The sequence below is a fragment of the Panicum hallii genome, chromosome 2, assembly GCF_002211085.1.
Source record: "Panicum hallii strain FIL2 chromosome 2, PHallii_v3.1, whole genome shotgun sequence".
Lineage (NCBI taxonomy): Eukaryota > Viridiplantae > Streptophyta > Magnoliopsida > Poales > Poaceae > Panicum > Panicum hallii.
Genome location: NC_038043.1, coordinates 9556135 through 9696584, shown reverse-complemented (window position 1 = coordinate 9696584; position 140450 = coordinate 9556135). Strand labels below are relative to the sequence as shown.

The 140450-nt window shown below is 48.2% G+C and overlaps 11 protein-coding genes, 1 long non-coding RNA gene, 1 other non-coding gene and 1 pseudogene across 16 annotated transcripts in view; 9 read left to right on the top strand and 5 right to left on the bottom strand.

Moving 5' to 3' along the window:
* Positions 1-46948: 46948 nt before the first annotated feature.
* Positions 46949-50009, top strand: LOC112882187 (ORM1-like protein 3). The gene is made up of 3 exons (XM_025947181.1): positions 46949-47384; positions 48506-48657; positions 49517-50009. The coding sequence occupies exons 1-3, from the start codon at positions 47187-47189 to the stop codon at positions 49653-49655; spliced, it is 489 nt and encodes a 162-aa protein (XP_025802966.1). The 5' UTR covers positions 46949-47186; the 3' UTR covers positions 49656-50009.
* Positions 50010-50533: 524 nt separating this feature from the next.
* Positions 50534-51464, top strand: LOC112880868. Its single transcript, XM_025945605.1, has 3 exons — positions 50534-50661; positions 50848-50948; positions 51046-51464. The coding sequence occupies exons 1-3, from the start codon at positions 50564-50566 to the stop codon at positions 51462-51464; spliced, it is 618 nt and encodes a 205-aa protein (XP_025801390.1). The 5' UTR covers positions 50534-50563.
* A 3237-nt stretch (positions 51465-54701) lies between these two features.
* On the top strand, positions 54702-54773 carry TRNAT-CGU. Its single transcript has one exon. It is a non-coding gene; the product is annotated as a tRNA-Thr (tRNA).
* Positions 54774-55631: 858 nt separating this feature from the next.
* On the bottom strand, positions 55632-56729 carry LOC112882879 (annotated as a pseudogene).
* Positions 56730-57306: 577 nt separating this feature from the next.
* Positions 57307-59990, bottom strand: LOC112881851. Of its 3 annotated transcripts, none has more exons than XR_003226534.1 (5): positions 59794-59990; positions 59450-59700; positions 59231-59313; positions 58915-59054; positions 57307-57543 (listed from the first exon to the last, which is right to left on the bottom strand). It is a non-coding gene; the product is annotated as an uncharacterized LOC112881851 (long non-coding RNA). The 3 variants fall into 3 exon arrangements; XR_003226535.1 differs by having other exon boundaries at positions 57307-57559; positions 59450-59692; XR_003226533.1 differs by having other exon boundaries at positions 59450-59692.
* Positions 59991-61679: 1689 nt separating this feature from the next.
* Positions 61680-62057, bottom strand: LOC112880867 (peroxidase 16-like). Its single transcript, XM_025945604.1, has one exon. The coding sequence runs from the start codon at positions 62055-62057 to the stop codon at positions 61680-61682; it is 378 nt and encodes a 125-aa protein (XP_025801389.1).
* Positions 62058-68195: 6138 nt separating this feature from the next.
* LOC112880866 (uncharacterized abhydrolase domain-containing protein DDB_G0269086-like) lies at positions 68196-70942 on the top strand. The gene is made up of 3 exons (XM_025945603.1): positions 68196-68269; positions 69764-70076; positions 70223-70942. The coding sequence occupies exons 1-3, from the start codon at positions 68196-68198 to the stop codon at positions 70940-70942; spliced, it is 1107 nt and encodes a 368-aa protein (XP_025801388.1).
* A 15449-nt stretch (positions 70943-86391) lies between these two features.
* Positions 86392-96733, top strand: LOC112881507 (phosphomannomutase/phosphoglucomutase). Of its 2 annotated transcripts, XM_025946236.1 has the most exons (18): positions 86392-86553; positions 87527-87745; positions 87950-88016; positions 89140-89323; positions 90566-90618; positions 90919-91007; positions 92173-92409; positions 93039-93103; positions 93848-93908; positions 93986-94103; positions 94177-94258; positions 94344-94416; positions 94487-94548; positions 94647-94742; positions 95048-95202; positions 95927-96023; positions 96148-96225; positions 96310-96733. In XM_025946236.1, exons 1-18 carry the CDS (start codon positions 86547-86549, stop codon positions 96415-96417), a joined length of 1851 nt encoding a protein of 616 aa, XP_025802021.1. In that variant the 5' UTR covers positions 86392-86546; the 3' UTR covers positions 96418-96733. The 2 variants fall into 2 exon arrangements, with proteins under 2 accessions (XP_025802021.1, XP_025802022.1); XM_025946237.1 differs by lacking the exon at positions 87527-87745 and having other exon boundaries at positions 86395-86553.
* A 4992-nt stretch (positions 96734-101725) lies between these two features.
* On the top strand, positions 101726-103132 carry LOC112882171 (aquaporin PIP2-6). The gene is made up of 3 exons (XM_025947158.1): positions 101726-102414; positions 102510-102650; positions 102768-103132. Exons 1-3 carry the CDS (start codon positions 101806-101808, stop codon positions 102876-102878), a joined length of 861 nt encoding a protein of 286 aa, XP_025802943.1. The 5' UTR covers positions 101726-101805; the 3' UTR covers positions 102879-103132.
* Positions 103133-104999: 1867 nt separating this feature from the next.
* LOC112880735 (aquaporin PIP2-6) lies at positions 105000-106434 on the top strand. The gene is made up of 3 exons (XM_025945486.1): positions 105000-105694; positions 105790-105930; positions 106040-106434. Exons 1-3 carry the CDS (start codon positions 105086-105088, stop codon positions 106148-106150), a joined length of 861 nt encoding a protein of 286 aa, XP_025801271.1. The 5' UTR covers positions 105000-105085; the 3' UTR covers positions 106151-106434.
* A 3140-nt stretch (positions 106435-109574) lies between these two features.
* On the bottom strand, positions 109575-112026 carry LOC112880737 (ATP synthase subunit d, mitochondrial-like). The gene is made up of 5 exons (XM_025945487.1): positions 111736-112026; positions 110884-110965; positions 110359-110423; positions 110130-110216; positions 109575-110056 (listed from the first exon to the last, which is right to left on the bottom strand). Exons 1-5 carry the CDS (start codon positions 111910-111912, stop codon positions 109955-109957), a joined length of 513 nt encoding a protein of 170 aa, XP_025801272.1. The 5' UTR covers positions 111913-112026; the 3' UTR covers positions 109575-109954.
* Positions 112027-122971: 10945 nt separating this feature from the next.
* On the top strand, positions 122972-126195 carry LOC112883628 (aquaporin PIP2-1). The gene is made up of 3 exons (XM_025948966.1): positions 122972-123701; positions 125505-125645; positions 125783-126195. Exons 1-3 carry the CDS (start codon positions 123084-123086, stop codon positions 125894-125896), a joined length of 873 nt encoding a protein of 290 aa, XP_025804751.1. The 5' UTR covers positions 122972-123083; the 3' UTR covers positions 125897-126195.
* A 6313-nt stretch (positions 126196-132508) lies between these two features.
* LOC112883629 (60S ribosomal protein L44) lies at positions 132509-135054 on the bottom strand. The gene is made up of 4 exons (XM_025948967.1): positions 134918-135054; positions 133269-133448; positions 133074-133148; positions 132509-132981 (listed from the first exon to the last, which is right to left on the bottom strand). The coding sequence occupies exons 1-4, from the start codon at positions 134918-134920 to the stop codon at positions 132922-132924; spliced, it is 318 nt and encodes a 105-aa protein (XP_025804752.1). The 5' UTR covers positions 134921-135054; the 3' UTR covers positions 132509-132921.
* A 4591-nt stretch (positions 135055-139645) lies between these two features.
* Positions 139646-140450, top strand: part of LOC112882054 (expansin-B11-like) — a 1500-nt gene continuing 695 nt past the window's right edge. The window contains exons 1-3 of the mRNA XM_025947027.1: positions 139646-140031; positions 140126-140238; positions 140324-140450. The exon at positions 140324-140450 is cut by the window's right edge and continues 695 nt beyond it. Coding sequence (XP_025802812.1) covers positions 139716-140031; positions 140126-140238; positions 140324-140450 — 556 coding nt within the window. The 5' untranslated portion in view covers positions 139646-139715. The remainder of the gene's footprint in view (positions 140032-140125; positions 140239-140323) is intronic.

The following is a 140450-nucleotide window of genomic DNA, read 5'->3' as shown; positions in this document are numbered from 1 at the left end:
CCTATTCCTATATGAACTACGTTATGTACACAGTCCCGTAGTCCCGGGTCTAACAGGTACCCGAGAGAGTCATCAGCACGTACCTCTCACCGCGGTGGGTGTGTACCTGTACCATGATGGTTGCGACGTGGATGGCTGCGTTGATGACCATTTACCTCATCATGAAGCTCGGTGTCCGCAGAATATTCTTCCTCATCTTGACCCACGACGCTGCCCATAGTGTTGTTATTTTTCTATGGATCAACCTTGTCCATCTTCTCTAATCTGTCCAAAATGGTTGCAAGAGAAGCGTTCATGTGACATTTCAGGTACTTAGGAGCTAGGCACGCTAATTTCTAGTATGAAGTTATGCTTGTTGTGTGAAGTTTGTGTTTGTTTTGATGAATATCTTTAAAAAGTTAAATACATGTTAAAGGGTATTTTGGTAATATTAGGAAAAATTAGGGTTCTTTTTGTAAGTTGTGTATAAATGGGAGGTAATTTTAAAATGTATGAAGGGTTGATTTGCAAACATGAGTATTCACTCTTTAACCACTGTAAGAAGTGTAAATACTCCAAGGTTTCATTGAAAGGGTAAAACTTATTTTGAATTTATTTAAAATTGAATGATTTGTTGATTTTAAAAAGTAATTTCAAAACCCTAACTATTTTGAAGTTGAACCCTAAAGCAAAGTGGTAGATCTTTTTAAGCTCTACACTTTTGATTTTGGGCATATTTTCTTTAGAGCTATAGTTTGGAAGAAAATTTACTTTACGGTGAACTCCTCGAACTTTTACAAAATTTACGAACAGGTGCTCGTCTTCTTCCTCCTGCTTCCCCCTCTCTGTTTCTCTGCAGTGCCGCCCACTGCCAATCGCCGGCATTTTCCCCGGTCGCTAGCTGCCCCTTTGCCACTCTTCCTGCGCCACCTGGCCCCAGCTCGCCCGCCCGCCGGTTAACCGACCCCGCTGGCTCCTCCTCGCGCAGACGCGTCGCGCCGCTGCCCGCCTGAGCCGCCACGCGTGCCGTCGACCGCTAGCAGCTGCTTGCCGCCTGCTTGCGCATTTTTTTTTAGCTTGGGAATGCGCCCAGTAAACTCCTCCTTTCTTTTATCCCCTCGCGCGCACCGCATTCCTGTTCTTTTACCCGCTCGACTACTTCGTCGGAGCTCCTCTACCACCGCCGTCAGCCGTCTCCGCCACTCCTCCTCTCCAATTTCGTACTCCACCAGCACCGCCGCATCTCATTGCCCCTTCCTGATCCACTCTTCTTCCTTCTCCCGTGCACGCGCAGCCCAGAACATCGCGCCGGCGATCGCACTCTCCGCCGCCGTTCTAATTCTAGTCGAACCGAAGTTCTACCCCTTCTCCTCCTTCGCCAAGAGCACTATCAGCACCACATCTCCACGCCGAAGCTCCCTGACCAATTTCCTTCGCCTTCCTACACTCCAGTCACCGGAACACCGTCGCCACCCTCGGAACCTCGCTGCACCGGCTTTGTATCTAGTCGAACCGCCGCCTCTGAGCTTCCCTTCTACGATTCTAACCACCCCCAAGTCCACCGTGAGCTCCTTAACCTATCTCCCCACCTTTCCCTTGCCGCCGGTGAGCCTCCTCACCGGATTTTAATCGCCGCCACTCAACTTCTTCTGTTCAAGTCGATTAGGGACCCAAATCCAAGTCTCTGTTTCTTTCTAGGGTCTTGTTTGCAAAATACACGCCGTCAACTACACACCCATTGGCCACATGCTCATCGACTACACGTCGATCGGCTACACCTCTATCGGCTACTTTTGTCAAAGAAAAATCAAGCCGATGCGTGCACAAGTAGTTACCCAGGTAAACACCTCAGGCAGGTATCGGCTAAGCCATAGCCGATATAGGACACATCAATCGGCTAAACACAGTCGATGCAGTATGCACAGATCGGACTTTTCCGATGCACACCCCAATCAGCTAGATAAACTGTCTGAAAAACATACTGTTAAGTAGATCAGATCATCTCTGTAACCTTCACCAAATAGCCGTTTTGAATAAAGTTTTACACTAGAAACTCTACTTAAGTTTGTTTCTTTCAAATCTTTTTGTTTGTACAAATTAGTTAAGCCTTGAAGTGATGTATTGAATATATTCTTGTTGGATTGCAACTTTATCATGAAAACAAAATAATAACCATTTGCTTCAAATAATTGCATATCATGTAGATTTGACTACACTCGCCGACGGTACCTACGAGCTAATCCCAGAACCCGACGAGGGTATTTTTGAAGCTCAAGTGAACATCGCCAAGGGTCTTTCTAAAGCCTTGAACCCAGGTTCGGAAGATACTGATATCACTGACCCCAGCCTCACCAGTAAAGGCAAGCCCCGGTGCATAACCCAGTATTTTAAATTATGCACTTATATTGTTATATATCTTTCTTGTGCATTAAGTGCTAGGAGTTGTTATGAAACCCTAGTTGCATGAAACCTAGGAACCTACGTAATGTTTCCGAGTCCTTATCGAGTAGATGCTTTGCTAATAGGACCCGCAGAAGTTGAGTGATTTTCTGTCACTCGCGTGATATAGGAGTTGATTGTTTACTATTTTGCAATCAATATAAGGATCACGGACGGGGTTATGTGCAGTACCATGACATGGAATGGTACCCCATCTGTGTTGATCAATTTGATAAGGCCGCAGTGTGTGGTAGTGGTGGTCAAGTGTTTGAAAGTACTAGCCACATACCATAAATATGGTACGCGGTAAGACTAGTACCTGATTGGCCCGGCAAGTGGACATATCCCCCACCATTCAAATTTTGGTTTATGTACACACGCACCGACGTGTGGGAGTACGTTCTGCATAGCAGACGGGAGTATGGCCATACAGTCGCGCTGTAGACGTACGTCCTGCACATTGGATGTGCGTATGGTCCTGCAGTCGCTTGTGGTGGCGCTAATCCACGACCCGGAATATGAGGGGAATGGTTGCCCGGAAAGGAAAGTTTCTGAGCATGTGAGTTAGGATCCCTTGCAAGGTTATGAAATTCAATTCAGGAATCGTCCTTTTCTCGCGGTGATTGAGACTGCTTGATACTTCTGCCACATAGAGTAACAAGAGCAACAGTTGGTGGAATAATATTGATGTATGATTTAATACCTAACTTGCTTGTCTAGTATAGATGCTCACTTAGAATGGCTAATTGAACTAGAATCTGAAAGCTAAAATATGGAAATAAGGACATACTTTTTGTTGTTTTTCAGCAAAAGAAACCTAGAGCCTTTCAACATCTCATAGTCTAGTTATGGGCTAAGTATACCCAATTGACGGGTAAGGCTTGCTGAGTATTAGTATACTCAGCCTTGCTAGTAATATGGTTTTCAGGTATATCATTCGAGGACTCAGTTGCTAGTTCTCCTTGGCCCTGCACTTTACCGCCTGGCTGGTCCGTGGAATGGGATCCGTCCCCGGCCGGCAATGACCCTTCAAAATGACGCCATGCTTTGGTCTAAGTATGGTGCCTTCTTTGCGACGAGTAGTCGCGTTATTGTATCTTTTCCGCTGCCATCTCTGACTAATGTTCGTTGAAACTTAAAGTTTTCAAACAATGTCTGTATAAATTTGTTTCAGTTAGGTTTGCAGTACTCTACTAGAAATCGGTTTGTAATAACTACAATGATTATGTTCTAAAAATGTAATGGTGATGGTATCTCTGGACTCGTCTTCGTGCGAGGTACGCTTGAACGATTCGGAATCCGGTGGTTTCATCGGGACGTTACCCAACAGACTATTGGGTTATTCCATTTGAAGTGCGTTGAGGTCATATCACCTGTATAGCAATGATCTGCGCATTTGAGCCGAAATAATTCAAGCGATTCTGCCACAGGCTGGTATCAGAGGTAACAAGTGTACACCGGAGATATGCTTGAACTTAAAAATGTTTTTAGAATAAAATTGGACCAACAAAGTATTTTGTAAAAAATATATTACGTTGGTTTCATTAAAGATTGTGCTTAGTACGTAAAGCCCTAGGGGTTTATATGGGAATTATTAGGTAGCTACTAATATATATACAGTATGCTTATAGTACTACTCTGTAACACCCTAATGTAATTTTCCCAAATTTTAATGAATTTATTTTGGCTCAAATAAAATTTCCATGGCTTTCTCTAATTTATCCTGCATTTAAAAGTAATTTTATAACACAAGAAAATAAAATTTATTATAAGGTCAACATGTTTGTGCATTCATGCTGGAGCATTGTTTTCCTTGTGTTGAGTTTATAGGGTTTGAATTCGAATTTATTTGAATTCAAATAGTTGTGTTTGAATTGTTTGAGTATAGAAAGAAAAAGAAAAGAAGAAAAAGGAAAGAAGAAAAAGGAAAGAGAAAAGGAAGCAGCCAAACCCCTTGGGCCAGCCCACTCCCCTCTTTCCCTTTTTTCCCCGCGTGGGCCACGCTCGGCCCAGCCGCTAGCCCACCTCCACCTCTCCAGCGCTCAACCCAGCCCGCGCTCCTTTCTCTCTCTCTCTCTGTTTCCTCGGCCCCACCTGGCAGCGTTCCCTCCCCCTCTCCTTTCTTCTCCCCCTCACACCACCGGCCGCGCCTGAGTCCGAGATCTCCGGCGATCTCTCCACGCTGGGCCTGCACGCCGAGGGTTCTGCCGCCCCATAAGTAGAATCCTCGAACCCCCCCTGCGTTCCTATCCCTATCCTTGGCGGCGCCCCCAAACCCTAGGACCCCCCTCCGCGTTGCTCCGCCGCAGCACCTCCTCTGCACCACTGTGGGCACGCCGCTCCATCGCGCCTCGGCCCGCGAGGGCTCCCGCATCAGCATCGCCTCATCACCCAGGAGCTCCAGCGCCTTTCACCCGCGACTCCGGCCTGTTCTTGGGCCTGAATTTCTCCCGAAGGCCACCACAGGTGAGCACGGCCGCCGCCGCAATTGCTTGCCGCCGGTGGACCGCGGGCTCCCTTAACCCTCTGGTCGCCTCCGCAGGAGTCCCCGGAGCCAATCTACGCAAGCCAAGGATCCCGGCCACCCCTGCTGCAGCCTGTCCACGAACACCGACCGTCCCCGCCGCCCGCCGTCATCGACGATCACCCTCCGCCACACCTCTGGCCAATTCCCGCCTCGGTGAGCACCCCACATTCCTCATGGTCCTGTTGCGCTAGTTCCCGCAGGCTGTAGGCACCCCTACAGCCGGAGCGACGACCACCGGCGCCCCGTTGCCGCTGTCGCCCGTGGACTTGCCACACAGAGCCCCGACGAGCCCTGCTGTAACCCTAGGTGGGTTACTCATGCTGAGCTGCGCCTCCCTGACCTTTTTCCCGCTCGAATTCCAGCCCTGAGGGCCAAGTCTGGCCAGCGCCGGCGAGACGCCGCCGCGGGAGGGGAGCGCCGGTGAGCCGCTCCGCCATCCCGTACGCCTTAGACCCCGAGCCGTGAGATCCCAGGACGGGCGGATGAGATTAGATCGCGACCTTCTTTGTTGTGAGCCGTAAGATCGAGATTCGAGCATCCAGATCCGAAGATACCGGTTCGGCCTTGTCATTTTGCTAAAGAGTCCCCGGATTTTCCTAGAATCAACCCGCAGTCCTATGCCATTCAAAAGTATTTACAGTTAGGCCCTATTTTATTTGTTTAGGCCCCTGAGTTCTTTAGAAATAGAACCCGCAGTCCAGCCCCAGTAGTTTTGCGTGTTAGCCCCTGCGTCTAGCCTTTAATTATGTTTAGGTCCCTAGTTTTTGCCCAGAACCCCCTGGTCTTCCTGTTTTCTTACGGAAAGGTCCCTGGACCCTGTTTTAGCCCTAGATTTCGCGTCTCAGCTCCGTTTTAGGTGGTTTTTGGGCTCACGAGATCGTTGTAACGCGTAGGATAGTTCTATCATAGTTTAGTGTGCTATTTTTATGTAATGTTGTACTGTTTCTTATCTTTTGTCTTTGTTTGTATGTATGTGTATGTGCTGGACCATGTTTTGGCGTTGCGATCGTGAGTAGACGCTGAGCCTTTGGACGAGTACCAGGAGCCCCTTTCTGTAGAACAGTTGGAGCAGCAGCAGGAGAACTTTGAGGAAGGCAAGTATAACATGAGCATCCTATCACTTTTAAATACAATTTCATACTGCATTTTACTTCTGTATGCCTATAAGGACTTCCTAGCCACCTTTTATCCTTTATCTATATACCTTGGGTTGCATTTTGGTTAGTTGTGCTAGGTGCTGCGCTCCCACACATCTCGGTCCTTTTTAATTAATTTGATTAATGGTTATATGCAACTTAATTCTGAGAGTGGTCCTCTTTGCTGTGTGCTTGAGCGGCTCACGTCTCCTTAAAATATGTTTTTTGTTAGAAATATGGTTTAGGGGGCCAGCACGGTGCTTAGTGCTTGGTTGGCCACTCTCCATAAGGACCGGTTCATAGAGAGACAACCTGGGACAACCACGCAACCACAAGACTGGAATGGGACAGTCTTGACTTACTAATTAGGTCATTTTGGTTTGGAGTAACTTACCTGCGTGGGCAAGAGGGGTGGTAAGCTTCAATGGTCCCTGCTCCTCCGGCTTGGTCTGTGCTGTGTGCTTGTACCCCCGTGAGGTGGGCCCCATCGTCGCTGATCCAAAAACCTTAGCGGTTACACCTTACTAACGTGATCCTTTGTAACGGTCTTGTAGTGTGCTTGCTAGTCATCTCACCTAAGGAAGTGTGATGAACAACTAGCGTAGCTCACAACTTGTGGGTAAAGTTGTGCAACCTCTCGAGAGTGTAAAACTGGTATACTAGCCGTGCTCACGGTCATGAGCGGCCCAGATCCTCCGTCTGATTAGTGGGGTTATCGTGGTGGTTTGGTTGGTTTTCAGTAGTTCTTAATTAATATTGATTAATTTATTATGCAATGTGGGTTTATGGTAATTCATCCACTTGTAGTAATTAGCTTTAATAAAATTTGCAAAGATTAAAAGCTAATGCATTTGAGTCAGCTAACCCCAGAGCCTCATAATTCGTGTTATACTTGTTGAGTACAAGTTGTGTACTCACACTTGCCTTCTCTACTCTCTGTTCTCTCTAGGACATCTTCAACTGCTGCTCAGTACCAGGCGACGTGGAGGACTACATCAGTGGACTCGATGATTTCTAGGCGTTGTCTCCCAGCCGACGTCCCTATGGCGCCCTATTCTTCATGTATTTACTTTACGTTTCCGCATTCCTTGAACTGATTCTTGATTCAGTTGTAATAAAGATATTCATTTATAATTTATACGCTTTTATTTCGAGATACGTGTTGTGATATCTTAATGATTCTGTTGTATGTATGCGTGACTTGATCCTGGCGCATATATGATTGCTCGATTTATGTTCTTATAAATCGGGTGTGACATACTCTAACTTCTAGTACTACATTTCTGTAAAAACTTACTTTCAAGCACAATCAACTTTATATTTTGTAACGACGCATTCGATGATAAGGTAAGAGGGTAAGGATCCTCAACCAACTGAGAGAGCTTGGTCTTCCCGTCGGTGATGCGAACTGAACGCTGTTTCTCAAGCAGTGGCTTACTTGAGATGCTACCAATATACCAATGATAAGTTAATTATATTGGGAGTATATGGTTAGGCACAGGGTATGATGATCGCTGTTCATACCCCCGTTTTATGCGGTATCCCGTGAATACGTTGCGAAAGTAACGTATGTTAACGTCATCTGTACGGTGAGAATTGTACGGATGCTGTTTCTATAAGTGAACAGTAATGTTTGGGAACGCTTTCATGATGTGCTGGCATGAAAGGTTCATGATATATGTGATTTTTCTGCAGGTACGCTAACCCCGACTCAATAGCTCTGAACGAATAGAATCTCTCGACTAGCTATTATAGGGAGAGACGTATATATACTATGCTACCGAAACTAACCACGTAAGTCCAAAAATATTTGGCAATTGTTTTTGGTTGTGAGGACGAGTAGTATGTGCATGCATACTTTATGATTAAATAAAGTGAATGAATTAATGGCTTGTTGTTTTAAGGCTATCTAGAGTGTTGCTTATCATAGGTGCAGTCTTGAAATGGTCATATAGACAGCCTTAGAGTTTAGTATCTCGGCATCTTTTGTTTCATCCTCAAGATCTATATCATCTATCTGATTTCTATCCTTTGCTATTACCAGAATCGGTTGTCTCATTCTATTTACCTTGTGAGTTCTCAGCAGGGTAGTTGCATTCCAGCTATTCCATGAGTCTGACTCACATTTTTCCCGCAGTTTTCTCAAAGCATTTTTGTTGAAAACTTGCAACCTTACCATTTGAATCTTTGCTTCAGATGGCAGATTTTTCGAAGATCTTTTGGGACCATGAGGGACATGCTCACACCAATGCCTTGCATTAGGAGGGTTTTCCACGTCTCTTGTGGGAGTCACTTCAGTTGTTTAGCTACACTGAGCCACCGTAATATGATGGAGTGGATGTCGGGTTTTATCCGGCTGCCCACCGAGGGGTATACCCAAGGTGGTAGGTTTTGGGTTGGGATGCGCCGAGATCAGGAACTCGAAGGTGCAGACAACACGAGATTTAGACAGGTTCAGGCCGCAATATGTGTAATGCCCTACATCCTGTATGATGGTTTGTATTGCCTTGATGTTGATCTGGTGATCTTGGTTTTGAGGGAGTCCCTGCTGTGGCAAAACCGCCTGAATTGTTCCGGCTCAAGTGCGCTAATGATCACCGTACAACTGCAATTAGCTTAACACACTTTAAACGGAACAATTCATTGGTCTGTCGGGTCTCCGCCCGATACAACCACGGTTCAACAGGATCGAAGCAGGTTTACCTCGCACGAAGGTAAGTTCACCATCACAGAATAGCTGATCAACTTTTAATTTACGATCATTCATACATTAATACAAACCGAGTTCAAACATAAGAAAACTGATACAACAGTGTTCAAACTGACAAGCATAACAGCTTGTCCAAACTCATAGCGGAAAGAAAAGTTTACGTGACTACACACGTCGTAAAGGCGGACACCATGCTTAGCCCAGGGCCTGGTGTCACTCCAGAGGGTCACTGCCGGCCGGGGACGGGTCCCATTCCACGGACCAGCCAAAAGGAACGGACGTTGGCCACACAGGGTTGTCCGTGAGATTCTCGAAGGTCATACCTGAAACAGATAGTGGCAAGGCTGAGTATTCTAATACTCAGCAAGGCTTACCCGGGATTGGGTATACTTTAGCCCATAACTAGACTCATGCAGGCATTGTAAAGGTTTGGAGGTATTTTCAGCGGAAAAGCAACTAAGAATATAGTCTATTTTCAAGTTTTAGTTTTCAGATTCTAGTTCGATTAGCCATTCTAGGTAAGCACCTATACTAAGCAAGCAAGATAGACATTCTCATCCATCAAAATTATTCATCATAATTATACTTTTTACTCGATGTGGCAGAAGGAATAAGCAGTCTCAATCCTCGTGAGAGGCGGACGATCCGAATCGAATTTAACCTTGCAAGATAAACCTAACACACACGCTTGGAGTACCAACAGGGCGTTCCGAAGCAACCGTTTCCCTCATATTTCGGGTTATGGATCGGGGCCACCACAAGCGACTGCAGGACCGTACGCACACCAATTGTGCAGGATATACATCTGTAGCGCGACTACAAAACCCGTATTCCTGTCTGCCATGCAGAACGTACTCCCACACGTCGGTGCGTGTAAACATAAAATAAAAGTCGAGTGGTGGAGACGCGTCCACTTGCCGGGCCATTCGGGTACTAGGCTTACCGCTTACCATATTTCGCGGTATGTGGCTAGTACTTTCAAACGTTTAGCCACCACTACCACACATTTTGACCTTATAACTTTTATGAAAACAGACAGGGTAATCCTCAGGTCATGATACAGCACATGACCCTATCCATCATCCTTATAGTGGTTGCAGAATTGTAAACAAGCAACTCCTATATCGCGCGAGTGACAGGAAATCACCCGACTTTTACCGGTCCTGATTAGCAGAGCTTCTATGCGATAAGGACTCGGGTACATTACATTGGATTCCTAAGATTTTATGCAACTAGGGTTTCATTTCAACTCCTAGACGTAATGCAAGATATATAGTGTATAAGATTGCGTAATATAGTAATTTGAAATACTGGGTTATGCACTGGGGCTTGCCTTCTTGAATGGGGTTGGGGGCAGAAGTGTCAGAGGCTTCCGAACTTTGGTTCGGGGCTTCAGTTAGTCCCTCGATGACTTGTGTTGGGTCTTCTGAAAAGCCTTGGTCTTGTCCTAAGACCAAATCGTAATCTCCGTCGTCGAGCGTCGTTGATTCTATATGAGATGCAATAAATTAAGTAAGGTAAGATTTAAATTTAAGATCTTATATTTCAAATGTTATAACCCACCAAGTTAACACACAAGAGCTCATATAATAAAGAGGGTTTAGGTTTAAAACACTATTTATAAAGGAATCATAAGGATTTTGCTGAATTGGTTGCAAACAAGAACTAAAATATTTAAATTTGAATTTGAAGGTAAACCCAAATTTAATTTCAAAACTTTAAGTAAAAAGATCATAAAGTTTTGGAAATATATTAAACATTAACACATTAGAGAATGACAAGAAATCTTAACTAAAAAGGTTTACACAACATGTTTAGCTAACATTTCAAATTTGAAATGCTCAAATCAAAGAGATTAAGTTACCAAGCAAAGCTAGATTTGAAAATTTAACCTAAGGTTACACATAGATCATAGAAGCTACATGTCAAATTTTATAAGCAACAAAGCAAGAAATGTAGAAGTTAAGTACAAACTACTCTTTAACCTTAGATTTAAAATAGAGGTAAAAGTATTTTGTTTCAAACTAAACCTTATTAGCAAAAGTTATAGGGTTTGAAACCTAGTTTCCAACAAAACTAATTTTGCTATTTTTTGATTTTTCTATGGTTTTCTATGAATTTTGCAAGACAGGATACACACACATGAAATAACAACCACTCCTGTTACAAACCAGCCCCTAGATTTTACAGAAAACCCCCAAAGGTTAAAATGACTCAAGCAATTGGGTCCAAGGGCCATGGCCGGCCGTGGGAGCTCGGTTCCGGCCAAATTCTGGCCATGGGGTTCACCGGCGGTGAGGGGCAAGGGGAGGGAGAGCACGAGGGAAGCTCGGGCTATACTTTGGTGGTCTTGGGCGAGCTTGAGGTGGCCGGAGGTGGGCTGTCGACGCGAGCCCGAGACGGCGGCCGGGGTGAGCTGCGGCGGCGGCGCTCCGGCGTCTGGGGGGAGGAGGGGCCGAGCTGGGAAGGTGCGGTGGGAGCCGTGGGAGGTGAGGGCGCTATCAATTTGGGGAGGGAGAGGGCCGAGGAGGCAATCCCGCGGCGGACCGAAGCTCGACGACGCAAGGGGGGGGGGGGCGACGGCAATGGGGCGCGCGAGCAGGACCGAGGCAGCCCTTTATAGGCAAATGGGATGGAGGAGGGAAGCAAGGGCGAGCAGAGCCTCGGCTTTGAGCCGCGACGGGGGGGGGGGGGGCAACCAGAGGATCACGGCGGGCGACGCTTGCAGTGCCGCAAGCGGCGTGGCGCTCGGGCGAGGCGCCAGCAGAGGAAGCTAGGGCGGTGGAGGAACGGTGGGGAGACACGTGGGCGAGGGAGGAGCCGGAGGTGGATGGCGGCGGCCAGGGGCGGCGTACTGCACCGGCGACAGGGGAGCCAGAAGAGCAGAGCAGAGGAGCAGGGGTTCAGGGAGGAAGAAGAGAGAAGAAAGGGGCTGAGGACTGATTTGCAAAACAAAAGAAATACAGGGACTTCACTATAAAGAGCTTATAACTTTTAAACCAGTGCTCAAATGGAGATGGTCCAAAAAGAAAAAGTGCATAGTTTTTCAAGCTCCACAATTTTGCTTTAAGGTTCATCTGCAGTAGAGCAACAGTTTTGAAGATACTATAAATTTAGTAACATTTTCAAACTTTATGTAAATCCTATAGATAAAACTACACTACACATATATCCAAAAGTAGTTTTTCATATCTTTGCGATTTAAACGCAAGTTTCCATCTTTTGCAAAACAACCCTCATGCTTTTGTACTTTTCCCTCCATATCTACCCATTTAGCACAAAAGGACCTCTAGTTAAATATAATTATATAAGCAACACTTTTCCTTAGCATTGCACATATTAAACACACCTTTGCCATAATTGCAACTAAAAACTTACCAAAACTCTAGGGTGTGACCATGCTATTTACCTGAGTGTCACACCTGCCCGCCCTTATATATCCGGGGGACAGGGTTACATGAATCCTAGCCTGATACTAGCTTACGAATCGTATTCAAGTACAACTCGAGTAGTTTCCTTCTGTATCGACTAGTTCTACTCCGCATACAGGTAGAATACAACATAAATAAGGTACAGGACACGTCCTATCCCCTAGCCCAATATGGACTCCTTGATGTATACAGCCCCGTGGCCCCGGGCCTGACAAGCCCCCAAGCTCTTCGTAGCTGAGTACTGCAGGCTCTTCGAGTACTTCTGAAGCAGTCTTCGACTTCTTTCGAAGCTCCGTCTTGAAATTTCTCTTCGAGTACTCTTCTGACTGCATCGAAGCTATGAGGTGCTCATGCCCCGAATTCTTTCTTTTGTATGGGGTGCGATGAATAATCGCACTCCATATGGAGTAGCCCCCGAGCCTTAGGTTGAATCGAAGAATCAAGCTGAGAGTCAAACTAGTCTTGAGTCTTTTCTTCTTATCCTTCGAGTACTTTCAAAAAATAAGTAGTCGATACCACGTGTCTCACAGTCCCCGAGCCTTGAATCCAAATTTCTCAAATTTTGGAAAAAAGGATCCCAAAAGTCGTGGCAAAAATGTCCCCTGTTGAGAAAATATAGTCCAAGATGATGTAATTGGCAGAAATTGAACTCGAAATTCAAAAAACCTCTTTTTTCGGGACAATTAACCCTGAAAAAATGGTTAATCAAATAACTGCCCAAAAAATCCACCAAAAAACCGCTCGTATTCCAAGTATTCCCCATGTGCGACGCTTCACCTTTTGCACAGTAAACCACTGTCTGACCGCTGGTTATTTAACCTCGCAGTCAGTTAGGGTTCTTCCCGTACCTTCAGATCTCACGCCGTCGCCAGAGAAAAAACAAAAACCTCAACTAAATCTCACCCTGCTGCCACTCCTCTACCGCCCTGCGTAGTCGAAATCCTTCGAGCCATCGACCGTAGCCCCCGAGCGTTTCGCGAACAACTCATGGCTTAACAGATCCGAAATGGCGCCGAAGAAAATCAACCAGAAAGAACTAAAAGAGGCGCAAGCGGCAACCAGCAAGTGGTCAATTAGTAAGTGCTCTCGCCACCATCTCGCAAATTTAGTGCTGGGGGTCCGCTTCAAGAGAGAAATCTCATCAATTGGTGCCTTGCCCTTCGCGATCCTTTCTCGATGGAAAATGTCGACGAGAACGTATCCTTTTGCTCTTTTTCTGAACGGGGTCTGGCCCTCCCCACTTGTTCGTTCTTCCGTGGCCTTCTTTATTACTATGGGATTGAGCTGCAACACCTCAACCCTAACTCAATTTGCCACATCTCAATTTTCATCCACTTCTGTGAAGCCTTCCTTGGAATTGAGCCCCATTGGGCTCTTTTCCTTTATCTTTTCCGCATGAAGCCCCAGCCAACCGCCAAAAATCCATCTATGATAGGGGGTGCTGATATCCAACTTAGGCAACATGCCAGTGATAAACACATATCTTACAAATTTCCTTCCAATATCCCCGGATGGAAACAGCAATGGTTCTACATTGCGAACCACGCCCCCCAACTCCCTGTGCGTTCAGGCAAATCTCCTGTTCAGCACGCCGAATGGACACTGGAGCCCACTGAAGCAGAGATGGACCAGGTGAATGAGCTGCTAGAGTTGATCGCCGCACACAAAGAGATGGAGGTAACCGGGGCATCCGTGATGTTGTCATTCTTCAAACGCCGAATTCAACCCATCCAACAGCGCCATACATTAGGATTCGAGTACATGGGTACTGAAGACCCATCTCGTATGTGCGCAGAGGAACTTGGAGACGATGCCGCACTTGTTCGCGTCAAAGGAATTCTGCTGGATGTGGAAACCGTCCCCTATGCTGCAGCGGGATTTACAGCCTAGAATCGACCACCGTCGGTAAGTGTTCGACTTCTCGACTTCTTCTTTGATATGGAGAGCTAAGACTGATTGATTAACTTGACATAGGATCAAACAGTGTTGTACCGGAGTTACCCGCCGCAGCCCGATCTGCCTCGACCCTATCACTCGTTGCCCAGCGCCGCGGCCCGAGCAAAGAGAGCAAAAAACGCTGGCAACGAGTCGGCCGAGGGCAACAGGGCAACCGGGGAGAGGGCGCAAGCAAACAACTCCTCCGGATCATCCGTGGAGTTATCTGACGACGCGCCTCTAATCCCCCGGCGGCGCCGGGAGATGCGAAAACGCAAAGCCTGCACCGCCGACCTCGCCGGGTAAGTGCTTTTCAAACTATAAAGGTATCGAGTGTAGGATCAAGAACACCGACTAAAGGGGGGTGAATAGGCGGTTTAAAACTAAAACCAACAACACTAGAGAAATTTAATTAGTAACAAAAGAAAGCCCTATGTCAAGCTACTACTATCTCTAGAAAGGTTTGCAACCTAGGGTGACAAAATACAATTCAAGCTCTAGTAAAGTAAATTGCTCAAAATAAAACAACAATTAAAGTGAGCAAGAAAGATAACCAAGCTTGACACACAAATTTATCCCGTGGTGTCGATGACTTGCCGGTCACCCCTAATCCACGTTGAGGTGGATTCCAAGAATCAACCGCTCCTCTTATCAAGAACCTCTTGATCTTGAGCCGGCTAGAAACAAGGAACCGCTCCACACCTCGATTTCACTAGAGTTGCTCTTCACCTCTCCGGTAAGGTGAGCACAAAACCTCTCACAACCGAAATCGGGGCTTCTCAACAATCTCCTTCAAGAAGCTCCATGAAATCACCTTCTCCAAGCCGTCTAGGGAGCGGCAACTCCCAAGAGTAACAAGCCAATGATCCTTGCTTGAAGATTCCCTAGTGCCACAAAGCTCAAACTCTTGATGCAATGCACTAGGAAGCACTCTCACTCTCAAAAATGCAAATCCTTAGCAAGTGTGTGAGAGAGAGGGATGTCTTAGCACTTGAGGGTCAAGAATGCAGTCCAAATGGCCAAGAGAGAGACCCAAAGGCCGGGCATTGGGTATATATAGACATCCCATCAAAAACTAGCCGTTACAGTCTTTTCTGCGAGATCGCGGACCGTCCGGTTTCAAAAACCGGACCGTCCGCTATTATAAACCAGAGAGTCAGAGAGCATTAAATGCGTGTCAGAACTAGCCGTTACAACCCCGGCGGACCGTCCGCGCACAATCGGCGGACCGTCCGCAGTTAAGAGTTCCACAGCTCCAGAAACGAACCAGTCTCTGGAACAACCCAGAAATTAGCCAGCGGACTGTCCGCCCCCGAAGAGCGGACCGTCCGCAGTTCAACCAAGAAGAACAGGCAGAGACAGCAATGTTTCTGGATCAATTTATCAGAGAGCCCGCGGACCGTCCGCGCCCCAGCAGCGGACCGTCCGCGGACCAGACCATTTAGACAGACCAGAGAACACCCTTTCTGGAACGAAAGTGAGTTAGAGTGGCGAACCATCCGCCCAAGAGAGCCGGACCGTCCGCCAGCCACAAGTGATTCCCACTAATCCTTCTGTAACGGTAGCGGACCGTCCGCACCCCAGGCGCGGACCGTCCGCACTTGAGCAGTCAGATCTCAAACATGTTCTTTTTCAAAGCCCGACAAAGCGTAGTTAGCCCTCATGCATGCACTTAGACATTTTGAGCAAAATGGCACTAGAGACCCGTCAAGCACGAGTAAATGACCCCTCTTGATAGTACGGCTATCTAACCAACAAATCCGGTCACTTATCATCCACTAAACACCTTGTGACCGGTAAAATTCAAAAGACCCTATTTTATACCTTTGCCTTGAGCCCAAACTTTTCTCATTGTCTCCAAAAATCCACACGTTCACAAATAACTCTCATTCATCCGTGGATCAACCTATACTCATTTTCTCAAAAAGAATTGTTAATCCACAAACCGTTGTCATTAATTACCAAAACACGAATTAGGGGCCTAGATGCTTTCAATCTCCCCCTTTTTGGTAATTGATGACAACACTAAGTTTTGGAGTGATAAAAGTGTTCAAGTCAACTTCATAGACTAGGCATAAGGTGAACTTGAAATTGAACTTTGGAAAAACTTACTCATTTTTCTTGAAAATTTCAGAATATTGTATGAATAAGTTCACCAAGTTCGATGAGTAGAGAGAACTCCCCCTTGATGTGTGCATATAAATTTGAATGAATATCCAGAGCACACATATCTATATATGAACATTTTGACGGAGTTTTCCCTACAAGTGGAAATCGAGGCATACAAGATACACAATATATATGATATGAATTTTAGCTTGATTACCATAGCCTCACAACCACGAGATGAACATAAGTAAATAGAAGTAGCATAAATCAAAATAGTTCACCACCAATGACAAGCCAAATCCACGCAAGATATAAAACATAAGTCCATCCAATAGAGTTCAACACAAATTAAAATATTAGTGGCAAGCGGAAGCAAAAGCGAATGAGTTCCATGAGAAATCCATGAGCTCCCCCTAGATCAAAGCACTCCAAAGCTCCTTCTCCCCCTTTGGCATCAATTTCCAAAAGGATCAATCCATCGGCGGTGGAGGAGGTGGCGGTGGATAGAACGGCTGGTGCGGGTAGAACTCTGGAGGCGGCACTGGAGCCGGGAACACTGAGTAGAAGTGGTCAGAAAACACGGTGAAGGCTGTGCTGAAGGTGTCAAAGCACTACTCTAAATGCTGCTGCCTATGCTCGAGCTGCTCAAACTGCTCAGATGAAGGCAAATCCTCAAAACGGGAGTCAAGAGCTGCAATATCTGAGTGTAAACTCTCCTGAACACCCTGCATCTGAGCCATCATGGGCTGGAACATCTGCTGCATGTTCTGGAAGTTAAGATCCATCTGACTCTGCATCTAACTAGTCAACCCGGCAATCTGAGAGGAGAGATTCTCCTGCATGGATGTAAAATAAGGATCAAAGTAGCCGGCTGGAGGAGCCCACTGCTGCTGTACGGGAGGGGGTGGTGGTGGCATGCCATGCTGAGCTGCAGCTGCTCCTATGTGAGCGTCATCGTCACTATCGTCATCACCACCATGCCCCTGTGCTTCAGCATCTCCAGGGAAAGGAGTCAACGGCCTCATAAGAAAGGCATGATCGTTCTTGAAGGGCCGAAAAGGAGTATGCTTGCACTCACAAATGCCCCTAAAAGATGTCTTTGCCTTGATGATGGACATAATGTATGGAGCAAAGTATAAGTTCATCTCCATATTGAGCTTTAAATCTGCAAGCTGATCCATGATGAGAGCAATGACATCAATTCGATTCCCATTCATGATATGAGAAATCACATTCCAATAGAGCCCTCTAACTTTGTCCTTGTTTCCACTCTTAGGCATGAATGTGACTCTAGCAATTTTATTGATCACTGCAGGATGATGCCTCAGACCCTGAGTTCCCCCAAAGCTTCTGGCTATTCCAAGATGTGCAGGCTCATAATACATGGGGTAGTCATTCTCATCTAGAGGATTTTCTAAGACAACATTCATGCTTTGCTCACTGGTGATGAAATCATAGTCCAACTGATTAGCTGCAGCAAACTGAGCAAATGTGGCAAAGTATGTTCTCTTCCCAGTTGACCATCTAAGTATGCCCGCTACCATATCAATCTCTAGAGTGGCATAGAACTGGCGTATGACTGTTTCATTCCAATCACATCTATGTTGCAGAAAATTTGCCAACCCTATTTCCTCAAATCTATCCACTAGATCAGTCATGACAGAATGTGATCTCATATATCCCAGGTCAATGGTTTGATGTTTGAACACAGTCTTCTTAACTAGATGACCGAAGTAAGCATCTTGTTGTACCTTGGTTCTGAAAAAGAGGATGTTGGTGTCACAAGGCATGTCGAACTGATTCACTGCTCTAGCATTGGCATAGCTCTCAGCAGTCCACTGTCGGCTAGGAAGATCTAGCCCCATCAAGACAGTAACATCATCTTCAAAATCCTCAAATTCCTCCTCTGAAGATTCATCACCAACACCACCCACTGAGGATGCTGCAGCCATCTCACTAGGATTAGGATCATAGTCTGAGTCATCGGAGTTATCACCATCTCTTTACCTCTTTGATGTCCCAGCCTTCTTGATTTTTGATGTGAAAGCCTTGAGAATTTTTCGAGGTGGCCTGAGATCAAGAATTGACCATAAGAACAATTACAAAAGTAAGATATCCAATCCATAATCATATAAGTCAATTCAGAATCTTGCTGAAAAAATTTGCCACTCGCGGACCGTCCGCTTGACACTCGCGGACCGTCCGCTAGCTGAACGCGGACCGTCCGCCTACTGAACGCGGACCGTCCGCGACTCATCTGTTCAGCGCAGGAACACAGCAGTCGCCCCAACATTTGATCCATCCATAATTTGAGTTTAGATTCAAATCCACCAACCGAATTAAAACTACACCATCTCCTCATCACTAGGAACAAAATACCCCAAGTATTTATAAGAATCCAAGGCCCAAAAATAGATCGGAGCAACTAACCCTAACTCTTTCCAACGAAGAAATCCAAGAACAAGAGTTAGGGATTCGTCGAAATACCGAGAGGACATGATGAAGAATCTCGATAAGAGTCCGGGGATGTGCTCGGACTGTCCGCGAATCATGCCAAAAATCCTTGACCTTGAAGTCTTCCCCACGTGCTTGAGAGAGAAAGAGAGAGTGCTTTTGGAGAGAAAGGCTCGGTTTGGTGGGAGGAGAGAAAGAGACAGCCTAATATCAGCCAAGTCTGGTCGGCCCCATCTTTCTGTCCAGTGGCGGACCGTCCGCGACGTCCAGGCGGACCGTCCGCCTTGAAGTTTCACTGCTGACATCAACTCTGCAGAGCCTCTGGTGATCAATCCTGATGACCGGCGGACCGTCCGCCTCTTACCCGCGGACTGTCCGCTTCGTAACACTGCTGCCCAAAATAACTTTGCAGTCCCTCTGGTGATCAGTTCCCAAGAACCGCGGACCGTCCGCCTCTTACCCGCGGACCGTCCGCTTCATAACTCTGCGTCCCAAAATCATTTGCAGTGCCTCTGGTGAACAATTTCTCATGAACTGCGGACCGTCCGCTGTACCAAATTTCAATCTGTTCAGAATTCAGCCAATTTTCACAATTCCAACTTCAATATGGGATCATTGCTCATATAAAAATCTAAAAATCTCAAATCGTGCATGAAAACCTTACAAACTCTCACATGAGCAAGTTATGACAAGAATTCAAAAATAAATCGAGTGAAATCATGAGAAGTCATAAACGGCTCAAAAATCCTTCAAAAATTCAGAAAAATGAAACAAATAAAACATGGAAGAACCATATGCCACATGTGCTAGTTTTCAAGCCACATTTGAGAAGTCAATGATGTTTAACTCATTTCTCAAATTGCAAAACCGAGATTCATCCAAGGGCTTAGTGAATATATCGGCTAATTGATTATCCGTGCCAATACCATCAATCTTGATATCACCCTTATTTACATGGTCTCTAAGAAAATGATGGCGGATATCAATATGCTTGGTTCTTGAATGTTGAACCGGATTAGTAGCAATCTTCACTGCACTTTCATTATCACACAACAGGAGAATTTCATCAAATTTCACACCATAGTCAAGAAGAGTTTGCTTCATCCATAACAATTGTGCACAACAACTTCCGGCCAAAATATATTCCGCTTCGGCGGTTGAAAGAGCCACGGAATTTTGTTTCTTTGAAGACCAAGAGACAAGAGACCTTCCGAGAAATTGACAACCACCGGAAGTGCTCTTCCTATCAACCTTGCACCCCGCATAGTCCGAGTCCGAGAATCCAACCAAATCAAAGTGAGCACCCTTGGGATACCATAAACCAATATTAGGAGTATATTTCAAGTATCTCAAAATCCTTTTGACGGCGGTCAAATCACATTCTCTAGGTGCGGCTTGAAATCGTGCACACATGCAAACACTAAACATGATATCAGGCCTAGATGCGGTCAAATAAAGCAAACTACCAATCATAGAGCGGTAAAGCTTTTGATCAACCGGATTACCTCCCTCATCTAGGTCGAGATGCCCATTGGTGGCCATAGGAGTCTTGATTGGTTTTGCATCTTCCATATCAAATTTCTTCAAGATATCCTTCACATATTTTGATTGACACACAAAGGTGCCTTCCTTGAGTTGCTTGATTTGAAGTCCAAGAAAGAAACTCAATTCACCGATCGTGGACATCTCAAATTCCCTAGATATCATTTCACCAAATTCTTCACAAAAACTTGGGTTAGTTGAACCAAAGATAATGTCATCAACATAAATTTGACAAACAAACAAATCCTTACCAATGGATTTAGTGAACAAGGTAGTGTCAACCTTACCAATTTTGAATCCCTTGGAAATAAGAAAGTCTCTCAATCTTTCATACCAAGCTCGTGGAGCTTGCTTCAAACCATAAAAAGCTTTACAGAGCTTATATACATGATTTGGCTTCTTGGGATCTTCAAAACCGAGAGGTTGCTCAACAAAAACAAGTTCGCTAATCTTGCCATTTAAGAAAGCACTTTTCACATCCATTTGAAAAAGTTTTATGTTGTGAGAGCAAGCATAAGCTAATAAGATTCTAATAGCTTCTAGTCTAGCAACGGGGGCAAAAGTTTAACCGAAATCCAAACCTTCGACTTGAGTGAAGCCTTGAGCCACCAATCTTGCTTTGTTTCTCACAACCATTCCATCTTCGTTTTGCTTGTTTCTAAAAACCCATTTAGTGCCAATAACATTATAATTTCTAGGCCTCTCAACTAGGTCCCAAACTTGATTCCGGGTGAAATTATTCAATTCTTCATGCATAGCATTCACCCAATCTGGATCTCTCACTGCATCATCTACACGGTTAGGTTCAAGAAAAGATACAAAAGAATAATGTTCACAAAATGAAGCAATGCGAGATCGAGTTTGGACACCCTTACTAATATCACCCATAATTTGATCCACGGGGTGATCCTTTGCAAGAATATGATGAGTTCTTTGAAGAGCGATGGGTTCTTGAGTTGATGGAGAAGGTGTAATAGAGATAGAATGACCATCATCACTTTCATCTTCTTCTCTTGGTCTAACATCACCAATTGACATATTTTTCATTGCATTTCTTAAACCATCACTTCTCACATCATCAAGATTTTCTTGTTCATTATGAGACCCATTTGTTTCATCAAATTCAACATCATATGCTTCTTCAACAATACCATGTGTTTTGTTGTAGACCCGATAAGCCTTGCTACAAGATGAATACCCGAGAAGAAAACCCTCATCACATTTGCTTTGGAACTTTGATAACCGAGTTCCCTTCTTGAGACTATAGCATTTGCAACCAAACACTCTAAAATATGATATATTTGGTTTTCTTCCAATGCGCAACTCATATGGGGTCTTGTTATGAAATCTATGGCAATACAATCTATTAGATGCATGGCAAGCCGTGTTGATTGCTTCGGCCCAAAAACTATCGGAAACATTGTACTCGGAGAGCATTGATCTTGCCATATCAATCAAGGTTCTATTTTTCCGCTCAACAAGACCATTTTGTTCCGGAGTGTACTTGGTTGAAAATTCATGTTTGATTCCTTTCTCATCACACCATTCTTCAACTCTTGTGTTTTTAAATTCACTTCCGTTGTCACTCCTCACTTTCTTCACCTTGAGTTCAAATTCATTTTCGGCCCTTGTCAAGAATTTTTTGAATATGTCATAGGTATCGGCTTTGTCATGAAGAAAGAAAACCCAAGTATACCTTGAGTAATCATCCACTACCACAAGACAATAGCAATTTCCACCAATACTTCTATAAGTAGTAGGACCAAATAAATCAATATGCAATAATTCCAATGGTCTCTCGGTTGACATGACACTCTTAGTTGGATGAGCATTTGCAACTTGCTTCCCGGCTTGACATGCACTACATAACTTATCTTTCTCAAACTTCACATTCTTCAAGCCAACTACTAAATCATGCTTTATGAGACGGTTGAGTTGTTTCATGCCAACATGACCAAGTCTTCTATGCCATAACCAACCCAAAGATGATTGAGTGAACAAACATGTAGACAAGTTGGCCTCTTTAGTAGCAAAATCCACAAGATATACATCCTCATATCTAAATCCCGTAAAGATGTGATTTTTTCTATTCAAGCTAGTCACTACAACATCATCTTTAGTGAAACTACACTTATATCCAAAATCACAAAGTTGAGTGACCGCTAAGAGATTAAACTTGAGAGAATCAACCAACAATACTTTTGAAAGAGAATGATCACTTGAGATTGAAATTGTACCAACTCCTTTGACTTTGCCTCGGCTATTGTCACCAAAGATAATATCATTATAGTCATCCACATTTTCATCTAGAGAGGAAAACATCATTGGATCTCCGGTCATGTGTTGAGTGCATCCACTATCAAGTACCCAATGTCTTCCTCCGGACTTGTAGTTTACCTGCAACAAAGAGATAACTCTTTTAGGTACCCAAACTTTCTTGGGTCCTTCAACGTTAGCGACCAAGACTTTTGGTACCCAAATGGCATTCTTTTTAGCACCATCTATAGGTATTCCAACAAATTTTGCACTAACATTGCCATTTGAATTTCTCATAAGAATGTAACTTGAATCAAAGGAAATGACCTTCATGTTGGTGCAATTCTTCTCAACATGACCAACCTTCTTGCATTTTTCACAATATGACTTACCACTACTCTTCACAAAGGTAGTTTTGGTTTGCACAAAAGCCTTCTTCCCTTTCTTAGAAATATATCCAAACCCTTGCTTGTTCAAGGTGAACTTTTGACTTGCCCAACAATGATTAAACATGGCTCTACTATCATAGCAGTTTCTCAAATCATTAGTCAAGCAAGTAACCTCTTTCTTTAACAAATCATTTTCCATAATGAGAGATTCATTGCAAGATGAGTCATCAATTTTGGTGCAAAAAGAGCTAGTAGAACTAGAACCACAAGGTTTATCATCAATTAAGTCACAACTCACACCAATGCTCAATGTTGATTTTCTTTCATGACTAAGTAGGGCATTGTGAGCTTCCTCAAGCTTCTCATGAGTTTATTTGAGATTCTCATGTGAAGTCTTTAGCTCCTCATAGGAATCTTGAAGAGAAGAAAACTTCAACTTCAATTCCTTTAACTTGGCCTTTTCTTTAGTCATGAATTCATCGGCATCATTGAGCATTTCAACAAGATCATCATATGAAAGTTCATCAAGTTCATCATCTTGTTGTACCTTTGCACCACACTTTGCCATAAGACAATGTGGTGTGGAGAAGAATGATGGAGCCTCCTTGATGGCGATCCCGGCAACTCCCTTGGATGGCTTGTCATCATCATCATCATCATCATCATCATCATCATCATCATCATCATCGGAGCTTGCATCGGAATCCCACTCAACAAAATAAGCTTGACCATTCTTCTTCTTCTTGATGAACTTTTTCTTCTTCTTTTCATCATTTTTCTTGTCCTTCTTGTTCTTGTCATCTTTCTTGTTTGGACAATTGACACTAATATGACCCATTTCACCGTATTGGAAGCAAGTCTTGTCCATAAAAGGATTTTTTCTTGATCATTGACCTTTCTTGCCAAAGTTCTTCTTGTTCATCATTCTATTGAATCTCTTGACAAAGAGAGCCATCTCTTCATCCGATTCTTCTTCTTGGCACTCACTTTCTTCTTCCTTTTTGCTATCTTGAGCTTTGAATGCCACACTTTTCTTTTTCATATCAATTTCTCCCCCATGAGCTTCATCTTGAGATTTCTTGAACATGTCATGAGTGAGAACTTCTCCCAATATTTGTGTGGGAGTTGCGGTCTTCACATTTGACCTTACAAGTAAGGTCACAATTGTATCATATCTTTCCGCAAGGCATCTAAGAAACTTGTGGTTGAAATCCGCATCCGGTACCTCAAATCCAAGTCCCTTGAGGTCATTCACAATGTCATTTAGCCGGTTGAACATCTCGGCTATACTCTCATCCTTCTTCATGGTAAATTCACTAAAATTGCCCTTAAGCAAATATAACTTGGCCTCCTTCACACTTGATGTGCCTTTATGAATTTACATGAGCTTTTCCCATATGTCATGTGCATTTGTGAGACTCTTGACTCTATTAAATTCGGTCACATCAAGGGCACTAAAGAGCACATTGAACCCTTGATCATTTAGTATCTCATTTTCCTCTTCTAGGGGTGTCAAATTTTTTGAGTCCAAAATGATATATCCATCATTTACTACTCTCCATAGCTTTCTACTCATGGCTTTGATATGAGCCGACATCCTAGTCTTCCAATAATCATAATTGTTCCCATCAAAGAACGGTGGCTTCCCAACATGAATTCCATTATCACTAGTCATTGTTCTACTCCAAGATGGTTAAATCCGCAATTAATGGAGTACTTAGCTCTGTTACCACTTGTAGGATCAAGAACACCGACTAGAGGGGGGTGAATAGGCGGTTTAAAACTAAAACCAACAACACTAGAGAAATTTAATTAGTAACAAAAGAAAGCCCTATGTCAAACTACTACTATCTCTAGAAAGGTTTGCAACCTAGGGTGACAAAATACAATTCAAGCTCTAGTAAAGTAAATTGCTCAAAATAAAACAACAATTAAAGTGAGCAAGAAAGATAACCAAACTTGACACACAAATTTATCCCGTGGTGTCGATGACTTGCCGGTCACCCCTAATCCACGTTGAGGTGGATTCCAAGAATCAACCGCTCCTCTTATCAAGAACCTCTTGATCTTGAGCCGGCTAGAAACAAGGAACCGCTCCACACCTCGATTTCACTAGAGTTGCTCTTCACCTCTCCGGTAAGGTGAGCACAAAACCTCTCACAACCGAAATCGGGGCTTCTCAACAATCTCCTTCAAGAAGCTCCACGAAATCACCTTCTCCAAGCCGTCTAGGGAGCGGCAACTCCCAAGAGTAACAAGCCAATGATCCTTGCTTGAAGATTCCCTAGTGCCACAAAGCTCAAACTCTTGATGCAATGCACTAGGAAGCACTCTCACTCTCAAAAATGCAAATCCTTAGCAAGTGTGTGAGAGAGAGGGATGTCTTAGCACTTGAGGGTCAAGAATGCAGTCCAAATGGCCAAGAGAGAGACCCAAAGGCCGGGCATTGGGTATATATAGACATCCCATCAAAAACTAGCCGTTACAGTCTTTTCTGCGAGATCGCGGACCGTCCGGTTTCAAAAACCGGACCGTCCGCTATTATAAACCAGAGAGTCAGAGAGCATTAAATGCGTGTCAGAACTAGCCGTTACAACCCCGGCGGACCGTCCGCGCACAATCGGCGGACCGTCCGCAGTTAAGAGTTCCACAGCTCCAGAAACGAACCAGTCTCTGGAACAACCCAGAAATTAGCCAGCGGACTGTCCGCCCCCGAAGAGCGGACCGTCCGCAGTTCAACCAAGAAGAACAGGCAGAGACAGCAATGTTTCTGGATCAATTTATCAGAGAGCCCGCGGACCGTCCGCGCCCCAGCAGCGGACCGTCCGCGGACCAGACCATTTAGACAGACCAGAGAACACCCTTTCTGGAACGAAAGTGAGTTAGAGTGGCGAACCATCCGCCCAAGAGAGCCGGACCGTCCGCCAGCCACAAGTGATTCCCACTAATCCTTCTGTAACGGTAGCGGACCGTCCGCACCCCAGGCGCGGACCGTCCGCGCTTGAGCAGTCAGATCTCAAACATGTTCTTTTTCAAAGCCCGACAAAGCGTAGTTAGCCCTCATGCATGCACTTAGACATTTTGAGCAAAATGGCACCAGAGACCCGTCAAGCACGAGTAAATGATCCCTCTTGATAGTACGGCTATCTAACCAACAAATCCGGTCACTTATCATCCACTAAACACCTTGTGACCGGTAAAATTCAAAAGACCCTATTTTATACCTTTGCCTTGAGCCCAAACTTTTCTCATCGTCTCCAAAAATCCACACGTTCACAAATAACTCTCATTCATCCATGGATCAACCTATACTCATTTTCTCAAAAAGAATTGTTAATCCACAAACCGTTGTCATTAATTACCAAAACACAAATTAGGGGCCTAGATGCTTTCATCGAGTTATTCTGCTGAATACTGATGACAACTCTATTTTGTAGTCCTTCGTCTTCTTTGCCCAGCCCCCAGCGACAGAGGGTAGTCGAAACACCCCCAACAAGGAATGATACACCAAAAGCCAGATCCACAAGGGCTGATGGGGCGGACCCGTCGCCTTCTCCCGCAAATGACGTAACAATCGCCGTGGCGGGTGCTGTATCGGGGCAGCTCGCGCCCTCGGCTGAGTCAGCTCCGCCGCCAGCGGTGGGTGCCGTGGCCATCGCCACAACGGGCGCTACGCCCGGTTTGCTGGCGCCCTCGGCTGGGGTTGCCCAGCATCCAACGATGAGTGCTGTGGCTATCACTGCGAGAAGCATCACACCGGCGCTGCCAGCCCCCTCGACTTGTACGCCTTCACCTCCAACTGCAAACACCGTGGTGAAGAAGCCACTGAGTGTAACACCCTAATGTAATTTTCTCAAATTTAAACGAAGTTATTTGGGCCTAAATAAAATTTTCAGGGTTTTCTCTAATTTATCTTGCATTTAAAGTAATTTTATAACACAAGAAAATAAAAATTATTATAAGATCAACATGTTTGTGCATTCATGCTGGAGCATTGTTTTCCTTGTGTTGAGTTTATAGGGTTTGAATTCGAATTTGTTTGAATTCAAATAGTTTTGTTTGAATAGTTTGAGTATAGAAAAGAAAAAAAGGAAAGAAGAAGAAAGAAGAGAAGGCAGCCCAACCCAGCAGCCCGGCCCAACTCCTCCCCGCTCCTCAGCCCGAGCACGCCCCCGTTCCCTCTCTTCCTCCCTCTCTGACCGGCTGTCCCCACCTGTCAGCTCCTCCGTCCTCCTCTTTTTCCCCTTCCTTCCCCGGTGCAATGTCCCCCCCGAAATCTCTGGCTAGCCGTGATCCAGCTCGGGCCCGCACGCCAAGACCCGGCTCTCCCTTTAAAGGTGAACCCTAAACCTTCTACGCCCTACTCTCGCCGCCAACCAAACCCAAGCGCCGCCGCCACTGCCTCTGCTTGCTCCACCGCATCGCACCCTCTGCTCTGCCGTGGGCCCGCCGTCCTGTCGCGCTACAGCCCACCAGGGCCGCCACGGAAGCCCCGTCTCGAGCCAGGATCAATTCCGAGCCCTCCGGCCTCGGCCTTCGCCCTTGCGCACGCCGGAATTTAGCTCGGACACCATCTCGGGTGAGTTCGCCGCCGTGGCAATTGACCGCCATCGGTGCCGCTCCGGCCGGACTGACCCCTCCATTTACTTCACAGGGACTCCACGCACCTACCCGTGGAGCTCAGGTACCCGGAGCAGCCCGCATCGAGCTTGTCCCCGACCTCCACCCGTGCGCCGCCGCAGGACTTCAACGTCGACGTTCTGCACGACCGCCCTGCTCGGACCCGAGCCTCGGCGAGCAATACATTACCCCCCGGACCCTTTTGCGCTAGGCATCGTGACCTTGAGTCCCCCGTAGTGACCCAACCACGGCATACCGGCGGTCCAGAGCCGCCCCCGCCGTGGGGAGCCTCAGCCTGAGCCCTAACCCGCTCTCTTGAGCGCCTAGATGTGTTCGCCGTGTTGCGCGCTATCTCCCAGGCCTGACCTTGTCCAAAACCGAGCCCGGAGCACCAAGTTGGGCCAGCTCCGGCGAAGCGCCACCGCGGGATACCAGACTCCGGTGAACACCCGCCGCTCCAAGCGCCCGTTGACCCGAGCCATGGATCAGGGCCGTCCGATCGTGATCTAACATTCCTAGTTAGAGCGTACCGCTTCAGCCTGGTTTTCTTGCTAAAGAGCCCCTGCCCTTTCGAGAAATCAACCCGCGGTCCACCCGTAGTTCAAAAGTATTTGCAGTTAGGTCCTGTTTTATTCGTTTAGACCCCTGAGTTCTTAGAAATAGAACCCGCCATCCAGCCCTAGGGTTTTTAGCAAGTTAGCCCCTGTGTCTATAGTTTAATTACGTTTAGACCCTCGATTTTTTGCGCAGAACCCCTTAGAACTTCCTGTTTTCTTGCAGAAAGGTCCCTGGACCCTGTTTTAGCCCTAGATTTCGCGTCTTAACTCCGTTTTAGGCGGTTTTCGCGCTCACGCGATCGTTGTAACGCGTAGAATAGTTCTATCATAGTTTTGTGTGCTGTTTTTATGTAATGTTGTACTGTTTCTTATCTTTTGTCTTTGTTTGTATGTATGTGTATGTGTTGGACCATGTTTTAGCGTTGCGATCGTGAGTAGACGCTGAGCCTTTGGACGAGTACCAGGAGCCCCTTTCTGCAGAACAGTTTGAGCAACAGTAGGAGAACTTTGAGGAAGGCAAGTATAACATGAATATCCTATCACTTTTAAATACAATTTCATACTGCATTTAAATATTGTATGGCTATAAGGATTTCCTAGCCACCTTTATCCGTTATATATATATACCTTGGGTTGCATTGTGGTTAGTTGTGCTAGGTGCTGCGCTCTCACACATTTGTTGGTCCTTTTTAATTAAATTTGATTAATGGATCTATGCAACTTAATTCTGAGAGTGGCCCTCTGTGCTGTGTGCTTGAGTGGCTCACGTCTCCTTAAAAGATGCTATTATCAGAAACATGGTTAGGGGGCCAGCACGGTGCTTAGTGCTTGGTTGGCCACTCTCCATAAGGACCGGTTCATAGAGCGACAACCTGGGACAGCCGTGCAACCACAAGACTGGAATGGGACGGTCTTGACTTACTAATTAGGTCGTGTTGGTTCGGGAGTAACTTACCTGCGTGGGCAAGAGGGGTGGTAAGCTTCAATGGTCCCTGCTCCTCCGGCTTGGTCTGTGCTGTGTGCTTGTACCCCCGGAGGTGGGCCCCATCGTCGCTGATCCAGAAACCTTAGCGGTTACACCTTACAAACGTGATCCTTTGTAACGGTCTCGTAGTGCGCTTGCTAGTCATCTCACCTAAGGAAGTGTGATGAACAACTAGCGTAGCTCACGACTTGTGGGTAAAGTTGCGCAACCTCTCGAGAGTGTAAAACTGATATATTAGCTGTGCTCACAGTCATGAGCGGCCCAGATACTCCGTCTGATTAGTGGGGTTATCGTGGTGGTTTGGTTGGTTTTCAGTAGTTCTTAATTAATATTGATTAATTTATTATGCAATGTGGGTTTATGGTAATTCATCCACTTGTAGTAATTAGCTTTAATAAAATTTTGCCAAGACTAAAAGCTACTGCAGTTGAGTCAGCTAACCTTAGAGCCTCATAGTTTGTGTTATACTTGTTGAGTACGAGTTTGTACTCACACTTGCCTCTCCACTCTTCTGTTCTCTTGGATATCTTCGACTGCTGCTCAGTGCCCGGCAACGTGGAGGATTACGTCGGCGGCTTCGATGACTTCTAGGCGTTTGTCTCCCAGTCGATGTCCCTGTGGCGCCCAGCTCTACATGTATCTCTTTTTACGCTTCCGCACTCTTGAAACCGATTCTTGATTCGGTTGTAATAAAAGACTTCATTTACGATTTATATTAATGTTTTACGTGATATGTGTTATGATATCTTGATGATTCTGGTGTATATATGTGTAACTTGATCCTGGCGCATATATGATTGCTCGATTTATGTTCTTTATAAATCGGGTGTGACACTGAGGCTGGCATTCAGGGATCCAGCAATAACCCGATCTCACGTGTAAGCACTGCTCTGGATCCCGTTGTTAGCCATGTATGAGATTCAAAATATCAAAACTTTATGTTGTCTGGAACAGGCCCGCAACAGCAGTGGTGCTGGACGAGCCAGGACTCGAGTTGGCTCCTCCAGCCCCCGAGCCCTCGCCCGAGCTAACCAGCGCACAGGAACCAGCAGAGGAAGCGGCTGCAGCCTTGCCTAGCTCACCGCCGCCTGAGCCCCAGCACGCAGAACGCGAAGCCGGTGGCGATGAGCAAGTCGAGGTCGCCGTTGACGTGCCCGCCGAGAGTGCCGGTAAAGTATCCGGCTGCCCTCAGCCGTAGTCGTCACTTGTTTAACACTTACTTTCTTGCAACAGCCGCCCAGCCATCAGTCGTTGAGGTGGTGGGAGCTGTAGAGGGGACTAGCGCGCAGCCTGCCCTTGGAGAAGAAGTCGAAAATATACTCCAAGCCATTAGCAAGTTTGCCCAGGTAAGAGTCACATGCCCTACTGATGCTGAGTGTGGTTAGATCGTTCATCTCGATCCACCGAAAATGTGCAAGATACAAGCAAGAAGGCCCAAGAGCAGGCCACCAGGCTGGAAGAATCCGCAAGGTGCATTGACGAACTGACGCGGGAGCGGACCAGCCTGGAGCGTGCTAACGCCGAGCTTCGAGGCCAACTCAAAGAGCAGCGAAAAGCGCATCAAGGTATGACAGATCTTACGCGCGAGTTTGTATCATTGGTGATGATTGTGTATTCCGAAACCTGTTCATCACCGCAAAAATTTAGAAACTCATAAATTATAAAGAAGAGCTACTTACTGACTTGAAGAACATGCTCAATCGCCGCGCAGATGAAGTCGAGAGGCTGCAAAAGGTGATTGCTGACACGGAGAAGCAGTTCGTCGACTGCCTCCAGCAGATCAAGACTCTGGACGAAGAGAAGGAGAAACGCCAGAAAGAGCTGGAGGAGCTGAAGGCGGTAGCTCAAGAGCTTGTTGAGATGGTGGACCCATGGGAGGACAACTCCGAAGGTGAGCCCCCACTGGTAGATCGTCTTCGTGGAGCGCCACAAAGAATCTTGGACTTCGTCACCAAGGCCGCCGCCACCTACGTGGGTCACGCCTTAGGGCTAGTAAGATCATACTGGCTGAGGGCTCGACTTGAAGTACTCGCAGGGGGCGTAGCTGTCGACTGCACTGATGAGAGGTTCTGCGAGTACTTGGTAGAAGCTAGGCCAATAGCTGAAAAAATTGTAGAAAACATGGTCCAAAACTGAACCCTTTGTGTTTAAGCCTTTTGTAATATAAGAGACCACAATTATCTTTTATGTAGACTTATGAGAACTCTGAGGGTTTTGTCTCATCTGAGGCAAAGACCTGCTACTTCTGAGTGCAACGGCTCAGAAGGTAGTCGATATAGCTCTGCACGTGAGCTTGTCGGGTAAGCCAGATGAAGTCCGACCGAGCGGATCCAACTTGCCCGGAGCGCGCAATATGTGGCGCAGCGACTAGGATGCCTCATAGCAAACAGTCAAAAACTACCCTGAGTATAACGATGTCAGGGGTAGTCGATACAGCCCAGCGAAGGGACAAGCCAAACAAGTTAGATAAAACCCAAACAAGTTGAGCCCAACGAGTCTGGGAAAGACATGATTGTCATCACGACGACACAAATGCGTGTAGCAAGAAGTCGATTTGAATAATATGGGCGTGGCCATAGCCTCCGCAGTGTATTCGAGAAATTACCTTTCGGGTCATGTGGCACAAAAAGCCGCCATATTGACCCAGAAAAGGAAAATAATCATGGCGCGTACAGGAACTGGGGACAAGTCCCCTTAAGGGTAGAAACATCGCAGGTGTTGTATATTCCATGAATTGGGTACATCCTGACCGTCGGGGTGTTGTAGTCGATAAGATCCTGGTCTTGTAACCCTCTTGACGATGAACGGTCCCTCCCATCTTGAATTAAGCTTGTGCAAACCCGACTCATCCTGAACGCGACGAAGGACGAGGTCGCCTATGCTAAACGACCGTTCCTTAATGTTGCGATCATGATATCGCCGGATCCCCTGTAGGTAACGGGTAGACTGAATGAGAGCAGAGCAGCGAGCCTCTTCGACAGAATCTAGCTCCAACTGTCGTGCTTCGTTCGCCTCGCCTTCTTTATACATCTCGACCCTTGGGGATTTCCACATGATGTCCGCTGGGAGAATCGCCTCGGAGCCGCAAACCAGAAAGAACGGAGTCTTCCCTGTGACTTTGGACGGCTGAGTCCTGAGCCCCCAGATAACGTGTGGCAACTCGTGTATCCACTTCCCGCCCTTTTTGGTATTGGCATCATAAAGTCTTTTCTTGAGACCATCAATGATCAAGCCGTTTGCCCGCTCGACTTGCCCATTTGCCCTTGGGTGTGCCACCGAAACGTACTTGACCTCGATGGATGAATTTTCACAGAATTCCCAGAATTGGTTGGCCATGAAATTTGAACCCAAATCAGTGATAATAGTGTTGGGGAAGCCGAAACGATGCAAGATATCAGAGATGAAGTCGACCACCCTGTCTGGAGTAAGCTTGGCGATCGGTTTGAACTTGATCCACTTGGTAAACTTGTCGATAGCCACAAGGACATGAGTAAACCCCCCTGGCGCTGTTGCAAAGGGCCCAATCATGTCAAGGCTCCAGCATGCAAACGGCCAGGAAGCTGGTATGGTAATAAGGTTGTGAGCCGGGACATGTGATTGCTTGCCGAAGAACTGACAATTCTGACATCGTCGCACCAGGTCCTCAGCGTCAGACACGGTGGTGGGCCACCAGAAGCCAGCTCGATACGCTTTGCCGACTAGCGTGCGTGATGCTGCATGGTTACCGCATACTCCCTCGTGTATCTCTCGCAAAATGTCCTGGCCCTCCTCTATTGTGACGCACTTCATAAGCACGCCAGACCGTGCAGCACGTCGATACAGCCTGTCTGCGACTAAGACGAACCCTTTGCTCCATCGCATGACGCGAGCGGCAGCAGCGCTCTTGGGATCCACCCCTGCCGGTAATACGAGATCTCGGATGAAGTCGATAAAGGGTCCTCTCCAGTCCTCGCCAACTAGCATAACCTCCCGTTCTGGCTGTACAGAGCCAGTGCCGGTAGAGACCTGTGGTGAAGGGCTGATGAACGGTTGCTTCAACTCTTGTACGAATACCCCTGCTGGGACTTGTGCTTGGGTTGAACCCAGCTTAGACAAGGCATCAGCGGCGACATTGTGCTCCCGTAGCACATGATGAACTTCTAAGCCAGAGAATTTGTTCTCTAGTTTGCGGACCTCTTGTACATAGGCCTCCATGGTCTCTTTGTTGCAGTCCCACTCTTTGTTAACTTGCTGGATGATCAAAAGAGAATCACCGTAGACAAGTAGCCGCTTGATCCCTAGTGATATCGCCAAACGAAGCCCGTGAAGCAAGGCTTCATACTCAGCTTCATTGTTGGATACCTCCCAGAGGATTTGGAGGATGTACTTGAGTTGTTCGCCTCTTGGGGATATGAACAACACGCCAGCACCACCGCCGTCGAGCTTGAGAGAACCATCGAAATACATGGTCCAATGCTCTGGCTTGTCGATTGGAATTGGAACTTGATTTTCCCTCCACTCTGCCATGAAGTCGACTAGAGCTTAGGACTTGATCGCAGTGCGTGGCTTGAAGTCGATCGACAAAGCCCCTAGTTCCACCCGCACCATCGTTGTTATTGCTGCGTTGGGGTTGCGGCGATCGCCTGTTGTTCGATTTGGGGCCTGGCTCCGGCTGTCTCCGACGCGCTCGTCCCCGACGAGTGATGCCGGGGCCTGCTGGTCCAGCTGGATCCATGCCCGTTGGGCATAGCGGAGCGCTTGTCGAACGTTGGGATCGTTACTTTGCTCGAGTAGTGCTGTTACCCGAGTGATGTTGGCCACAGGAGTCCTGAAGCCTCGTTCATCTGCAGCGGTGAATTCAGCGTTGAGTTCGCGCTGTGCAGAACGTATGCGCTCGTTGGCCCACCTTCTACGAACCGCACGAGCTCTGTTCCCAGCACGCCGCGCGGTCGCGCTCGGCGTCGTTCTCGTCGATGGCATCGGCAGTGTCTTCGTCTTCTGATATCCCGTCAAGCGCGCCGATGGGGATGAGGGCATCGTCGTCCCCCTCCTCCGCCATCAGCACCTGGCGGGTTGCGAGTTCTTTAGAGGAGGCTTCGACTAGTTCAGTCGAGCCCTCGGTGATGGTAGCCAACGCCCTGCCCTCCTGAAAAGGCAAAGGTTCAAGGTGGGCTACCAAGCGGTCTTCATGTTCGAGTAGATCGGACAGATCCATCCCCTTCCAATGAACGATTCGTCCTTCGGAGGTGGTGGTGATCATCAGCCCACAAGTGGCTAGGTGATCCTCAGACCCCAACATGCGGTGGCATCGGAACCCCAGCCTGGAGCAGAGAGTCCAAGTCCTTCTCCAATGCGGAGAAAGGAACAGTAGTGACAGACTCTGCCTCGGTTTCCCTGGCAGAATCAAAAAATGGCAACTCGCCGAGATTGTCGACGAAATTGTCGAGCCCTGCGGCGGATGTCTTCTGCTTGATGGCGATGCAGACCCACGAGCCAAAAACGAACATCGTGCCCTTAGGGAGCACGGGACTGAGGAAATTGAAAAGAACCATCGAGTTCTCTAGGGGATCTCTCATGCGCCCCCCTACCTGGCGCGCCAGCTGTCGGGTTTTATCCGGCTGCCCACCGAGGGATATACCCAAGGTGGTAGGTTTTGGGTTGGGATGCGCCGAGATCAGGAACTCGAAGGTGCAGACAACACAAGATTTAGACAGGTTTAGGCCGCAATATGCGTAATGCCCTACGTCCTGTATGATGGTTTGTATTGCCTTGATGTTGATCTGATGATCTTGGTTTTGAGGGGGTCCCTGCCCGCCCTTATATATCCGGGGGGACAGGATTACATGAATCCTAGCCTGATACTAGCTTAGGAATCGTATTCAAGTACAACTCGAGTAGTTTCCTTCTGTATCGACTAGTTCTACTCCGCATGCGGGTAGAATATAACATAAATAAGGTACAGGACACGTCCTATCCCCTAGCCCAATATGGACTCCTTGATGTACACAGCCCCGTGGCCCCGGGCCTGACAGTGGAGTACAGTGAAGATGGTGTTCCTTGGTGCAAAGTGAAGATGACTATTCCCCAGCATCCATCGCGATCCTTGTGGCAGCCCATCGAGATTGATGTGGTTGGTCACCATCTAGCAGACACTTTTGAAGCCGCAGCTCTTGAAGCCATCAACATTTTCTGTGACCAGCATCCAGATGGGGAGGTACTGGGAGTTTTCGGGGTGCACGTACGTCCCTTGGAAGTTGCCGACGAAGACCTGCTTAAGCTCCGCCCAGCTACGGATGCTGTTGGGTGGTAAAAATTTGAGCCATGCTCGAATGTACTCCCCGACGCAGATGGGGAGGTACTGGATGATGAAGTAATCATCATCCGCTCCTCCGGCCCGACAAGCGAGCCGGAAGTCTTCCAACCATACAGCAGGGTTCGTCTCCCCGGTGTATTTGGTGATGTTAGTGGGCGGTCGAAAACACGGTGGGAATGACGCTTTCTGGATGCAAGGACCGAAGGCTCGTGGGCCCGAGCCATTTGAACTGGGGCTCCGGTCGCCGTCATGAGCGCAGGGTCGGCCACAACGCCTGGGGTGCGCCTCCTTGTGCTCCCCCTCGGCTGGTGGGCTTCAGCTGCATCCACGGCGGCCCGATCGACATCAGCGCCGCGGTGGGCTAGTTGCCGTGAGTGGATGACGCTATGTGCATCGTAGTTGAGCCCAAGCCGGCCGCGTGCCGGGTGATGGCGTGCGGCAGGTGTAGGATTAGGGCGCGGCGTGGCCGCGGTGTCACGACCCGTCTAGGGTGGGCGCCCTTGTTGTTGGTGGAATGAGGGGGTGGCTGCTGCGAGCCAGTGGCGTGACGTGGAGCTTTCCACCAACTGCACGGTGGCATGCTCCACCAACATCCGGATGTTGTGGTGGAGCTCCTGCTGTTGAGGGTGTGCAAGCTCGGGCAGGTTGCGCAGGAGCATCGCTGCGGCGGCGATATTTTGCCCGGCCCACGACGACCATGGGGGCCCGTCGGCGTCCGCGACGATGGCCTGCTGGACTTGAAGGCGTGCGCCCATGCACCGCCCACAATGTTACGAGCATTCAGCTCAGAGTTGCGTCGGGGGTGCATCGATGCAGGCGGCGGCTGGTGTTGCCGCCGCTGGCGTAAGTCCTCGCCATAGGTCTGGCGGGGTGTGTGTGTCCTCGGTCTCCACTAGGACCGGCTGTCGCCGCAGCATGTCAGCCATGGCGTATTCCCGCAGCGCGGGGCAGATAGGGGATGACACGTCGCCAACGCTGGAACCCTCACTCAGGAGGTCGTCATCGGAGAAGTGGTCATGGAATGAGGCAGGACCGTACCCCATCATGCCCACGAACTTGGTTGCGGCGGGGGCTGCAGTAGGCCCCTCCGGAGCTCCTTGGAGTAAACGCTTGCGGCGTTGGTGAGGCCAAATAGGGACCGACCGTGCGGTGAGCGCGGTAGGGACAGCAGGGTTCCTTTGGAGAGCTGCCGGAAAATGTTACGCAGCGAGAACAGGAGCAAGTCCATGTTACTCGCTGAAGGGTTGTCACTGAGCATGAGCTCGATGCGCCGCGCAAGCGCCTCGATGTCGAGGTCAGCCGGCGGGTTGGTCGAGGTGGTATCTCCCTCGAGCGACATCAGGGGAGTGGCCTCCTCGAGGAGGCGAAGCATGTCGAGATGATTGGCGACGAAGTCCAGGCTTCCAAAGCGGAAAACCTGGAAGGGCATGAAGACGGGGGTTCCCAAAATCCAACACGCGAGGCCATGGGAAACTCCAATGAGCCGAAGCAAATCGTATCGCTCAGGATCGTGAGGCTGGACGTGTCAGAGACGAAGGCCATCCGATCTTCGGGACAGTGGACGCATGATGCGTTCCCCATAGACGGCGCCAAGCTGTTGGTTCTGTAAATGGCCGGCAGCTAAACCTACTCGAAGTGTGTATCGCGCGTCGTGATCAGATTTGGTCTAGCACACAATGACTCAAGATTTATACTAGTTCAGGCAATCATGCCCTACGTCCAGTCAGGGTTAGTCGGTTGTATTGCTTGAGCCGTGGTGCTCGTGATAGTTTGGGGAGTTACAAGCTTGCGAGTGGATGATGATTTTTTTTGACCGATACCTTTCCTAGGCGTATGACCCTCCCTTTTATAGTCCAGCGGAGGTGTCATCCGATACAGGGGGACTAAAGGTAGAAAGAGTGAGGTAGAAGGAGAGGGTGTTCCTTGCTTCGCCGGTCGGGGTCGTATCTCTGCCAGTCGGGGCCACCAACGTTGTCAGCCGGGGCCGTCCGAAGACCACCGTCCAAGTCCTGCATCGTGGGGTGGTCGTCTTATCTTGTCCCTATGCGTCATGCTCTATCGGTCGGGGGCAAGCGTGCGACAATAAGTATGGTATGGTAGTCACGCTCCGTTCCTGGCGCTACGCCCCGTCACTCCATTGTGATGGAGGCGTGTTCACCGCATCGTGATGATGTCGCGTCTTGTCCCTTCGCGAGGACGGGCTAGGTGAAACAGTGTCCTCCTGTAGTGGCAGTAAGAGGGACTTGTCGGTATTTTTACCGTCGGCCTACCTAGGGATACCCTAAGGTAGGTGATTATTTGGTGAGGGTCGCCAGATCTGGAACTTGAAGGTGAACGCAAGGACACAAGACACAAATTTAGATAGGTTCGGGCCGCTAGAGTAGCGTAATACCCTACGTCCTATTTTGGGGTGTTGTATATTGCACCCTGCGCTTGGGTGTTGAGTTGCCTGTTAGCTGCTCTCTGTTGGTTCTCTGCCTATCTAGGTATCCCTGCCCTCTTTTATATATCACAGGGGACAGGGTTCCTAGTAGGATTACAAGGTAAGAGTCCTAGTAGGATTATAAGGTATGAGTCCTAATAGGATTATAGTGGAATCCTAGTAGGAATCAGACTTCTTTTTCCTCACAGGTAGCTTCCTTGCGGTACTCAGGGGATCTATCCCTGACAGGACTGTAACCCCCATGGGCGGAGTGGTTGGCCCTTTACGGTAATTTACTCTGGTGCGTCCATCCTTATCCTCAGCAACTGGCCCCGAGGGCGGTCAGTGTGCGAGGCCCGGCCGGCCCCCGACCTCGTCAGTCGGGGAAAGTGACATGTGTGTAGCGGAGATCGGTTGGCATCTTAAGTCGGAACCATAGTATGGACCTAGTCCTCGGTCATCCCCTCGGTCGGGGACGCAGGCCGAGGCTCCAGCCGCCCTGCCGGCCGGTAAGGACCGTGGTCCCTAACGGCTTGGGGAAAGTCACGGCCCTTCAGGTCATCTCGACCTGGGGAAAGTCACGGCCCTTCAGGTCATCTCGACCTTCTCGTCCAATCCAGGCTTCGAGCCATGAAATCTCCATCGAGGAGAGGCCAGCGGGCCACCTGAGTCGCTCGGATGACTCAGGCATCTGCCAGGAGGTGGGTTGCAGAGCAGTGGAATACCACCTGTGGACTATGCTGACTCTATCACGAATGACGGACCTGGATTCCACTCGGACGCCCGAAATTATGCTCGAGCACACCCGTTAGGAGCTCACCGAGCCTGTCACTCAAGCCATCAAGGCAAGTGACGCCGGCTCAGCCCCTCCGGTCGTAGAGACCGCGGATGGGGTTACCTCCACGCGTGCATGCATGTGGTACCCCCGACCCGACCGCATTCCTATGACGAAGGCTGCGGCAAGTCGGGGTACCGTGTTCCTACTCCGAAAAAATGACAAACTTTTAGCCCCTGATTGGACTTGCGGTCGAGCGTGGCAGATATAAAGCACTTCAGAATAAACATGTTTTATTCCTGGTAGATAAACATTACAAAGTATAGTCGGCCCATGGCCGCTACAAAATACAAAAATCTGTTACCACCACAAGGGTGGTAACGTTGGAAGCCTTGAGGAGGGCTGCTACTAGTGCGGAAAGACCGGGAGGAGCATCTTCTTCGCAAGCCTTCTTCTTGCACCCCCTTCCTCAGGAGCACCTTGGCAGGGGATGCCGGCAAGCAGTCCATTTGTCGCCACTGCCAATTGAACTCCCTCACCGTCGCGGGCGACAGCAAGGAGCTCTATCTCCCGGGCAGCTCCCGCAGGCACGCCCCGCACCAGAAAGGGACGAGGAGTTCCTCCCCGTACCCAGACCCGGTCGGTGGAAACACTGACACATCCTCCACTGGGAGACGGCACCTCCCCTACGGTCGCCCAAGGCGCCTGGGGAAGCCGCGCGGACTGTAACATCCAGGTAGTTAGAAACCTAGATACTAAGTTTGGATATCTTATGTATGTTTGCTTTGATGTATATGAGTGGTACAGAGAACTAGGGGCATATTTGTAATTATTGAATTGTATAAGTACTTGAGTGTAATTGGGTAAAAGTACTATTAAGTGTCAAATCTAAATAACTACAGAGAAGAAAAATACAAAAGTTAAGTTAAAACCTAAGAAAAATAGACTTTATATGAAACTAAGGACCTATGTGTAATTAACACAAAAATATAAGGGTTTACATGTGAAATGGTTGAAAGATAAAAGTAAAACTCAGATTTACTTAAGGGCTAAAGTGTAAAAATGCTAGTCATGATTACACTGCAGGCAATCTTGCAAAAAGACCTTAAACATTAAAGCATTTTGTTTGAATTCTAACAAAAAGTTTATAATTTGAGTTGTGTTCAAAAGTTTAAAATAAAACTGTATCCTTTGAGATTTTGAACTTGAATCCTAAAGCATTATTGTAGGATTGGAAATTCTTTACAACTTTGCTTTAGACATTTTTCTCACTAGTATTTTGTATCAATGGGAAATCTTGCTTTACAGAGGAGTCCCTAGAAGTTTCTCAAATTGCAAACGGGTCCTTCTAACTCCTGCCTGCTTCTTCTTCCTCTGCCACCGCCGCTTCCCCCTGCTCTGCTCCTGCCCCGCCGCTCACCGCCGGCGCCGCGCCCTAGGCTCCACCTCCAGCCTCTGCAAGCACCTACGCGTCGCCCTCTGCCTCTCCCACCTCTGCTTCCCTCTCTCCCTAGCGTCTCCTGCGCTCGCCACGCGCACGCCACCGCCGCTCGGCCGCCACCGAGCCGCCGCCGTGGCAAGCCCCCAAATCAAGCGCCCAGCCCTGTGTTCGCGCGCGCTTGAGCACTACAACTACCCCACCGAGCTGTTGGTCGCATTCTTCTCCTCCTCCACTCCCACGCCTCGGAACGCCGTCGCCATTGCCACCCGAACGCCGGCGAGCTCGAGCTCACCGTCGCCCCATCCCTCCACAGCTGCTCCGCCTGCCCTAACCTCGCCTTTAGCTCCACCGCATCCTCGCGCAGCTGTCCGGCCAATCTTTTCCCCCGCTCAGACGCCGGAGCGCCGCCGCCGTCGCTCGCCCCGACCGCCGGCTCGGTCTCCCGTGGACAGCCCACCTCCGGCCGCCTCAAGCCCCTCCAAGACCACTAGTGGGTAGCCTGAGATTCCCTCGTGCTCTCCCTCCCCTTGCCCCTCACCGCCGGCGAGCCCTATCGCCGGATTTCGGCCGGACCCGAGCTCCCACCGCCGGCCATGGTCATTGGACCCAATTGCATCGATTGCATTCTTTCCAAAGGGTTTTGTGCTAAATCTAGGGGCTGTTCTGTAAAGCTTGTTTAAGTCTTCTTTATTTCCTGCTGTGAACTTCAGAAATGTGTAGAAAATCATAGAAAAATCAGAAAAATACCAAACTTGTTGGGTTAGAGGTTAGAATCCTTGTGATGAATTCTACAACTTTTATTTCATAACCATGCTATGAAAGTGCATAGTTTGTTCTGTATTTTAAATGCAAGTAAAGGGATACTTTAATTAAATCTTGTAATTCATAGCTTTACTGCTGTTGATTTTTGGAGCATATGTTGCATATGAGTTGAGTAGCCTTGCGTAAATTTTGAGGCTTAGATCAGCTCTCTAGCTAGAATGTTTTTGCTATCTTCGTTATATGTTCATGAAAGCTTCACAAATTAATTTCAAAAGCATCTGTGCATATCTAGGGATGAAATTTCTACCATAACTTGATCTTTATAAGTATGATCCATCATAAAAATTTGAGAATCAGAAACCTAATATAACTTGAGTTATAAATTTCAAGCTTAAATTCAAAGGTAATTCATAAATAATAATTATTATGCATGAAAAATTATGAAACTTTTCTGGAATACTAGTCTTGAGTAGTTTATGATGTCCTTAAGTTCTGAACCCTAGTTTTTGTGTAAAACTCTAGTTATAATTGCATCTTGAAATTTCAATCTTGATCTTGTTTAATTTTGTGGCTTAGTTCATTTTAGAATAAAATTCCAATAAAACTACAGTAATCAGATCTAATACCAATCTATATTCAGTAAATTTTGTAGCTCCTGTTTTGAAATATCTTGCTCTGTAAAAATTATTCAAAGTTAAACATATTGTTTAATTAAGTGAATTGTTCTAATTATCTATTGTATAAAATATTTAGAGTAATGTTGAGTCAATTAAACCCACCTAGGATAATTTTCATAAGTATTAATTTATTAATTAATCCAAAGTTAACCATAATTAAATAATAACCTAAGGTTAATTACAATGTTTAGTTAATAAAATAAATGGAGATTGCTAAGTGTGTTTAGTTGTTGCTTATGGTAACCAGATATGCTACCTAATGTAGTTAGTTGGATGTTTAGGGTAACCCACCCTGTTGCTTAACGTGACTAATTAGTTTAGTTAGTACTCGATAAATGACTGCCCAGTGCAGGGTAGTTAGGTTGTTTGTTAAAATATAATATTCTTTTAATTGGATTGCAATTTTATTGTGAAATAACATAAAAGTGTATGCATTCCATAATTTATACCTTTGCACATCATGTAGACTCGACCACTCTCGCTGACGGGGATTATCAGCTGATCCCGGAACCAGAAGAAGGTTATTCTGAAGACCCTGGGAATCTCGTCGCGGAATTCTTTGAAGCCCCGAACCAAGATTCGGAAGATATTAATTTGACTAACCCCAACCCCACCAGCGAAGGCAAGCCCCGGACATAACCCTACTTTAATACACTGCAAACTATACTATTTATATATGTCCTTATGCATTAAGTTCTTAGGAGTTGTTTGGAAACCTTAGCTGCATAATTTCAGGAACCGATGTATTGAACACTAGTACTTGAGTCCGAATAGCTGCTCTGCTTATAGGGCCGGTAGAAGTCGAGTGATTTCCTGTCACTCGCGCGATATAGGAATTGTAATATTTACATTCCTGTTATCACTATAAGGATGACGGACGTGAGTTTTGTGAGGTATCATGGTTGAGATGATACCCCGTCTGTGTCGTGGAACTTGATAAGGTCGCAGGGTGTGGTAGCGGTGGTTAAGCGTTTGAAAGTACTAGCCACATGCCGTGAAATATGGTAAGCGGTAAGCCTAGTAGCCAATCGGCCCGAGGAGTGGACATACCCCCCACCACATGTATTTGCTTCTTTTGGTTACTTTGTTCGACGTGTAGGAATATGTGTTGCTGGGCAACCAGGAGTACGGGTTTTGTAGTCGCGCTACAGACGTACGTCCTGCACTTTGGAAGTGCGTATGGTCCTACAGTCGCTTGTGGTGGATCTGATCCACGAGTCGGAATGAAAGGCAAACGGTTGCTTCGGAACGACCCTTTGGTGTTCCAAGCGTGTGTGTTAGGTTTACCCTTGCAAGGTTGAATTCGATTCAGAATCGTCCGCTTCTCACGATGGTTGAGACTGCTTGATCCCTTTACCACATAGAGTAACAAGAGCAACTTTGTGATTATGAAAGATGATGTTTGGTTAAAGATTCTACCATGTTTGAGTAGTTATAGGTGCTTACCTAGAATGGTTAATCAACTAGAATCTGAAAGCTAAAAGTTGAAAATAAGGATCTACTCTTTGTTGCTTTTCAGCTGAAAACTTTACCCAGAACCTGAAAAGCCTTCATAAGTCTAGTTATGGGCTAAAGTATACCCAATCCCGGGTAAGTCTTGCTGAGTATTAGTATACTCAGCCTTGCTTTTGTTGATTTACCTCAGGTAATCCCACTGACGAACCAGCATTCATTACACCGTGGCCCTACCCTTTGCCTGATGGTTGGTCCGTGGAGTGGGATCCGTCCCCGGCCAACACCGATTCCACCGAGTGATATCATGGCAGGGCTAGCATGATATCTGTAATAACGACGTGTACGATATTTACGCTTTTAAACTCCGCTGTTTTGGCTTAAAAACTTAAACCTGTTTTGTAATAATCTCCCTTCACTGGGAACTGATGATGTTTGGTGTACTTTTGTAATATAACTGCCTGTGATGTAAAGTGTAATGGCTTTTATATCTCTGGACTCGTCTTCGTGCGAGGTACCTTGTTTGATCCTGCATTCGGTGGTTTATCGGGACGTTACCCGACAGGCCAAGGTATTATACCGTTTGAAGCACGAGGTAGCCCTCAAGAGAGGACTCGCGTACTTGAGCCGGTATAATTCAAGTTGGTTCTGCCACACGGACTGCCCGATGGAGATGGTGTCCTGCCTGCACACCAGCTCCCCTTGATCATCTGAGCCAAGCACTCGGAGGACCAAGCTTGGGAGAAGCCTGGGCGCATGGCGGCGCCCACCCGCTATCCCTTGACGCTCGGAAGCGTTCTTCTAGCACCAAATGCTAGAGGAACCACGGGCTCCATCAAGTGGACGCACACAAGCTGAGAGCAACTCCATTATACAAGACAAGGCTCGCCCATGACTTAGGTTCTGGATGGGTTCAAAAATGAGGTCCCGGGGGCCTCCATTTATAGTCGCTCGGGCACCCCCTGTCCCGAAAGCCAGCTTCTCTACATGGAGCGCGGCTCCGCCTCAAAAGGATGAAAATCCTCACGGGGAAACAGGGAAGAGCCCCTCTATGGCAAGCCGACACGATGGATCGGGCAGGCCTTGATGTTTGGCACCAAAAAGTAGGCAGATGGTACCACTGCAGCACACTTATTGCGCGGTCAGGTCAAGGCAACCCTGATTTACTTGCGGTCACAAGGGGGAGCCTCTCCTGCACGGTGTCTCTCTACAGCTGAGGCAAAGCGATGCGACCTCTCACTGTGAACAAAAGCATGGCGCAATGAGAATAGTGCCTTCGTGACTAAACAAATCACAAAGCCACTCTGGGGCCTCTGACGGGTTCAGGGATCCAGGGTCCCCAGCGGGCCCACTTCCTTCTAGCATTCTGGATGACCTAAGACTACGCGTGGGTCAACCAGGCGCCCTCCTAGGCCGTGGCTTTCCCTAGGCCGTCCAGGACCAAGGTCCCGACCGGCCGGCCGGTCAGCTGGAGCCTCAGCCCGCGTCCCCAACCGAGGGGACGACCGAGGCCTAGGTCCGTACTATGGTTCGGACCTAAAACGCCAACCAAACTCCGCCACGCATGTGTCACTTTCCCCAACCAACGAGGTTGGGGGCCGGTCGGGCCTGGCACACTGACCGCCCTGGGGGCCAGGTGCTGAGGATAAGGACGGACGCACCATAGTCAACTACCATACAGGGCCAACTACTCCCCCTACGGGGGTTACAGTCCCTCTTATTGCCGCTGCAGGAGGACACTATTTCACCTACCCGTCCTCACGAAGGGACGGGACGCAACATCAACATGACACGGCAGACATGCCTCCATCACAACGGAGTGACGGGGCGTAGCGCTAGGGACAAAGCGTGACTACCGTACCGTACTTATCGTCACACACTTCTCCTCGACCGATGGAGCATGACGCACAGGGACAAGATAAGACGGCCACCCCACGACGTAGGACTTGGACGACCCCGACTGACGGAGCTGACGACCCGACCGGCGAAGCAAGGAACACCCTCTCCTTCTATCTCACTCTTTCTACTTTTAGTCCCCCTGTAACGGATGACCCCCCCCCCCCCAGCTATAAAAGGGAGGGTCATCCGTCTAGAAAAGGGATCGCTCAAAAAAATTATCATCCACTCGCAAACTTGTAACTCCCCAAACTCTCACGAGCACCTAGGCTCAAGCAATACAACCGACTGACCCCGACTGGACGTAGGGCACGATTGCCTGAACCAATTTAAATCTTAATTCATTGTGTGCTAGGCCAATCCGATCACGACGCGCGGTTCGAGTAGATTTAGCTGCCGGATATTTTCGGAACCAACACCTTACTTTGTCATTTCAAACAACGGCATTACTTTTTTAGATGCCCCTTAAAACACATTCATGCTTTCAGCTTTCTTAATTCCTGCTAAATGAAATTCTTCTGGAAAATTAGGGTTCTATCTGTCAGTAGCTATATAGTGCAAGATTAACACAAGAGAAGAAAAGAGCAAAAGTTGGATCGACAATATGGGTTTTTCAAAGAGCCACGACCTCATACTAAGATAATAAAACAAATATGGTTTTATACAGTGATTGCTCGTGTGTTCATCTTAGTACTCAAACTTTCTTCTGAACAAGCAGGAGTGGAATGAGGTGTAGCCCATCTCAGATATGGAGGACTTCTCGAATTTTCTTGCCCACTGCGAGAAGGGAGTAGCTTGGATGGTTAGGTTTAGGGTGTTGAGTTAGTTTGTTGTCTACATTGTCGATTGTATGTCGTATTTTATATGACAGCTAGTAGAATTTTATTGTCTTGGTCATAGGTTATCTACTATACCGCTAGTAGCTTTTCATCTTGGTGTTGATGGAGCTTGGCGTTTGGATCAAGTTGGTATAAAGATCCCTGTAATGTTGATCTTTTCTCATAGTAATATGTGCGCTGAACATTATCAAAATTATATGCAACACTATTTATAGTTTCACTTTTGTGCAAAACTCGGAATTTGGATGGATTTATAGGGTATAAAAGAATCGTAGCTTTCTATTTTGTTATATATCAACACTGACAGTCCATTACAGCCCATCATGAGAAAAGAACATGGCTTTTAAGAAATATACCGGTCCCATGTTAGGACGTGGCAACGCCGCGCCTGCAGTTTTTAGTAAATACTAATTGACTCTTCCCAACCAAAAGCTTATTCAGATTTTTCTCTTATACTATATTGCGCATCAAAGTACAACCCCACAAATCACAGTACTCTCCACTACTCCTACACACGTACTTTTTCAATGGTCACCGCGGTGGTTAGCGTAAGACAAAAGACACACTTGCCAATGCCCTTCTCAACTAATAAGTGTGGTGTACGAGAGTGATGATATAATGATTCTCTAAAATTTACATATTATTTTTTACAAAACATAAAGTATTATTATATTTTTGTAATTTATATTCATATTTATTTTATTAGTTCTTGTTTTCAGTTGGAAAAATACGATGATGAACAATAAATAAAAAAAATATCATTGTTGTAATGTAGTTTCAACTTGGCATAGTACCCCATATATAGCGGTAGAGCACCTCTAGTTGAAAACTTCATAGTCAGCTCGACCTAGGGTGTGTTTATTTCCTGGGTCTAAAATTTAGAGAGGTCACATCAAAGAGAATTTTATCATTTAGAAGTATTAAATAAAGTCTAATTACAAAACTAATTGCAGAACCCTAGAGCTAATTCGCGAGACGAATCTAACGAGGTATATTAGTCCATGATTAGCGATGATTATTGTAGTATCACTGTAGCAAATTATGAATTAATTAGGCTCATTAAATTTGTCTCGTGAATTAGCATCCATCTGTGCAAAAAGTTTTGTAATTAGACTTTATTTAATACTTCTAAATGATAAGATTCTCTTTGATGTGATGGGTCTAAAATTTGGAGAGTAGGAAACGAACACACCCTAGTTTTGGTTGCATCAGGTTTTGCACGTTGGTTATTCCTCAACATGGCACGTCGTATTTTAGCTGAGAAAGTGGTTCACCCCTTAAGCCAACTAGTAGTATCGCCATGTCGGCGGTGGAATAATCCAGAAGGTTGGAGATATTTGCCCACTGGATCACACAGAGCGAGCACCCAACCAAACCGAACGCAGCCGCGGCAACCATTTCCGCTCCACCGCATCGTCCGCCGCCGCCAGTCACACGCACGCTTCCGGCACAGGCACAGCACGCCACGCCTCCTTCTTGACCCTCCCGTGCACCCGACCCCGCCGCGAAAGGCCCCTGGATCCGCCGCGCCGCCGTCGATCGACCGGGCCTGGGAAAGAAGATGGGGCGGAGGGGGGAGCCCTACTACGTGGAGGCGGCGCCGCCGGTGGACGTCAACAAGAACACCGAGTGGTTCATGTACCCGGGCGTCTGGACCACCTACATCCTGCTCCTCTTCTTCGCCTGGCTCCTCGTCCTCTCCGTCTCCGGCTGCTCCCCGGGGGCCGCCTGGACCGTCGTCAACCTCGCGCACTTTGCCGTAAGTCCCCAGTCCCCACCCACCGTATCTGCTGCGGATCTCGATAAGGCGTGCTCTCTGTTTTGTGGCTTGTTCCTCTATTCCTCTAATTGGGTTTGCTTCCGTCCGCTGTATCTGCGGGATTCGATCTGCCCAATTTGGGAGCTCTTTCTGGTCTCCAACTGTTCCTGGCCATTCAGGCTTGACTAAGACTGATTGGTTCCGGCGTGTCAAATATGTGAGAATATTCTTGCTTAGAGAAAAAGGGATAAATGGAGAATCTTCTTGGAGTCTCGGAGATGACATGGTGCAGAGGTGGATTCGGTGGATGATTCGAGTGAGGGGGGCATCTATAATTAAATTGCTTGCTCATACCATACCCATGGATACTTACGAATAAAGGGAAGTCATAGAAGATGCCCTTCGCTAGATTTTACAAGATGAAATATTAGTAGTATAAACTGCCTTAAATGAACTGTCTTTTTTCTGTTAGTTATCATAGATTTTATTCCCCACTTATTGCGTGTGAGATGGGGACTGCGTTTTTGCACAAAAGTCAAAACAAGCATGCGAACCTACGCCGAGACCATTTCTTAGACTATATGGTAATCAGATATTGACTATTGAAAGGTCCATCTATGTGCACTATGAAGACCTACTAGTTGGTGGACTTTGGTTTGGTTTCTAGAACAGGAAAGACCATTTGACTGCTCCTGGACAAGGCTCTCATGGCAAGCACTGAGTTATATAATGCTGTGAAATATTTGGACTTGCAGATGTCATGGTGGCCTAAAGATAAACATAGTAGATAATGGGTTGGTTGTATCATCTTGGGATGAAGACATCACATGTCTTGCTGGGCCAGGGACGTGTTTGAACAAATTACATTTTCAACTAGGATTCTAGGAAGAGGATTTTCATGTGACCAGCAAATTTGTACTGTTATTATTGTGTTATTAACCCAAGTTGTGACATACCTTCACGTTTTAGATGCTTATTCCAATATGTTTTTGCTGTAATCTTAGACAAACACATGGGTCGTGTACTGGTAGACAGACTTAAGTAGAAGAGTTAGGCCTTCAGTTTATGTTTAACTTGCCTATTATTATTCTGTTGTTCCACTGAAAACACTCTACTTTCAGATCACTTACCACTTCTTCCATTGGAAGAAAGGAACCCCATTTGCTGCTGATGACCAGGGCATGTACAGCCGATTGACATGGTGGGAGCAAATTGACAATGGCCAGCAGCTTACACGGAACAGAAAGTTTTTAACCGTGGTACCTGTGGTCCTGTAAGTTCCATCATCATACTAAATTGTACACTGTAAAATTACTTTATAATATGGAAACAAAGCTTTCAGTAAATGGTATCAAATTGATCAACATTGCTCGATTAATAATATCACATTTTGTGCATATCTAGTCCTTTTGGTTGGATTCATTTGCAAGCCTATATGTTTGCATGTCCATCAGACTATCTTTCAAAACTAGGCTTGTGCATAAGTCTGCTTGTTATCCAAATGGAAAGGTTCATGCCATTATATCTTTAGTAAACTGCAGAACAGGAGTTGGCATACAGGGAAAAAAGTTGAAATACGTAAAAGAAGTAAAGCACTTAAGCTAACTCATCCAATGAGCCAATCCTGAATGTTAGGGAAATTTCTCTTCTAGCTATTATCCAATTACGCATGCCTTCAAGGATTAATTTGATCACTGTGATCAACATGGTGAAATAAGAAAGAATTATGATTTTCACGAAGAATGCAGGGTTTGGCTGATGTTTGGTCAGTGTTAGTATCTGCCATTGCTGCATAGGTCGTTGAATCTGGACATTTTATTTCACTTCTTTTGTATTGTTATTCTGTTAGGTCGTATATTTTGTTAAACAGGTGACGTGATTGCCCATGTCATGAGAAGAAGGATAGTGAGCTTCTTTTCTGTTGTGTTAATTGTGTTCTGGTCCTGTGTTGCTTTTTTGAAATCACTTGGATCTTTTGATTCCTTTGCTACACTTTCAACAAATTTATGATTCTTGGTTTGGCGTCAACATTGGTGGAATATTGCATGCCATTAATCATGTTGCCGTATTGTTGAAACCAAGTTGATATAATCATATTGAGTTGCATGTCCTAAATTATGTTTCCTTTTCAGGTACCTGATTGCATCACACTTGACCGACTACAAACAGCCGATGTTTTTCCTCAACACGGTGGCTGTTTTCGTGTTGGTTGTAGCAAAGCTGCCAAACATGCACAAGGTCCGCATATTTGGAATCAATGCAGACATCTGAGGGCCACTTCAGGAAGTATCTGGATGTTGGCGTGCTCCAATGTCTGAAAGAGGGACGTGGAACAAGTGAATGCTTTGCAAAGGCAACTCAGTCGCTGCCTGTAATATCTGTGTAGATGTAGAAAGAACTGTAAATGTTACTCTAGCATACAAGGTTTGCCTGCAGACTGCTGTGTGTTTGTTGTTGCAGCTTCTTCCTTAAGAGTTAGTTCACCGGAAGTTTAGTCTGTTAGTGCAAGGAACACAGCAGAATGTGGATAAGAAAGTGTGTAGCAAATGCTGTTTGCTGTCTTGTATAGAATGGAACCCAGAATTCAGTGAAATCAATCTTTCTGTGGGTAGACCCCGGGGAAAACTGACACTCCCTCTTGTTTTGAGTTGGTTTTTTCAAAGTCAAACTTCATAAATTTTGGTTAATCAAAATATATGTGTGCTTTAGTCATAAAAATCATATGAAAGGACTCATATTTCAAATGTCTTTTAATATGGCATTGACTTTCTCGCAATCCATGATATATTGTAAGCAAAATTAATAGTCAAGTACATAACTCTAAATACCTCCCAAATTTTCATACGGCCACTGAAAACAAACAAAAGGTAGTAAGATGCTTTTCTTTGATCGCCACGTTGCTCTGCAATCTGCATCATCTTGTCAGCCATCGCAAGAAAAATTATCGAGCGACTCAATCACTTGTTTCTTCAGGCCGGGAGCAGCTGTGCATCACCAAAATTCCTTCGATAATCAATCTTGTAAACTAACCGGGGCGAACCGTCAGTCAGGTTGCTCTCAGTTGAGCCCGGCCCAACAAATCCGAACGTGAATGCAACCGCCGGTGCAGCCCCGCCCGGCCACATCAACCGACGAGCAGGCAGTTGCTCGATCGGGCCCTGACAGACGAAGATCGAGCGATGGGGTCCGTCGTGAGCTCGGCGGCGAACGGCGTCGGCACGCTCGTCGGGAACGTCGTGTCCGCGCCGTTCAAGGTGCTCTTCGGCGCCTCCTGCGAGTAAGTTCATCCTGACGGCATTCGATTTATTTATTTTTTCTGCAATTAATTAGCATTCAGGAGTGGTGGATGGATTACGCCGCTCTTCTTTCTTCCTTCTAATTTCTGCCAGAAAGTGAATTCCGCACGCCATTGATTGATGATAGCAAGTTTTCCCCTTTCTTTTTTTCTCGCTCTGTGTCAAAGGAGCGTTTGCTCGGGGACATGGGACCTGCCCTGCTTCATCGAGCACGTCTGCATCTCCAGCCTGCTCAGGCTCTTCTTGGTTATCATCGTCACCTACATTGGTATAAGAACACACACATCGAATGAATGGAGCATGCCATGCGTGTAGATCTTGTCATATCTGGTTAATGTATTACCTTCTGTTGGCACAACGTACAGTGCTGCTGTTCGGGTATGTCCTGTGCAAGCTGGGCATCGTCAAGTGCGTGGCCAAGAACGCCTTCAAGATGGTGTGGAAGCCCTGCTCGGCCTGCTGCGGCGTGCTCGGCCTCCTCTGGCAGAAGGTGCGCGACACCAAGCGCGTGCACCGCGGCCGACGCAGCCGGCGGGAGCGGGACGTCGAGCTGGGGGAGCCCAGCAGCAGCACGACCCGCGACGGCACGGGCTCATCCTCATCATCCTCCTCCGACGACGATGGTGACCACCGCCGGGGCGCCGCGGCGGGCAGCAGGTCGACGGGGAGATCGTTGCCGTCGTCGTCGTCGTCGGTGCGGGAGAGGAGGAAGGACAGGATCCGGCAGTCCCTGCGCCTGAAGAGGGTCAGCTCCAAGGTGGAGCGCGCTGCGAGGGTAAGCTAGGGGATCAGTGGACGGCAGCACCGCCACTCGACCTCGACCGGGCCGAAGAGAACGGAGGTGCCGCTGTCCTTGTCGTCACGGCGCGAGCTGGGCATGGCTCGCCGGCGCGTGGGCACAAGCATGGGCACTGCCGCACATTAAAGTCGAGCCATGGCGATTCGACGCGACAATACGTGATGCCCCATCAATGACTTACGGATCCCATTCCACGGATCGATCTCGATCGTCCATGCTCTGGTGGTAGATACATTACTTTGGTTAATTGCTTATAGGTTGGTAAATACTGTACCAGAACTTCGTGGTGAAAAAGTTCATTGCACATGGTATGGTAGTTAGATAAAAGAGTTGTTGATTAACCTAATTACAGACGCTGGTCCAAACGTTAGTACTGTGCCGTTGTAAAAGATGGTTAACTTATTATTGTGTTGTCTAATAGGTGGTCTCATGTATTACCACATAATCTTGAGACTGTCTGTTTAGTTGTTTCATGATAACGCATGAGTCCTAAATTTATGCATGAGCCAAATCAACATTGTGATCTTTTACGTATTCTCACTTTGTAGATTTTTATGTCACCGTGGTGTTGTAGCAATAAAGCACATATCACATTCAGCTCCACTAGTTGTAGGCAAATTATACACGAGAAGTATGGTACATATAGATAGATATTCAAATAAAATATTTATTGTATACTATACAAAAAGATAAAAAAAATGATCACATCTCGATGAAAAAGTTCATGCAAATAACTGATACCAGAGGGCAATCATGAACAGCAGCTAGCTAGTCGCGTATATCAGAAAACCCTTGCTAATTAGTAATTATTAATGTAATCTAGTAGCAGAACATCGAATACACATACACACATGCGGTCTTGGATTGATGCCGGTGACGAAGATGCCGCCTGGGGTGCTGCAGCCGCCGGCAAGCTCGCTGGCCGCGACGAGGAGGGGCGCGTTGGGTTCGGGCCCGGTGACGAAGATGCCGCTGGTGTGCTGCAGCCGCCGGCAAGCTCCCTGGCCGCGACGACGAGGTGGGTTCGAGCGTCGGGACGTGCCCCCTTTGTGGCAGCCGTGCCATATGCTTCACCGGTAAAGCACCGTGGCCTGGTTCGTCGCCTCATCGGAGAGACGGAGAGAGAGTTGCCAGCAGATGGAGACGGTGAATCGATTTCGCGCGCGAGGAAGAAGAATTTAGCGCGGCGAGAAGGAATCAGCACTGTAGATCCAGCGAGGAGAAAAAATCGCTTCCTCTGGCAACGACCGGGCATACAACGGTGGTAAAGTTGGTCTCATCGAGTGAAAAAATCGTTGATGAGCCCGTTGTTTTACGAGACAACAGCTTTTCTCTCTCTCCTCCTCTTCTCTTCTCCATAGGAAAAAAAAATCTATACAGCTCTTCATGAGACAGCCTACAAAACCATTAATATATATAGCAATATATTTGCTCTTTTGCCCTACAAACTGGCAGCTCTGTAACGCCTGTTTGCCTTGGGTAAGATGGCTCGGAAGGAATCAACTGATTTACTTTCAATAAGATAGACAATTGTAGTACTTCCTCTATCTGAGTTTGTGCAAAGTTAACTATCCTATGTTTAATCAAATTATAAAAATAATAATAATATTTATGATGTAAAATGAGTACAATTAGATCTGTTGTCAAGTATATTTTTGTAGTTGATTTAGTCAATATGTACTACAAATTTAGTCAAACTTAGTATATTTTGATTGATAAAAAACTCAAGAGTCCTTTCAGCTTGCTCCTAAACTCAGAGTTTTCTTGTGTCTGCTGGGGTGGGGTGGGGCGGGGCGTTGGGGTTAGGAGGTGGGGGCGGTTGGTCGGTCGGGTCATGGTCTCATTGGCGTGAGAGAAGCTCCACCATTATTAATATTTAGAGACGGAGCAACAGGAGATAGCATCTACAAAGGTTATTTTAAAATCTACTCGCTGAATAAGATTTAGAGAGTTATTTGAGTAAAAATTATTTTCTATATCTTTATATTTTCTAACAGATTTTCTATACCTATGCGTAGTCTAGAGAGCAATTCTCGCTCTCCATCTAGCGAGAAATCCGGAACAGAGGAGGTCTATATTTAGATATCCAATTGAAAAGAGTTAGTTGGAGAGTAATTTTTAACCAAGATCTCTATTTCTAAATATATAAAGAGTCTCTTGGAGATGCTCTTATATCAACGCACGAATTGCATAAGCTCCTTAATACTTGCATAACTCCGAACCTCGCTAGCGATATGCTGCAAAACGGTCAGCTCCAACTCTAATGATACGATGCCGTTGAAACATATCGATGTCGAGGAACTTGCCGATCCGGGTTCGAGTCCCTAGTTACGAGTACTCATATTTTTTCTAAATTTATTTTAGGATTTAACCGGCGTTATTCTTTCAGTGGTAGGTAATGTACCCGTCGATAGTGAGACGGGCTCAATCTCTTGGAGACGCCTATGATAATTTCGTCAATCTCAAAAATATGCAAGCTCAGTCTTTTGGAGATGCTCATCACTATTAGAAAATATGCCAAAGATCAACCCTAAAAGTACTTTTGAGGTGGATGGAAAGATTAGAGAGTGGTAACACCACGTGGTATCTAAGACTAGATATTGGTAGCGGGTGGTGCTACCACCCGGTACTAAATGTTCCATCCACACCCGGTACTAAGGATCCTCCACGGATTACTTCAAATAGAATTATCTTCCTATCAATTATAATTGTTGTGTATGTGAGATGGTAAGGAAGGTACGTGCAAAGCAAGAGGTTGCAGAGGTTGCAGGTTCGAATCCCGGCCACTGGCATGTGCGCATGTGCAGGTCTCTTATTGGATTTAATATATTTTTTTGATAAAAATATTTTGGTACCGGATGGAATCTTCACCCGGTACTAAATAGAGCCTTAGGCACCGGATGTTTTACCCGGTGACGAAAATCCAGACTTTTAGTCTCAGCTTCGCGGTACGGGTTAGGAGCCGGTGGGTAAGGCACCTATCATCCGGTATTATAAGACTTGTTTCTAGTAGTGCTACTGTGTGCATGTATTCATCTTCGATCTCGAAAATCTTCCGATTTAGTCTCTCAAAAATACTTATTAGAGATGGGAGTTGCGTGCCTCGGGGCCGAACTGGCGAGCAGCCGACTCGTGCATGGCTCCGCCAGGCATCCGTACGGAGGTTGTGGTGGAATATGATTTCAAGTAATTTACAGAGGTGATTAAAATACTAATAATGTGGGCCCCTATGGCTCAGTGGTAGAGCGTCGGCTTCGTAAGCGGAAGGTCTGCAGTTCGATCCTGTATGGGCCATTAGTTTTTTTTATTTGTAATGACCATGTTTTTTTAAAAGCTATGTGACCATGGTTTTGGTGTTGCCGATACATGAAAACAAAACAAAAACAAGAACTTTCTAATCCTCTTTTTGGTAGTCCCCGGAAGAATACTTCAAGTCAGATTTACTTTTGATCCTATATGCCAATTTTATGGTGGTGTGCCATTGAGAAGAAAATAGTATTAAGCATTTTAGTTGCGTTCTTATTATCATACGGTATTCTCTTGGAATTGCGTAGAAGTTGTCCTATAACAAATCGTTAGTTGCGTAGAAGTTGTCCTATACGGTATTCTTATTATCATACGGTATTATCATACACCATTTTAGTTCCTGTTACCATGCGCTTGATTCAAGGTCTGGTGCCCAAGAAATTTTTTTTGAGGAATTGGCCGACAAGTCAAAGATCCTGAATTATCTGATAGAACTCTTTCTACTTTTCATCCCACCAATTACTTTTCAGCAATACTCGAGGCAGAAACATAGTGATTTTATTTGTACATGCTCTACTGTTTGCTGGAAAACTATAAGAGATTCTCTTCCAAAATCACAACTTCAGATATAACTATCATAATCATATCCAAGCTATGCTGAGGAAAGTTGGTATTGAACTTGGAGGTTTGTTGTCATTTCAGAAGTCACTGCAGTACATAAGGAATCAGTAACAGTTTTTGTTTGAATTCTGAAAGGATCTAATGTACAAAGTAAAACACATTTTCTAAGCATCGGCTTGCAACATTAGTCACAAGACTCACAGCTCAAGCTTCTGCCCTCGAGAACAACAGCCCGGACGAACATTATATTTTCCGCTATGTATGTACTGCTAGCGAAGTGAAAGCTCAGGGGTAGTTGACCTGGGAGCGGTACGTCTTCCCGGCCTTCCATGCGGCCGGGATGGCGTCGTTGACGACGAGGATCCTGCCGGAGCCGGAGGTGAGCCGGAGCCCGAACGGCGCCCTGAGCTTCCTGCCGTTGTTGAGGCGCCACGTCGCGCCCCAGTTGTGCGCCATGGGCTTTGAGGTCGCCGTCGCCGCCCTCGAACTCGACCAGCACGTCGAAGTAGAACGGGTTCGCGCCCTGGTCCACCCTGAACGCGACGCTCATGCCGGGGTACCTGCACGGCATCACCCTCATGTACTGGACTCTGAGCACGCCGCCGGCGCGGAGCCTGTCGGCCATGCCGCGCCTCGTCATGGCGCCCATGGCAGCGCCGCTCATGTCGAAGTGGGCGGCCTCGCCGGGGAACAGCCCGCCGGGGGATCGTCCGTGATGACGACGGTCACCGGCTGGCCGGAGCAGGCCGCGTTGCTCGCGCATTTGACCTGGACGGACGCGTTGTCTTAGCACTAATTGCGGTTTTAACATTTGTTAAATGTATACGTGTGCCAGCAGTAGGGCGTTCTGCTGGCGTAGGTACCTCATAGCAGGCGCCGCAGCCCTGGCCTCCCCTGTACAGCGGCGTGCTCCCGGCGGCGATCATCGACGAGAATGGCCGCTTCCCGACGGCGGTCCCGTAGCCGCACGCGCCACCTGCATGCATGCATATGTTTCTACCCATTAGTCTCAGTTCAGCTCCGGCACGGTCACGCGCGTCGGCACAGGCATCGATCGCCTGCATTGCACGCGCACTAACCTTCGCTCCCATCACCGTTGGGGGCGCCGTAGTACGTCGCCCCGGCGCCCCCACAACCAGCCGCCGCTGCCGGCGGCGAGGGGCTAGCGGCGTGGTTGCTGCGTGGCTTTGGAACAGTAGTTGGCTGCGGCCGCTCGTGGCTGATCGACTTTGGCTGGGACGATGCAGCTAGCTTGAAGTTGTAGTTGGTCGGCGGCGTAGGCGTTGGCTTTGTGAGTTTCCGGAAGCAAGCAATGGGGCTCAACAGAAGCGAGAGCACCACCACCATTGCGCCCAACAGTAATGTGTAAGAAGGTTTCGCCATTGCCAGCTGGCCTAGCAGCTTACCTTAGCTTGTTGCTGGAGTGCTCTATGAGAGTTGCATGCAGCAGTGGTGACGACAGAAACGAGTGTTTATAGGGCATGCATTCGGGGCGGATGCACAAGAACAAAGACGACTTTGGGGATTCTAGCTACTGGTCGAATTATTAGGGCGAACGTGACAAGTTGGTGTGTTAATTGGCCTGAAAAAAGTCTAAGCAGAGTAGCAGACATGTTTAGTCTGCACCACCTGGTCATTGACAAATAAATGGGTCGCGATTGAGTACGACTACGAAATGTCCTCTGTAATATATGATGTAGGATCTGGCTAGCTTACAGCCGGCCGTAATATTACCTTCCCATACGGTCTGCTTTCCAATTTTGGCAACCCCCGCCTCCCCTCCCTTTCCCACAATTTTTAGCGCCAAGCAGCGCTGGTCGGCGCTGAATAAGCAAAAACCCATGGTCCCCGCAAACACCTTCTCCCTTCCCCCTCCTGCCAAATTGCCCAGCAAAAGGAACTGGAAATCCAGCACTGCCACTGCCTCTTGCCGCACACAAAAGCAAAACAGACACATTGGTGGGTCCAAAGAGATTTTTATATGTGCCCATCATCTACAGATGCATGTTTTTCGGGTTCCAGCAACAAAAAGAGATCCACAGAAAAAAAAAGACATCCCCTGATGCAAAAATGCAGATCTTGTGTTACAAAGTTGCTAGAAGTGCAAAAACTGAACTTCGTCCGGACAAGACAAATGTGCTGGATCCACCTCATTGCTCCCCCCTCCCAAAAAATTTCCACTGTTGTAGATGCGTACCTGTAAGATTGAAAATCTGGAACAAAATTAGAAAATTGAAAAAAGAAATACAAAGATTTGCCTGGGAAAAATGACTGAACTACATGCTTTCACAATACATTATTGCCTGATGATGCATATTTAGTTGCCTTTTGATGCATGTAAAAATGCTTTGGTGCTCCTGCTGTCTAATCAGTTTTGTGACTTGCTGGAAATGGTATGTGTAGGGAAATTAAAATGGATTTAAACAAGCTTCCACCCAAATTTGATTATGATTTTCTAGATGATTCAGATACCAATCCTCCCTATTGCACTCAACCAGTCCTTGGGAGAGAGGAGTAAATGACAATGAGCATGATCCAAAACTTCAAGACTCAACTGTTTTGGGTAACAATATAGCTGCAGTTGGCAACAATTTAGCTGTTGTTGGCAACAATTTAGCTGAAATCACCCCTGATGTGCATACAAAATGCTGATAACCCACCAGATGTAGCAATTGTGGAGGAGATTTGGTCAACACCTACACTGGGCAAATGTTTGGTACTAAGCAAGAAGCAAGGGAGTTCTACAACTCATATGAAACCATGTTATTGCCTAATGATACCTTATATTTTGCCTATTAAAGTATAGAAATTTGCCAATATGAAACCATGTTATTGCCTAGGGAGATTTTAGTACTGAGTGGGAGCCAAGACGGGTTAAAAGCGCATCCATCGAGTGCTTAAAGAAGCATGAATGGTGTGCTTATATAACTCTGTTTTATTTACAAACAGATTCATACAACTAAAAAAGGTGAAGAAAAAGAGGAACTCATATATGCTGTACTTATGTAAACACGCAATTATATTGTTTGTACTTGCGCAATTATAAATGAATTTTGCAACCGTAAACTGATCACTGACAGCATACAATAGATTGTTGCTTAACGATGAGGTGCTTGTTATGCTACAGGTTTGAAAAAGACAAAAAATACTGCATAGAGAATGTGCCCCCTCCCCATCACAGCCTAAAAAAATCCTACTACCCACTAATTAATTCCGAACTAACATAGAGCTACCATAAGTAAAAACTACTATCAGCCATTTTTATTCGAGCTATGTGTAAAACTACTAAAAACAAACTACCATAAGTAAACAGGCAGCACATAGCTAGAATCAGTCATCAGACACAGCCCCCTAAGGCTAATTCTACCAATCAGTAAACTGCAAAAATTCATGGAAAGCCGAACTAGCAAAGCTGCATTCGTAGGTTTGCAAAGAAACAAAAAAAAACCTATTCCAAGTTTTTAACTATATTTCCAATTCAGTTGAACATAGTCACAAAGTATTTCCCATCTGCTGCAGTAACTTTGTAAAGTGATATTGTTGTCCAAATCGCAGAATCCCAGCACACCTGAAGGTCAGGGCACTCCTCCCTAGAAATCAAATGTAGAAAGCACGGTAGCACTCCAGAGCCGATCACCTTGTCAATCGGGGGGTTCTCTGATTTTTGTTACCATTGTTAACGACCAGAGCAGTTTACATAAACTCGAGCTGCAATCCAGACAATTAAATGAAGAAAAAAGATTGGCTACGAAGTCAGCAGAATCCATTGACGAATCTCTCTTCAATTTTACAGAATCGAAAGAACTCCCACCGTCCCACTAGTTCTGTTTCGAGAAAACGAGACGGCAAGAATGAGAAATTTTGTTGGCAAAGTAGAAACGCACCGATCGAATGCAGGTCCCTGAACTCTCTGACGGACGGCCTCCAACTACATTCTGCTCTCATCCGAAAACAACCGCTTAGCCAACTGCAGCAGGATCCCCAGCAAACGCAAACGCAAGTTACGCAACAAAGGCGGGCAAATCATGAGACTGAAGAAAGAGGCGAGGTGCAGAGCCAGCAGAGCAGGTAGGATCGAGAAGAACCATGACGAGAAACCTCACCTCCTTGTCGACGGCTAGCGGCGGGTGCTGCGCCGCCGCCGCCGCCGCCGCGGCCCTTCGCCAGCGCGCTGCCGCGGCCGCCCTTGCAGATACCGACGGTGACGTCGACGCGCTGCGCCGTCGCCGCCCCTCGCCCGTCCACCGACGCCTTGAAGCCGCTCCGCCGGAGCTCCGTCCGCTCGCTGGGCCGCAGCGGCATCGCCTCCTCCCCCCGATCATCTCGCCGGATTCCAGATGCTTGCACTGATGATCTCCACCAAATCAAAATGGAAAAAATCCACACATCAAAACGACGAACAGGGGGGATTTTGCTCGGGCGCTCAGGGGTGGGGAGAATCACTTACCTGAGCTCCCGAACCGCCGAGGATGCCCGTCGGGATCCAGAGGATGGCGCCGATGTAGGAGATGAGAGCGGATGGAGGCGAATCGCCGGTCGTTGCGAGCGATGAAAGAGGAGTGAGAACAACCAGAGAGAGGGGGAACGAAATGAACAGGCGTCCCGAATGAATTTCTCCACCACTCTCTCACCAGCCTCCTCGAATGTGGGACCGCCCGATCAGCTAAACGTGGGTGCGCGGTGGATGAAAACAGCCGTGCAATTGGACAAACGTAGGGCCGACTGTAGTTGAGTCTTTAATATAGAAAGTGTTTGCTTCAAAGTTTAGAGTATGTTTGGTTCAGCTATAGATTTCTGAAAATCTGATTTCTAAAATCAGCTGTGGGAAAGCTACTGTGAGCTGACAGCTGTGGAAAAGCTGAAAGTTGTTTGGCTGAAACAGCTGTCAGCTGTGGATTCCTGTACACGAGCATGAATTAGTTCATACAGTACAAGCCAAGGAGCATTTCGTTTTGTTAGAACAGCACTTTGAGTGAGAACCACTCTATTGATAATTTATTTAAGAACAATACTTTTCAATACAAATCTTGCGGCATCAATTTTGTGGTTCAAAAATGTATTGATACATTAGTTGTGGCTAGATTCTGATCCCAACGAAACAAAATACATGGCATCTCGACCTAGTAGTTGCTAGGACCTGGGAGAAGTACTATAAAACCCTCTGTATACTAGTGATTGGCGCGCGCCCATACGCGCGACTAAGCAAAATGTGAATTTGAGCATGGTATTGATTTGTCCACTGCAGGAGATTCAGTTGGAAATATGATCCTTCAAGAGTGCTGTGTGCTAGTACAACATCTCATTCACATGTGTTTGTAAAATATAAGATGTAATCTGGTAGAAAATGGGAGATCTAAGTTGGTTTCTGGGAAGGCCCGCATTTTTTTCAACAGCAAGATATATATCATGTACTGAAAGAGTTGGTGTATGGTGTTGATGGATTAAGCGGAGTGGCTATAAGTGTATTTTTAAGTTTTTGCTTTTTGTCGTAGATTGTTTTTCATTTCTACAATGGATACATTCCTTTCAAAAAAAGCAATGGATACCTGTTCACTCTGTGTTGTAGCCTGCCACATGAAAAAAATGCATATAAATAGTTATGGTTGAAGAATTCAGAACAATGTAGATGTGTGTTACCATATCTTTTAGTTATGGTTGAAAAATTCAGAACATAAACCTTTACTACTTGATGCAGGGCGAACACATATCTTTTAAAGCAGGACAAACAAAGTAGTTTTCTGTAGCTGCACAGAAGCAGAGTTGGTTGGTATTGAGTAGCTGCTTGATGAAAATATAATTGGTATCTCTATGTGAACAGTACAGTTCTATAAAGACTTTTTCGCGACTACTAAATAGGCATGGAAATGGGAGTTTTTAAATGGTGTTTATTTTGTATGTATAGTTTAAATAAGAAAAATGGATCTTGTGAATCGTAGTGTCAATGTTATTATCAGCACCAGCATAAAAAAAATGGACAAGCCCTGCAATACAGATCATCTGCTTGAGCTGTGAAACCTCACTGCTGTGCCCGACAACTACCTCACTGCTGTGCACGACAAGTACTTGAGCAGTTGAGCTTTGTTCAAAACTTTCAACCAAACCGCGTTGTTCTGCATGCGTACTGATAATTTCTTTTTTGTTAACATCACAAAAGGAAAATATTATGCATGTTAATGTTACAACACTGTTGTTGCCTATAATCTGTATACATTTAGAGTTCCCAATAAGTACAGATTTAAATAATTTTACATTTTATTCTATTCTCCTTTGTTTCCTCTAGACATGTACGAAGAAACTCGAGTTACAAATTAGCTCGGCAATTGAATCAGTCAATTAAGCACGGCAGATGTTCCCATGGGCCGCTGTCTTGACCCCGACCCGGCCAGTGGCCGTCACGAAGGCCCGGTTGAACGCAGCGCCGCTCTGGGCCCAGGCGTCGACGGTGGGCCTGGACCTGAACCTCGGGTCGGTGTAGAGCACCTGGTCCAAGGCCAGCAGGCCCTTCCCGGCCTGCAGGTTCCTGAAGTACTGATGTCGAAGGTCACCGGCCTTACCGGGTCCATGGACATGGCGGCCCTCGGGTCGACGTTCGCCGGGCACTCCGCCTGCAGCTGCGTTGCGTACCCCGACGGCCCCTCGAGACGCCGCGCCGCAGTGCCGAAACAAGGTGTCCTGTGCCGACATCCTCACCACGGCCACCTGAGACACCATAGCCCTAGTACGCCATTGCCATAGTAACCGTCTCATCCCTTGCCGAAACCGGAACCAAGCAAATCCAAGCTGACAGACATCAATCAGGCCGGCAGCCCGTCATACGCGGAGGAGCTAGGGCGGCTGGACGGGCTGAGGTCGACGAACAGTAGCGTCGACGGGAAGCTGCTGGCGCCCTTCTTCAACCTGGACCAGCTCAACAAGATCCAGCACAACGGATATCAGAAAGTTATAGAAACCAACACGCACACAGCAGCACGGAGCAACGACTCTAAATACAGGTAGGACAAGCAAGATAGGCGACGATTTTAAAATGTGCAGTAAGTGAGACCGCCCAACGCTGAAGAAGCAGCATAGAGAACGATGAGCAAGTGCAAAAACCAGACGGGTAGAGAAACTTATTTTGCGGTGCAAACAGAAGCGAACAAGAAGCAGAGGTGCACAAAATAAAATCGAAGAAAGAAAAAGAGTACACACAGATTGTTAGCCAGCCTCTAGCAGCATTGAGTAGGAACCTAGGTGCATGCAACGAAGGTGCAGAAAACAGCACGGGAGGGTAACCAGCGCCTATATGTACCGCTGAAAGAAATGCAATTTGGCCAGACTACAAACGTAAGGACCTGACAGAAAGCTTGCACGTTCACAGTGCGTTCAATTCTAAAACAGTAGGCAAGTCGTGCTCACCGCGGAGACGGAGCGTGGCGACAAGAAGGCGTCTAGGCGTGGCGAGCTAACCGGTCTGAAAAAGTCCTAATGAGAAGGGGTACCAATTAACGTAACGTATCCTTGAAAATCAGAAGCGTGAAATAAAAGAACTGGCTTGGTGAAAACTAACTGCAGGCAAATGGAAAGCGGACGACCCTGCAAGAACTAATCAGCGCACAGAATAACAGGTAACGGGAACAAGCAGAGGCCAACGCATGCACAGGACTACCAGCAGGGATTGGGAGGTCGTTAAACCGAAGCAAGTAAACAAGGTGCTAAAAAAAATTGGGAGGAAGAGTTCACCTCCGCCGCGGCACGGCGGCAGGCAAGCAGAGCAGAGGAAGAATCGTGGGCAGTGGACAAAGGATCATGTCCAAAGGCGAACGGGGCCTGCAAATTAAGACAAGAAGATGAAAGCGCACGTAGTGCATAAAAAATCGGCTGACAAAATGGAGAGTAGCAACGGAAATACTAAGTGCAGAGGTAAAAGGAAAGCGAAGTCGTATCGCAACTAAAAAAAGAAGAGAGGGACCAATGAAATTAGAAGACTACAAACAGGCACCCTAGGTTTTTTTTCTCCAGGCGCATGCTCATAACAGGCCGGACTTTAAAAAGGGAAACGAAAGCAAAAGCGGAGACGGTCGAGGCAAAAAAGACACGAATGGGAGCAGGTATCTCCATTCGACAACGGAATCTCGGAACGAAGCAACGACATCACGGAAACGAAGCAAGAAATCCAACCTGCAGCGCATGCAACAACCAGGAAACCTCGAAAAGGAACAAGAAATCAGCGAAATCTCTGATAACAGGAAAGCAAGCCAAACTGGAGCACAGGCAGCAACTAGGAAATCTCGAAAAAGAACGAGAAATCCAACGTAGAACATCTCTGAGCAGCGAAGTAGCGAACAAAGAGGAGGGCGGAGCAAGCGAAGGCAGCAGAAACTTACCGCGGAAGCAAAGGAACATGTGAGGAGGAGCAGTGAAGCGCAGGCTGGAGTTTATCCCGCGTCGCCCGCAGACCACCGCGACGAGTCACCGTGGTAAGCCGACACCACAGCAGTGAAAATCCACGCGTCATGGTGACGGAGCGTGTACGCGTACGACGGAGGCAGACGCGAGCGACAGCGAGGCAGCTGCTCGGTACAGCAAGCGCCACGAGCCAGCCGATAAGAATCGAACGAGCGCTCGATTCACCAAGCGCTGCGGGCCAGCCGATCATGATCCAGCGAGCAGCAGATTTCCCGACGACGTGGCCAGGCTGCGCGGGCGCCGAGCCCGCCACGAGTACTGGTTGTTGCAAGTTGGAACGGTTTTGGTCCCAGGAAGTACCGGATCTTCCAGCTCTAGTTAGCTAATGCAGGCGATCCATCATGTTCTGCAACTGGCAGGAACGTTTACTTCTCGCCCCCCCCCCATCATACGAGTTAGTTAGGATATATACATGTATAGTATATCACAGATGATTGATCAGTAAATAATTGTAAGAACCGTCAAATTTAATATCATTTTAAGCGAACGGCCGGTCATTAACACTAAGATGAGAGCTAACACGCGCTCGCGCTAAGAGCGTGCCACGTGTTAACCCATATCTAAGTTATAAATGACCAACTTGTCATTCGCCAAAAATAATATCAAATCTAACAGTCCCGGTGTGTGCTCCACCATATGCCCAAGATCATGCATACACACATACCGTTTACAATCTCATACATCGCCGATGGATCATAAAGAGAAAATTTTAAGCAATAAAGGTTACACTAAACAACATTATAAGTTCAACAAAGGGATAGGTTCGAATCCAAAATTTAAGGTTCCACAACAAAATATAAGCCTCGGTCTCATTACTTAACATTAGAAAGGGATATAGTTTATCAAACTGAAAGTCGAACATGTCATCCCCAAAAGAATGAGTTCGCAGCGGATATCTAAATAACGATAAAATGATGGGGTCTTGCTCAAGGACACCATCAAGGCCGCATCGACCTACTCCTCGCCCGCACCGGAGTCGGCGGGATAGAAGTGGCCAAACACAACCTCCGGCTCACCTGCAACTTAGTTAACAAAGCAACATGAGTACAAAGGTACTCGCAAGACTTACACAAATTAGTTAATAATCAAGGATTATGCAAATGAAGACTCATAAGATAAGACTTTAGGGTTAAGTAATTTGCATAAGCACGAGCTCTCTAATCCAACACCTAGCTTCCTAGTATTTTAATTATCTTGCCCAAACCATCTCAACTTTTAGTTGATAAATCACAACACAAATGAGTATCAAGAGTTGACATGAACCAAGTCCGACAAAACGATACTTCTACGAAGAATTCATTGGATTTTGAGCTTGCTCATAACTGAGAGCGCAACAATTTGAATTGATTCATTATCCTTGCAAGGGTGTACTTCTTTACCCACACGACACAAGGACTATGCGACTCACCCAACTGATCACGTTGAGCAAGGGGGTACTCGCATCAACTTTTCCCGACAAGTCTCAACCATTGAACATCACGCCTAACTTGAGCGGAGAGTTACCTAGGTTCACCGGGGACACCCCTAAGCCTCCCTACAAAGCCCTATAGCCACACATCTAGGATCGTGCATCAAGGATTAATAGTTAGAAGGTAATCGGCTCATCCATACCAATCATATGTGGTAGTACGATAACATGCTCAAAACCGAGGTCATTCACGGACGGTCCTTAACCGATTCAAGCGGACTATGCCTACAAGACTCCTTTCTCGAGGCCCTACATTCCGCCCACGAAACCATTTCTTTTCCAACTAGACCAATACAACTTTCAACATCTCAAACCCGGACAATCCCGAGCAAGGTAAAAGTTGTGTATTGTGCAAGTGATCCTATTCCTAACAATTTCTCCCAAGTTACAGATTAATTCTAAGCATGGCTAAGCATTTATCAAATTTATTAGTTACTAACTATAAGTGTCAAGACATGGGTATATAGAAGTAAGGGAGGTCAATGTATAAAAATAGGATTGACGATGCAATAGATAATATTTAGTATAAACATTTATACCCGAGATAGCTAAATCCAAATCAAATTAAGTGGGTCAATGAATCATGCTTAGCTGCTTGCCTTGGTTATCTTCTGGCTCGACAACAAATTCAACTCCCGGCTCGGTTTCGACGATCTCGGCGGGGCTCAACAGGCTCGTCCTTCGTCGTTTCAATCACTATAATGCATGAATAAAATGTATGCATTAACATGATGTTGATGATATAAAAATGATATGATGAAATGAAGAATGAGCATCACATTTAACAAGGAAGCTCGCAAACACTAGATAAGGAGCTCGCCGATTACGTTCGCAAACATAAGGATAAAAATGAGGATTGCTCAAAACAATTCATATAGCAAGCATAAATCAAGATTTAATGTTTGCATACAGAGGACATCATAAGGAATTTATAAGGGTTGGATTTGCAATAAAATTATTTTATTAGAATTATTTAAGAAATCTACAATTTTTAGCAACTTTAAACAAGTTAAATCTTAAAAGACATGTTACACATTTGTATAAATTCTCAGGAAATTAACAGAGAAACTAGACATGAAGACAAAGCTAACAAAAGTAGTTTGGATATTTTATCATCTTTTAAGCAAAAGTTATAAATTAGACAAGCTTGCAGGCAGAAAATTATTTAACACACCTATCGGAGGAAATCTCCAGCCGGGTGGCGGAAAGCACCCGTCTAATCCTAGTTAAGGATGGGTTTGGAGGAGACTTAGGAGCGCTCGATCGATGGGCAGATGAACGCAGGTAGGACGCAAGGATTTAGAGTGGTTCGGACCGCCGGAGCGTAATACCCTACATCCACTTTGGTGTTGTATTGACTGTGTAAGCCTGGATGGAAACTAGCGTGAGCTTGTCTGGAACTTTGTGTGTCTAAAAAACTTGTCCTCTAACGAGTACACTCTCTCTTTTATAGTTCAAGGGAGGTGCTTACACTGTGCGGGACCCCGACAGGTGGGCCCGGCCAACTGGAGCCTACTCTATGTGATATGGAGATCTCCATCTCCAGCCTCTCACTGTAGTCTTCGCGGTTGGGAAGATAATGTGCGTATCCACGGCCTGGGTACGGTCGCGTGTTGCCTTGTAGGCACAGTGACTGCTGTCAGTGTTACTCAACAGTGGAGCCGTGCCACCACTGTTGAGTGAGAACCTGTCAGGCGAAGGAGCAGCGCTGACCCGCCGCGCCGTTGCCTTCACGCGCACTGTAGCAGCGCAGGCCTCGGCTCTCCTGTTGCAGGCCATCATCACGCACGCGCGCGGCGCCGTGACAGGACTGTACGCCGCTTGCGCACAGTAACGGTGATACGACGCGCCGCCTTGGAAACAGGCAGGCTTACCGTGGTGTCAGCCTACCTGCCCTGTGTGTCAGGGGAAGGCCACACTTTTTGACTTGGGCGCGCCCGGCCCAGCTACCGCATTAAATGCTGGTAGGTCGCCTGGAGACCAGCGAAGGGCCTCTTGCCACAGGCACATGGCAGGCCAGCCCCACCCCCACTGTGGGGGTGGCACATGGTGGCACCGGACCCCTTCCCGGGGGAAGGGGGATCCGGGCCCCCGAGGCCGGTTGGAGCGGTCAGGTCTGTGATGGTCCGGCCATCACACGTGGCAGTCCTGGACCTCCCTGGGGGAGTCCGGGCCCGCGGGGGCTACCCGAGAGATCTCCCGCCCCCCTGGGCATGTGGAGGCCCCGGACCTCTAAGAGCACGGGGAAGGTCCGGAGACCATGGCCCTAGCTGTCAGGCCCGGGCCGTATGCCACGTCACCCAGAAGGCGAGGGGAAGATCACGTATGGTGATACGCTAAGGGCCTGGACACCCTAGCAGGAGGTACCCCTGTCCGTATGTACCGACAGAGGCCCCCGGGCCCACCTCGGATGAAGGATGAACCCGCAGGTGGGGCCAGTTCCCAGCATTGCGCTGGGTGGACAGCTTGTTCCCGCCGGGGAAGGGCATGGATGACCTTTCCCCCAAAGCGGGATCCCTGAGGGGCCCGTCCCCCCGCCCGCGCCGTGCGCGTCAGGCGGTTCAGATTCTTGTCTTATTCGAGCCCGTCCCGCGGCTCGGGCGGTTCGGATTCCGCCTTTCCCCCTTTTCCTCCAGCAGCCACGCCTTTGACTGGCGGGCCCAGGCCCACCAGTCATTGGGTGTGAGAGGAGGGGGCCTGGCGCAGGCAACCGTTCGACTTCGCCTCGGTCGTCGCGGAGCGCTAGAGGGCAACAGCCTTTTGCATAAAAGGTAGGCGCCGAAGGGAACGGCTACCTTTTCGCTCTTGCCATTAACAGACGCTGCAGCGCCCCTTCGCCTTCGCATCCTTTCTTGCGATCAGCTTCCTTGCGCTTCGCTTCCTTCTCTTCCCTGCCTCCTTGCGATCCATCCCTAGCGAACTCAACATCCATCGCCATGTCTTCGCTTCCTTTCCCGCGCCACTTCCAGAGCCAGACTCAGCTGGACTCGGTGCGCCGCCTTCTGGGATGGTCCGTGCCGGCGCAAGCCGGGAATATTAGGGCCTGCAAGATTCCCCTCCGCGACCTTGCCGCGGGGGAGTTTATTCTCTTCAACTCGTACATCATGTGCGGGTTGGTTCCTCCGATCTCCTCCTTCTTCCTCCTGCTCCTGGAGGAGTTCGGCCTCCAACTTCATCATCTCACCCCCCACTCCGTCCTCCTCGTGGCGGTCTTCGCCCACTTTATGGAGATGTTCATGGGGGTGCGCCCCTGCACCACCATCTTCCGGCATTTCTATGCCTTGGTCGGGACCGGGAGGAGCAAGCGCGAGGTCGATGCCTACTACTTCCAACTCCGGCACGGGATGGCAAACTCCTACATCGCCGCCTTCTCCAGCTCCAAGTGGGAGGACTGGCGTGAAGGCTGGGTCATCACGGAGGCTGACCCCCACGACCGCTTGGAGCTGCCAACAGACGAACCCCAGAGCGATCGAAACACCTGGAAGGCCAAGCCGATGATACCGAAGGAGCTCGGCCCGGTCCTTGATCGGGTCAAGAATCTCCAACGGAGCGGCCTGACATCCTTGATGGTGCTGGGCGACTTCTTGAAGCGGCGGATCGCCCCCCTGCAGCAACGGTCCCGGATGGCCTACATGTATATAGGTCTGAACGACTGCAGCAGGATCGTACGGGGGCCCGGCTCCGAATTCACCAGGGCGGAGCTGGAGGCAGCGCTCCGGGCGATGACCGGCGAGGCGTTCAGCCCAGAGTCCCTGGTCCTCCCGAGCGGGGTCAAGGCCCTGTGTGAGGACCGGGCGTTGCGGTCATCAGTCCTGGCGTCGATGCCGACCCTGGACAAGGGCGGCCTGGCGGTCCGGCAACTGGGAGCCGACCCCAATCGCGGGCTCCAGATCCCTGGCGCCACACCAGACCGCCAGCAACGTACCAGCGAAGGTCTCGGGGAGCCAAGAACCGGAGGTCCGGCCCCCGGCGGGAAATGGAAGGAGAAGGTGCCAGTGCCAGAGCACCGGCACAAGGAGAATGCGGGTACTGCCCCGGCCCAAAGGAGCGACGAGGCCCAGGGGGCGGCACCCGCGCGGAGCAGCCAAGCCGAAGGGAGCAAGTCCCGGAGGCTCCAGCGTGGTGACGGCTCCTTGGTCGGGGAGCTGGCGCCCAAGCGCCAGAAGATGGCGGGGGCGGAGGAGCAGAGCGGAGCTCCACCACCTCCGCCTCAGCGCCAATAACCGGAGAGGAGACCGGAGGAGGTGCGAAGGCCTCCTCCGAGGCAGCCGGCAACGCCACCACCACCGTCCGAGCCAAGGCCACAAACCCCACCCCTGCCACCAGAAGCGCCAGCGGCCGGGGACACCCGCCAAAGGTCCGGTGGGCCTTCGGCAGAAAAGGTGGTCCCCCAAAAAATGCGGGGCCGATGGGAGTGGTTTGATTTTGAGTAAGTAGTCTCCCTGGAATCTCTTGTTATCCCAATTTGCCTCCTGGTGCTCTAACCTTGTTGATGGTCTGACAGGTCCCCCTCTCCAGACGCCACAAGCACAACCGCCAGAGCCGCCTCAGCTGGGGGGTCCGGCCCCCAGCCAGTACCAGCAGCAGCCGGACCCAGCGGTCCGGAACCGGAGGCCGCCACACCCCCAAGGCCTGAGCCCATCCCAGAGGAGGAGGCCGCCGGACCAGCTGCGTTGACCGAGGCGTCCGAAGCAGCAGCAGCACCAGACGCCGAGCTGGAGCCTCCTCCAGCTGTACCAGCAGCGGCAGCACCGGGGGAGGCGACGCCGGAAGCAGCAGCAGCGCCGGAAGTGGCGGCGCCGGAGGTGGTGCCAGAGGTCGCGGCGGCACCGAGGTGGCAGAAGTCGCCAGCACCACCACCCAACCCGCATAGGAGGAGGAGCCGGAGGTGGTGCTGGGGAGGCGTCTTCTTCCAAGTCCAGCAGAGGTCCCGCTCCCCCGCCTTTTTGCCAAAAGCCTGCAGGTTCACGAGGAACTGGAGGCAGGGATCCGGCGGGAGTGGGAGAGGCTGAAGGCAGAATGCCACCGGCTCCTCGACTGGGAGCAGCGCCTGGGGGACTGCATCAAGTCCGTCACCGCCCGCTACACCGATGAACGCGCCAAACTCGTGCTGGAGCGTGAGCTCCTGCAGGAGCAACTGCAGCAAGCTCTCAACCGGGAGGCGGCTGCGGCCCAATGGGAGAGAGCGACAGTGCGGCGGGAGGCGGATGCTCTCAGGCGGGAGATCGCAGCGGAGGAGAAGGTGCAGGCAGTGGCGGAGCGGGAGAGGATCTCCCTAGAATTGGCCGAGCAGGCCAAGAGGTTGGTGGAGGTGAACGCGGTGCAGGAGGCCACTCGTGCAGAGCTGGCGGCAGCTGCGGCGAAGAGGAAAGAAGAACTCGCCACCCGCAAAGCAGAGGAGGTGTCCCGGCTCAAGGAACTCCAGGCGTGGGAGGCGGCCGTGGAAGAGGAGCTGTCGGCCGGGACCCAGAGGCTCCGGGAGCGCGAAGCGGCCCTCCAGGAGAGGGAGGCGAGGGTGGAGAAGTTCCAGACGGAGCGGAGCACCAGCATCGGCTGCATCGTTAGGTGGGCCGGTGAGGTGAACTCCTCCCTGGAGGCTCTCGGAGCAAACCCCATCTGGGTGGCGGAGGCTCCTTCATCGCTTGGCGTCGCCCTCCAGGTGCTAGACGCTGCCGCCGAGTGACTACAAGGCCTGGAGTCCGGCATGCTCGACCTCCTGGAGACAGAAGGGAGCGCAGTTGCCCGAGGCACGGCTGAGTACATCCTTACCAGCTTCCGGAGCCACGACCCCACCATGCAGCTAACTCCCGTTTTGGTTGGTCCCCTCCGGGCGATGGCGGCCGTTGCAAAGGAGCGCGTGCAGGAGGCGGTCGACATGGTGGTGTCGCGCTTCCGACGTCGGCCCGACACCTCCGGACCACCAGGGCAATAGGATTAGCACTTTTCATATTGTTTTTGTAATATAACTTTGTGATGTGATGTAATATAACATTATCAGTAATGTATTTAAGTATTTCGTGCGTCTACTTTTTTGCCAAAAACTTAGCTGTTTTTCTGGTTGTCAATTAATAAAGTGTTCTTAAGTGCACCGAGGTCCCGTGGCCCCCTGGGAGGTAGTCGTGATAGGTCGGGAGTAGCTGCCATAGAACCGAGGTCCTGCACATGACTTCGGATCGATGCTTAGTAGACGTCCCCACGAGGTCCCGGTCTGGCCAGCGAAGGCCTCCTGAGTTGCGTAGCGGGTCAGAGCGCCGGGGCCTAGGTTCAGGGATTAAAGGGGTCCCGGCCCCCGGGTCTATGGTTCGAGGTGCAACGGTACTCGTCCTAGGGGGTAGGGCGCGTAGGCTTAGGGTACAGAACCAGGCTAAGCGGCTACTCGACCCTGGACCCCAGCAAAGAACGAGCACGTCTCCCTGAAGCCAATTCTCGGGTGCCCGGTTCCTTTTCTTCCGCGAGACAGAGGTCCCGGGGCGGAGACGTAGCGTATCAACTCAAGAAAGGCCTTAGGCACAACACAGACGCGAAAAACCATGTGGGGGGTTAGCGTAACGAGAAGCAAAGAAAAATAGAATCGCATAGACTTCGAGGACACACCGAGAACAAATTTTTCCACAATGAATTGGTATAGAAGAGTTGGGCGATGTACGCCAGGGGCCGGGTTTATGAGGGCGGACCGCCACCGCCCTGGTCTGCACGTTGATGCTACCAATTACAAAGGAAAAATTTCCTCTCAACTAGGTCCTAAGGGTAGAACTTACGGAGGTGTTCAATGTTCCATGGATTGGGTAGTTGCATGCCTTCCTCCGTAGCCAGGCGAGCAGATCCGGGTCGGCACACCTTTATTACCTTGAAGGGCCCCTCCCAGCTGGGGGAGAGCTTGTGCAGGCCCTCTCGGTTTAGGATCTGCCACAAGACTAGGTCACCGACCCAGAGCTCCCTACTGCGCACGAACTGTTGGTGGTAGCGCCGAAGCGCTTGGTTGTACCGTGCGTTTCGGACTGCTGCTCGCCATCTGCGCTCGTCGACGAGGTCCACATCTTGGCGACGCTACTGTTCCTGCAAATCTTCATCAAAAGACTGGACTCGTAGAGAGCCCATGGTGATCTTCGGGGGAAGGCACGCTTCGGCCCCTTAGACCAAGAAGAAAGGGGTTTCCCCTGTTGCCCGGCTGGGTGTGGTCCGATTTTCCCACAGCACGCTCGGAAGCTGATCAATCCACCTTGCGCCATGTTTCTCAAGGTCACAGTAGGTCCGGATCTTGAGCCCTCTGAGGATCTCAGCGTTAGCCCGCTTGACTTGGCCATTGCTCCTGAGATGCGCCACTGAGGCGAAACAGAGCTGGATGCCAATGTCTTCACAGTACTCTTGAAAGTACTGGCTTGTGAACTGAGTCCCATTGTCGGTGATGACCCGGTTCGGGACCCCGAACCGGCACACAATTGACTTCAGAAAAGCGGTTGCTGACGCCTTGGTGATGTTGGCCACTGGGGTTGCCTCCGGCCACTTGGTGAATTTGTCAATGGCGACGTAGAGGTACCGGTACCCGCCGACGGCCCTAGGGAAAGGTCCCAAGATATCCAACCCAAATACAGCAAAGGGCCAAGAGGGAGGAATCATCTGCAGCGCTCGAGCTGGAGTGTGTATCTGCTTTGCATGTAACTGACATGCTTTGCAGGACCTTACCAACTCAGCTGCATCCTGGAGCGCTGTCGGCCAGTAAAAGCCATGCCGGAAGGCTTTACCGACCAGCGTGCGGGATAAAGAATGACTTCCGCACTCGCCTCCATGGATCTCCGCGAGCAAGTCGCGGCCCTCTTCCTGGGTAATGCACCGAATGAGGATGCCGTTGGTGCCACAGCGGTAGAGATCCCCTTCTACCACTGTGTAGCGCTTAGCCATCCGGACTATGCGCTCAACAGATGTTTGGTCTTCAGGAAGGAAATTATCTTTCAGGTAGTCCCGGACCTTAGAGATCCATGCGTTGGGACCTTCCCAAGAATTTGGGCGTGGCTCCCTGAGGTCTTCGGTACCCTCGAGGGAGCACATGACCCTTGGCGGGCTCCACGGATGGAGCGCCGCCAGGACCGCTAGCTTCGAGGTGCTAGTCCGACCCCCTTCGCCCAGGTCGGCAGGCTGGGCGGAAAGCTTCAGCAGACGTCTCTGGAAGACGCCCTCAGGCACGGGTGCCTGAGTCGATGCGCTCGCGGAGAGTGCATCAGCTGCTGAGTTGCCCTCGCGTGGAACATGTTGCAGTTCCAGCACATCGAAGTCCTTCTCCAGCCTCTTCACATGAATGAGGTAGGCTGCAAGCTGGGGATTGTTGCAGCAACATTCCCCCCGGACTTTCCTGATGACAAGTTGGGAGTCTCCTTTATCCAGGAGCTCCCGGACCCCTAGGGACAGAGCCGCCGTGAGTCCAAAAATCAAGGCCTCATACTCCACCATGTTGTTGGTGGCCTCAAAGTCGAGGTGCACCATGTACTTCAACTACTCGCCACGTGGGTCGATGAGGACCACGCCATCCCCTGCCCTTTTGCCGCGGGCGGACCCATCAAAGAAGAGTGTTCAGTGAGGTCCGGTGAACACTGGAGCCCCGACTTCTGGACGTGGGGGGTCCGAGCCATCACCCGGACCCCAGGGACGCTGGCCGATGGCGTCCACTCCGCGACGAAGTCAGCAAGGACCTGGCTCTTGACGGCATGACGTGGCTGGAAGTGGAGCTGGAATCCAGTGAGCTCAGCTGCCCACTTGGCGATGTTGCCTGTGGCGTTGGAATTGTGGAGGATGGCCCTCAATGGGTAGGAGGTCACCACCACAATCTTGTGGGCCTGGAAGTAGTGGCGGAGTTTTCTGGACGCAACGAGTATAGCATAAAGAAGTTTATGCGTCTCAGGATACCTGGCCTTCGCCTCATAAAGGACCTCACTGACGTAGTAGACCGGCTTCTGGACGGTCCTGACTCTGCCAGCCGGAGTGGATCCTTCTGCTTGAGTTGGGGACCCGTCGGACCCCATGCTGCTTGGTGCTTCTCCGGGTCGGAACCCGGCCGGTCCCTCCGAAGTAGGGCCGGTTGCTGGAGTGGTGGAGGTCGGTCCTCCTTTTCCTGCAGGGGGTCCGCAGGGGCCCCCTGCGGGAGACGCTCGGACCTCTCAATGACTAGCACCATGTTGATCACTTCGGCCGTCGCTGCAAGATAAAGAAACAGTGTCTCACCTGGGTCCGGTTCAACCAGGACCGGCAAGGAGGTGAGGTACTGCTTCATCTCTTGGAAGACACGTTCTGCCTCTTCAGTTCATGAGAATGGACCAGACCCCCTCATCAGCTTGAAGAAGGGGAGTGCCCTCTCCGCCAGCCTCGAGATGAAGCGGCTGAGGGCTGCAAGGGACCCCGTCAACCTCTGGACATCCTTGAGGCGCGCAGGGGGTCTCATTGCCTCGATCGCCCGGACTTTATCCGGGTTGGCCTCCATCCCCCGGTGGGAGACCAGGAAACCGAGGAGCTTTCCCGCCGACACGCCAAAGATGCATTTCTCGGGGTTAAGCTTGGTGGAGGTCGCTCGTAGCTTGTCGAAGACTTGAGCTAAATTTTCTAGGAGGGAATTTGATTCTCTAGTCTTGACAACGATGTCATCAACATACACCTCAACTATTTCTCTAACCAAATCTCCTAAAGTGATGTTCATTGCATGAGCAAAGGTGGGTACAGCATTAAGCAATCCATAAGGCATTACTATATAACAATAAATATCATCCACTGTTACAAAAGTTGTATGCTTCCTATCATCCTCAGCCATTTTGATTTGGTGAAAACCAGAATAGGCATCTATGAAGGACAGCAAATCACATCCGGAGGTGGAGTCTACAATTTGGTCTATGCACGGAAGTGGATAAGGGTCTTTTGGACATGCCTTATTAAGATTGGTGTAGTCGATGGACATCTGAAGCTTCCCGTTTGCCTTCGGGACCACGACTGGGTTGGCCAACCACACTGGGTGGTAGACCTCCTCGATGAAGCCAGCCTGTAGCAGCTTGCGGACCTCTTCACGGATGAAGTTTTGCCGCTCGATGGATTGCTTGCGTGGCTTCTGCCGGACCGGCCTGGTGTCGGGGTGAATCTTCAGATGGTGCTCAATCACCTCCCTAGGGATCCCGGGCACCTGTGACGGTTCCCAGGCGAACACGTCGACATTTGCCCGGGGGAAGGCGATGAGCGCGTTTTCCTATTTCTCTCCCAGATTCCCACCGATGCGGGTGGTCTGGGAGGTCTCCGCTCCGACCTGGACGGTCTTCACAGGTACATCGTCTGTGTCGGACGATCGGACCTTGGGTGCCTTGGCCAGAGCCTTGGCACGCGAGGTGAAGGGGTCGGACCCCTGGGTGCCAGCTGCAGGGGCAAGCCCTGTTGCCAGCGCATGGAGCTTTGTAGGATCACTAGACCAGGAAAGAGGCCTAGAGGGGGATGAATAGGCCTGCAAAAACTCAACTCCAAATTCTCGTTAGAGGAGAGTGCGGCACTGCCGTGCCTGAGTGCAGCACTGCCACGCTACACAGAACACAAAATACAGAATTCAAAATCTGACGAACCAAAAGTAGATCGAGTTAATTTCTAGGTTTCCTGCAGGTGTTAGCAACACATATATGGAACTAAAACAGAGAACACCACAGTAGATAAGTAGATCGGCCTCAAACCTAGAATGAAAAAGTAACTTAGCAATAAAGCAAATCAGCACGCGAGACAAAGATTTATCCCGTGGTTCGGCGTCGCCACAAAGGCTGGCCTAAGTCCACGTTATTGAGGCAGCCACAAAAGGCTTGAGCTTCACCACAAAGGTTGGCCCTTCTTCGTTCTCAAGTTAAGAGAGTGAACTCTTAAGATGAGAGGTAATATCACTAGCTGCAAGAGAAGGTTACAGACCTTCCAAGGCTGCCACACGAAGAGGCAAGCTCAAGGGCGATGCCTAGCCGGCTAGGAGCAAGCTCCAAGAGTAACAAACCCTAGAACCGCCGGCCAAACGTGAACCAAATGCTCTTTTAAGTGGGGGAATCAGTAGATCCGCTCTCCAATCGAAGTTTGCTGCCTTTTCTCTCAAGATTTGGTGGTTGGATGTGAAGATCCACTTGAGAGGTGAGTTGGGAGCAATGGAGGAGAGAGAGAAGAGCTCTGGTTCTTTGTTCCACGAATATGAACGTTGGAGAGCTGGCTTTCGTGGTCTGTTACCGTTGGGGAATTTATACCCCTCTGGTCCCAACAGTACATTAAGTGCAGCACTGCCGCACCCATCAAAACAACTCTGCTGGATGTGAAATTTTGCTGGCTGTTTTGGTTGAGTATGAGGATGTGGTTTTCAGGATTTGAGCATTTGGTTCAACAGTTGGACAGTTGTTCTTGGATCCCTCTCAATAGTACGGCTTTTCTTAAACTCAATATTCAAAATATAAAATAAATTAAGCCTTCATGAGTCAAGATAGCCATCATATAGATTTGGGGGATCCTCCAACCTGTACATCATCCTCCTTTTAAAATTACCTGCATGTCATCTCGATGAATCTCATTAGTTCCCTAATTAGATGGTCATCAACACCAAAACCCACAAAGAGCTTGATTGCACTTACAAGCTTCTCGGCCGCGACAATGGCAGCGGCCCGGTCGCTCTGGACGGTGAGAACGCCTGCCGGAGAAGGCATCTTCAGGACCAGGTACCCGTAATGGGCAATGGCCATGAACCGGTACAGGGCCAGTCTGCCAATGATGGCGTTGAAAGGGAGGTTAACCTCAGCGACATCGAACTGCACGTTCTCGGTACGGAAGTTATCCTCCGTCCCAAATGTAAACGGTAGGGTGATGGTCCCCACCGGGTACACTAGGTCCGGACCCACTCTGGAGAATGGGCGCGAAGGAGTCAGCTTGGACTTCGGGATCTGCAGGTGTTTGAACGCTGCATAGCTGATGACGCTGAGGCCTGCACCTCCGTCAATCAGCACGTGGTGGAGGCGGACGTTGGCGATGGTGGGTGCCGTGACAAGTGGCAGCACCCCCGCACCCGCCATGTTCTCCGGGCAGTCCGACAGCCCGAAGGAGATGGTGATGTTCTTCCACCGCTGATGGGGCGCCGCCTTCGGCGTCACCGGCCTCACCGAGAGGACCTCTCGGCGAAGGGTCTTGACGTCTCGCCGGGAGAGAAGTTCCGAGCTGTCGCCGTACATCACGTACAGCTTCTTGCGGCGCTCGTCACCACCGGACTCGGAGTCGGACTGGTGGAAGAGACCCTTGAGGTCTTTGTTGGGGGTTCGGTACCCCAGCTCCCTCTCCGCCGCAGCCACATCGGCGTCGGAGACCTTCTCCTTGCCGGACCGCCACGGAGGGAAGGAGCCTTCCCTTGAGGCTTGGTCGCGCCTCTTGCTGAGGCGCTCCGTGAGCTTCTGGATCTCGCGGCACTCGGTGGCACTGTGGCGAGCCCCAGGGTGAACAGGGCACAACCCGGGGTTGGTGCGCTGTTGCCGTGGGCGCTTGCCGCGGGGGTTCTGGCCTCTGGTCGTTGCTGCAGCAACGGCCAGACCCCCGATTCGTGACTTGTCGAAGCCACGGCTCTTCTTGTTCTTCTTCTTGCTGCTGCCAGGGGCAGCAACACTGGGCCCACTCGTCTGAAAGGGGCCTGCCTGGGTTGCAGAGTGCCATGCACGGCCTTCTGCTGCCCTGGCGCATTTGTCCGCCAAGGCGAACAAGGTGGTGACAGTTTCCACCTGGTGGGTCGCCAGCTTCTCCAGCATCTTCTCATCACGGACCCCCTGGCGGAAAGCCGTGATAATAGACGCATCGGAGATACGTGGAATTGTTCCACGTACCTTGGTGAAGCGGGAGATGAAGGCCCGGAGTCTGCCTCACAGCATGGAGGTGGGCCTCCACACCGTGCTGCTGATACGCATTGGCAAAGTTTGCCGTGAGCTGTGCGCACAGCTCCCCCCGGAATCGGATGGATCCCGGAGTAAGGTTCATGAGCCAAGTTCGGACTGGCCCGGTCAAGGCTACATGAAAGTAACTTGCCATGACGGCGTAGTTACCTCCAGCCGCCGTGATAGCGGTGATGTAGACCTGCAGGAATTCTGACGGGTTAGAGGACCCGTCGTACTTCTCCGGCAGGTGTGGCCGAAACTTGGACGGCCAGGCAACCGCATGAAGGTGGTCTGCGAGCGCGGCGCAGCCCACCCCCAGACACCAGTGCCTGGATAGGTCCCTGCGGGGCCGGAACCACCGCAACGAATTCGGCATCGAGGTCGTGACCCTTGATACTGAGCTGGCGACCACACGCCCGCTCGATGGAGACACGGGCGTCCTCTCCCGCACTTCTGTGGTTGAGCTCCGCCCGGAGGTCTTCGGTCCGTGCACTCCTCACTGACGGTGAGTGCACAGAACCGGATGCGCCGCCCTGACGACAGCGTTGCCTGGAGGCAGACCCCCGCCCCCCGCTGAATATGGGGAAGCCTGCGCCAGGTTGAGGAGGCGGTCGATGTCGTCACGCCATTACCTTTGGGCATCGGGCGAGGCCGCCTCACCATGGGGGTTGCGCAGCAACTCCCTGGCTGCCATGAGCGGCCCATTCGGTGCGGGCACCGATTGGGCCACTGAGGCCCGCGCCGCAGCGCGCTGTGGGGCTGCTCGCGCCGCCGCCCTGGACGTAGGACGACGGGAAACGTGTGGCATCGTGGACGCCACTTCCTCACCCAACTGGAGGTCGTGATGACCATCTTCCTGCGCCATTGCAGTCGCGAAGGTCGACCGAGCGCAAACCAAACCTAGCCTCCCCTACCTGGCGCCTAATGTCGGAGGAAATCTCCAGCCGGGTGGCGGAAAGCACCCGTCTAATTCTAGTTAAGGATGGGTTTGGAGGAGACTTAGGAGCGCTTGATCGGTGGGCAGATGAACGCAGGTAGGACGCAAGGATTTAGAGTGGTTCGGGCCGCCGGAGCGTAATACCCTACGTCCACTTTGGTGTTGTATTGACTGTGTAAGCCTGGATGGAAACTAGCGTGAGCTTGTCTGGAACTTTGTGTGTCTAAAAAACTTGTCCTCTAACGAGTACACTCTCCCTTTTATTGTTCAAGGGAGGTGCTTACACTGTGCGGGACCCCGACAGGTGGGCCCGGCCAACTGGAGCCTACTCTATGTGATATGGAGATCTCCATCTCCAGCCCCTCACTGTAGTCTTCGTGGTTGGGAAGATAATGTGCATATCCACGGCCTGGGTACGGTCGCGCGTTGCCTTGCAGGCACAGTGACTACTGTTAGTGTTACTCAACAGTGGAGCCGTGCCACCACCGTTGAGTGAGAACCTGTCAGGTGAAGGAGCAGTGCTGACCCGACGCGCCGTTGCCTCCGCGCGCACTGTAGCAGCGCACGCCTCGGCTCTCCTGTTGCAGGCCATCATCACGCACACGCGCGGCGCCGTGACGGGACTGTACGCTGCTTGCGCACAGTAACGGTGATACGACGCGCCGCCTTGGAAACAGGCGGGCTTACCATGGTGTCAGCCTACCTGCCCTGTGTGTCAGGGGCAGGCCACACTTTTTGACTTGGGCGCGCCCGGCCCAGCTACCGCATTAAATGCTGGTAGGTGGCCTGGAGACCCGCGAAGGGCCTCTTGCCACAGGCACGTGGCAGGGCCAGCCCCGCCCCCACTGTGGGGGCGGCACGTGGTGGCACCGGACCCCTTCCCGGGGGAAGGGGGATCCGGGCCCTAGAGGCCGGTTGGAGCGGTCAGGTCTGTGATGGTCCGGCCATCACTCGTGGCAGCCCCGGACCTCCCTGGGGGAGTCCGGGCCCGCGGGGGCTACCCGAGAGCTCTCCCGCCCCCCTGGGCACATGGAGGCCCCGGACCTCTAAGAGCACGGGGAAGGTCCGGAGACCATGGCCCCAGCTGTCAGGCCCGGGCCGTATGCCACGTCACCTAGAAGGCGAGGGGCAGATCACGTATGGTGATACGCTAAGGGCCTGGACACCCTAGCAGGAGGTACCTCTGTCCGTATGTACCGACAACACCAAAATCCTATTAAACAGCACAAAATCATTTGCACAAGTTGTAACTCTAGATAGAAAATTTCACCATAATTCCAATAGGATTTAATTTGACATTTTTAGAGCATCCTAACATTTATCAAGCAATTCATTCATTTTGGCAAAAATAAATCCTAACTAAGTGTACAGGATATTAACATGCACAACAAAAATTTTGCTAAACAGATTTATCACCTAGGAATCAAACAAATCAATTTTTATAATTTTTGGAGGCCTACACAATTTATTATGGAATTTAAAAGTTCATAGCATAATTAAACAAAAGTAAAAATTCTGAAAACAGCTAAGGCCACCCGGATCTGGCACTCCCAGGCGCCGACAGGTGGGCCCAGGAGGCCAGATCGGCCTGGGTCGAGCCAAGGCCGGCCGCTGGCCTTGACTCGCCGCGGGGCGCGGCCAGAGCGCGCCCATGACGCGGCCCGCACGCGCGCGACGCGACGGCCGACGAAGGGGCACGACCAAAGGCGCGAACGGGTGACGCAGCGGCGGCGGACGTGGGAGTGCGTCAGGGAGTGGCTGCAAGGGAGGAGGGAGGCGGTTGAGGGCCGGGGTCGAGCGAGGAGGAGCAAGGGGTGCTACGCGCGCAGGAGGGGCTCGGCGCGTCGCGGGTGCTCACTCGTAGCGCAAGGCGGCGGGTGGCGGCGCGGCAGAGAGCGGCGGCGGTGGACGTGGGAGTGCGTCGGGGAGCGGCTGCAAGGGAGGAGGGAGGCGGTTGAGGGTCGGGGTCGAGCGAGGAGGAGCAAGGGGTGCTACGCGCGCGGAATTGGGCGGAGGTTCGCCGACGGCGGTGAATCACGGCGGCCGACGGGAGGAGGAGGAACCTGCGGCGGGTCGGGCGGTGTTAGGGTTTCGCGGGGAGGGAAAAGAAATGCGCCCGAGGGAGAGAGAGGAGGGGAAGAAGGGCGGACGCCGGGGTGGCGTCTTCTTGCGGCCACACTGGCCCAGCCAGCGGCCAACAGCGTGGTGACGCCGCCGCAGCTGGCCAACTTGCGACGCCGGGACGCGTCACGGCGGGGGATGAGGGGCTGACGGGTGGGCCCGCTGACGGGTGGGCCCGGGTGAGTGAGAAATAAAGAAAATCGGTAATTCAATGTGGCAGAACCAACATGAATTATATCGGCTCAAGTACGCGAGTCCACTCCAGAGGGCTCCAACGTGCTTCAATCGGTATAATCCCTTGGCCTGTCGGGTAACGTCCCGATAAACCACCGATACACAGGATCAATAAGGTTACCTCACATGAAGGTGAGTCCAGAGATACAATCACCATCATATTATACATCACAGGGAATTACATTACAAGAGTTTCCAAAAGTAGTACAAAATTTCACACTTAGAGAAAACAGTATAAACTGTTGAAGTTTTGGCTTTTGGCAGCGAAAAACATACGCGATGATTTACAACTCGTCGTCAAGGCGGATGTCATGCTAAGCCCGGGCACGACATCACTCGGTATCCTCAATGTTGGCCGGGGACGGATCCCACTCCACGGACCAACTCTCTGGAAGAGCACAGGGCTATGACAGGGAAAGAGTAGGGTCTTCAAAGGCTTTACCTGAAAAACATAAAACTAGCAAGGCTGAGTATACTAATACTCAGCAAGGCTTACCCGGGATTGGGTATACTTTAGCCCATAACTAGACTCATGAAAGCTTGTAATGGTTCCGGGTTCAATTTTAGCTGAAAAGCAACTAAGAATATAACTTATTTTCAAGTTTTAGCTTTCAGATTCTATTTTGATTAGCCATTCTAGGTTAGCACCTATACTAAACAAGCATGATAGATATTATCATTCACCAAGATTATCTCATCAACAGTTATACTTTTTACTCAATGTGGCAGAAGGGATAAGCAGTCTCATGCATCGTGAGAGGCGGACGATTCCTGAATCGAGATTCAACCTTGCAAGGTAAACCTAACACACACGCTTGGAATACCAACAGGGTGTTCCGAAGCAACCGTTTCCCTCATATTCCGGGTTATGGATCAGGGCCACCACAAGCGACTGCAGGACCGTACGTACACCCAATGTGTACAGGACATACGTCTGTAGCGCGACTACAAAACCCGTATTCCTGTCTGCCTTGCAGAACGTACTCCCACACGTCGGTGCGTGTAAACATAAAATAAAAATCGAGTGGTGGAGACATGTCCATTCGCCGGGCCACTCGGGTACTAGGCTTACCGCTTACCATATTTCGCGGCATGTGGCTAGTACTTTCAAACGCTTAGCCACCACTACCACACATATCGACCTTATCAACTTTTAACGAAACAGACAGGGTAAATTTCCAGGTCATGATACAACACATGACCCTGTCCGTCATCCTTATAGTGGTTGCAGGAATGTAAACATGCAACTCCTATATCGCGCGAGTGACAGGAAATCACTCGACTTCTACCGGTCCTATTAGCGGAGCATCTATCCGATAAGGACTCGGGAGCATTGCATTGGATTCCTAGGATTCATGCATCTAGGGTTTCACTTCAATTCCTAGACTTAATGCAAGATATAATATAGATAGACATAGATTGCAGTGTAAATAAAGTAGTGGGATATGTCCGGGGCTTGCCTTTACTGGTGGGACTGAAGTCAGAAATGTCAATATCTTCCGAACTTGGGTTCGGGGCTTCAGTTAATCCCTTGGTGACGTTTATTTGGTCTTCAGGAACATCCTCCGTAGACTCCGGGGAGATCTCGTAGGTACTGTTGCCGAAGTAATCGTATCTACATGCAATGCAACATTTCATTCAAAGTGTGTACATAAAACTACCTTACTTCACAATTCAATTGCAAACCAGCATTCATACAACATACTATTCACATATCAACCAAAAAGATCTGAACTAAACCTAGATAGAGCTTTAGAGGACAACTAATTAGAATCGGCTACTCGTTGAAGATTACGACAGAGCCGATTGGAAACAACAGAGGTTTAGTCGATGGAAAGATGCATTAGTTTTCTAATTGATCGATGAAAGCATCGATCACCTTAGCAGAGGGGTGATTCCTAAAGCAGTTGTCTTAACGGAGATGTGCTTAAGTGTTATCTTAGATAACTAGGGGTGGTTGCATCGGTTCGATTACGTCAGCACAACAATTGAGTGACGTACCGCCGATGGGAGTATAGTTGAGGATACATGACCGATAGATATAGATAGCCGATCTCTCAGTCGATAAATTGGCTGATAGAGGTGTGTGGATATGGATGGGAAAACTAAGAATCGATCGGCTCTATGTGACCGATATGGAGAGCAACTAGAATCGGCTTGGGTCGACCGATGGCAAGAACCCTAAGATTGTGGGTGCATCTTCGATATATCGACTATGTGGCCCGCTCACCCGCTCCCACGCGCGCGGCCTCCGCTCCCGAGCCGCCCCGGCCCCGCGCGCCTGGGCTGCCGCCAGCCCGCCTAGCGCAGCGCCGAGCCGCCGCCTCCACCTGCCCCGACGCCCGCGCGCGCCTGGGCCTGGCGCCGCCGGACCCCGCTGCTCCGCCTGGCCCACCAGCCCGCGCGCCTAACCACGCGCCGCTCCTGCCCGCAAGCCGCCGCGCCGGCCCCGAGCGCCCGCCAGCCTCCGCGCGCGCTGGCCTGCTCCGCCCGGCGCCTGCCTGCCCGCACGTGCGCTCGCGCCTGGCCGCGCCCACGCGTCGCGCGCTGCCTGGGGCCGCCGCCGTCGCCTGCTGCTGTGGTTGCCCGAGCCAGTGGAGGAGAGGGTGGATGAGAGAGAGAAGGGGATAGGTCTGCCGATGGAGAAGAAAAACAGAAGAAGGGAGACGCCAGGATAAGGAAATAGAGGAGGAGAAGGATGAACAGTTTTCCCCAAGGACCTATGTGTAAATACAGAAAACTGCAGGGATATGTTTGTAAAACAAAATTTCCCGTTGATTTAAAACCCAAATGAAGAAATGCCCAAAATGAAAGTTGAAGAGTTTTTCAAACTCTACAACATTGCTTTAGGGCCCAAGTTCAAAAACTCAAAATTTATATTTTTACACGTGAAGTTTTGAACAAAAATTGGATTTGAATTACTTTTGTCCTAAAGAGCGTAATTTTATAAAATTCAGGACCTAAGTGCAAGCATTTATGACATGTCATGATGACGGGATAGAATCGTCATAATGATTGGAAAGACATGTCATGATGACTTGCACTTTTACACTTTAGCCCTGAGTAAATTTGAAAGTTACTTTTGTAAATCAAACATTTGCATAAAAGGACTTGTACTTTTATAAAATTACATAAACACCCTTAATTTTTACCGTTTTACCCAAAATTTTTACACAATTCAACACTTGCATTTCTAATGCAACTTTTGGATAAATATATATATATATATATTTTTACAAGGGAATAGTAAGAAAAAAAACATATTTGCAAAACTACCCTTCACTCATTTGAAATTACCTCCCATCCAAATACATTTTGCAAAAATAACGCTAGGTTTTTCTGCAATTATAAAAATACCCTTTTTACTTGCACTTTTAAATTTTCAAAAGTTTCACACAAACACACACAAGCTTTACACAAACAAACACATACTTCACACTAACAAATTATAAGCCTAGCTTACAAATAATTGAACTGTCACATTCAAAATCTTGTACTTCCCGGGATCCAAAAATTACTAAAAATCTACCGGAGTAAGATTAAATCACCAAGAACACAATGCAACAATAAAAACTCAAAAATGTATTAAGGGTCTCCCACAAAAATTCAAAAAAACGGTAGTTATCAAATTTTTCAAGAATTTTATGGATCGGTTAAACATAAAAAATTTTCGAAAAAATATTCAAAATTCACCCTTTGAAATATAGTATTTAAATAAATATTTTTAGAGCATAGTTACTTAGCAAAATTTAAACTTTCTTCACAACCCTCTCTTAAATAAAGCAAGAAATTCAATTATCTCAAACAATCACATGCACATGATGCTCCATTCTGCTTGGATGATGCTCATGATGATGTTGTTTAATTTTTTATCACGTTCATTGGTTTTGGGTCGTGACAATAATTGAGGGCGACCATCTGGATTTGATCCACACTGATCCTTCCTCAAATGCATGGTTGGCGCAGCTACCACTCTCTCATCTTTACTTTACCAAGTCGATGACACCCCCTCACAACTTTGCACTCTCTGCTGCAGACAGTAGTTAACACGTATGTAATCGGAGCTGTGTGTAACCTGATCTTCTGCCATGTGATCGGCCGTCACGATGAATCCAACCCCTTTTTATCCAGGTCCAAAGAAAATCATCTAAAGAGTATAATCATATAACTTGCTTTACAATTACGATTTACGGCGGTGTTTGGATCCAAATGCTAATGCCCAAAAGTACTAAACTTTTGCACTAGACTATCCAAACAGGAGTACTAATGGGGTAGGCTAAAACTTTACTCAAGAGTTAAAAATTTCAGAATAGATGCTAAAGTTTAATATTTAACTTTAGTCCCTCCAAACAGAGCCTACCTCGGCATTTGGACTAATGTGTTCGTAATGGTAGAGCTATGCATGCCAACTGTATGCTTGCGGAGGCCGTTGTGCATTTGCCAGGCCAACTAATGTCAAATAGGTTTCGAGATCAGATACGACCACAACTAGATGACGAGTTATGCAGGGAAGCTGTGTGTATATATGTTGCTCATCGAGCCATCTCGTGTTTTGGAGCAGATTGGTTTGCTTGGGATGATGAGGAGGGTCCTCATCAAACAAGCAATTCACAAACCATCGCGCCCTCAGCGCCACTCAGCGCGAAACTACCTTTTGGAAATCTAAGGCGTGTCTTAGTCAGCTGAAGAATGCAAATGAACCTCTTCGAGTTTTCTTTAGCACATTAATTTGGTGAGAAAAGGTTCCAACTTCCAAGCACACAGGTGAGAAAACTTCCAACGAGAGAACACAAGCGCAAAGCCCCAGCCCACACATAGAGCGGGGCTGGGCTGGGCTGGGCTAGGCCAAGATTTCTCCTCTCCGGGCCACGATTCCCTTGTGAAGTGGACTGGGCCGAGCCCGTGATGAGGCACGTGACTTCACCGAATATTATTTTCCTGCATCTTCCACCACATCCAGGGCTCCACCCCGACAGTAACTTTGGTTCCATCGGCACCAGCGATCCCTCCACCGCTGCTCCGCTTTCCTCGTGCTCACCGCCCCAGTGAGCTTCAAGCCGAAGCCGCCTCCGCCTCCGCCTCCGCACCCGCACGCACGCGCAGCCATGGAAGGTCAGTCCATCGCCCCCTCCTCCTCCGCCCGCCCTTCTCTAATCCGTGCTGCTGTGCAGCTCTTTCGATTGAATCGATTGGTAGGCGAACCGAACCCCATGATGGATGGGCTGGCTTGTCCGTAAGCCCCCGAAAGTTTTGGGAAGGGTACGAGCGCGGGCTTCAGATATCGTAGCTGAATAGGGGTATAGGGATGTCCCTCGACTCACGGTGTATGGGGAATTAGGGGACTGTTTGAAAGTGAAACCAAAATGTTGCGGGAAATTAAGGGACTGTTTGAAAGTGAAACCAACATGTCTCTGATTTGAACATCACTCTTGCCCGTTCCATCCTTTTGTGCTGTAATTTTGTTTAAAGGAAGCATTTCAGGATGATGTCTTACTAGGAGACCTGTAACTGTATTCGCAATGCACTTTTGTAATTATTTGAGGTGGATAGAAGCAGCATTATTCATAGGGTGATATCAGAGCATTGTGGGACAAGGGATCAACATAAGCTGCTAGTACCAAAGAAGCAATTGAAATCTGTACTAAACTACTAGTGCATGTGCGAACTTTGGTCCCACATGAGGCCCCTTTTTTGTATTGATCAATTATAGCCAATTTGAAATCAGCACTTCAACCTTCACACGGCGTTGGTCCTAGAGATTGTGAACATATTTGCCTCTGCCAAAAGAAGATGTTCGTAATCGTGCATATTCAGGTGAACCGTTCAACCCAGGTTATACCATGTCCCACGAACCAAAAGCACATTAGCTCATTTGCACCTAACCACCCAAGTCCTTGTGCCCAAGTTTACAAAAAAAAAGATATTTGAGATAGAAAGGGAACAAATTACCGATTTGCATTTTGCTGAAGAAAGTTTAGGTCATCCATCCATGGTTTTTGGATACGAATGAAAGCAAACTATTATCTTATATGAAGTCTTAAATTAACACCAGAGGGAGATCTGATAGATTTGGCAATTTGTGCAGCATTATCAGCGAAGACCATAAAAAATGCATTCTTGGCACAACATCACCCACGGACTAGGCATGGTACAAGATATCACAGTGGCTTTTGTTCCCTCAATACCCGCAGCATGCATTCCTTCCAGGAATGTAGATTGTCAGTGGCTGATTCTTCAGCCAAATGGTTAAATACCACAACGACACCATGGACTAGCTTCGACAAACAAGCAGTTAGCTGCAATGGTGTGTTCTAGGCTCTCATTGATCAGATTGTTCACTAGTATTGCGTTAGAATTTTTCAGTGGTTCATTTTGAATATTTTGTTTCAGATAATGTCTAATTATCATTCTCAGATCACAGCTTGGGTTCTTAGTTTTGGTTATTAGTAATGTGTAATATGCATGCATATCCAAGCGTGAAAAGTTGCTTACAGGAGCTTCATTGCAGCTGCTCAAGGTGGCAGTGCTGTCTCTTCCTCTGAGAAAGTTGATTTTCTCAAGCTTCAAAATGGCAGGTATATACTTTCTGTGAATCTGATTTGCTTATAGTGATATAGTCTCATTTTACTTTATAAACATATATTAGTAGAAATTAGGGTTGAATGCTGCAAAAGCACCATTTGTATGGTGGTGGAGTTACAGGTGCTTGGCTCCACCCACCATGGTTCAAGCCCTGGTGTGCACCTATTTAGATATTAGTGAGTTTAATGATTATATGCATCCTTAGTTGGTGCAGAGGCTGGACATTATACTTACTTCATCTAAAACACAGGCTCTACAGGTGTTTTGACAGAGGTCCCATGTTCTTTTTTTTTTTTTTTTTGCATTTTGCGCACAGTGGTATGGGGTGGTCAGAGTGGAGTTTATGCCTCTGGCAGGTGTTGTGCATTACTAGCATCGGGGAGGGGCTGTTGGGCTGTTAGTTCATATAGTTTCTGTTAGTTTTGTGTGATTTTTTTATAAAATTATAACTATATGTATAGAAGGTAAGAATAAAATAAATTTGAGTAATAACTAATAAATCATTGTTCTTCTGCAGGTTGTTACAGTTTCATAGATATTCAGCGATATGATGTTAAGTCTCTTTCAGTTTTGCCTGCAAGAATCATTAGATTAGTTGAAATCATATAGATGAAAACATGTGTTAGCATGTGCAATACATGTGATGCATGTTATCCTATGCTATGTCCTCTTTTGACATGAATTAAATTATTTAGCACTTCGGTAGGGGCAATCTGTGCTCTCAGCTGAAATCCGTTCAGCTTTTCTGTTTCTGTATATCCTATCCAGTTTTGTAAAGCCTAACATCAAATGCAATACTTTTTCATCCCATGGACCAAAGATAAGAATCATTTGATTACACATGATCTATTTGATGGGCCTTTGATGATTTTTTTCGAGTAATGCAATTATTGTAAACTGATATTGTCCTTTATTGTAAAAGTAGCTCTTATTATCTTAAAAGAATAATAATAGCTTTTCGAGTCAGCTGTATTGGAGTGGCTACCACATTTGTCAAATCAAAAATTCTAAAGAGTAAATTAATGAAATACTTTAAAGATGTTCTTAGTTTGTGTTAAGTACATTTGTAAGGTTTTATATATGAAATGCTTTTAGTGAGGCTGTTTTGTGTGGCAGTGATATTCGTGGTGTTGCTGTTGCTGGGGTTGAAGGTGAGCCTGTCAACCTCACGGAACCTGCCACTGAAGCTATAGCTGCAGCTTTTGCAGCGTGGCTGTTAAACAAGAAGGAAGCAGATGGATTGAGACGTTTAAGAATCTCTGTTGGACATGACTCACGAATCTCTGCCCATAAATTGCAGGTGGATCCTGTTTTATGTTCATTTAATTAATCTTATGAACCAAAACTACACATGTTTTAAGCCTTTATTGGATACCAAAGTCCTGTTTCATCTAGTATAGTTTGGACTTCTCTTACAGGGTTATGTCAAGCATCCATAACCGTGTAGCATTTTCACTACTTGTATGTTTTGCGTGTAACAGCTTATTTCTTCTGTGATAAATGACCCCCCCCCCCCCTCCTCCCTCAAACAACGCAGGAGAGCTGCACTCATTTCGTTAAGGAGGCCCAGAGCCCCAGGTGTGCACCAGAAGTAGAATAACACAGGCTACACATCCAAAAACCCACACACACCCTATAACACTGAGTATACGTGCCACACTAGAAACAAGGAGGCGACCAAAAGGCAAGGACACAGGCCCTAGAGAAGGCTCTGGAGGTCCTGAGCCCCAGCTGTGCACCATAGAGCTCCCTCTTCTAATGTCCGCACCAAGACGCTGGGGGTAGCATTGTTGAAAACACAGTCCTTGTGGTGTTTCCAAATCTCCCATGCTACTAAATTGATCGACAAATTGAGGCCCTTTTGGTGTACCTTGTCCACTCTCTTGATTGCCTGGTTCCACCATCCAGAGAAGGTAGCGGCATCAGGTTGTGGAGTTAGAGCCTGCAGGTCAATTCTCTGGAATACATTGAACCATACTTCCCTTGTAACCACATAGGAGGTCAACAGATGGTTGCTAGTTTAGGAGGTTGTTCACAGAGTGGGCAAGACGAGGACATGGCAACCCCTTCTTTGCCAATCTGTCCGTCTAACAACTGTAAGTACGGCAAGCCTTATGAAAAATTTGCACTGTATTCGAGCCCATGACTTCAAAAATCCTTTTCCGAGGTGCAAACCTAATGGACCCAATAAAGAAAGCATTGTAGGCTGACTTACTTGGATTCAGAGACTGAAAGCTTCCAAGTGTGCTGGTCATGGATATCTCTGGAGATGGATGTCTTCTGACAGCTCCCATATACTTGTCCAATGCATTCAGTGAGAGGGGTCCTCTAATGTCTCTCACCCATATCTTTTGTTGTCTAGAACTTCTCCCACAATTTTCCTGTTCATTACTCATAGAGAGACAAGAGTGACCAGACTAATATTTGTTTCCTGGCGGCAAGATTTTATTAGTACTCTGACAAGTTTATGATGTTTGAGCAACACACTTGCCCTCAATTTTTTCGGGTGCTATTATAGCTACTAAAAGGTGATTGTTGTTAGAATGCAGTTACTCATGGAATCACTGCAGCTGGACATGATATCCTACAGTTTGGGTGAGTTGAATCTTTAGTTAAGTTACATATTTTTATGCAAGATTCTCTGTGTTGCATAGAGACACTCAAATTTAGACACCCAGAAATTTTTCTCTTTAATTCCCTTGTTATGTGGATTCTTTTCCCTGATAAATTTCACTCATCAGTTCTTTGGAATCTACAATGCTAAATTTTAGCCATGCAAAACGGTTTTAGTAGCTTCTCTGCTTTGATATTTTCTTCATAGTTTTGTTACCTAATAAATGGCTTAAAACAAGGGGACATATTTAAATTCTGACAGTGGATTATTCATATATGTAGATTGGCCTCAACACCTGCAATGTTCAACAGTACACTTACAGAAGATGAGAGAAATCATTTACCCGTTGATGGAGCCATAATGATAACAGGTATGGTTAGTAATTCTATATAGACCATTTTAAAACTAATTTCTATATGCGAAATTGCAATGGCGTTGCAAATGTATGCAAACTTGCCACATGAGTTATGTCACTAACATGATTTTCCCCACCATCTGTCGGAGTTTCGATTTTTTGGTTTGAGCATGATCAGCCATTGTTATTTTCTAACATGACTACCTTGGTGGTCCAACACTTGTTTGATGTGCCTTTTTTTTTTTGAATTGTGGCATGGAACTAAACAGGACTGATAACATTCAGAACTGCCAATATTTGAGTGGATGTTTATGAGGCAATCCATATATCTTTCTCTATGGCATGAGTGTGTTGTTGTGCTTATGCGCAATGCTGGGACTTCAATGTCTCTGATTTCCTATTTTGGTAATAAATAACTTTATCCATTTTTAGATTTAAGCATATCAGTTCATTTGACTCTGGCATATATAGAACTTAGTCAGATGTGTCGTTTGACTCATTGCTACCTTCTTGCATATCAAATCAGTAATCTGTATCATCATTAGGTCACAGGAAAGGTCCTATTTAACCTTCCCCTCCTAATAGTTTTAATTTCTGTCAACTATTAGGATGCACCACTTTGAAGTCATTTCACATATGATTATGCCGTGCTGAACCTTGGTGCAGTCTCTGCCAGTGCTAGACTACTTTGATTGCTTCATGTTGGTTTATGCTTGGGTGTTCTGTTTTGGCCCCACCTATTGGGGATGCAAAAATCCAAGTTCTTAGCATTATTCATGTATTACTTGTCATTTTCCTATGTTATCCAATCTCAGTTCATCACCTGCTTCTTATATTCCTTCGCTGCAAACATTCCCTAAATGTTATTGTATGCCAGGAGAATAAAGTTTTAGATTAAAAAACTAGAATAGAGAAGAAGAGAGATAAATGCAATTTTAATGATGTTCGTCCTATGTAGCTGCATGATTATTCTATTCTTCTCTTAAATCTATAAAATGTTGTGATTATATGGATGCACAGTATTATAAAATATGCATCTACTTGTGAAATTTGTCATATGAATGTGTGCTCATTTTCCGTGGCTTTCTGTTCAAGCCACAGTGTTTATTTCATTTCCACTTTTCAAAACGTTTGACAATTATACAGGGAAGTTAAGTTTTCGGATTGTTCTTCTTTACAGCGAGCCATCTTCCCTACAATCGAAATGGTCTCAAGTTTTTTACAAGTGATGGTGGGTTAAATAAGGCTGATATCAAAGATATCCTGGAGCGTGCTTCTAAAATATATGAGGAATCTGCACATGGTAAACAGCAAGAACGGGAGGATGCTTCTAGGGGAGTTGTGAATAGTGTGGACTATATGTCAATTTATGCTTCTGATCTTGTACAAGCAGTTCGTAAATCTGCTGGAGACAAAGGTGCTTTTCATGTGCTATTTTTTATAACTCATTTTTTACTTACTAGACTAGTCCCCAGTTCGATTTCTTGTCCGACACTTGCATTAATTTTTTATATTCACTGATAATTTCTGCGATCTATTTGAATATTTATGACAGCATTTTGCTTTTGCGTGCTCAAACAAAATTCAGTTAGTTACGCATCACTCAAGTAGCACTTTTTAGCCCCTTAGACCTTCCATCTAAACAAGCTCTTACGGTTTGTGGCAATACCAATTCATTGTTTGAGTTTAAAATTATCTTATATAATTGTGATTTGCTCAGTAGAAAATCATTTGCCATCACTTGTTATTCTCCTTACATTTTGTGGAAGCCATCCCATTTTTAATGTATGTCATGCCAATTTTCACCATTTATGTGATTGTTTATATTGTGAACTTCTTTACACACAGCAGAATTATCTGTTCATGTTTTTGCCCATCAGGATGATAGATATAGTGAACGTTGTGAAATGATTGAATATAAATATATAGTGAACTTCTGTGCAATAATTGAATACCAAACATTAATATGAAGCAACTTGTAGGCGTCAGAAAAATAAAAAATGAAGCAACTTCTGATGGTTATGCTTTTTCTTTCTTTGGCCTTAGAAAAACCATTGGAGGGACTGCACATAGTTGTTGATGCAGGCAACGGTGCAGGTGGATTTTTTGTGGTAATGTTTTATACTGCCAAAGTTGTTCCCTAGCATACATTTTTGAGCCTTAGTTCATTTGTTATGTTGTCTTTCTTACCTTCAATCAAATGGTTGATTAGTCTATTAAATATTTCAAACTCACCTCTCTGCAGTTTAATATGTCGATTAGACTCTATTTGGATAACTGCTTTTCTTCTAATCGCGTTTGGTGGAACTGCTTTTAAAATCCAATATTGGTCAACTGCTTTTCTTCTAATCTATCTTGCAAGTGGGGATATTAACATGTTTCAGCTTACACAATAAGTGTGAGAAATCAACAATTCAACAGTTGTGTACCACCTTTTATGTAGACCTCATTGGATTTCCCTAACAAACTATTACACCTTCTATGATGTGTTTCCTACAGCAGGTTAAAAAACAAGCGCGGCACAACACAGCAGCCACAAACAGGCCTTTGGTGTCACAGCTAGAGAAATCTAGTTATTAAAAGTTTGAATTTTCAACCATGTAGGATAGCAGATAATTTTAGCATTAAATTTTCTTTCAAATATTTGGTGAAGAATTTCATTTTGTTCAATGTTGATCCATTTCTAAATCTCCACCTAGATTAATCTCCCAAGTTGAAGTTCCACTATTTTCTTTGGTTGATTTTCCCTTTACACTGCAAAACTATCCACTGAATACTTAGAATGTTACTCCTGAAACACTAAGCTATTGACAAAAGAGAAATGTTTGTGAGCTTATTTGTGATTTTTTGATCAGGATAAGGTACTCAAACCATTAGGAGCTGTCACTACTGGAAGTCAATTCCTGGAGCCTGATGGTAATAGCTTATTTCTTTTCTTATTGTAATTATAATACTTTTGGCCTTTCTCACATTTCTACATACCACACGTTCAGGCTTGTTTCCCAATCACATTCCGAACCCTGAGGACAAAACTGCAATGAAGGCCATTACACAAGCAGTTCTTGATAACAAGGCAGACTTAGGCATCATATTTGATACAGATGTTGATAGGTGCAAAATAGCTAGCCATTGAGGTTCCACTGATGTCTAGTAGGTCAGAGCTTAAACCCCTTGCCTTTTGCAGGTCTGCTGCTGTTGACTCCAGTGGTCGTGAGTTGAACCGTAACCGATTGATTGCTTTGATGGCTGCCATAGTTATTGAGGAAGTAAGATTTTTCTACTTCTGAGTTGCAGTTTTATTTTGTTCTACTGTATTGCTTGCCACTAACTACTTGGTTGCTCCGGTGCTAGCATCCAGGAACTACAGTTGTGACGGATAGTGTGACTTCAGATGGGTTGACTGTATTTATTGAAAATAAACTTGGTATGCAATGTTTATAGTATGGTGCTTTGTTTCAGTACATTGTCATTTGCTTATCTATTTTGTTCTTAAGGAGGGAAACATCACCGTTTCAAGCGAGGGTACAAGAATGTAATAGATGAGGCTATTCGTCTGGTTAGTTTACACTTTCTATGTAACCCAGTTAGTCCCTAGATTTTTTTCCCTAGTTTAACTAGCAGTAAAATGAGATTTATAATATGGCAATTTTTCAGAATTCTATTAGTGAGGAATCGCATTTGGCCATGGAAACAAGTGGCCATGGAGCGCTGAAAGAGAACCACTGGCTCGATGATGGAGCATACCTTATGGTAAGGACCTTGTTCTACTACACTTGAACTTCACGAACCACGTAAAGGCATAATAATGGATAATCACATCGACATTTCTTGCATGAGGAAAGTGGTCTTTTGTATTACCGGGTCAAGAAATTTAAACCCATGAAGTTTGTATGCACCGACCACATTTTTTAATCTGTAGAGGTGTGAGGATAGTTTCTCATTGTTGCAACTCCTAGTAGTTTTAAAATTTCTGGCATGTTATGCTTCGTGGTTTTATGGAAAAATGGGGCATCTTTTGGGGATATGGGATTTAAAGTTTCTCTTCTTCCCCTCAGGTCAAACTTTTGAATAAACTTGCTGCTGCCAGAACTCTGGATTCAAGTATTGGCAGTAAAGTTTTGACTGATTTGGTTGAGGGCCTTGAGGAAGCTGCTGTGACAGTGGAGATAAGGTTGAAGATTGATCAGAATCATGCAGATTTGAAAGGAGGGTATGTTAACTATCAAATGCCCTGTGGTTCTTTCTCAAGGAGACATTATCTGTGCATACTACTACTTTTCTAGTATTATGCACTTAAACATATGTGATGTGAATGAGCGATCCATTAGCTCAGATAACATGAGATGGTCTTGTTAACTGCAGTCAGCAAAATTTTTCTGGAAATGAAAAAAATAAAGAAATATGATTGATATCATTTGAATTTTCCATAGGCAAACAAGTAATCCTTAAAATTGAGAACCTCGCCCTTCAAAACAAAATGTTCCCATACCCCCCCTCATTGGTCATAAGTGTATATCTGTTAATTTTATGATTTTATCTATAGCAAACTAATGCAATGCTCTGACTGCGAATGCATCATTTCTGGCATATGGAAATATTCACATTTAGTTAGAGAAATGACCTGTGGTGTGAAAATAGGATTGGTGATATCAGTTTATTCTCGGCAATCCAGATACATTTTTGGATGTTGGAGGTAGCTATTGTACAATAACATTTAGCTACACAAGTCTAAACAAGTGTAAGATGAGGATTGGTAGAAATTTTTCTGTAAAATAAGTAAAATTCAAGCACATGGATCACAGTCACTCTGTTAAATGCTTTACTCCATTGGGTTGTCATGTTATCACAATGGGTCCTTCCATGATACATTATCAAGCTACGGCTATAGATATATCTTTGAAGATTTTTAAAAATTTATAATTTAATCTCTACAGGTCCTTCCGTGATTATGGGGAAGCAGTTTTGAGACATTTAGAGAATGCTATTGGCAAAGATCCAAATCTCCACAAAGCCCCCAAGAATTATGAAGGCGTATGTTAATACTCTTTGCTTTCTTATGAAACTTTCTTGTGGAGATCTTGATACATCTATATTTCTTCTGAAAATTAGCTATACTTTCTACCTGATGCTCAGTTTTCACCATTCTACTATGCAGGTAAGAGTTTCAGGGCATGGTGGATGGTTCCTGGTGAGGCTCTCCCTCCATGACCCTGTCCTTCCCTTAAACATTGAGGTAGCGTCACTTCCCTTCATCTCTCAATCGTTACAACTTTGCAAATCTACCATTTGACTGTCATGTGATATGTCCATACTACAGGCACCGAATAAGGATGATGCCATTAAGCTTGGGCTTGCGGTGCTTGCTGCTGTGAGTGAATTCTCAGCACTGGATGTGACGGCATTGAACAAATTCGTGCAGCAGTGAACATAGGGACATTGACGTCATTCTGTGAGCTTCTTTCACATGGCGACTTTGCTTGTCTGTGTCGACGATGAACAAAGTCTTGGCCAGTGAATATAGGGTTTCAATGTTTGGCTTTCCTCAGATGAGTTTTCGTGTTTATACCAGGTATCTGAGTAAGAACATTTATACTAGTGAGGCAGGTGTACACTTGAAATAAGATGCGAGTGTTTGAAAAGTATCAGGAGGTTTGCTGTGAGGCCATGAACTTCCAGATGTTACTTGATCTGTCAATAACTTTTTCACTGTGATTAGATGAAGCACCCTTTCGCTGCTTTGTTGTGGGTTCCTATCTTAACGTTTGGTTTACTGGTTTGGTTGTGATGTATCATTCCTAAAATGTTTATTTTTTCCGTGATGCCATGCCTAAAAGTTTTTACGTGCTATTTGAATTTCTTTACAATTGCTTCATTTTAAGTATGCCTCTCCTTTTTCTTTCAAGATGTAGACCATCCATTCGTAATATTTTTGAGAACTTTCAGCGTTTTGGACGAAGCCTTGGTAAGATACGATAGCAGCAGACCTAGAGTTTGTGTCAAGGAGGTTTGGCCAGTAATCTGTACTTCTGCAAATTTTGCCATGTTTGGTGCCCGGGGGTGCAAAGAAGAGCACGTGTCACGCGCTTGTGTACGATCGTTTTTGTCACTTGGTGTGGTGTGACAGTGACGTGACCGTGCATGCACCGACCGTGGATGGTGGCGTCTGACGTGGACACCACGCGGGGCATGCGCCGTTCTGGGTTTGGGCCCACGTCCACCGCCCCCCACTGTTGGCCTCAACCCCTGGATTTGTTTTTAGCGCACCACATATCAATGCAAGAATTGTAGTACCATTCGAAAAAATTAAAGATTAAATTTCCGGCATTTGCAACAATATAGTAAGAAAAAAAGTTTCTTGACCATATTTCTTTCTTTATTGTTATCCTTTTTCCTTTTTTTTCGTATACTAATACTTGTCTCAGTGAGGAAAGTTGAGTGTACCGATCATCATGGACACTCAAATTTTCTCAGCATCTGCCTCTAGTCCTTTTGGAGGGCTTACACAAATGGAATAGGAGTTGCGTTTGACCAATAACTCCAACTCTCTTGCACTGCTACATTGCCGTTGTCAATTCTTTTTGGTTGGAATTTAGAGCCATTGGTAGCAAAGGAATTTGTTGGAGTTGTATGGCAGTGCCCTCTAGGATCGCCTTTCTGTGGTAGTGAAATATAGATCGAAGCTAACGACTACGTATAGGGTGTAAATTGGTGATCCTTAGACGCACCTCCAACCATTTTTAGTTTAAAATTTTATACTACTTCTTCAAAACAGGATTTTAATTTAAAAATATTAGCACAAATATTTGACCTAAAAAGAGTTAGGGATGCATCTAAGGATCACCAATTTATACCCCTAACTACATACCTTAACCAACGGTATAAAGGGGTTACTAACATGAGTGGATCCATTGGAACAGACAAGCGGTTAGAGACGGCCAGGAAACACACAAAGATCCGAGTCATGCATCACGCTGCACCTCACGAGCTTCTAACTGCTCCACTTGAAGAACTCCATCCGGCACAGAAGCCAGGGGTTTCTTTCCTCTTGTGTGAGGATACAACAGCCTTCATTCCGCTACAAATGACAAGCCTAGGTGCTGCTATTTCCCTCATGTGCCATTGGAAAGCTACTATAGTCTATATCAAGAACAGAGGGATCGAGGGAGATGATATCTTGCTTGAAATTAATCAGGTCATGCTAACTACTAGCCATGCATGATTCGAAAAATAAACAGAAAAACAAAGTGGACGCAGATTTTATATGCCGCGTCAGTTGGAGTGCAAGTAGTTTTCCAGCTGATCCTAACGGGCACACTGTCAGACACAATTGCGAAGATTAAGGACACGTTCTATGCCCTTATGTTGCCTCATGTCTCTTTGTCAAACTGTGCTTGAGGTGTACTAGCTGACGATACAATTTGCTCACCACACCTTAGGTAAGGTTCTGCAAAGATGTGAATCTTCCTGCTGTACAGTATGCTAGTAGTATATAGCTAGTTCTTCAGATCAGATATTTTCAACATCCTTAATTAGAAATCGGTTGTGCGCACTCCCGTACGATTGCATGCTAGGTCGGTGCCCAACCGTACAAAACAAGCTCATAAGAACACGAGTTGGCCACGTAGATTTACACCGAGCGAGCATCTGGCATCCAGGGCCAGGACAGCAGCATGAAACGAAGAGGACTCCCGTTCACCTCCCATCCATCGAACTGGCAACAGGTGCAAGGAAACCATGGGCTGCTCAATCCAACCACCTGCCGGATTTGGATCCAATCAAGCTAGTGACCAACCAACCGGGCAACAACTTTTCTCTCCCGGCCGGCCGGTCATGTGAATTCGCCTCAGATTCTACCCTCTGGTCGGCGCACTAGCTCAAGCATGCCTCTTTTTCACCAGAACTCGAATCCGGCCATCATTCCTGACACGGACAGGTAGCCACAAGCTCGTAAGAAACTTGAGCCAAAAATGCCATGATCTCCTGCAGCCGGAGCGGTGACAGAGTTTTTTGTTTTGTCCGGCGCTCGCTCTTGCGCCCCTTGTGTGGACGGGGTTGAACCACCGGCCCGGCATGACAGCGCTGCCCAACTCAGAGGCCACGCATAAGCTCTTGCTTTGCCTTTGTTTTACTCTCTGATGGCGACCGAATCTGACTCCACTGGGAAACAGGGGTGTTAGCTGGTGAGCGAGGCGAGCCTACCCTGGCCACAGGATGAGCCGAAATGGCGCTGGTGGCGGGCCCGGGGCGGGATGGGGAATTGGAGGAGCTGGATGAGTGTGCGTGATGTCAGTGTGAGGATGATGGAGCAATCATGCTTCGTTTTCGTTTTGTTTTTTTGGTTAGGAGCTGCTTAAATTGTGAGCGGGCTAACTGCCTCTCTGTTTATTTGTTTATTTTATGATGGCATAACCTTATCCAAGCATTATGAAAAGGCATGGAACATATGGGGTATTCTTCAATAATACGACCACATAGATTAGTTAAGTACAAATGTTAGGCCTAGTTGCAAGAAACGAAAATAATTGCTGCTGGGCCGTTCAAACAGAAAAAATGGTGTTGTATTTCTACTGATTAGTGTATCTATTTTAAGCCTATATGATTAGCATATATGCCAGATGAAAGTAATGGTTGGAGATGCAATAATTACATCAGCAGGGAATGGAAAACTTATTTTGTTTGAGGTTAATGAAGAAGAACATATATAGAACTGATCTTAAAAACGCAGCATGCATGCATTTGTCAAAGTTCGGTAAAAGGTACTAGTAACAAATCTAGCATTTGTTGGTACTGCCTGAATGATCTCGTGGTCGTGGGTAGTAGAAGTCCCAGGTTCTTGGCCTGAATTCAGTCCTCAAGGGATAACTCCAGAATTAAAAAGGGAAACTCATTGTAGTTGCAACTAACATGTGAATAGTAATACTCATATTTAGCACTACAATCGGATTTTCCATTATGTATGGTATTTTTAGTATCCTAAGTGCTCTGTTTTGCAAACTCCAAATCATGTCTAACTTGCAACATTGAATTGGTAATAAACTGCATATGTAACAATCTCTCAATACGATTCACGCACTAAAAGAGGGCCAGCGAGCGTGGCCACGTCGCGGGCCATTCCCCGGTCGTTGGATCGGTCAGGCAGACGGTCTAGATCGTGTGAGTTCCAGGTTTTCTTTTTGCAAAAGGGCTCTTCGATTTATTGAAAGGAAGTGCGCTAATTTTTCACAAAACCCTTGAGCTTTACTTAAATCATACCGCAGTCCGAGGGCTCTCACAGTGTTTTTACAAAACCCCTTTAGATTTTGTTGAAATTAACCCGTAGTCCATCTTTGGTTATTTAATAAAACAAACCTTAGACTTTCACAAAATGAACCCACATACCAACCCTTCTCTTCATCAATTTACAAAATAGACCTCTCTCGCTCGTGAAATTAATCCGCAACCCAATTTTGTTTACTGTTTCACCCAAGGAGCCTCATTTTCCCATAAAATCAATCCATGCTCCACCTTATGACACGTTATTCTTGAAAAAAGAACCTCCATATTTTAGACAACTAACCCACCACAATCTGAGACCCCATTTTTAGAAGGAAAAACCATACGAACCCTATAGCAATACATCATTTCTAATACTGATACTACTTTTATTTACATAAATAAAGTACCGAAGCAACATAAGATCCTATTTTGCTAAAAGTATTATATCGTACCACCGTTCTTCTATGTGGCTTCTCATGCATCATATTTTCATATGACCCCTACTTTCTTAAAGAAAATACCATCACATTTATTAATTGCCAAATTTCGTGACCAAAAATTGAATTCTCCTCATTTCGCAATTACATTAACCTTATGGCTAATTACGCTCCGCCTCCCTAATAAATAATTTCACCCCTTATTTTACCATAATAAATACAGCAAAAAATATCATAGTTATATTTCGATATGCAAAATAATATATTACTTAAATAATAGCGACACGACAATAGAGTTCCCAAAATATATACCAAGCGCAACAACGGGCTGTAGACTCCAACACCTATGCGAAAATAACGAAGCGATGGATTTATCTTACCTACATTGCTTAAAAAATTGTACATTTGCATACATACAATAATTACTACTCTATGTATGAATTAAAGTCTATATCAACTACAATACTACGACACGAAATGCAGGCCCTGCATGGCAAAGCCGCGTGCCTTTCTAGTTTGAAAAGAAAAAAGAAGTAAAAAAGAACTGTACAATCCACATTCTGTAAAAGAAATCAATTTACATCCGAAATGGCAGTATGGAGTTTCATAGTAAATGTTAACCATCAACACGGAAATGCTGTCCCTCACCTCCTTAAAATCGAAATTTATTCTATCTTTGACGGAAACTTGTGGGAAAACAAAATAAGAGACTTCACTTCATTATTTGCTATCACATAAACACACTACTTCATATTCTTCATGTTTCCTATACCACGGTGGAACTCAAATAATGAATTTGAGCTGGGTCCTTGCCTCCTTTAAACATATCCAGTCAAGTATGAATTTGCAAGATGTGCACATGCATAGCTAGACAGGGGAACACACCCTCTGTCCTTGGTAGAACAGATACCCCAGAGCATCAAAACTTTCCAAAATTATAAGATAAAAAATAATCCATTACAGCTTAAACCCTTATGGAAGCCTTCCTCCATAAACCCCTATAAATACCCTCCATGACAGCCCCAAAACCACAACACAAGCAAAGCACTCACAGCTTCCCAAACCATCTCTTGCTCTGTTCACTAGCTTCCAGCAACAGCTTGCATTGTCAGCCTGCTCAGATGGGCAAGGAGGTGGACGTGTCCACTCTGGAGGCCGGCGGCGCTCGCGACTACGCGGACCCGCCACCGGCGCCGCTGGTGGACATCGACGAGCTCGGCAAGTGGTCCCTGTACCGCGCCGTGATCGCCGAGTTCGTGGCCACGCTGCTGTTCCTGTACATCACCGTGGCCACCGTCATCGGGTACAAGCACCAGACGGACGCGTCGGCGTCGGGCCCCGACGCGGCGTGCGGCGGCGTGGGCATCCTCGGCATCGCGTGGGCGTTCGGCGGCATGATCTTCATCCTCGTCTACTGCACCGCCGGCATCTCCGGCGGCCACATCAACCCGGCCGTGACATTCGGGCTCTTCCTGGCGCGCAAGGTGTCCCTGGTGCGCGCGATCCTGTACATGGCCGCGCAGTGCCTGGGCGCCATCTGCGGCGTCGCGCTCGTCAAGGGCTTCCAGAGCGGCTTCTACGCGCGCTACGGTGGCGGCGCCAACGAGGTCAGCGCCGGGTACTCCACCGGCACGGGGCTCGCCGCCGAGATCATCGGCACCTTCGTGCTCGTCTACACCGTCTTCTCCGCCACCGACCCCAAGCGCAACGCCCGCGACTCCCACGTTCCGGTAGGTGCACACACTCTTGACTCTTGAGTTGTGATTTTGCACATTGCAAGAAGCCAAGAACTCGCTGTGCTGATTCATGCCGACGAATTGATCAGGTGCTGGCGCCCCTGCCAATCGGGTTCGCGGTGTTCATGGTGCACCTTGCCACGATCCCGATCACCGGCACGGGGATCAACCCGGCGAGGAGCCTCGGCGCCGCCGTCGTGTACAACAACAACAAGGCCTGGAGCGACCAGGTATTGCATCTCTCCCTTCGCACATTCTGCAAGATTGCAGCAGCTGGCAATTATAAACTGTTAGGTTTAATCGATTAATTGTCCTGGATAAACTGACAATTTTGTTCATTGTTGCAGTGGATCTTCTGGGTGGGTCCGTTCATCGGCGCTGCGATCGCGGCGCTGTACCACCAGATCGTCCTCCGCGCCAGCGCCAGGGGCTACGGCTCCTTCCGGAGCAACGCCTAGGCTCGTCGTCAACCTCCACGGCCGGCCAGATCGTGACTGATCTCTTCCTCCTCCGGAGTTTAAGTTGAACGGAGAGCGAGAGCCCCGGTGTGGTCAATGCAGTAGCAGTAGTAGCTTCAGTCAAGTGTTGGAATTGCCAGCAACGGCAGGGAAAGTGTTTGTGTTATGTGGAAAGCAAGTGTAACTTCGTCAATGTGTGTACCATGTTGGCTTGAAGTCAAATTAATAAAGATGTTGGCTTGGCCTCCAGTTAATGAGTGCACCTGTTAATGAATTGAACTTTTACACCTGTTAATGAATTGAACTTTTACTCAATTTAGAAAGCTGCACCTGTTAATGAATGGTTATATAATGGCGGTCCTTATGAGCTAATTGTTCTATACCTCTTGCTTGGTGTAGCTTGTTATATGGTTTGTGAGTGGGAACTTAGTTTCCATCTAGGTATGCGTACTTAGATTGTTGCTGCTGCATATTCAGCTCCTGATGCAGCTGCTACTGTTGTTTTCTTGATTGAGCCAATGACCCTATTGGTCAAGAAAAGTTTTCTGATACGACAGCCTTTAGAAATAATGCACAACACACGGATTCTTGCAACAATGAATAGAACTAGCACAATCAAATGCAGGCGAGCAAGCTGCACAGACAGAATAAACTGGGGAACACACAAAAGAAAGTTTCCATGAGATCCAACCTCATGTTAGTCTTTATTCAAATTCATTTGGTTTCATTCATCATATAGAACATAAAGAATTTCATATGTGCAATAGTTTGTTCCAAAAGTTAAATATTATGTTAGTTTTCCTCCAAAATTCATATGGTTTTCTTCGTTTCAAAGGAGGCCTAAGATAAAACTATCATTCGCACTTTTCTTTTATCAAAAATCACGTCTTCTTAGGTTACTAAAATTTTAATGTCACAAAGAACAAACTAACTGTGGCTATATCATTTAGAAGCTATGGAGCAAATACAGTACTCCCTCCATTTTTAAATGTATAATGATTTTGTACACACACATACATTAAGGGGTGCTCATCCTATATGCTTAATCTTGAAACTTTGTATGGTTGTGCATAGGCCTTCCATATCAATAGCATCACAAGTGGTACACATGGTCTGCATGATATATATATATATATATATATATATATATATATATATATATATATATATATATATATATATGGTAGTCTATAGAGCCGGACACCAACAAACCAACAATTATAGGGTGCTAACAACTTGTCAACCATCTGAGTTATAGTGTGTGACTAAGCTTTTCTTTTGTTTTTTGCGCTGATCAAATCTCTGACGGTGACCTAATTTTATTCCATTAGCAGGGGTGTTAGTGAGTGAGCCCGCCTCTGTCCTGGCCACAGGACGAGCCGAAATGGTGCAGGTGGTGGGCCCGGGGTCCATATGGAGATGGATGAATATGATGTCAGTGTGAGGATAGGGGTCGGTGTGGTTCTTCGGAAAAATAAAAAGGATAGGGGTCGGTGTGGGGCGGCTCTCTGAACCAACTATCAAGCACAAGGGAACTAACTGGCTTCTCCTCTCTTATCCCAAGGTGGCATGCATAACCTTTTCCAGCGAAGCAAGAGAACAAGGCGTGGAACATATGGCGTATTCTTCAATAATACGACCGAATTAACTAGAATATTGGACCACTTACAGGGAGATAAATTTGTAAAAAGAGTGCAAAAATAGAAGGATACCTATATTCGAAAAAATATTTTTAATTCCAAAAGCTGGTGAACCAACAATATGGAAGTGTTTCTCTACTCCGTAATACAACAGAAATTCACGCAAAATGGGGATGAATTGGAGACTAATTTAGCATTGCATAACATGTGCAGACTTCTCATCCTTCATATGCTTCCTAAATTATGTATGGTGAAACTTAAAAATTGTGGTTGAGCTGGACAGCATGATATATGATATGTCCAACCAAGTAAGAACTTGTAAGACATCCAAATGTATAGCTACAGGAACATTTGTGTGTCCAACGTAAACCAGCTGCTCATCCAACCTTTCCAAAATGAAAAGAAATAACATGAATTACAGCTTAAACCTTCATGGACCTTCAACCCCTATAAATAGGCCTCATGACCCAACCCCAAAACCACAACGCAGCAAGCACTCATAGCTTGTCAAACAGCTAGCTCTTGCAAAACTAGCTTCTAGCCACAGCTTGTTGGCAAGCCGCGTAAATGGGCAAGGAGGTCGACGTGTCCACTCTGGAGGCCGGCGGCGCCCGTGACTACGCGGACCCGCCGCCGGCGCCGCTGGTGGACATCGACGAGCTCGGCAAGTGGTCCCTGTACCGCGCCGTGATCGCCGAGTTCGTGGCCACGCTGCTGTTCCTGTACATCACGGTGGCGACGGTAATCGGGTACAAGCACCAGACGGACGCGTCGGCGTCGGGCCCCGACGCGGCGTGCGGCGGCGTCGGCATCCTCGGCATCGCGTGGGCCTTCGGCGGTATGATCTTCATCCTCGTCTACTGCACCGCCGGCATCTCCGGCGGCCACATCAACCCGGCGGTCACCTTCGGCCTGTTCCTGGCGCGCAAGGTGTCCCTGGTGCGCGCGATCCTGTACATGGCCGCGCAGTGCCTGGGCGCCATCTGCGGCGTCGCGCTCGTCAAGGGCTTCCAGAGCGGCTTCTACGCGCGCTACGGTGGCGGCGCCAACGAGGTCAGCGCCGGGTACTCCACCGGCACGGGGCTCGCCGCCGAGATCATCGGCACCTTCGTGCTCGTCTACACCGTCTTCTCCGCCACCGACCCCAAGCGCAACGCCCGCGACTCCCACGTTCCGGTAGGTGCACACACTCTTGACTCTTGAGTTGTGATTTTGCACATTGCAAGAAGCCAAGAACTCGCTGTGCTGATTCATGCCGACGAATTGATCAGGTGCTGGCGCCCCTGCCAATCGGGTTCGCGGTGTTCATGGTGCACCTTGCCACGATCCCGATCACCGGCACGGGGATCAACCCGGCGAGGAGCCTCGGCGCCGCCGTCGTGTACAACAACAACAAGGCCTGGAGCGACCAGGTATCGCATCTCTCCTCTTCGCACATTCTGCATGATTGCAGAGCTGTTAGCTATGGTTTCTTCGATTAATTGTCCTGGAATAAACTGACAATTTTGTTCACTGTTGCAGTGGATCTTCTGGGTGGGTCCGTTCATCGGCGCCGCGATCGCGGCGCTGTACCACCAGATCGTCCTCCGCGCCAGCGCCAGGGGGTACGGCTCCTTCCGGAGCAACGCCTAGGCCGGCGACCTCGTCGTCGTCAACATCTACGGCCGGCCGGCTGTGGCCGTGACTGAGCTCTTCCTCCTCCGGAGTTTAAGTTGAACGGAGAGGGAGAGAACCGGCGTGGTTAATGCAGTGGCAGTAACTTCAGTCAAATGAGTGTGAAGCGTGCAGTGCTGGTAGCACAAGTGTTTGTGTGTGCATTGTGTGGTGCGCGTGCTGCGGAAAGCGAGTGTAATTTTTTCACGCCTGTGTATCCATGTGCCATAAAAGTCAATAAATAAGAGAGTTGATATACTTTAGGTGACTGGGTTTTTTTACCAATCATTCTACATTGTCTTTTCTTTCACCTACAAAGTTCTCTACTTATTAAACTACAATTCACCTACAAGGTTCAACCCGAAAGCTTAAGTTGATGAGATGGCAATGCACTTTATACTTCAACACTCCTCTCACATAGAGAGCTCCATAAAAGAAAAAAAAATCCAATTTATATTTCGAGATTCTCGAAATATCGTAAAGTCTGATTTTAAACCTTCAACTACAAAATAGGATAACGGAGACCATCCAACCGTTGAAACCGGATAAATTTGGCCCTTTAGGTCATTTTTAATTTTTGTAAAAATTAGAAATATTCAAATTTAAACTAAAAAAGCATAAGTAATTCATTTTAAAGCATAAGTAATACAAAACGGGTGCATTTCTCTAAAATTGTAATCTATGTAGTAGCACTCTACTTCCTAGTATTTGCTTGCTTGTAATTAAGCCTATTACTTTTAAATAAATAAGATTCAAATAGAGCAATAATAGATAGGTTATATTTTTAGAAAAAAAACTGGTACTAATTTCATAATTTTCTAATTTAAAATGAATTAGTTTTGATTTTTTTAATCTTACCATATTTTTTTATTTTCTAGAAAAATACAAAAACACCTTTAAAACCATCCAAATGGCCAAACTTGTCCTGTCTCGACGGTTGGATAGTCCTTGTTATCCAATTTTATAGTTAAATGTTGAAAATCATATTTTGTGATAGTTTAAAGGAAAAATTGGATTGGTTGGTAGCACCGAAAGATCTGTACTTTAGAAATATACCATTAAAAGATTTATGTTAAGATATTTATCATGGAAAGATTACTCCGTTATGAAAATATACCACTCCATCCACTTCAACGTTAAATGGTGGTATTTCAAACCATTTTATCCCTGCCTTCTCACATCTGCATCACGAGATGCCCTTCTTCTACCGTTGAACTGGAGGAGCAGTGCAGGAGGGCTCGACCGCAGCGTGGCGAGGAGCAGGCCAGCGGGACCCTCCTCCTCCACAACTCCCCGCCGGCCACCGCGGAAGGATGGAGCTGTTCGTCCAGCCGCCCATTTCACGACGTCCGTGGCGCCTGCCTCTTCCGCCGCTGCAACAATCGCAGTACATCCATCGCCGCAGCCACCGCAGTACAGAGGACGCGGGCACGGGCAGCAGCCTTGCACTTTGCTTCGCCCCGTGGTGGTGTGCGCCTGCTGCCAAGCCTGGTTCTACTCAGTCAAAGTCCTATGTTATTCACCACTCGATTCCTTGCATCTTTTCTATCAAGAGTTTGGCCAGCATCGGTCGTCAGGGTTTGGCCGGCGGCGGGGAATAGGAGAGTGCTAAGACGGAGACAACTTGTTGGAGTCTGAAATACTACCGTTAAGATTAACGTTGAAGTGGATGGAATGGTATATTTCCATAGCAGAGTCATTTTCCATGGTAAATATTTAACAGAGATCTTTGATGGTATATTTCTAAACTAGAAATCTTTCGGTGCTACGAATCCAATTTTCCCTAGTTTAAAGTTATAAACTGGACTTTTCCCAACATGAAATTAGGAGTCAGCACCAATTAATCACGCCCGCTAGTGTTTGAACTTGAGACCTTTAGATCTAATATCATATTAAGTTTCATGCACATTCCAGTTCAACTAAAATACTTAAGCTGACGAGAAAAGTTGGACAATTCAGCTTATACTTTAACACCTCTAAGCCTATTGACAGTGGAAAACCCCATCAACAAAGCCTGACGGCCATAATAACCCAGGCCATTAAAATGGGCATCGATTGAAATCCTATCCATTTGTAGATGATTGAAGTGTAGGAAGCGGAATTACTAAAAATGGGGAACTGCAAGTGATGAAAAGACTGAATGCTCCCTTCTTAGCAATAGAAGTATAGAACATGTTTCCCTAATCCCGCGATCCTTCTCATTTCTGCCGGTTTGTCAAAGGCCCGGCTTCAGTTTCTAGAGGCTAAAACAGAAGCTTTGCTCCAGACAAGTCACAGCTTCAAGAGAAAAAAAAAATACGAGTCTCGTCAGGCTCATTTTCTTCTCCCACAGCTTTATAAGCTATCTTATCTAAGCTTCATTTTTTAGTCTTCCGTCGCCATAATCCAACACCGGAAAAGGTAAGCATCAAACCTATTCCGTCTCCTGGCTCCTGTTCCTTCACAGGTCCCTGTCTGGCTGGACGAAACCATATGTATTCCAGCAGTTAAAAAAGCACGGAGCCCAACTGCTGAGCTCCAGTTCTTTGCAAAGGCTTCAGTAGTTTTCACCCAGTTCATGACGGTGAGCCGGTGACCTGTGCTCAGCCATCGATTGCAACATGTCCACTGAAATTTATATGTCTTCTCCTTCAGACGCAGCTTTCGAGTATGTAATAATGTGGGCCCGGGGATGTTGGTGTCGGCAGCTGCACCAACTGCGGGAGAACTGACAAATCTACCACGTCCTCTGAAACTTTGCCGACCACAGGAGTAAGCCTGTTTGGAATCTTTGGGCTGCTATCAGAACACATAACTTTTGGCATTTCTAGGTACTGAGTACTGACCAAATTTGATCAATTTCTGCTCCGAGAAAGACTGAACGCAAAAAAACATAATGTTGACAACGAGTCTCATCTCAAGTGTCATTGATATGCTGAATTGCAGTGTGCGCGCGCGCGCAGTAGCGGATCCAGAATTTTTCTAGAGCCTGGGCGATCGTAGCGAGCAATAACAAGTTCATACAAACATATCAACCACTAACACAAGCAAAAAATGAGGAATAAAGATCAATATTTAGTACGAGATTGGCTGAACTTCCGCTTCCTATCTAGCATATTCGTTGGAGCTCAAGAAGCCAAGATGCAGCTACTGAGTGCAGACATCGACTCCTGGCAACAGCAAGAGGCTGCAGTGAACTGCTGGTGACTCGGGGGGTGCGAGAAGGTGAACTGAACTGCAGCAGAACTGAAGTTGTTTCTGGTAAATTTGCCGACCACAGGACCGAGATGTTAAGAATCTCTGGGTGACCATTCAGTGCACATCAGCACATGTGCTCTACGCAGTTTCATCAAGCACAGAATTTGTTCACTGGCTCACTGCGGTACATTGCTTATGAAGGGTACATGGAACCATGCTCTTGCAGTTTGCAGTGACATGCTAAGTAATATAAAGCAAAATTCAGTATCAGATAGGAGAGGCCAGTCTCAGGAGCTTGGCCAGGAAGGATGAGTATACCAACAAACCAAAATTATATGGCAGCAATCAAGACAAGAAAAAAATTTCGTATCCGTATTAGGAACCCAGAAGCAAAAACTAATTTTTCTTATGACAGAAGCTGATGAACCTCAAAACGATGAGGTCTGGCCATAGTACAAGAACAGCCGAGTTAGTTGGAACTTTGGGGCCTCCCATCCACTCGCTATGCGATTCAAGTTTGGATGGTCAACTTCCATGCGCATTTAGGTGAAAAAGATGTATTATTGGATGTTCGAAAGATGGGTGACACGGAAGACCTGCTGCGCCTTAGTATCCCCAGTAATCATTGCGGATCTCATCATCAAATTTCTGTTTGAGTTCAGGGTGCTTCGCAAAGTACTCGTCTGCGGTCATCGTGCTGATCTTTTTCTGCACAAACAAACAAGACGTTAGCATGAACATAAAGGTAACATTTTCCATGTTGGCTAAAGAGCAACCTCACCTTCATCTCCTTCATTTCAGCAATCTCCTTCTCTATCCTCTCTGATTCCTTCAGTGATGCCTTTTCCGCTTCCTTCATTTCTACCAACTACATAAATCATACAGATACAACAAATGTCATTAATATCTGAAGGAGGCAACAGCCAAAGTAATAATTCAGTTTAGCAATGCAGTGGCTGTCAGGACAGAATAGGAAGGTGAAAATTGTAAAGAGAGCACTGAATCCTCACCAGAGCATCAAACTTTGGCTTGTACTGAGGAGTGACAGTGTCAACATACTTGGGGATCTCTATGCCTGCAATGTTTCAATGGTTCACGCCACATTCAGAGGTTAAATAGATGAAAAGTGCCTGCAACCATATGAATATCTGTGCAAACCAGTACTAATCATTTGTTAAGTCAGGTCCATCTTGGAGTTCAATGTTGTAATGTGACATCTACACAGCCTAGTATTAGGCTATTAGCAGCCCATTTGAACTGATTTCAACTGGACTTTCTAAAAGAACTTAATACACAACATATGGTTTCTAAAGACCGCATGATATTAGAATGCACGCATGAAGTGCCCAATACTGCTATAGAACTTTACACACAAAGAATAAGGAAGTTGCATCTGCTGTGCTAGTCACTATTCCAAACTAAGCATAGATCACAAGTTGAGGATCATAAAAACAACGCAATCAGTCTGCTTGCAATTTAATAGCATAACAGTTCCCAGAAACACAAGTAAGATGGGGAGGAGAATCCATACTTACTTTCGTAAGCCTCCTTGTACATATCGACAACCTTTGATCCGATTCCTTTTCTGTAGTACTCCCAGTCAATTGGCTGGGGTTCCTACAAGAGTTATTGAAGTAACACTGAGAAGATCGCCCCAAATGGCCAAAATGTCAGAAGAGATAGCGCATGTTTCCAAGGTTGACAAGGGAGTGTCAACTCAATGTACAACTACAATGAAATAGGACTACAAGCATTAACGTATCAGATGACTGTCTACTTAATACAACCCAATGTTGCTTGTCAATGTGAATGACTCAGTACATGCCAATGTTGCTTGTCAATGTGAATGACTTAGTACAAGCCAATGTTGGTTGGCAGTGTGAAATACAACTAGCACGGACTGCCTACTTAATACAAGCATTTAACAATGTCAGAGTATAAATCTTTGTACTGCTAATAACGGACATCAAAACAATTTGTAATCAACTAATCATCATTCGGATGGATTACATGCATCAGAAGCGAATAAGCCATACGCCTGTACCTTTTTCTGTTGGTACTATAACGAACATAATGCATTGCAATTATTGAAGCAAAACAGAATCAGCAGCTATTTGGGCAGCATTATCACAAAATGGAAAGTTTACCCAGAACCCACTCCATTTGGCATTGTCGGAATCAGTATCAGCAGGTAGTACATAGACCTGGGTTTTCACCGATCTATCGAAATGTATTTCGGTCTATACAATGCAACAAACCGCCCTGATTCCACGAATAAATTGGTACTCCGTGATGCTATGAATCACCAGAAGATTACGCCGATTCGGCCAAACCTGATACAGGGCAGACGAGACGGATCCTAGGGGGGTATAGACTGGGACGAGTACCTGCGAGAACTTGGTCTGGAGCTGGTGGTTGACGTCCTCGAAGGTGCGGCGGAGGGTGGCGAACTCCTTGCGGGCCTCCTCGGAGACGAGCATCTTGGCCAGGCCGTCCCAGTCGATCGCCTTGCCGGCCTTCGCCGCGGCGTCCGCCACCTTCTTCACCACGCCGTTCCCGCTCATCTTGCTCGCCTCCCCTCTCTCTCTCTCTCTCTCCTCCTCGCGCCGCCGCCGCCGATCTACGTTCGCCTCGGAGATGGAGCGGGCGGACAGCCTGCGACGGGAGCGAGTGCGCGGTGGCGAGTTTGGGACACACCCTTTGGGTTCTTTCGTTTGGGCCTTCCTGGTGGGCTCAGATGGGCCGGCCACTTTGAGGACGAATGGGCTGGCATGGAATTGGACCATGTCCATTTTTTTCCGAGTTGAAATACGCGCGAAAATGTTTTGAAAAAGACTGCTGATCCGGTCAAATCTTTTCACCGAGAATATATTGTTAGTCTCTGATCTTTTTTCTCGCGAGGAATATACGATTGGACGACCAGGACCTTTTGGTGCCTTGCGCGCAACAATGACTAGGCCAGGAGAGCGTATCAGCAGAAAGTCGCGGCACGTTGTGGCTAGTACGTACTAGATTCTGATATGTTAACCCTAGGCTGGTCTTTATTAGCTGGGAAACAGCAAGTGAGCATTGCCTCACGCTTCCACTACGGAGCGGCCAAATAAAAACTCTCTCGCCACAAGGCGCCAATCCTACTCCAGCCACAGGACCATTAGTCAGTCCGCTGCAAAAGTAGATTTCAGGACCGCCAACAAAACCCCAGTATAATTTGAACTTGAAAACTCTCAGGAAAAAGAATATCACGGTTTCAGTGTAAAATTCCAAATAGGACGCAAATAATTTGAATTCCTAACTGCTGACTTGACATGCCACCCTTGATAGTATTAGTGGTGGCAGAGATAAGATTCCTCCCTAGACGGCACTAACCTTCTTGAAAGTTAAGATTCTCGGGAGGTTAGAGCAACGGAACTTCATGGAAAAATAGCATGAGCAGGAAGAAGCATCGATCATGTCCCTGAAAATCTTCAGTTCGTGTAGGATCATCCATCACCGATCCTAGGCTTGAAAAACACAGTACCACCGCACCAGCAGCCGCAGAATAGTTCAGGAGGGCCGAAAAGGCGACGATAAAGGTCGCGGCGCGTGACGTGGCACGTACCGGAACGGGACGATCTGTTTAATCGCCATCCCCAGGCTGTGGTCTCTATCAGCTGGGGAACAAACAGCAGGCGCTGTCACCTAACCTAATGCGTCCTCCATCACCACTTCAATCCACAGCATGCCATTACCAAAAGAAAATCCGGAGCAACCGCCCCCGCGAGTCCCGCCACCCCAAAGCCATTCTCTATTTCCACCACCATATCCCACGGGGAGGACGACCGCGCCCGCGGCTGCCGTTAGCTCGCAGGTCGCCGTCCGTTCCCCAGTAATCTCATCAAAACCACGAGCTTAGAAAAAGAAAGAAAGAAGGAAAGGTGGTCGTTGTTCTTTGTCGTCGCCTCGGTTTAACAATCCTAATCACCATGCTCAATTTCCGTTTTGGCTCAGCCCTCGCCCTAGGCACGGAAACTGTTGTGTCTGCGTTTGCTTTTTGCCCTTTCCGATCGTAGACGATCGAGCTGGTGCGACAGCAGCTGCAACTTGGCCTCATGCGGTGCGATCATGCATCGCTGTAAAGAGAGAATGTTCCAGCAGGGTGAGAACGTTAATGAGGTCATTCCTTGCCCGCGCAGCGTACGTCTTTCCGGAACTTGGTGGTTGCGGCGTGCCGTTGAGGCGGAAAGCCGGAAGATTCCAGCACCCTCCGCCTCGGGAACGTCCGCGGGCGCCGGCCTCGCCCTTGTTCCAGGCCAGGCCAGCAATTATTGGGGCGGGGATGCGGGCACGGAACAAAGTTCCTTCCTCCCCGCGACGTCGCTCTCCAACAGGGCCTGCGGCGCCGGGAGGGGTCACTGTGCCACGAGCTCGTCGTCGTCGTCGTCCCGGTTTAATCCTGCCCGGATGGATGCGTGGTCACATCACGTCGGCCGACCAGAGGACTAAAGCTTGGTCGCTCTGATCTGGCCGGGCGCCGGCCGGTGGATACGCTCTGGCCGCATGTGAGCTCTCGTCAGACTTGGCCCGTCGCGAGAGCCGTGCCGGGCGCCCTGCTTGATCCGAACCATCAAATCGGCTTTCTTAGAGAAGGCAATTTGCAGGACGATGGATGCTAGTATGTCGGTGATGCAAGCCACTATGCTAACATCTTTTGGAGAGAATCGTCCTGGTTTGATGCGATTCTCGAGCAGTTTTAATGCGCCTGCTATCAGTTGCTGATTGTGGTTCGGGTTGGGTAGGCTTGCTCGGCTCCATGTCACGGCCAAGTTATCCGAAAGCAAAGCGCATGTCTGTCCGAGTCCGTCCAGCGCCTCGGTTCGTAGCCGGCCGGCGGTCTAGCTGGAGGAGAATCAACGGATACAAGCGATTCATGAAGCCCTGCATTTTTCACTTTTCTGAATTCTGAAAGAAGGAATTGGCTGGCGTACGTGCAGCTCCAACAGCAGCTGCTGCTACCTGCCTGACGCTCGGTCTCTTCCCAGCGGGAATTGAAAACCAGGACGACGACGACGACGAGGACCACAGGATCGGACATGGTTCTGTAAAAGCTTCGCCGTACCGCGTGGACAAGTTTAAAACACGGCGCCATCCTGGCAGCTCTGAAACCGATCTTGTCCTGACGCCATGGTTGTGAGCTTGTGAGCTTGTTCTTGGTGGGATCGCAGCACATTCCAAACGACGGTGAGTGAACTATTCTCTCTTTTTACGGCACAAACACCAGACAGTGAGTTGGTCACCACTTGCTGCTCGGAGTTGCGACCGGGAATAAGCATAATCAGCTGAGTGGCCAGCAAGAATGGCCGCCGATCTGCACGAGGCGATGCGGCAGCCAGCAGCAGTTGCTGACTTTCGGTGCACTACATGTCTAGTACGTACATCACACTACACAAGATCTGCCTTTAGCCCCACGGTAGAGCGCAGGATCATCATTAGGCACTAATCAAGCCCATGATGGCATTTAGATAATGTATTCACACTATAATTTAGCGTAACCACTACACGGTTTTATCTTCTGCAACAGCTGCAGGCTTTGTTCGTTGAAATTTGCTGGACCATCCTTGCCATTTGCTGCCTGAAGAGCGTGCTCTGTTCTTGGAATCCCATCTCCACGCATGTGTAACCAACCTCTCTCAAGAGCATGTGTAACCTGCTGCATGCGTGGAACATGATCGAGTTGTATGTATTCGTTTTTTTTTCTGTCAACGGAGTCTGTCAGGCGATAGAAGAATCATCTCCATAAACTAAAAAGAAAAAAAAAATACACTGCAATCATTAGCTTGGCCTTGGCTCCATGATGATATGGTGATACGTTCCTTTCCATGGTTCTGAAAATGGGAGAATGCAGTAGTGACGACGCTGCTGGAGACTGAGAATCCCATCGGCGGTGCGTGCATGTGCAGAGAGGATCCGAGGACACGGCGGAGGCGAGAACCATAAAATACGCCTCGCCCGGCCAGCCAGCGCCACCGGCCACGGACAGCGACCGCCGGCGACGACGGCCCCGTGCAGTGGGTGACGGGGAAAGTCACACCGCCGTGCGTCCCCTGGCCACAAAACGCAGGACCCTCTCGTTCCTCTCGGGCTGCTGGCTCGACTACGACCTTCACCGGCGTGCGTACGTACTTGTTTAACAAAATTCCAGGTCCCGTTGCTCCCCCTTTCTTCTCTGGTAGCAGCAGGTGGGGCCCCGGGAACTTGAGCTCCTTCTGGCAGTCTCCAGAAGCATCCATGCCCATATCTGCCAAGAGGTGGTGCCGATTCTTCACGGACTGCATCCCAACCGTCCATCCAGTGAAGATCTGAATATGCTCTCAAGAACTTAAAAACTTGCAGAAAATTTTTCGACCTGGGAAACCTGAGAGGGCACCCACACACGTCCTTGAAGCCGCAGTGTCACGCAAGATCCACGTGCTGGGTTGTGTACCAACACGGGGAGTCGGGGACTAATAACCTTATGCTTTCGCAAGGTTCGATCTGTCTGCCCGCCGTGGAGCTAGACAGCCTTGCCGTGCCGTGCCACCAGCTCCCACCGCTGTCCGGAACCCGGAACCGGCGGCGCGTCCAAGTGCCCCCGTTCAAAAGGCCGCGGCGGCGTCAGCGTCAGCATCAGCCGGAGCAGCAGCAGACAGGGTGAATCATCCCTCCGCCAGCCACGCATGCGCGACCCCGCCGCTCACTCCGCTCGCACGGCCGCGACCACCGCCGGCCGGCCGGCCGGCTTTCGGCGGCCACGAGTGCGTGCGCTGGTAGCTAGTGCTCGAGACCGCTGGCGTGCGTTGCATTGCCTTGCAAGCGATCTCGCACTCGCACGCCGGCTAGTTGCGTTGCTTCGCCCCGCGCTTTTCGGGCGCCAAGTGGGGACTTGGGCACGAAGTGGTGGGGTGGGCGCGCCATCTCCCCTGGCTGGATGGATGCCTGTGCCGTGGCCGTGAAAGCAGGGGCGCGAAAGGCACCTCCATTCTTACCGTAACAGCGCAGGGAGCGCCACAGCTCGGCGGGGAATAATGGATGCTGACCTGCGCTGCAGTAATCGGGATCGTGAGTCGTGACGCCCTCCGATCTTGATCGTTCGTCGGCAATTCAGGCTCAGCAGAAATGTTAGGCAGGCTCCGATCGACTCCTCCTAAAATGACTCTAGCTTTAATTTAGCTTTAATGATGAACTATCTTTTTAGTAGAGTTAAATCTAATTTAAAAATACTTAGCAAAGTAGCTTCTCAGTGGCAATCTGGATAATTTTAGAAGCACATAATTCTTAAGGAGGAAAGAGAAGCCACCATTTTTTTCTCTACTTCTCACGCTTACAAAGAAATTCTACCAAAGAAACCTTTAGTGTAAGGAAGAGATGTACGAGATATTTTGCAAAGCCTATACAAGGAAGATTTGCACCTTGAACAACCTTACGAGCCATTCGAAGTTTGCATCTGCGATATAACCTATAGATAATGCTGGCTCTATTCCTTGTTAAGGTGATGCTTCACCAGAATCGTCTATCGAGTTTGTAGCTACAAATTTTGCGAGACTCGTGCCTCAACACCAGCAACCTCAATCAGGGACGGTTAAGGACAAGACAGCAAAGCGGGGGTGGGAGTCGTGATTCATCTGCCAAGCGGCCTTCCAAACTTCACCCTAACATTCATACAACTATATAGTTTTGACGCTGAAATTTTGCAGAAATATTTATAAAAAGAAAGAAGCTGATGACACTCAGGAGGAGTCAAGGTCGTCAGGAGGTCTCGGTTAATGATGATATGGACTCGGTCTGGAAGCAATTAGAGGAGGTTTGAATCGGACTAGAAGATGACATCAGCAGAAGATCTTGTAGGAGTCTGGTTTTTTTGTTTTATCTTATAGATATTTATATATATGGTAGTTTTGATTTAAGTTAAATTTGTAACTGGTCGTGTTCGATCAGGAGTACGATCAGAAGTCTGGTTTTTTGTTTTATCTTATAGATATTTATATATATATGGTAGTTTTGATTTAAGTCAAATTTGTAATTGATCGTGTTCCATCAGGAGTACGATCAGAAGTCCTAGTGGCAGGCTATAAATAGTAGATCTTAGGATTTTATAAAAGAATAATCATCAATTAATAAAACTTATCTCGTCACTTTGCCAAAACCTTAGGAGTAGGAGTAGAGTACTTTCTCGACGAATTCTTTAGCAAGTAGGGCTGCATCGAATCGATCTCCAGCTTGGACTTTAGCTATCTGCGCATCATCTAGTTCAATCTACAAGTTATCGATTTCTATAGTTCTTGAAAAGCTGCATCATTCGACCTCTTTGCTAGTTCTTAATAGATTTCACAATTTATCAAGTGGTAGTCATATTGAGTTATCGACTTTATCTAATCGTTTCATGCAGCAATTTCTATCGACTTTATCTAATCATTTCAGCAGCAATTTCATAGCCGATTCACTAGTTAATTATCGCTTCTACTACTAAATTATCTACTATCCTGTACTTCCTTCCGTGTAGTCCGATCGGATGGACTACGGACGATTCACTTGCTTTATCATTGTTATCTCAGGCTGTCTCGGTTAAGTTTGATCCTTAAGCAATGAAGCTAGAGCAAGTCTTGTCGGCTGGATCTACCTGCTGGTTAACGATACGATGGCATGAAGGTGATGGTTTGATAGTATCAATTGGCTTTCCTGGCCGATTCTAAGCTTAACGATGAGCGTAAATTCCGATATAATTAGACGCATGATTAATTATGCTCAATTTGTTGCCCTGTTATTAGCGCTGTCTCGGTTAGATCCAATCCGACTAAAGGTGATAATAAGTTTAGCTTAACTAAACTCATATGTTTGAGCTATAAGATTTTTATTCTTAATCTTAATTCACTGTGAAATCGGCTTCACAGCCGATGCATGGTGTTATGCTTCGGATGTCCTAGCCGATGCATTTTTTCGAACTATTCGGAATCCTAACCTTCCCCATTATTTTATTGATTAAATTTGTTTTTCCTTATCAATTGCAGATTAAATTGACTGGCACCCCAAACCTGATTTGTAAGATCTGCACTGGAGATAAGCATGACTCCCAAATCTTAGCGTGTCGGGCTCCGCAAAATTTACCGTCCGATTTTTACGGCAACAATATAAAAGTATAACGTGCTAACATCATGCCGGTGTACGTACGTGCACGGATGGAACTTGCTTGAACACCGGGCGTAACATGCTTGAAAATATCTTAAGAAAGAGGTTAAGCATAAACTTTAAGTGATCGAGTTTGGGTTTTTCTTGCGATTGCCTTATATATTCCTGATTTCCTGATGAATATATATATGCTTTGATTTAAAGTCTCTCCCGTTGCATTAACTGTACACCGGTCATCAGCACCAGCAATGTTATGCAGCGTCCCTGTACGTACATGATGCCGAGTGTCAGACGTGCCGCTTTGATAATTAATAAGAAGCACGTGCATAATTTCCGCACGGACCGGCAGCGCGCCCTGCAAGGAAGCGTTTCGGTGGAATGGAACACGTGCGGGAAACGGTTTGCACGGGCGAGCTTGCAGCCCGAAGAGAGGAGAGGAGAGGAGATCGATCGGGTGCCGCGAGCGAGTGCGACCGGTCGATGGCGTTCGCGGTCCGTGCCGTGGCCCAAGTGGCGAAGAGCCGAGAGGCGAAAGACTGAGGAGGGCGGGAGACGGCGGCGCGGCGGTGCCAAGAGATCGATCCATCAGATCTCTACGTCCTGGGTCCAACCAACGGCAGCAAACGGAGCCGTGCGGCACGCCGGTATGGTCGCGGCTCGCGGGAGCGAATCGCAGTAGCGGAGCAGGGCTGGTACTGTGCTGGCCGGTGTAGGAAAAAGTTTTCAAGGGAGGTGTCCGGACCTGACGGCGACGGACGTATGCAGACAGACACCGCTCGCTGGCATCACAGTACAGTGACGGCGCTGTGCACGGCGGAACAAACGTATGCCCGGCCGTACACGCACAGGCACGGCCACAGAGAGCAGGAGGGAGGGTGGAGGAAGAGCGAGACGGGACGAGAGTAGCATCATCCACGCTCTCTGGAAGCGTCTAGTGGTAGTACGGGCCGGGCGGGCGTCTCAGGACTTCCTGTCCGAGATCGGCAATCCGGTGACGACGTGGCACGGTCCGGATGCGCGCGCCTTGGAGGAGGAGAGGAGGCGTCCTGCCCCGCATGCAGGCAGGTCGCTGCAGTCCAGTCCTACAGGGAGGCCCGGGTGGAGGGGAGGAATCTCACCTCACCAGTGCAGATGCACGCAGCAGCGCGTGATGCAACGTGACTGGCCTCCTCCTCCATCCTCATCTGCCCCCTCTGTTTTTTTCTTCTTTTGATGATCTGCCCTCTCTGTTGGGGGAGCTGAGCCTGAGAATGCGGGGTCAACAAGGCACGCTGACAGGCTGCCGCGGCTACCGGATGCAAGGATCACGATCAGCACACCGTGCTTGTGGCCAGTGGCAAGGCTTCCCAAGGTGAAGGTAATGCGGCTGCTCAGCATGGACTGCACATGCTGACACCGTCGAAGAGACAGGATTGTTAATCCGTGCGATTGCGGATGGCGCTTAAGCTGTGTGGTGGTAGGGACAGGGATTGTCTCGGAGCTCCCGCTGCGCTTTCCCGTTTTGGGGGCGATTGTTAACCCGTGCGATTTGTGGATGGCGCGCGGCGCCGCTTGGCTTGAGCTCGTCCTCATCCACGCCACGGCCGGAGATACGGGGATCGGGCATGTCGGGGTCCCGTGGACAGGTGGGCGCCCCCGTCGCCAGAAACCGCCCGGAGAAAAGAAACGGAGGAAACACATGACACCACCACACGCAGAGAAAACGAGAGGGGGCAGAGCATCTATGGCACTGGCAGAGGGCAGAGTCGTCGAGTACTCGCGCTCCTCGCGTCGGGACAGTGCTGGGAGCAACAGTGCGGCACTCCACTGCGCGCGCACGAGATCAATGTGCGGGCATCTCGAGGCCGGCGGATTGGAAGAAAAGGGATTGCGGCGCGGGAGCCGAGGCGCGACACGTAGGGGCCGAGGGGCGCGTGTGGCTGCGCGCGGCGTGGCGGCCCGACGCGAGGCCCCGGCCGCTGTCGGCGTCGCCGTTGGAACAGTGAGACGCCCGCGGATAGGGATGGGGAATTCTGTGCCTGGTTGGCAGAACAGAACGGTCTGGAAGGAACGCAGCGGAGGCCGACCCCGAGCCAAAAGGCGGTGCGTGGAATTGCAAGATCTGGCCAGAGCCAGCCGGCCGGCCGGGGGGCGCCCACCGGCGCTGGCTGCAACCGCCGCCGCAGCATCCACGCGGGCCAGACCGCCAGAGCAGCCTAGAACCGGACGGAGGAGTAGCTGGGCGTCCGCGACTGTGGCTAGGTGAACGTTGGTGGCGCCGTGGCCCAGCCACCCTGGCTCCGGGCCGCGCGCGTGCTGACGCGACGCGACGTGCCCCGGGGATCCGCGGCGCGGCGCTGATTGGGTTCGATCCGGCGGCCGTCGCGGGCAGTGGGGACGCCGCGCCGCGCGCCACAGCCAGGCCAGCCAGCTAGGCTGGCCAGGACCATCCCCGATCTCCCATCGATCGTCCTCGTGGCGGCTGTGGCCTGCCTGCCTGGCTGCCTGGCTGGGACGATCTCCTCCTCAGTCCTCAGCATCGGCAGGACAATCTCCGTGACGCCTAACTGCATGTGTGCAGGGCGATCTCCATCTCCTCCTCCCCGTCAGCGTACTCCGTTTTGTTTCTCGTGCTGTCGCCCGTGCTACGATCCGGCCTGCGATCTACCAGACCAGTGAGTACTTGGGATGGAATTGACGCTGTTCTTGCCAGCGCCGCAGACTCACCGGCCGCCTCCCCTGAGCGCCAGAGACCTTTTCACCGTGCAGCGGACACCCGGGGTCCCCCCCGCTCGGAGGCGACATGACGACGCGTCCCGGGCGGGACCGCGGGCGCGGGGCGTACGACGGCCACGGTTCCACTTGCGCCGCGCCCCCGCCGAGGTGCAGGTGCCGGGCCGCATCGCACGCAGCCGCCGTAGCCATGATCTGATCTCATCGCGACCTGCTCCTGCTCCGGCCCCGCGCGCGCGCATGCAACGGCTTGCTTGGTGCCTGCTGCTGATATGTCCACCACCCAGGCCCGCGCCGCACATGCGCGCACGGAGAGGCGGCCTCGCCCGGCCAGGCTGGCCGGTCGGCCGCGCCCCCGCCCGCCGGCGCTGCAGGCCGTTGCGGGAGGGCGCCATGATTGCGCGGCGCCGGGGATAAGATTGGAAAGGAGCACTACGCTGACACGACTCCATCCGCGCGCATCGCTCTCTCTCCGGTCTGTGCAGGCCAGCCGACGCCGACGCCGTGCCGCGCGCAGGTCGGTGCCGGCCGGATCACGTACGCCACCATGCGCCGCCCAGCCCACTCACCTAACCCACCCATGGGCGCGCATACCGCCGAGCCCAGTCGCCTCGAGTTCCATCCCCCCCCCCCCCCGCGCGCGCAGGTCCAACGCGGCGCACGGGCACGGTAGTCGCAGGCCGGCGGCCGCGCGCGACCGGGTCGGGTCCGTGCGGCGCATCGCGTGTTGTACACCGGCGGGGGCGGGCGGCTCACTGATTGCGAGAGGGCAGCGCGGGAATGATGCGCTTGCGCTGCGCGCGGCTGCCAGCGACGATGACCAGTAGTCTAGTGCGGGTGGTTGCTCATCCTGCTCCGGCCCGGTCCGCCACATGGCCAGGAGATTTCGGGTATCCCCGCCGGTTATGGTCGTTACGTTAGCCACCGTATAAACTACCCCTACGCGATAATATAAACCAACGCCCTCTCCCCAAAAGATCAAAGGAGATATGCATATATAATCAGTACGCTATTTCAACTGTCGAGCTGTTCTTCCAATTTTCTTTTAGAAAAAGAAAACATTTGATTGTTGGGATGATTTAAATAGAATCGGGGGTGATTTCACAACCGCAATTACTGAGGAGAGAGGTGATTATACTAGGAAGTGGCTGGCCGCGCACCGTGACTGTCAGTCACGGATGCTCGTGGTCGGCGCCATACCAAACTTAATTGGAACCCTGTTTTCTCGGCGGCTCTCGTCCGCGGACAGGGACATGAGAGATGGAAGTCATGTGGGTCGGTGAATTTTAGCAATTTGATTTATCGAACGATCAGAGAAAAAAAAAAACTACCTAGGAAAACCAAACAAAATGTACCTTCCATGCGGGGGCCAAACGCTCAACGGTCTACCGTATTTCTCTCTGCAAACAGTAATCTAGGTACTGCATTTCTTCTCGTTTCCATTTCCCAGGACGCCATCCCTGGAAACTTCTATTCATTTTTTCCTCTGAAGAGAAAAAGATAAGAAGAAAAGCCCAAAACCCAACAGCTAGCTTATCCAACCGGCATGATTGGAGAAGGAAACCAAGAAAGAAAAGCGCATTCAACCCTATCAACAGAAACCAAGAAGAAGAAGAAGAAAAAATATTCGGAATTGATGGAAACGGCTCAATTTTCTGTTCCATCAAGCAATAATCAGGCGCCCATGGCCCACCCCCAGCCTTGCAGCACTGCTGTGTTGGCACTTACCTACTCTCCCCTCCCTCCATAAATACCGCCACCCTCTCCCTCTCACTCCCCCCACTCTCATCCCATTCCTTGCAAGCCATCTCTGCTCTGCTCACTCTCCTCTCCTCGCGGCTGCTAAGCTAAGCTAAGCTAAGCTCAAGGCAAGCTAGGCGCCACCATGGGCAAGGACGACGTGATCGAGAGCGGCGCCGGCGCCGGCGAGTTCGCGGCCAAGGACTACACGGACCCGCCCCCGGCGCCGCTGATCGACGCGGCGGAGCTGGGTTCCTGGTCGCTGTACCGCGCCGTGATCGCCGAGTTCATCGCGACGCTGCTGTTCCTGTACATCACCGTGGCCACCGTCATCGGGTACAAGCACCAGACGGACACGGCCGCGTCGGGCGCCGACGCGGCGTGCGGCGGCGTGGGCGTGCTGGGCATCGCGTGGGCCTTCGGCGGCATGATCTTCGTCCTCGTCTACTGCACCGCCGGCATCTCGGGCGGCCACATCAACCCGGCCGTCACCTTCGGGCTCTTCCTGGCGCGCAAGGTCTCCCTGGTCCGCGCGCTGCTCTACATCGTGGCGCAGTGCCTGGGCGCCATCTGCGGCGTCGGCCTCGTGAAGGCGTTCCAGAGCGCCTACTTCGACCGGTACGGCGGCGGCGCCAACTCGCTCGCCTCCGGCTACTCCCGCGGCACCGGGCTCGGCGCCGAGATCATCGGCACCTTCGTCCTCGTCTACACCGTCTTCTCCGCCACCGACCCCAAGCGCAACGCCCGCGACTCCCACGTCCCGGTGAGCACCCGACCCACGCCTCCGCCTCTCTTGCCTTTTAGTTTTCAATTTTTTCCTTTCTCGATCTGCTAGCTCGCTCGCTTATTAGCATCTTTTTTAGTACTTCACTTGTGTTTGGAGCTTAGCTTAATTAGAGCTGAAGCGACGCTAAAATGCTCGAATCTTGCCCAACGGATGAAACTGTTTGGGCACATGCGAACAAAAAGAAATTCCTTTCGCTGGAGGGCAGAAGGAATTTCTTTCCCGTAGAATCTTTTTTTGGTGGGGGAGGAGCAGTTCACTTAGGATGGAGTTATTTGAGGTGTTTGGTGGTAGATAAGAGGGGAAAAAAAAGCTTGAAATTTTGGTATTTTTATGAAGAAGCTAGAAATTCTGCCAAACTTGTGCAAAAGAAAGGACATTCGGAAGATAGGTGTGTGGATGCCTGAGCTCCAGATATTCCAAATAGTACAACTTAATTTTCAAAGAGTTAGTGCACGTGCTGTCATTAAGGCTTGCGTAGTCCTGATAATGACCGTTATTAACACACACACTTGCTGGAACGTTCAAGTACATCCACAGTAGCGTTCGGCAGCACACCATCCCCGTCACCCTCGCTAGCCATGACTCCCCGGACCTAACAGTAGAATACAGAAGCGGGGCTAAAATCAGCTGAAACCTTATCTCCATCTCTCTACAAAATTACTACTGTAGAAGAAGGCGCTGTAATTATACGTCGTGCAATTTTTTTTAACCGCGCCATCACCTGGCTCCCATGACGCCCAGCTCGGCTCTCTCTCTCTCTCTCTCTCTGGGGTGGTGGTACCCCTGGGCCCACGGCGCGCGTGAAAAGCTGAGCTGGGCCTGGCCCGGCCCGCGTCGCACTGTAGCACATGGATGGGGGTCCGTCCATCGGGTCCAGTCCCTTGTCGGGCGATGAGCTAGCTTGTCCGTGCGCGCCCGCCCGGCCACGTCCCTCCCTCCCCTCCTCGTGTCCCATGCTACCCCCGCTCCTCCATGATGAATTATTGGCACCCCTAACCGTACCCGTTTGCTGGTATCACAACGAATTCCGGATGTGGTTTTTGAAAACCACCCGACGGATTACGGGCCGTGCGATACGGCTCTCCGAAATGATGGATGGATCGGTAGGACCCACTCACCGTAGTGGACGTACTCCGTACCAAAAAAAAAAAACCTAACCGTTCGGGTCACGAGTAGTGGACGGTCCCCTCTCGCGTCGCGTGAGGTGCGGGGGCACCGGCACCGGCGAGGTGACGAAACACCGTCTGGGTTTTGCCTTCGCCCGTCAAAGTATGCCGTGGTGGCGACTCCGCCGCTTCGGTGGTTCGGATCGTCGCCGGCGAGCGAGGTCCGGTCGTGCGCCAAAGGCTAGCCTTGGAGGCCACTAACGAAGTTCGGCGTGTGGGCCAGAGGGGGGCTGGGAAAAGGGGGGGGGTCACTTAGCCTGTTCCAGTTCCTTCTTCCCTTGGGCGAGGGGCACGCGTGATGCGTGAGTAGCATGACGGGATGGGATGGGCTAATCTTCCTAGCCACTCACTGATCGTTCCAGGTTCCGTCACGAACAGCCCCCCTGACGCTGACGGACTGGGAAATGGGTGCCATGTCCAATAAGACTGGGAAATGCTCGGCGCCGAGCGTTGCGTCTAATCTTGTCCCCAAACTGCTTTTGGTTCTGGGAAATGAAAGTTCTTTTTTTTTCCCCTTCTTGTTCTGAAAAAAACAGCATGCAGCTTTGATTGGTTCCGAGGTTGTTGATTTCGCTGACCTGTTCGTGTGTGTGTGTGTGTGTGAATTTCGCAGGTGCTGGCGCCGCTCCCCATCGGGTTCGCCGTGTTCATGGTCCACCTGGCCACCATCCCCGTCACCGGCACCGGCATCAACCCCGCCAGGAGCCTCGGCGCCGCCGTCATCTACAACAAGGACAAACCATGGGATGACCACGTACGTCCTGTCCTGTTCCGCTCATGCTAAGAGCCTAAGATTGTCACGGATCATGCTTCCCACCTCACCTTCCATTCTCTCACCAATGCAACTTGCTGATGGTTTGGTTTCGTCATCCCCTCCCTTGTTCTTGACAGTGGATCTTCTGGGTCGGCCCCCTCGTCGGCGCGGCCATCGCGGCCTTCTACCACCAGTACATCCTCCGGGCCGGCGCCATCAAGGCCCTCGGCTCCTTCAGGAGCAACGCATGAACCGATTAGCCAGCCTTCTTGTTGTGACCTGTGTGCTTGCAAAGGCTGCGTGCTGAAGCAATGGCGGTCGACGCTGGGGGGAAGAATAAGTTTGCATCTGCAGATGAGGTTGTGCCGCTGGTCGTCTTGTTTCAGCAGCTGCGTGCGTGAATTTGGCTTCGTCCTTCCTCCTGTAATCAAATCAACCATGTGTCGTGATGATCTGTCTCTCAAGGGATTCTATCCACCATCTCCTCTCCTATTCTCCTAGCATGGACCTCTATTTAATTATTATGTAGCGACGATCACCATCATCATCAGTGAAAACCTTGCTTCTGTCTAGATCAACCTGTGCACTGAGAATCCTTCGGTCTGAAGCATACTTAACGTGCTACTGCTCTTTTTGTGACCCTGCTTCTGTTTTCCTTTTCCTTCTGAGTTTCTACTCGACTTCAGATGGATTTGTCTACGAAGTGGGCCTTGATCTCTTTGCATGTTTCATCGTCCTATCTCTACGCGTAGCCGTGCACGCGTGCCCGGCCTGACAGTCTAGTGTAGACAGTGCTCTTGCTTTGAGCCCCTCCGACCTCCAAGATGTATCGAGTGACTCACCAATTCACCACGCCATTGCAAGTGAGACACGGTGGTGACGCAGCTGCTCTCACTCATTGCGCCCTCCATGGATTCTCCACTATTCTCTGCACGCGTAGGCCTTCGACTCTTCCCCTTCCACCATTGTTTTTTTTCCCTTTTGTTTGTTCCGAACAAAAGGCTGTCAGCATCAGTAGCTCCGCCTGCCTATCAGCAAGGATCACGGGGTGCTGGCTCGTGACCCGTGTGTGCTTGGTGGCACCCTCCAGCTTTTGCCCTGACCTGTGCGGCTGGGCGGAGGCGCCCCCTCCCCCGGCCGTAGTGGTTCGTGGGGACGGCGCCGGATGCCAGCCCTGGCGCTGCCGCTTTATCAGCAGTTGGCGCGGAGAGGACCGTGCGCAATTTCCTGATCGATCGCGGGTCCTGCTTGGTATCATGCTAAAGTTGCTTGCTCCTGTTGCCGAATCATCGAGGCATGCTAGGCGCGTATGATCGCTGCAGCTAAAAGCGAAAAAAGAGATTGAGCGAGCTCCCACTCATGCATTGCTACTGGCTCACGTCCAGGATCTGTTTGAGCATTGGCTAAGCCCTCTATTTTTTTTCACTTCAAATTTTACACTGGTAGTAGTGCATTGAGTTTTTTCTTGAAAGAAAATAGTGCATGCATATTGCAGTCGGATGCAGCCAACCCCGGCCGCGGATGGGAGGGCCCAAGCAAACGGTCCTCTTTGCGCGACGTACGTAGGTGGGATAATACGAACATGATCCGGCGTCCTGGCGTTCGAATGCAATGCGGCAGGCAGAGGGCTTTTGGTGACACGGGCCTTTTCACTGTACTTGCCATGAGGCCGACGCTGAGCGCAGCAGCAGGCGAGCAGTGGTGAAAGACGGTAGTACACTGCCGTGCCGCTGCGCGCGCGGAAAATGGCAGAGGGAAAAAGGGGGGTTCGTGGTACGGGCGTTGAGACGCGCCGGAGATTGTTTGTTTTCTTCCTTCCTCCAGGATGGCCGGATCAGTGGTGGTGTATGGGCACATGGCAGAAGCCAGGGCCTACCAGTGGCACCAATCTTCCTCCTCCTGCTCCTGCCGCTGCAGTCTGAGACGCTGACGGAGAGAGAGAGAGGGTGAGGAAAAGAGGCGTCGTGGTTCCGGGCCATGCCTGCGTGCATGGGCTCGCGGCGTGCCTGGAGGTTCGCAGTGAACAGCCGCGCTAGCTAGCGTCTGGATTTGACCGGCCCCGGTGGCCTGGCCCTGCCGCCGCTGGCTCGGCCTGGCCGACGGGCGGATCCATGTGCCCTGGCCTCTGCCCCTGAACCGCCTGCGCCCTGTTGCTCCGAGGCAACAAAAGCTGGCGCCATGTGGCGGGGCGCTGTAGCAGCGTCCCGGCGAGATTGCCGTACGTTGCCACGCGACAGGAGGCGTTGCAACGCCGTGCTGCCAAAGATTACGCGTACGGGCATGATTGGGGGACCCCGGCACACCGGTGCGTTGGCGCGCACCTGCACGCGTTGCAGCGGGTGTACCGTGAGGAACGTGCCAGGTCACCGTGCATAGTGAGTGGTCAGGGAGTGCTTAGTTACTGCTTCGTTAAAAAATAAAAAAGGTGAGCATGGGTTGCTTAAGGGCAGCTGCTCCCGCTGGTGATCCTGCACCTAACGGGAATATGCCGACTCGGAGCCAATCATCGGGGAGGGGCCGCCCGGTTAGCGCCTTGTTTATCCGTTCCGGGCCTGTGATTAGGTCACCAGACAGAGCGGGACGTCCCACCAACGGCGCCAGGCCACCACCCCTAAGCTGTGACGACGGGCCAGCGGCAGCGGCTGCCGTATGCGATGGAATGTGGATAGGGCGAGAAGATCAGAGAAGGGAATGTCTCTGGGTGCTTTGTTTAGTTGCACATCTTACTTTTAGGGGTTGTTTAGCTAACCTAATCCGCTCCGCTGGGTCAATAATCGCGTCCGATGATGATTGATGCCAGGTACGCTGGCACAGTACTACTCAAAGGATCGATCGATGGTGCTGGCTGTTTTGTTCAATGCGTGCCTTGTCGTCTGCCTGCTGTCATGCTGTGTCCCGCTGAAGGCCAAACGGATGGCACGACAAGTTTTTTTTTTTAATTTCTCTGAAGGCCAAAGGCTGCTGCCGTTGCTGCACTCTTTGCTTGGCTTTGGCTCTCCCGAGAGAAAGGTCAAAGGCTGCAAGCTTCCTTCAACGATGGTCCTCCTGCCCGCTGAGGTCTGCTCTGCTCTGACACCAGGTGCTAAACCATGCGGAGGCAGTGAGCAGGGCATGGCGGATTAGCCAAAAAGCTGCCGCGTCCTTAGGCAGACAGGCTAAGGCCTAGCCCAAGACTGAAACGAGCCCGAAACAGGCCCAGGGATTTAACTAACCAACCAATTCCAAGGTTGGCCATACGGTGCACTCGAGAGGGAAAACAGGCCTCATTGACGAATGACAGGAAATGCATGCATCCTACAATCAGATTAGCAGAGAGAGAGGGGGAGAGAGAGAGAGAGAGATTCCCTAGCAAACTCTTGTCTCCACCGGTTTCGAAATGGTTGCGCCGCCTGATTATCTGAAGTTCAGTTTTTTGGAAGTGCCAGGTACCTGGAACCTAATAATACAGGATGAAGCTGAAGAAAGAGCAGCACAGCTGAAAGAAAAGTTAACTTGAACGGGGTGCTGAGAGTAGCGCTTGCGGGCTCGCGGCTCTGGCACGGCAGCAGCTTCAGCACAAATTTTTTTGCCGTCTTCGCCGGAATCAAATGCACCAACCTATCAGTAACTCGAAGCAAAAAGAAACCTCCAAGGTGCAACGACGCTAAAGATTCAGATATATTACTTCAGAAGCACTCTGCGATGCAATGGGCCAGTACTAGCGAAGCGAAGTGAGCGTAGCTCAACCGTGGCAGGCAACGTGACTGTCGAAAGCAAGACGCATGTGGTGATTTTATTAATGTCAAGAATCAGTCGGCTCAGTCTCTCGAAGATGCTTATAGGGGTAGAGTTGCGTGCATATATTTATAGCAATAAGCGTGTGTCATAGGAATAAGTGCGCGTGTGTGTTTGTAAACGTCTTCTGTATTGTGTTTCTTTAAAAAAATAGACAAGTACTGTCGGACCTAGAGCCACGGAACTACGCGTACATATTCTAGGACAAGGGACGGGACATGGTCCACACCCTACACCAATTGTAACTACTCGTACAGGAACTAGTCGGAAGAGAACAAAGTTACCCGAGTAGTACTCGAGTAGGACTTCTAAACTGGTATCGGGTTAGGATTTCTATATAACCCTGTCCCCAAGACTATATAAGGGCGGAAAGAGACCCCCTCGAAACACATCAACACCTAAGGCAATGCAAACCACCACACAGAACGTAGGGTATTACGCTCTCGGCGGTCCGAACATGTCTAAATTTTATGTTTCTTGCACCTTCCAGTTCTTGATCTCGGCGACACCCTACCTACGATCTACCACCTCAGGGGTATCCCTCGGTGGGCTTGGAGGTTAAACACCGGTAGCTTAAGCGCGCCAGGTAGGGGTGTTCATCTAACATCCACCGAAGAACTCGATGGCATCTTTCAACTTTACCAGCGCTGTGCTCGACGAGGGCACTACGTTCACCTTCAGCTCATGGGTCTGCATCGCCAACAGTTTAGGTGGTTTCAACAACCACCTGGCCAACCCTAAAAAGCCAGAGGCATATGCTCCGACATCCAGCCTCGACATCGCAATCTTGCCGATGATCTCGGTGGGATCAAACTTTCCAATTTAATTGGAAGCTACGCAGGTCATATCAAGGTAAACCCTCGCCCATCAATCAGTCCTGATGATCTAATTGCCGGGATAAATCAGATGGACGACGGCATCTGACAGTGGGTGAGTACCGCAAGAAGGGATTCGTAGGAACCCCCGTTTAGAGATTTGGCCAGGGGTGTAACACGCATTAGGATTCAGGCCATGTGACGATGAGGAGACAAAGGGGTTTAGATAGGTTCAGGCCGCTATGAGCGCAACACCATGCGTCCTGTGTGAAGCTTGTAGTTATATTCAGTTGAGCCCCCTTCCTCCTTTTTATACATTACCTATCTATTCTATCTATAACCTTCCCCGTAGGCCCCGGGGAGAGCCGTACCGCCTTGAGTGGAATGCGGCGCCTTGTGAGGGGCGCCGACCTGCAAGTGGCGTTCGCCTGCTAGATAGCGTCCTGCATCGTGGGACATGACTGTTGTTGCCCGTGGTTCTACTTGAAGAACCCCGGGATACCCTGAGGTCTCTCCCGGGCTCTGCGTATCGCCCGGGGCTGCAAGTGGCGCCCACCCGCTGGACGGGGCCCTGCGTCATGGGCCAGGACTGTCGGGGCCCGGGATCCTCCTTGAGGGATTCCGGGATGCCCCGAGGTTTCTCCGGGGCTCTATGCATCGCCTGGGGTCTTTCCTGTGTGCCGCTCGGGGTCGTTGGCGCTCCTCTCCACGGCTATCCGATATGACGGGAGGCGTAATTGGCGGGGCTCCCCCGCCGTTCATTGCCAGACGATGGGACGTGATCCAGGAGGGGGGCTCCCTCTGTCCTGGTCAGCGCGCCGTCTGTGAACATACCTCCCCCGTAATCATGTTGTTTTAGGGGAAGGTGCGCCGCCCCTGGACCACGCGCGGTCGTAGCAGAGCGGGCACATTAAATGCGCGGACAGGCGAATCCCTTCTTCACGAAGGGACCGCCATGGCCCGAGGTGGTGCTTGGCCTCCCGCGATCTTGATCCTCTAGAAAGTATTTCAGTTTGACCCATTACTACTAATGGGTTAGGAGGACCTTTCGGCACATTTACCTTTGGTTTGTTGGCTAGGGGATCCCCGTTGTCCTAGCGCTGACAGCAGCCCCCGGTTGACCAGATCATGCATATCCTCCTTGATCTAATAATAGTGTCTAATTGTTCCACTCAGGGGGCGGAGCTACAAACTTCCTCCAGTCCGGGCTAAATAAATCAATAGGCAAATAAAAGATTACCTAAAATTGTATCTAATTCTACTGCTTTATTTCTAAATACCAGAGTGATTTACGTATAATTAACTAGGCCGGACTTGTGCTGCAGCCCGCCCCCTGGTTCCGCCCCTGGTTCCACTGCATCTTTCGCCGCTTCCGATGTGTGTCCGTCCACTGACAGAAAAAGGAGTAGTGCATTTCAATTTTCAATATATATAGCCAGTTGCCCATCAATATACATGCATTCAAAAGGAGTTCAGAATTCAGATTATATTACTTGTAAAGCTTTTATCAGTACAGGGAACATGCAATTAGTCAAAGAAAAATTCCTCTGAAAAATAAAAGTTCACCAGAATATCACTCTCCTACAAACTCTTATCATACAAAAGGATCCGTGCTCACATTACAGAACTCAAGGTGAATACAATGGTGCTTAAAACAAACAAAATCTTAATGACTTACGATGATTGTAATCTTTGTTTTGTTAATAAGCTGACCAGAAAACAAGACCACAATTTGGAAAAATGCAGAGAGTACTAGGTAGTAGCATTGAATTCTTTTTTTTCTGGATATTGTGGTTTACTGAAAAACAATTAAAATCGATGAGATGCTTACCATTGCAATGCTTGGAGATTGGGGATTCCCTTTGATTTGATTGAGAGGAGTAGCATCTTGGATGGATTGGACGGGATGGTCTCAATTGGTGTGCCCATAACGACGACGAGGAGAAAGTGGAAGACGAACTGGAACCGCTCGATAGTTGGGCCAACCGCACCAAATGCTCGAACAACAACGTTTGGCGTCGGGCCACTCGATGAATGCCCAGCGCCGCCGCGCTTCCGCCGCCCGTCATCGTGCTGCTGCCGCCTGCCGTCGCGGGAGACACGCTTACCATAGGGGCACAGTGCCGCCACCGCCACGTGGGTTGCGCTCCGCATGGCGGCACCGAGTGCTGCGTGCCCGGGTCCTCGCGACGAGGGTCGAGGGCCGACTAGCGAAAGTTTTCCACTCTGTATCAACATTTCTAGGCCCAAATGTGTCTGAACAACAACAAATCCAAAATGACATCACTCCACCATTACCGGCAAAATTACACAACTACCCACCAGAGCAGCACTCTCAAAAGGGTACTTTGAGAAATTAAATCATTCTTTTGCCGGAATAAGCCTCTACCGTCCACAATTGATCAGCCTGACCACGGCAAGAGAACCCGACCAATTCTGGCTGAGAAGTTGTGGCAAAAGATACAGAGCTTGAACATAAAAAGCATATTCATCAAGGTCTTGAACAAACTATATCGTACCAAATTATCTGACAAAATAAGCTGATGCAGATACGAAGCACAAGATATATCTTGCCCCCCTCCAATGGGTTCTCATCTGATGTATCTCACTATAAGGATAACATAAAACACTCCTAATGGTAAATTCTGGCAGACAACTTGGGGGTGACGAACAAGTTTATCATTAGCTTAGAAGAGAGAGGTTCCCTTGCCCTTCTTGTCACCACCGATCTCAAAGTGCTTGCACCTCTGAAGTTGCAATTCAAGTGTCAGATACCTGAAACACTAGATACAGAAGAAATATGGAAAAAACAACAACAACACATCTGAGGCAAAAATACCTTGATCGGGTGCTGAGAGTAGTGCTTGCAGCTCTGGCACTGCAGCTTCAGCACAATCTTCTTAGTTGTCTTGGCCTGAAATGCACCAATGTATCAGATACATGAAGTAAATAGATGTCAACGGAGCAACATTAAGAATTCCCATAGCAGCATTCAATCATAATCAGCAATTGTAGAGCTGGGATTCGGTCAAACCTTCTTGTGGAAAACAGGCTTTGTCTGACCACCATATCCTGACTGTTTGCGGTCATAACGACGCTTCCCTTGTGCTGAAAGGCTATCCTTTCCTTTCTTGTATTGGGTAACCTTGTGCAGGGTGTGCTTCCTGCACTCCTTGTTCTTGCAGTAGGTCTTCTTGGTCTTCGGAACGTTCACCTACAAAATAAATGCAGCATAATTAGTTCAACATGAATAAATCTAAGAATAAACACTTATGCTAAATAATCTAAAGATCAAACAAACTTAGCAGTAGCTCAGATTGTAATCATATCAATAGGTAATTTGGAGTTAAGCATCACGGGATTGAAACCAAAAGAAGAATTATTGGCACAAGAGTTGCACAAAAAGGCTGAATCATATTGGAACAGAAACAAAAGACACCAAATGCGGTACGAAAAAAGCAGCTTAAAAAACGAGCAAGAAACAATAAGGCTTGAGTTTCCAGCAACAAATAGTAAAAACACCACATAAACTAACAAAGGTTCCAGGAAAAACATGGACATGGTGACCTTATTAGAAGAGAGATCATGGATGTCAGTCCCTACTCAAAGGCATCTAAAAAAAATATATGTACTACTACTCAACAGTCACATAACTAAATTAAATTAGCTTGTAACAGGATGATATATTGGGAAAGTATGTCAGACAAATAGCACACAAGCTAGTCAGAAGCTTGAATGACATTCATTAATTGGGAAATAACAATCTTCAGATCCAGAAAAAGATGAGGAGATTCAGTACATGTGTAAGAGGAACAATAAAGAACACAGATAACAGTTGGTATGAAGAATGTTCCCAGGTTCGCACAAGTTCAAATATCAAAATATGGATATCACAGATAATCTATCAAAAACATAATGTAGACACAGGAATTCAAACAATACATAGTTACATACTCATTTTCATCTTCTATAAACAAAATTCAGTTATAGTGTTATCCTTCCTTGCCTTTCTACACTCATATGAACTGAAACAAGTCCTGTTCCCATTGCATAATTAAGATATACGAGTGGTTGACTAGCAAATGCCGCATGATAGTTTGGTGAAAATTTCCTAACTTGCAATCTAGTCAGGAGGTTACTACAATTGCATTACAGGTAGTCAATCATAAACACATTACCACTAAATGTCACCAAGAAAGATAATACTGTGTGCATCAATTGATTCACTTGAAGTAACTCGTAGAACATAATCTCTCTTCTACAAAATGGCTATAACCAGCCACTTTGATTTATGCCTATCCATCAGCTAACATGATTATCTATCATTGTAACAAACGAACTGGAGAATAATTGATTACAGTCTCGTTCATCACAATCATTTTTAGTCGAACACCGCACAATAAAACAGAAGGATTACATACAAGACCTCGCATCTCACACTCAGAAGCTACAACACACAAAAAACTAATTTAACCACCGGTCGACCAGCGCCTGAAACGAACCACCCTAACCAAACTGCTCAACATCTCGAATTAGCACCGAATCAAACCAGGAATAAGAGGAAACACGACCCCGCAAGCATCCAAGGGCATGTACGGTAGGCGCAGACAGAACAGGAAGCAACTGATTCGATCCTCAGATCAAAAGACGGAGAGGGGGGGGGGCGAGGAGCGGGTCGCTAACCATGACTGGGGAGCTGTAGCTTCCTCCTCCGTCCGTCCGTCCGAGAGTCCTGGCGGCGGCGCAAGATCGGAGCCGAAAACCCTAGCTGCGCTCGTGCGCGAGGCTGCGGTGGACAGATATATCTCAGAAGAGAGGCCTGATGGGCCTGTTCCTTGGTCTGACGTGGTTCGGCCTGTCATGTAGATTTCCGGCCCCTTTCTCATTCGGCCCACGAGCAAATAGACGCAGCATGCATAGGAGTACTAGTGTACGAGTAGTACTCGGTACGAGGAAGGGACCGGGGAAGACTCCAAACTTTAAAGACATTTTAAATCGATTTTTTTCCCCACATGCGGTAAGAGGCCGCCACCTTTTATACAAAATTATGCGGTTTTAAAAATCTTTGTTGAAGATGAATTCTTTTAAATCGTTTGCGATTACTCTTTGCGGATTGGGAACAAATTCGCCTCGTCTAGTTAGAGCGCACGCCATGACGTCCTCGTCACGCCTAGGCAAATTCAACTTGACCTCAAACCTCGTATGCCTAACTTTTTCAAAGTTAGCATTGCGTGGACACCCAAAGCGAACATAATGAAATCAGTACGACTAACGATAGCCGATTCAAATTCAAATTCAAATTCAAATTTACCAGGTTCGAAGCAGCTCAAAATTAAGCCCGTGCACCCCGACCGTTTATCGATATTATTCGGCCGGCAAATCTGATCCAAAGACAGATACCGGGTCACGTCCAAGTACCACGCATGTGCATGTGCTCGTGGGATCACTTCAACCACTAAGAATTCGAAGTGGCATGAATGTTTAGATCATTCGAGTATGCTTTATGGATTCCTTAAAATCAAAGAAGTTGTAGCTAGCGTGGATAGTTGCTTAGCGCTCCCGGCACCAATTGAAAGTAGAGGTTTGATGCAACGCACTGGCTGGACTATGAAAGCATGATGGCATGGTATACGCTGATTATATTCTCTTTGCATCTCGATCAAGCTGCCCGGGTGAAGAGACTCATCTATCGCGTCGTCGGCGATCACATGCATGCGCCGTACACGCAGCATCGAATTATTCAGCGACCAGTAATGCACATAGAAATTAACATCAGCAGAGAGCATAGCAAAGTCGCAAAGGCAGCAAGCTACAAGCATCCAGTTTGCTGGCAACTACGCATGCGTTTGAGAAAGTGGTTTAATGATGATTGCGGCCAATGTTTGTTTCAGCAAGCGATTCTGCCTTTTAGCTTTTCTAAGCTCTAGTCAAAATAAGTAAATTGTTTTTTTTGGCAGCTCAAATAAGCAAACCGAACGCGATCCCTGTGTGACCCTCCCCCTCCCCTGTCACGCTGCCGACCGCGCCCCTTCCCCTGCCTCGCCGCCGTCCGAGAGGGTTGCCAGAAGCCCGGCGGCCGCAAGGACTGCGGCGGTGAGGAACTCCACGTCTTTTCCCCCTTCCTCAAGATCTGGATCGCGTTTTCGTGGGCGGTGGTGGCGACTGCGCGGGCGGCGGCAGCGGTCGATGGTGGAGCCGTGGCCTGCAGTGCGGCTCCCCGTGGCGGAGGCCCGACGGCTGGCGTCCTATGGCGCAGCCCCCTTGGTGGGGGCCCCTGCGGCCGGCAGCGCAGCTCTCCATGGTGGGAATTCGGCGGCCGACGGCCTGCAACGCGGGGGAGGTCGCATGATCCGGTGCGTAGTGGCGGCCTCCGCCTCGGCCGACTCCAACATTCCCGTGGCATCGCTCCCCTTCTTGAAGGCATTATTGGAAGGATCTTGCCCTCTTCTTCTCCAAGTGAATACCTTGAACAACCAAGTTGATTCTGGCGGTGGCAGCGATATTAGCGTCGTTTCTCCCTTGGGAGCGTTGCCATGGAGTTGTTGAGCCCTGCGGTGTCGTGGTCGTGATCCGTCATCAACTGTCTCTAAGTGGAGAAGAAGGGTGAAGGATTGTTATTGAGAGTAGACGATACAAGCTGGAAGCAAGACATGGATGAAGATCAAAGCTTAGCCTTTGTTTTCTCGCTTGGTCTTTAGCTTTCTCTATTAGTCTCTTTCTTTATTATTCTTGGGTTTCTCAGTTTGAGGTTTGGAGCCTAGATACTCTGTGTATCGTCTGACTTTGTGGTCAGATTTTCCTTTGGTCGTAGACAGTCACTTGTGATTGTTCAAGATCAGATTTTTTTCCTTAATCTAAAAAAGTAAATTATTTTTTGTTTTTTGCAATGGATCATAAATCTTATACTGTTATGATCCATCAATCCAGCTTGACTAGCTTCTTCTAGATTGTGGGGATATATTTACTCATCGTGCTGGTTCACTTCTTTTCCCCACATGGTGCTCCCTTTGTGGCCGCGCCTCCGGCAGCCACCTCATTCCAGCGCTCTATCTCCTCCTATATATGTGCTGGAATAGAACGCGAAATAGGGGGAAATGGTTTTGTACCTTTAGTTTTGCACAATCTACTTCTTGCACATCCTATCTAAAATAATGCTAAGTCGCTAACCAAGGTTTGGCCTCTCCTTCGTGTTGATTTTCACTAGTAACAATAACCATGACATCACTCCTCATTACTGATTTCAATTCTTTCCCCAAATCGTTTGCGCGCAAACCATATAGAGATCTCTCTTTTCTCTACAGCATGCATGCATGCATATACTGCAGATTGACATGCACTCCTGTCAAAATGACATAACACCTCAAAATAAAGAGCAAAATGCACCGCCGGATCTTGAACTTAGACTCATGGTGTCATTTAGGTCCCCAGACTTTCAAAATACACATTTAAATCCTTAACTTGCTAATCGTGTCACGTAAGCTCTAAATTATCGTTGATTAAGCTAAATTAAAAGTTTTATAATTTATTCAAATACGAAATTATATACAAAATATACAAAAAAAAGAATTATACTTGTACAAATATGTTCAAATATAAAAGATTTGTATAAAAATTTGTATGAAAATAAAACTCATATGACAAAATTTATAAAAAAGGAAAAGAAAATGTAAATTTTGAGGAAACATTGAATTTTTTTGGATATAAAGTTTGGAGAAAATTTAAAAAATATAAGAGTAAAAATTAAAAAAATAAAATTTGGACCCACATGTAAGCACCACGTCAACAAAACTACTCCCGCTTTGTAACTTAAATTTGGTCACTGCGCAAGTTTGGAGATCTAATGTGCATTTTGTTGGGAATCTAGATGATAATACGAGCTGAGTTCAACGACCGGTGGTGCATTTTACTCCAAAATAAATCTTTCTGTAATCCAAAAAGCATGATACGATTATATAAGCTCTTTGCATTCCATCTGTCCTGATAAAGGGGTTCGTCGCATCGACCGCTCACATGGCATTGACCCAAAGGATGAGCTTATTCAGCTGCAATGATCATTCACAAAGCGTCAGCAGAGAGTGCGAAAACCGCGAACACAGCATTTCTAGCTTTTGCTGCAATCAGACATTGTTCTCCTTGCTGGCACAAGATGATCGCTCGTGCATGACAGGTAGGTCACTCTAGCCCGGATGATCAGCAACAGGCGAGGACCGGTTACAGAGACGCGATCGAGAAAGTGATGATGATGAACTGGCCAGCCAGCCGACCATGAGTCTGGGGAGACGAATGGTACAGTGGATCGAATGAAGCAGATGGCCAGCGATTCTTCGTCAATCCATGCTATATCCCAACTAACTGGCGACCTCGTGGGTTTCCAATTCTTTATCCCATTCCTCGATCGGTTGGTGAACGTGATCGATCGCCTCCATTATCCACGGGTTATTGGCCGGCCTTCGTGTCGGTGTTCATGTTCATTAGCACCAATCAATCCGGCCGGGCGTATCATCTCCTCACTGATCCATGCTGCTCAGATCACGTGTAAACTACCGCCTGATCATTTCGTCCTTAGTTTCATTGAGAATTTCATGCTGGATCTGTCACTGCAATGATATTACCGATAAATCAGAATTGATCTGTCATTGCTGTGTTAAGCAGTGAGGGGTTCAAGGTTCGATATGCCACCATTGCTGCTTCCACATTAGCAACCTTCGTAAACAATAATACACACACACACACACGAATTTCTATGCTGACCGGCACACGATCTTCGATCTTCAGCGTTGTTCTACTCAACGCTGTGAACAACATATACATATATATATATATATATATATATATATATATATATATATATATATATATACTGACCGGCACACGATCTTCGATCTTCAGCGTTGTTCTACTCAACGCTGTGAACAACATATACATATATATATATATATATATATATATATATATATATATATATATATATATATATATATATATATATATATATATGCTAGATTGCTAGTACTGCTCAACTTGCACAATATATTGGTTTTTATTATCGCAAACTACTGTGAACAACATTCGCCTACAAGTAGGTACTTAAACGGATTAAATTTCACTACACGTGTTCTCCAATTGTATACCAGTTTCTATATGCAAAGCCATTCTCCAAGAGTACTCGCAGCGCATTTCGACGTGATCTTCGCTTCGCAGAACTCGCCATCCATTAGGTCCTTGCAGATTAAAAATGGTTGGGTTTTATTTAGACCTTTTGTTCGCTAATAACACAGCAACTTGTCACGTTCTCCCCAATAATTCGACCGGTAGAGTCGTCCCCAAGTTGGCGTGCGCATCGGTGGTCCCTCCTCCAAGTGCCCTACAAATACCCAGTTCGTGGCCACTGATCGATGAAGCTCACCGGAGAGCAACCGAGCACATAGCTAGAAAGCCTCTGAAATCTGAATTGCCAACTCCGATCTTAGGAGCAGCAGCAATGGCGAAGCTTTTCACATTGCTGTTGGCCGCGGTGGTCGTGCTCTCGCTCCTGGTGAGCCCCATTGCCTGCACCCGCAAGCTCAGCAAGCCCAAGCACAAGGCAAAGCCAAAGCCGGTCAGCCACAGGACGCCGGCGCCTGCGGCCAAGCCGAAGCCGAACCCGGTCAGCTACAAGCCGGCGGCGCCTGCTGTGGCCAAGCCTCCCCGCAGCAACCACACCACTAAGCACTCGCCGTCGATCGTCTACGGCGGTGCCTGGCTGTCCGGCGCCGGCGCCACGTACTACGGCGCGCCCAATGGCGACGGCAGCGACGGTCAGTACTTGCCTTCCCGCTTTATTATTTCTTCGCTGTCGGTGGGTTAGTGAATTGACATGGGAATGATCAATGGCGGAAATTGTGAACGCAGGCGGCGCGTGCGGGTACCAGACCGCCGTCGGGAAGCAGCCGTTCGACTCGATGATCGCCGCCGGGAGCACGCCGCTGTACATGGACGGCGAGGGCTGCGGCGCCTGCTATGAGGTACGTCTATCGGCTGCGTGCTGCGGAGTTGCCGGCTGCCTCTGCCTGCCTGGTTCTCGCTAAACAATGCGTCCCTGTTGTGCAGGTTAAATGCACGACCAACGCGGCATGCTCCGGCCAGCCGGCGACCATTGTGATCACCGACCGGTCCCCCGGCGACCTGTTCCCCGGCGAGGTCGTCCACTTCGACATGAGCGGCACCGCCATGGGCG

Bases quoted from the DNA above. Each gene is read 5' to 3' on its own strand.
- LOC112881507 (XM_025946236.1), top strand. The intron at 87,746-87,949 runs GTGTGTTCTAGG...GCTTCATTGCAG, and splicing joins ACAAGCAGTTAGCTGCAATG to CTGCTCAAGGTGGCAGTGCT. The intron at 89,324-90,565 runs GTGGATCCTGTT...GATTGTTGTTAG, and splicing joins TCTCTGCCCATAAATTGCAG to AATGCAGTTACTCATGGAAT.
- LOC112880735 (XM_025945486.1), top strand. From the start codon at position 105,086: ATGGGCAAGGAGGTCGACGTGTCCACTCTGGAGGCCGGCGGCGCCCGT. The intron at 105,695-105,789 runs GTAGGTGCACAC...CGAATTGATCAG, and splicing joins CCCGCGACTCCCACGTTCCG to GTGCTGGCGCCCCTGCCAAT. The intron at 105,931-106,039 runs GTATCGCATCTC...TCACTGTTGCAG, and splicing joins ACAAGGCCTGGAGCGACCAG to TGGATCTTCTGGGTGGGTCC.
- LOC112882171 (XM_025947158.1), top strand. From the start codon at position 101,806: ATGGGCAAGGAGGTGGACGTGTCCACTCTGGAGGCCGGCGGCGCTCGC. The intron at 102,415-102,509 runs GTAGGTGCACAC...CGAATTGATCAG, and splicing joins CCCGCGACTCCCACGTTCCG to GTGCTGGCGCCCCTGCCAAT. The intron at 102,651-102,767 runs GTATTGCATCTC...TCATTGTTGCAG, and splicing joins ACAAGGCCTGGAGCGACCAG to TGGATCTTCTGGGTGGGTCC.
- LOC112880737 (XM_025945487.1), bottom strand. From the start codon at position 111,912: ATGAGCGGGAACGGCGTGGTGAAGAAGGTGGCGGACGCCGCGGCGAAG. The intron at 110,966-111,735 runs GTACTCGTCCCA...TAACTCTTGTAG, and splicing joins TCCAGACCAAGTTCTCGCAG to GAACCCCAGCCAATTGACTG. The intron at 110,217-110,358 runs GTGAGGATTCAG...TGATTTATGTAG, and splicing joins AGCCAAAGTTTGATGCTCTG to TTGGTAGAAATGAAGGAAGC.
- LOC112882187 (XM_025947181.1), top strand. From the start codon at position 47,187: ATGGGGCGGAGGGGGGAGCCCTACTACGTGGAGGCGGCGCCGCCGGTG. The intron at 47,385-48,505 runs GTAAGTCCCCAG...CTCTACTTTCAG, and splicing joins TCAACCTCGCGCACTTTGCC to ATCACTTACCACTTCTTCCA. The intron at 48,658-49,516 runs GTAAGTTCCATC...TTTCCTTTTCAG, and splicing joins ACCGTGGTACCTGTGGTCCT to GTACCTGATTGCATCACACT.
- LOC112883629 (XM_025948967.1), bottom strand. The intron at 133,149-133,268 runs GTTTGACCGAAT...GGTGCATTTCAG, and splicing joins AGCCTGTTTTCCACAAGAAG to GCCAAGACAACTAAGAAGAT. The intron at 132,982-133,073 runs GTATTTTTGCCT...TTGCAACTTCAG, and splicing joins ACTCTCAGCACCCGATCAAG to AGGTGCAAGCACTTTGAGAT.
- LOC112880866 (XM_025945603.1), top strand. From the start codon at position 68,196: ATGTCTTCGCTTCCTTTCCCGCGCCACTTCCAGAGCCAGACTCAGCTG. The intron at 68,270-69,763 runs GTCCGTGCCGGC...ATGGTCTGACAG, and splicing joins GTGCGCCGCCTTCTGGGATG to GTCCCCCTCTCCAGACGCCA. The intron at 70,077-70,222 runs GTCGCGGCGGCA...AAAAGCCTGCAG, and splicing joins CGCCGGAGGTGGTGCCAGAG to GTTCACGAGGAACTGGAGGC.
- LOC112883628 (XM_025948966.1), top strand. From the start codon at position 123,084: ATGGGCAAGGACGACGTGATCGAGAGCGGCGCCGGCGCCGGCGAGTTC. The intron at 123,702-125,504 runs GTGAGCACCCGA...TGAATTTCGCAG, and splicing joins CCCGCGACTCCCACGTCCCG to GTGCTGGCGCCGCTCCCCAT. The intron at 125,646-125,782 runs GTACGTCCTGTC...TGTTCTTGACAG, and splicing joins ACAAACCATGGGATGACCAC to TGGATCTTCTGGGTCGGCCC.
- LOC112880868 (XM_025945605.1), top strand. From the start codon at position 50,564: ATGGGGTCCGTCGTGAGCTCGGCGGCGAACGGCGTCGGCACGCTCGTC. The intron at 50,662-50,847 runs GTAAGTTCATCC...TCTGTGTCAAAG, and splicing joins CTCTTCGGCGCCTCCTGCGA to GAGCGTTTGCTCGGGGACAT. The intron at 50,949-51,045 runs GTATAAGAACAC...CACAACGTACAG, and splicing joins TATCATCGTCACCTACATTG to TGCTGCTGTTCGGGTATGTC.
- LOC112880867 (XM_025945604.1), bottom strand. From the start codon at position 62,057: ATGGTGTCTCAGGTGGCCGTGGTGAGGATGTCGGCACAGGACACCTTG.